The 144,179-nt window shown below is 36.9% G+C and overlaps 1 protein-coding gene across 4 annotated transcripts; it reads left to right on the top strand.

Annotated features, from left to right (window-relative positions):
* Positions 1-74,065: 74,065 nt before the first annotated feature.
* On the top strand, positions 74,066-140,328 carry NETO1 (neuropilin and tolloid like 1). Of its 4 annotated transcripts, none has more exons than XM_062633090.1 (11): positions 74,075-75,194; positions 78,723-78,776; positions 80,139-80,276; positions 87,105-87,353; positions 109,260-109,301; positions 109,412-109,539; positions 122,623-122,851; positions 134,699-134,812; positions 136,813-137,371; positions 138,528-138,602; positions 139,408-140,328. In XM_062633090.1, the coding sequence occupies exons 1-10, from the start codon at positions 75,167-75,169 to the stop codon at positions 138,586-138,588; spliced, it is 1,602 nt and encodes a 533-aa protein (XP_062489074.1). In that variant the 5' UTR covers positions 74,075-75,166; the 3' UTR covers positions 138,589-138,602; positions 139,408-140,328. The 4 variants fall into 4 exon arrangements, 3 of the variants coding, with proteins under 3 accessions (XP_062489075.1, XP_062489074.1, XP_062489073.1); XM_062633089.1 differs by having other exon boundaries at positions 74,077-75,194; positions 139,807-140,328; XR_009967478.1 differs by lacking the exons at positions 134,699-134,812; positions 136,813-137,371; positions 138,528-138,602; positions 139,408-140,328 and adding an exon at positions 121,003-121,144 and having other exon boundaries at positions 74,066-75,194; positions 122,623-122,757.
* Positions 140,329-144,179: the final 3,851 nt, after the last annotated feature.

The following is a 144,179-nucleotide window of genomic DNA, read 5'->3' as shown; positions in this document are numbered from 1 at the left end:
AGTCCCTATAAAGCTGCTGAGTCCATCTGGTCCATGATGTCAGGCTCCATCTCTTGTAACAGTCTTCCAGAGCAGGAGAGACTGTGTGCAGTGTTCACACTCGTGAATAACCTGGGCAATAGTGTCCATTGCTAAGTCCACCCCTCGATCATGAGTCCATCTCTGTGTTGCCTCTCTGCTCTGATGGCCTGAAGTGCCATGGGCCCACCAGGCTCAAAATAATTCACTGTCCCCTTCAGCAGTTTCTGCAGCTTGTTGCTGGGGACTCCATACAGCTGCCTTCCATCTCCAATGCTTCCAAAGCACTGGAGGGGCCCAGTGGACTAGATACTTGCCCATACTGTCCCACACACCCTGCCACTCCTGGCTGTCCAGCCTTGGGGAAAACCTCTTGGTCCCCCCATATGTTTGTCTAACCCCAGACAAGACCCAAACCTGACTCTGCTTAACTTTTGAGATCAGACAAAATGGTTGTGGGTAGAACACAGCCTGTGTGTGTGCCAACATGCTGATCCCCATCACAATCAGCAGGCAGGTCCCAAGGACACCCAAAGGCCATTCAAAACCTTCAGAACTCTCAAACGATGCTGCTGTACTTGTCACTGGGGCTGGTGTAGCTGCTGTGCTTGTCATTGGGGCTGGTGTAGCTGCTGTGCTTGTCACTGGGGCTGGTGTAGCTGCTGTGCTTGCCGGCTCTCCCACCGCCAGCTGCTCTTTTCCTGAGTCCAGCTCTTCCTCCTCTGCCTTGCTGGGAAATGCTGCGTGGTCTCCTGCATCCTCCTGGGGCTCGGCGGGCGGCTGCTGGGAAACGCTCTCGGCCGCCGCGGGGCTGGGCTCGGCCGCGGGGCTCGGCTCGGCCGCGGGGCTGGGCTCCTCCGCGGGGCTCGGCTCCTCCGCCGCCTTCTCCCGCTGCTCGGCAGCCGCCTCCTTCTGCTCCTCGACCGCCCCGACCTCCTCCACCGGCAGCCGTCCCCTCGCGGCCTCCGGCCCCGCTCCCGCCGCCGCTTGGTCCCCGGGGCCGCTCTCCCGGGCCGGTTCGGCTGCCGCCGGCTCCCGGGGCCGCTCCCCCTCGGCTCCCCACAGCCTCACGAAGATGGAGAGTAGGGTGAGGGCCAGGCCGGTGAAGAGCAGCCGGACGGCCAGATACAAGTCCACGGCCACGTCCGTCCCGCCCTGCTGCTGGAGCCCGTCCGTATTACAAGCCATTGCCATAAAGCACAGTGAGACAAGAACCTTAGCCCAAGCCCCATACTTGATAAACACTAACACAGCAAATACCGGCTCTACGTAAGTTACAACATTCTGAAGCTGTGAGATCAACAAGAACAACTCTGAGAGCCAATAAATCAGCATTGTGACGAGCTACTATTAATCCAGTCAGATCTGTCGTTATCTCAACCCCTCGATGCCCCACGTTGGGCGCCAAAAAGAACTGTCGTGGTTTAAACCCAGTCAGGTAATTCGTTCACTCACTTCCCCCCCTTTCTTGCCCTCCCCCTGCTCCCGGAGGGACGGAGAGGAGAATCGAAAAGAATGCAACTCCCACGGGTTGAGATAAGAACAGTTTAGTAACTAAGGTATAACACAAATCACTGCTGCTACCACCAATGATAATAATGATAAAGGAAATAACAAGGGAAGAGAATACATCATCTCACCACCAGCCGACCGATAACTCGCCCCCCAGGCCCAACCAAGCTCCGACCGATACCTCCTCCAACCCCGCAGTCTCCCAGCCCTTCCGGCTAACTCCCAGTTGCATCCTGGGCATGACGTGCTGTGGTATGGAATACTTCTTTGGTCAGTTTGGGTCAGGTGTCCTGTCTCTGCTTCCTCCCGGCTTCCCCTCCTCCCTGGCAGAGCATGAGGCTCACGAAGTCCTTGGCCAAACCAAAACATCGCTTGTTATCAGCTCCGTTCCCGAGCTGAAAGTCAAAACATTGCACTGCACCAGCTACCAAGAAGGGGAAAAATGACTGCTACTGCTGAACCCAGGACAGTCATTTAGCTTTTTATTCTGGGATACCCACTTAACTTGTTCAGTATTTCATATTTATTATGGTTCTGTAGCTAGGACTTGAATCAAAATTCAGAGCTGTGCATTTTTTTTCTACCAATGTAAAAAATTAACAATAAAATAAACAATATTGGGTATAAAAGCAACAAGTTAGGATTATTTAATAAACAGAAGTAGCTGAAAAATGCATGCAATGTTCTGTTTGACTATTCCAAATTGTACTGACTTTCATTTCTATTGTTTATTCAGATGAAAATGAATTGATTTTACAAAGAAATTGCAACTTCAGATATTTAATTGATAGGTTTCCAACTGTCTGGGACACACAGAATTTAAAGATTGCCCATAATGATTTTCAAAGATTTGGTTTGATTTATCTTCTGACTTGCTTTTAGTTTCCTCTGACTGTATTTTACAATAATAGATGTTTGCATGAAGAAGGGCTGCTTCTGCAATCTAACACATGCAGCAGCCACTGACTTGTAATAAAAGCACACGGGTGATGGTTTGCACTGGGCTGCTGTGGCCACAGGATATGACCCACTGGCATTCTGTGAGGTTGAAATGAGGGAAATATCTTGGCCTTCCTAATTTCAAAGCTCGATTCTTGATTTTGAAGCCTGAAAAGGACACGAGAATATAAGAACACTAACCCTTTCTCCATTCAGAGCTGTGATTTTTGCACACATAAATGAGTTCACGGAAGTGCTTTCACCCCAAGAAAGCCAAAGCATGAGCAATGATGCATGGCACTGTTTTAATAATAGTAAACATCACTAATGTTTGATAATTTCCACGCATTTCAGATTCAGATCCTGCTTTTGTTTTTTCAGCCTTAAAAATAAGATAGTGGAGAAGATACTCAAAAAGGAAACATGTTTTAGTGTAGGTGTGGAAGATTTACATATAAAAAAATTAGTGTCCTAGAAAAGATGACCATATGAAGGACATGATGAAAGTGGATAAAATCATTGGTGACATAGAGGACCTGGATGAGGAATGATTATTCAAAGGTTTACCTGCTTAGGAACTAAGTGGCATAAAAAAAAAAATCAATGGTGGGTTAAAAAAAAACACCAACTTTTTCACAGCCAATATTTGTGAAAATTCTTTTCAAATGTTTGCCTGGGTTCCAGAATTGATTGGCTTGTACAGGTTTGGATTAATTTTTCTTCCCTGATATTGTCAGAAAAATCTACCTCTAGATCAGGAAGTCCATCTAAAATCCAGGTACTAGGAGAGTACCATTATATGTTTGACCTGCTCATACACTTTTCCTTACTCTTGTTTTTATGTTCCTTCAGTGTTTTCTGCCTGAGAAAAAAGAAGTCCAGAAATGCTTGGAGGGATGTTTATGAATTTGTCTAAGATGTGTGTGGGAAAAGAAAACAGAGGGACTGAGTGAATTTTTCTGGGTTTCTTTTTTTTTTCTTTCTATTTTTTTTAATGAAGAGTATTGATTGGCTATTATATTTACATAAAGAATATGAAACCACACCTTGTAAATATGAGGCAAAGAAAGAAAACAGGACCTCTCTTCATAGATTTTTTTCCCAGTGTTTTGAAATTCAAGGTTGCAGCATGTTTATGAAGACAAACACTGTGACTTGGATTTTAAGTCCTAGATAAATTAATGAACTGCAGTGTAATTTGCACTTATGCAAAGTAAGGTAAAAATGCCATGGTTGCAATTGTGAAAAGAAGGTTTGTTCTACCCAGAAAAGATATTCTACCTCAAATGGTGTGCTTCTGTTTCTGTACCAGCATGTGGCTGAACATCGAGGGGACAGTAGATGGGAGATGGGTACTTAATTACTGATCTGGGACAGAGGTAGAAGTTTTGTCTTAAGGTTTGGTGTGATATGGAAAATGCTATGAGTAGTACCACTGGGGACAAAAAATATAACCATGGATAGAGTCACAGAGCCTGGAGGTTACTAGTGACTCGAACAGAAAATACTTCATTGTGGGAAGTACCTAAATCAGGCAGTTGCAATCCTGCCTTACCAAAGCTTTTGTGACTGGAAAAGTTATTGGAAAAATTCCAGTGTCCAAGTGGAATTTCAACCACATCAGAATAGCTATAGTGGTGTGTTCAACAGCTCTGAGGTTTGTGATTATGGCTTACGTATGAGACAGCACTGCAAGGCACTATGACTAAGGAGTCTTAAGTTATTGCCAAACATGTAACTTCTATGGCCAATGGCCATTAATTACTGTCATGCCCTTAGTATGAAGTATAAGTTGCAGCTAAACAATATATAATATGCTAGCTCAAGGATAGTGCCTGGATGGAGGATGGGACTTGGACTTCAGATCCCAGTGGAGGCTGCAAAAAGATGATACATAGATTTTACTTCAGGAAACCACACATGCTTCATGTAAGAAGAGATGAAACTGAATTTTAATCTTTTTCACAACATAACTTGAGAGAGATTGACTTCATAGAAGCCACAGAAGTGTGTGAAACTAGCTAGCTCAGGACACATAGCAACGTATTTGTACAGACCCAAAGAACACGATAAATTAACTCAAAGATGGAGGCTGATACTGCTATAACTTGCATTTATCCCGTATACTTTTCCGTTTGCTTAGAATAGATGTATTGGAACTGTAACAAACTATTATATGACAGATTGTCATAACAGGTAGTTTCTGTCTATTTCTTTTCTGTCTGAATGTACAGACATATTTCTGTCTGAATGTGAAGATGTGTTTTCATATACAGTCAGGGAAATATGCCTTGCACAAAAAATGGGTATTTATCTTTCAACTGTACAGGAAAGTTTCTGCTGAATTGCTTACTTATTTCATTTACTGCTACCCCTTCTGCAACCCAGAATTTGGCAGTCCAGCAGTCATCAGTTAAGAGGATGTAATTTTTTTAAATCTGTTCAAACAAAGTACTTAATTTTCATATAGGTTTGTATTTTCAAAGGTTGTTAATGGAAATTTCAAACACATTAAGAATACATATTAAGAAACAGATGGAAGCAGCCTTAAATTTTAGGCGGTTCAAGGCCTCATCTTCCCACTTCATTTCCCAGTAAAACTAGAATGTAACAGATGAAGTATGTCAATGAAACAGTATGGGAATTTCCTGAAAGTGCTTTAAAAAAACCCTAAGCTTAACTCCCATCCTTTTGCAAGTCATACAGACCTCTGGGATTCTCTCTTCAGATATTTCAATTTCCCTTAAAGAAATGCACATCTGTCTGCTTGTTCCTTTGAGTTTCAGGCCTGTTAATTATACCCTAGAATTTATCATGGGCATGTGGAGACCCCCGTTCGCTGACTTACTAGGTCAAGGCTCATCTTCACATGATGTAGAGGTTTAGTAGGTCCTCAAATTGTTTTCTGTAAATAAGACTCATTAACCCTGTCACCCCTAGAATGTTTTCAATTCTTGACTTCAATGTTGCTCAGAGAGAAAGGTACTGCATTTTAATTCTAGTGCTGAATATTCCCCTTCTTCTGACTGCTGGTCACTGAATCCATTCAACAGTGTTGCCTTTTGCATTAGGAAGAGGAGAGAAACTCAGTTTTTGAGACATGAAACAAGACCACGGTAGGAAAACCGAGAAAGCTATTCTCTGTTGGAGACAAATGTAATTCCATTGAACTAATGAATCTGAGGCTGATATAAATAAACAAAACATCATTTGTGTTGAAGAATTTTTATGTGAACAGAAGGATGGAAAAGCCCTCTCCAATTTATCAAAAATCTATTGTCTGTCTGTTTTGTTGTTAGTAATATCTGTCTCCATTGTTTTGAAAATATAGAAAAACACTTAAGCTAAAGCTACTGGCTTGTAAAATAGAACTGTACATTGATTACAAGTCCTCAGTTTTGTGTTTATGTCTATTGTTGTGAGTGTTTTAGTGGATATCACAAATAGCAGAAACAGCAGCATGTGCCTTGATAAGCAGCCCTGGAGCATGGGCACTGGGGGATGTTGAGGGTATACAGCCTCCTGCAAACTAAAGCTGTGCAACTACTTAGTGCTTAGCATAGTCTGTGACAGGCCAGAGTAATTTGATTCCTCTGATTCACCCTGGATATCTTGAAAATAGATCTGGCTCCTGTTCTTTTAAAACTAGATGAGCTGTAGAGAACATCAGTAGAAATAGAAACCAGCATGAGGCAAACTTGTATTAAATAGCTTTATAGAAGAATGCACTACATGCTACTAAAACCAACTGGTGCTGCTTCGAAATGATCAGTACCAGGATGGTATTTTTGTAGATTATAAAGAATGAAGATGTACCATATCTCTGATAGCTCAAGGATACACATTTTTAAGTATAAGAATTAATGATCCACATTAAATGTTGTAACCAAAAAGCGCACTTTAGAGTAATGCAGTGTTAGAATAAAAATACCACGATCAACACTGAATTATTACCATATTCTGGCTAGCAGTGTACATCTGCAATTTTCTGTAGAATGAGCACTAAATTCATAGAGTACTCAGTTTACTGATTACTCTCTCCTTACTGTATATTGATATTGAAAGACTTTTTTTTTTAATATTGATATTAGAAAAGCCTAAGAGCTTCAACTTTTCAAGTGTTCTTTGTCTTGATGGACTCAAACCTCCATTTATTTCCAGTGTAATTTAATTGCTAGGTATTGGATACTGTATTTGTCTGCTCATGTGTCAGCAGCAGCAAATTAGGCATTTAAGCATCTAACTAGGAATATTTTCCTCTGCAGTTCACTGCATGTGCTAGAATCACTTTTTCTTTTGTCAGAAAGGGATTAATTCAAGAGGTCTGACTGAGATCCAGCTGAAAGTTTTTCTCTTAAGTGCTAGTTTTTAAAGACAGCATAGGCAATTACATTAAAATCAGCAGAAAGAAAAAATACAAAAAATGGGATAAGGAGACTGAAAAAACCAAGCTGGATTTATTTCCTGTTTTACCTAGAAGTGAATGTGGAAATTTTTTTTTTTAACATTAATCTTTCCAGAACAGCTTTGGAGATAAAACATTCTTCATTGGCATAGTTCCACTGATAGATCTAGGCACAGGGCTCAGCTCCAGATTTTTGTCCACTCACTCAGAGGAGCCTGGTGGCATTTCTGATGTTGTGCTTCCAGCTCTTGGGCAGAAAAATAATGGATTCAGCGACCCCAGACCTCCCTTGTCCTTCACCTTCCCATGTGTCTCCTTGCAGGATATACTTCACAGAAGTAGTGCAATGTCTTGGCCCTTGGTGTTAATGTCGTTATACTACTGATCCCTTCAGAAGGCTGTCATGCCAGTGGGTGCCTGTGGTTTCAACGTGGTGCAGGGAGATATAACTTGGGTGTCTCTTTGTCTGTATGAGCAAAGATTTTCTTTTTGTTGGAAGTATCACTTGCAGAAGAATGTATTTGGCACAGAAGAGCTGATGAAGCTTTTACTTTCCCTGCAGGAAAGAAAGGGATTTTGAAGACATCACATACTGTTCAAGCAGAATGTGCTGGCCCAGACTTCACTAAATGACCTCTCTTGTTAGGTGTATCGGTCACAATGTGATTTACTAATTTAGCAAGCCTGAAAGAGAGAGAAGAGTGAGGTGGAAAAAATATGGAGCAGAGATTATCACATGAAAATCATTGCTAGCTCCTCAAAAAATTCACTCTGTCCTCACTTCACTGTAACCATCTTATCCTGTTTGCAACACCTGTCACTGTGCTGTCATTTACATTTAGTAAAAGAAAACTCTAAAATGTATGTAGTTTCAAATAAATAACTCTTTGTGTGCATATATATAAAAAAACTAAGCTTTCATGCATGCATACACATGCACATGCATACATATATAAATGTACATGTACGTGTATATATATAAAAGTCTATATAAAAATAGCCTATAGAGGGTTATTAATTTTACATATATATAACATGTGTCATAAAAATAACATATAGATTTGTATATATGTATAGAACTATTGATATATGCATTATGTATATGAATATTTCTACTACTATTATAATTCTAGTCATGTAGTTTGAAAAATGCCTCCCTTTCACACTGCTTTCATCTTGTTACCTGGTGAGCTGCTGCTTTTGATGTTGGCATACTTCGTATATTTCAACTTGGTGTGTGGAATTAAAGGTAATGTTGCTGCACATGCTGAAGCCATTCGCATTGCCCTTTTAAAACGATATTGTTTCTAAAATTTTTATTCATTGAACATTTTTTTTCCATTTGCCAGTAGAGAAAAATCTTTGTTGACCTTACACTGTGCAAGGCCATGGTGATCTCTTGTAAAGCCATGAACTCCTAATTTGAATTTGTAATGTTTTATGCAGACACACTTTAAAAGAGAAATTATCTTTTTCTGCATGTTGTACAGTAACTCTAATGAAGCTAAATTGCACAGGGAAACATATTGGGCTGTAGGAAATAAGCAGTGATGTTGGAGTTTGCATAACCAAAGTGGAACGAACCCCTGGAGAGGTGCAGCCTGCACTGGCAGCATGCTAAACAGTGCAATGATGGATGATGGATGATTACTCATGGGAGAAAGCAGAGAATGAAAGACATCTACATACACAGGTATAAAGCTGTACCATATGGCAGCACCTGAGAAGGCAGAGTGGAAGATGTGTCTTGTCTTGTTTCTTCCTCCTCCTCTCACTGCCGCTCCAATGTACCTTGCTAGTGTGAGAAAACTAAGCAGAGTTGGCATGAAATGGCCTCTGTATGTTCTGGCCATCTTTGGGAAAAGAAGTGATGGCTTAGCTAGGATTTATTTTACTTCTTAGAACTTACAAACTGATGTGGATTATTAACTTAAGGCTAAGCTTTCTGGATAGAAGTTCAGTCTAAAATTTTGGAGATAAAATACATGCAAGACAAGGGAAAAAAAAAACAGTGAACAAGGTATCTGTGTGCTTGCATATAGAATTCAACACTGGATGGTTGATATTTTTTTTAAAGTTTACTGTTTCTACCTTTGTCATGAGATTAATACTGGGAATTGGGAGAAGAAAGGGGAAGAATATGATGAGTGTGATTATATTCTCTGGTCATCTTGACTGAATGAGTATGACTAGACACATTAGAAATTTTCTGTAACATTAAGGCAAGCTATTTATGTATATCAAAAAATGGATAAATCCTTCCACAGAGCAGAATGAGAACCATAAAAGTAAATTTCTTCACTTTATTCATTATCCATCTCAGATTCTCAAAACATCCACTTTGAACATGTCAGTAGTTACTTGTGCGCATTCTAAAACTGAAGGCAGATATCCCCGTTGTGGTTTTGTGACGATTAAACGTCTCAAGAAGATATCTTTTATTTAAAAGCTGAATAAGACTTTTTATGTTGAATAATCATAGAATCGCAGAAGGGAAAGGACCTTAAGATCAGCTTAAGATCAGCCATAGTCAGAGACTTCTCACTCTAGACCATGTCTCCCAAGGCTCTGTTCAACCTAGCCTTGAACACTGCCAAGAATGGAGCATTTATGTGTTACTGCATTGGATGTTGAAGGAGAAAATTTTACTATTTATTTTAAGAGACTGACAAATATTGTTTGCTTGGTATTTTTATTCCCCTGCATTAAAAGAAATTGTAGTGTACAGTGAAGGTTTGTGTTTGATCAAATACTAATCTGCTAATTCATTATATATGTGAAGGCTAGGCAAAACTGCAGCCCTGGCAACTGGGAAAGCTCCCTTAATAATTTTTTTTTTGAGTGGGTTAAGCTGAAGAGTTGCACCTCAAGCGCTGATGCAGCACTACATCACAGGGCTCCATGTGTTGGTCTGCTGAGCTGTCTAGCTGAACCCAGAAAGAAGTATAATGAAGAAGTATAATGATTTATGCATTCCCTTATTCACAAGTCAGCACTGAAGAGACAATTCTCACCTGCTTAAGTCATCCCTAACTGCATAAGTCTCAGCCTATCTCCAGGAATATATGCAGAAGAGCATAAGATTTAAAAAAAATTCTGAGCCCTGTGATTCTCTTGTTTTTCAGTTGAAGAACAATGTTAAAATCTGTGGCATTCCCTGGACTATGGGTTTTAAAAATGGCTTGCTTGAATATGAAAGAACCAAGTACCACCTCTAACAGACATATCCTGATCACCAGTGTTAAAGAGAGAAATTAGTCTAGGGTGTATTTAATAATGAATAGTTGTGAGTAAATTGCTAGGCCAGCATAAAAGCTGACAATTGATATTTGCCCCTCAAGGATGACTTTAAAATACTCTTTTGCATAAGAATATGGTCCTACTTGTCTACAAAAGAGATATGCACTTTGTGGTGGTAAGCTTTGAAGTATTTTATGTCTACTTATTTCCCTCAAGGGAATGTAAGTCTTCCCTTTCTTTACCCTCAAATATGTATTAAAACCACACCAAAACACTGAGGAAAGGTATTGAAAATAAGAGAAGAAAGCTATCCTTCATAGATCCTGATAATGCTGTGTGGGTCTTTAAGGACTTGTGTCTTTTCTGCTTTGGGGACTAAGGAGAAAATGGTTCCTGAATGATGAGCTAGTTCCCACTAACTGTATGTATGTCCAAATATTAAGTGGACGCTTGCACCTTGAAAATACCCAAATATGTGTGTCTGGGTAGACAGGAAGAAAATGCAGTACAGTACAGAGAACTGACTGCAGCTTCATTTCAGGCCTCCAGGTAGTCACGTTAGCACCCCAAAAAATCTAAATTTTAAACATATATAAAAACAGAGTCAGGAACCACCATACACAGACACAGCTGTCCTGCTAAAGCCAGATCCGGCAACAAAAACTATAGCTTAGCCATTCAATCAACACAGCAGTAGGCAAATGTTAGCATGAAATATAGTCAAAGTAATTTCAATTAACAATAATTAAATTGCACTTGGTTTTAAAATACGATGCCAAGAGTGAGGAGCAAGATGCAAAGCAACTCTACAGGTGATAAATGCAGATCTGGCCTGTTGCTCACCTGGACTTTTCAGATTTCTTCTAGGCAATAATAGTATCAGTGGAATCATGGATATGAGCAGAACAGCAGTTTGTGGGAGGATATAATGTAAAGAGGGAAGGAAGAAGTAACTTGTTTGGCCTGACTGAAAGAGAACGAACCCAACCTTTTCTCAGCATCTGTTTTCCTCCTGTCTTGGGAGGAGGAGAAGAAAAGAGAAACAGTTGTCAGCCAGGATGAAGATATCACACAAGGGAACAGAAAACCTTCCCAATTACTGTTGTTCTGAACTTATGGCAGAAAGTATATTCGTCAGCACAGACATAATCAGAGCTTCAAACATAATTCAGACAGCTGTATGCTACTGAAATGCATAGCTTGTCAGAGGTCTAGTAATTCTGCAGTGTGTTCCGGCAAAATAATTGTACTTAACCCAAAGAACTAGCTGAGCAATTAATTCACTAGAGAACCATCAATTTTCAGTGACATTCTCAGTAATAATTCTCTGCATACCTGTCCAGGAGTTTTTATGGACATATATACAATATATGTCTTCATCAAAAGAAAAAAGAAAAACCAAAACCACACACTACTTTCAGTACTGTTTCTTAAATGCGGAAAAGTATGTGAGGATTTTTTTAAAAGTAAAGCAGAAGTAGTATTAATAAAAATACAGTGTACATACAGACTAATGCCAGATCTTTCTTACTGATCAATTACTTTAATAGTACATGTATGATCAACATACCTTTAAGTAAAGTTTTCTATTATATCTTCATAATTTCATTGCAAATTAGTTATTTTTACTTAGCTGGAATACTACAAAGTAGAATCAAACTTGTTTAGAACTTGGAAGTGTTGTTTTCAACCTTATTTCTGCCAAGCAGGGGTAAGTGACAAGATCAGAGCTTTATTTATTAGCAAAACATCCATTTATTTGTTATACTCACTGACTATCTCATTGCTATTAAATTGCATAAACTCAGTTTAACCAGATGAGTCAGGGTGAAGGTGAGCCAATAGGATGTGTAACACGCTTGTCTCATGTTGTTCTCTCATAGACAGATGCAGAGAATGGCATTTTGTGGGAAATGCGGTGCGCACCCAAGTTCTAAAACAATGTATACAGAAATAAAAAAAATGATGGATAGTGCTGAATCAAAGTACATGATAAGGGCATGGTAAAGCAAGCTGAAGTTCTGTTCTGAGTGAGTTAATTTAGGCTGATTTCATGATAGTCTTGTCCTTCCAAAGGTTGTTACAAATGTCACACTTAACCCCAGTTTACAATTTGTTTATGTGAGAAAAGGAAACTGTGAAGTGAAAAAAAAATATATATATACTTGATGGCTGATGATTTTTTAATGCAGTTCCAAATATGAGGTTGACAAACTGTAATAGCTGAGATACCAGTGATTGGTAGCACAAACCAAGGGTGAAGAAGCAGTAGTTTTTCAAGACTACTGTGAATCAGGTGTTTCAATAGTTCTGAAAATGGGATCAAAATTATGTATCGTTTGGAGGTTTTTTTCAGGCCAAAACTATGTTAGGCATTCTATAGGCAGATACTTTTTTGTGTGCCATTTGCGGTAGCTTGCTCACTCATACTACGCAGTGCTTTAATCTTCATTTTAAACATGCCCACAGAAGGATTTTCAAGGATTTTTGCTGTTGACCATTGTGAACAGCACAAAGAGCTTGCAAAAGAAGCAGCATAGTAACAGCATAAAGCCAATTTTTGAAGGTGACAGTGTGCTATTGCTGACACTGATTTGCAGATAGGGAATGATGAGGAAGCACTCTGAAAACCTGGCCACTTAATACCACTCTGAAACCAAGTGAAGCAGCACTAAGGAAACAAACTATCATTCTTATAAACTCACTTTCCACTGGAGCAGTATTTCCTTGCTGATCCTCATGAAAATCTTTTTTTCCTGTGGACTGCGTGGATCAAGCTGAATGTTAGATAAATAATAAATCAAATTACTCGGGGTTATATGTGTTGTTCACCCAGTTGACCAAATTTTTCCTTATCCATTTCAGCTGCTATTAATACCCACAGCATGACTTGAGAATTAGTTGCCTATTTAGTGCTGTTGTTCTGAGGAACAGTTGAAAACTTATGCAAATAAATTACTTGATTACTGTCATCTGACCCAATGTGAATAATTTGTCAGTGGCAAGTGCCTTTCCTCTTGAGAGGGAAAAGGTTAAGCAGAGACAAAATAGAAAAGCAAATAAGTGAACATCAGCATCATTATTCCTGGAACAGAACATGAATAACTTTCTCTTTTTCCTCTGTCACAGAGGTTCTTGTTTACTCTTTGTTAACCTTTCCAGATAACCAAACTTTTTTGTTGTCTTGCTTGCTAAATGAGTAAAAAAATGTAAAGAACTAAAAAGAGCTACTAAGAGTCTGAGGAAATAAGTGATAAAATACGTTCATATTTTAGGTTATAGTAATTGTTGTCATTAAATATACAGTATAGTCAAAATATTTTGTATTCCACCAAGATTATTTTTTTTTCCTCTGGGATGAAGACAAAAAAAAAGGTGGATTTTTTAAAACATAAAGTTTCAAAGTTAAATCTCTTTTTAGAAGGCTTTTGCCTTTTTTTTTTTTTTCTCTTTTTTTTCTTCATTCTACACAGAACCTTGCTACTTCCAATAGTTGGCCTAGTATAAAATCAGTATGAAATGGATTTTTCCATCTTCATAGAACCCATTTAAAAGGCAGAGTATCTGTCCTTTTGAAGCAATGAGATGTAACAGAATATGCTGTGAAAGGATGTGACAAACCCCTTAAAGACGAATGTACAATACTATGTATCTTACCAAGATATTTTTCTGCACCAACATATTTTATCTAGTTGACCTCAATATGTGAGTTTTAACCTTAGTACAGTGAATGGAGCTTCTGAAGGTGACCTAGTTGTTTTTAAGTATTAAAATTAAATAATATAGCTTTTTCCTTATATGTGTACTTTAAATAAATACTTTTCACTTGCCTTTTGCCATGCAGTTAATATGGTTTCATAATTTAAGGCTGAATATGTAGCACAATGGGGTTTACCTTCTGTAAATCTACCAAATCACAGTAACAGTTCTGTTTTGATTTGTTCCAACAAGAAGCATTTGTGTTAATATACAATATGCAAACCAAGCTGAAATGTTTCCTTTCAGAATAACTGATGTCTCCATTAGCTGCACTTTGTTTTTCTGTATTATTTAAGTATGCTAATCCTGCATGATGGTCCCACTGTTGTAGCTACTGTACAAATGCAGGACAAAAAAATAGTGACTGAAAGTTTGAACTTGAATTTTATCACAAGAGATAGACATGTAGGATGATTGGTGATCATAAAGAGAGAAGTAAACTACAAGGTGGTGGATATGAGAGGTAGTCATTGCTGCACATTTTCAGCTTTACTATTGTTCCTTAGGTAGGCTTCATGAAATGGGAGGTTTGTAGAAAGATATTGTGGTGCTGGTTTTCCAGATGCTAAGTGTCAGCATAAGGAAGAGAAGAGCGACCAAAAACGAACACACAAAAAAAGGGCAGGGACTACTCTCACTATAGAGTAGTCAGAAGTCAATCTGTTATTTCTCATTTACTGTAGGAACGGCTTAAAATGGAAGTGGAATTGAAGACAAGTTGTACAAGTTTGATATTACAGTAAAAGGGAAAAAGTAACAAAAAGATTCAGAGATATGAATCATCTGGTCAAAGAGACAAATCAGGGATCTCATCTGCCAGACAAAATTCTGAATGGTTAGCACTAGAAAAACCCCAATCTTATTCAGAGAAAGCTTTTTACATTAAATTGAACATAAAATTACATCTGAGAGAGAATTTTAGTTGTATGGATGGGAAGCAGGATATGTTTTTAACGTCCTTTGCTGAATGATTCTGAAAATATGATATCTTTCCATGTTGCTAAATTTCTTGTCTCTTTTTGCAGGTGTTTTAGATGGCCTTACTCATAGCTACATTTGAGAATAGGCAGTTGTCATAAATCATTGCAAAGCATTCTCAGACCTCTAACAAAAAGAATAGAACTAAACAGAAGTTTCACTTGGGTTTCAGGCTTACAAAAGCTGAATATTTGTTGCTTTATCAACCAAGATTCATTTTGCGAAATAAGTTTCTACCTTTTTTAACACTGCTGCTAAAAGCTATATTTACCAACAGACTGCACAGTGATTGGAAATGTTCTTACATGACGTTGGGTTTTTTTCAGAGTAAAAACATAACTCCATTTCTATCACATGCACGGTACAATAAGCGTAGTAGACTTTTGTATGCCTTAGAGGTAACAGTGTCTTTTAAATAATACTACTAATAATAAACCCCCCCACCAAACAGGTCTTGGTAAAAAAAATCAGGGGTCAGGAGAAGACCTGCATCAGTTTTTTCACCACCATTTTGGAAAAAAGTTGTAGAAATTAGGGAAGAAAATGACCTGAGAGACGATCAGTCTGAAGCTTGACTGAGCAGGAAACAGGCAAATTGTTTTGCTTAGAACAGTAAACAAGCAGGGTTGTGGGCCATGTAAGAAGGGAATTTGATGAAGGTAGAATGAGTAATGACATGTACAAATAGAAATGGGAAAATGACTGCTTAGCCTGACAAGAAAAGTCCAGTCATATTGAAGCAGGAAGTCTGCATATTTTCTATACTGAATTCTAGTTCAGAGATTCAAACAGTAAGAGTCAGGATGTGTGTACTAGGAAGAAGATCAAAGATGATAAAGATTGCATTTTCTTTCATTTAGACTTTGCTGTTCCAGACAAGTGAATTCTTGACATGTTTGGTGGACCAAAACAGCTAGCAACCCAAACACCTACTGAGAGACTTGGAGGCGTCTGGGTGGAACGGGTGGATATATTCTACATATTAGCCAAAAATCTGCTTACTATAAATAATAGAGGAGTTTAAATAATAGAGTAAGATGCTGTTAGTTAAATAGTGAGTAAGATATTGAGCTCTGCCTCCAATGGAAAGAAATTTTCTTTGCAAATTTTGTTAGAGATCAAGAACATTGGCAAGAAGAAATGTGTAAAAATCATAGAATCATAGAATAGTTAAGGCTGCAAAGGACCTCAAGATTATCTAGTTCCACCCCACCTGCCATGGACAGGGACTCTTCACACTGGACCATGTCATTTAGAATAGAAATAAGACATTTAGAAAAGGTTGAAGAGGAGCTACACTTAAAATTTAGTTAAAAAAATCAGAGAAATCAGGACACAGAATTCTTTTTTTCCCTATTTATCCTTGCTAGTCATCTACTGATGCCAGCTGGTGAAACATCAAGTAGTAAGCAATAGTATTTCACACTATCCTAGCATCGATGTGGTGGTCGTTTGCACCATCTGTCACACAAATGTGATTGGACAGAGAAGGCACTTCCTGAGAGCAATGTTGAAATGGCAGTGAGAATCAGATAAGCAGTTCCTGTGGCAAAAATCAAGGAAATCAAAGATACTGCTGCAGACAAAACAGAAGAAGGAAGCAGAGGAATTAAAGGTAATGCTTCTGCTGAGTCCTGAAAGACTCTGCTGCAACCCTATTCCTGCCATTTGTATTGAGTCAAACAGATGAAATCTAGACTAAGGCTACCACAGACTGGTGCATTTTTAGGACATAAGTTATTCAGAGCACATACATTATTATGTGATATCATGATGCAGAGGAAAAGTGTGCACTGTGTGTTTTTACATGCTTTGGACACCAGCACAGTGATGGATCAGCTTTAACTGCTAGCAAGCATGCCTTCTAGTGAGACCATTGACCATATTCATAGCTTTCAAGCCTTGGTGATTTCTTTTATACTATATCTCCCTGCACTGTGAAGTTACTCAACCTAACTTAAAAAACTGGCAGGCTAATCATGCTAATGCAGAGCTCAGCTTGAGGGAATTATCAAGGCTTCTCAGCAAGGTAAATTAATACACATTCGTGCAGCTGCAAGAGCTCTGTGCAGCTGCTGTTAGACTGCTTCTGGTACATGAACTAGATCATTTAAACTAAGGTACAGATATGCTACAATGCCATCTGAAGTATTCATACAGCTACTTCTAAAGCAGCAATGATATCTGAAGTTCAGTGCAACAACCATGAAATCTCTGAAGCTCTCTGACTGGAATAATTGTCCTCCCTTAGAAATTTCTTCTGCTATTCCAGAAGAAAGGCAGTATTCACTAAAATCAACATTACAGGTCCCCAAAGCCACTGCTTTATTTAAGAGGCAGAATAAAAGGTAGCTGCCTGTGATATCACCACATACTAAGCATTTGTATATCTGGTTGTTTTAAATGGCAATGTAAAAGAAGATATTTCTAGAGATCTTTCCCCTGCTGTTCTGGTCTGTTCTAATTAAGCATGTTTGATTTTTAGATTTGGGAGATTATCTCTGGTATAAGGCCAGTAACTGCAAGTGTTTGCAAATAGAGAGGCTAAGGGCTGGTGTTTTTTTGTCTTTTTTTAAGTGGTATATTAACTCTCATATTCCAGATATACAGATTTTTACCTAAATCCTATAAACACCTCTGATGTACCCAAATAGTTTCCAGAAGGCCAAATAGCTTTCTTTTTGGGTAACTTGAAAGCAGAAGAAAGTATAGCAGCATTTTTTGCCTGTGTAGGTTAGACTGTTCTTGCAATATGAAGAATCTCCAAAGAAATAAACATCATTAAATGTAATCACATGTTACTGTCAGAAGGAATTCAATTTGGGAAGGCTTCTTATTTGCCAGGGTAATTAGACAGAATTTCCAACAGTAGAAAGTTGCTTAGCCTTAAGGAGCGAGGGACACAATTTCTCTGGTTAGAAATTACCTCTGGAGAAGGTATTTTAGTACTCAATAGTGCAAGTAGAATATGGATTTCGATCCTATGCCTATTTAATACATATAATTTTGAGGAAAGCTTGCACTTTGAAGATCTTTTATGGTCCTTATGAGTGCTTTGTCGATATGTACTGACAAGTCAATATTTGGAATATAAGGAAATATATATATGTATTTGGAATTTAAGGAAGTACTTACCCCTTCTCTTGTTGGCAGGGAAACATGGATTACATTGTCAATGTTGGTGAAGATAGTGTCTATTATTAACTAATATAATTTTATATGAATTTAAAATCACTTCATTTGCGTGCAACTCACAAGCATGCATATGCGTGTATGTAAAGTGTTTGTATTCATTATTTCAGTTCTCCTGAAGTCAATATTGTTGTATTCTTCAAAGGATATATAATGAGAAAACCATTCAGGCTAAGTAATCTGACTGGCTAAAGCGATGTAGAACAGAAAGGCCCTCGAATTTTTTGTCAAATTAAGGTCCTCAATTTTGAGAAGTGTCTTTTCTGGTGGCACAAAATATTTCAGGACTTCTTCATATACTTGAATACTCAAATAATTTAAATACTTAGGATTGGGAGATATTTATATAATTTAGTACAAGAGGATTGACTTTATTTAAAAATTCAAAGTAGCCAAATTTCTACCAAAAGTATTAGTGAGTGAAAACACCTTTGCTAAGACAGCAATAATTTTGCTTGATAGGTTTTATGTAAAGGCCTGTGTAATATTGCAGCTTATAATGGCAGGACACTATTTCTATCTTCTTGTGTTTGGTAACTGTTGCTCTTGATAACAAAACTAGAAGTTGCACACAGTCAAGCACAAATATTAAACCTGTTGGATTTAAAGCACTCAGGTGGATTTTAATGTCATGATGCAACAGTAAGTCTAAGATCTGGTAATGTTTTCTTCTCTAAAGAGCTTTTTAATTTCTAATTAAATTCCATCGTGAATTTCTAATTTGGCATACCAGTATTTGGAACCAAAATGGAAATGCACATTACCATGTGGAATAGGTTTTGAGCAGGGAAAATTATTCCTTTTTCAACTCAGAACAGTACTGTTTGGGCCTGAATTTTTTTCAAGGGATAAATAATATTCAAAATACTTGAGGCACTCAGGCTTATAGTACGATAGGAAATGCTTTTCCTTAGAGGTCATGATTCAGAGCTAGATTAGAGCAATCTTTATTTGGGATAGGAAGAGAAGAGAAACATACCTTTTAATAATCTTTGATTTAGGCCGAAAAGAAAAAAAAACAAAACAACAAAACCCCCAAAACAAAACAAACAAACAAACATAAAACCATGAAAAAACAGAATTAAGAAAAATATTGTCTCTTACATGAGCTTTCTGGATAGCTACTTGTGTTTTATTCAAGGCAAAAGCTGTGAATGCTGCCTCAGTTCTTGAAATACCTGCTTCAGCTCTCTCCTGTGACCTGTCTGTTACATTGCATGAATAATGAACACTTCCCAATAGCTCTGCATCTCTAATCAAAGGGCAATGAGTGGATAAAGACTAAAGGGTCAGCAAATAGCCAAGGTTATTACTAGTGACAGTTAGAGAAACCCAAGGAAATTCCAGCGATTAGAGTAACATTTATGATTGCTAATTACTTTTTTCTTGCACATCCTTTGCTCTCTTAATTTCTTCAGTGTTGTCACTGGTACAATCTTTAAAGCATAATGTTGCACTAGAGATAAACATCTTTGAGAATATTTCTTAAAGCTAAGCAAAATTACGATTCCAGAAATTTGAGAACTTCTTAAAAATTCATTTGAAAACAGAAAACCTAGTAAAAAACATCAGCCATCTCAACATGAATGTTGCTGTAGGTATTCTTTGAGAGCGAGATGATGAATAAGCGATTTAAACAATTCATAATAAACACTAGACACTGCTGTGACAGAAATGAACATTAATTTAGAACTTTTCTGAGATGTTTTCTGTTCTCAAATATTTACACTATTTAGTGTGACTTGGTAAATAATATTTTTTAAATAAGTTTTTTTTGAGTTTAAGTTGGTCTAAGTTGAAAATGTTCATTACTGGTAGCTGAAAACTGACATTTTCAGTATATAGGAATTCACGAAACCACTATTACTTTAGCTGAAGATGACGTTATTTATACTGACTACATTGGAACTTTGTAGGTCTAAACCAAATATTTCAAAAGTAATTTAGCTGAACTGATAGTTCAAATTTATATCAGAACATAACATGTTTCAACAACGAGTTCTAAATTTTTTTTAGGATAGGAAGTAAGACTTACTCTTTAAACAATATTTTAATGTAGTCTAGTTACAGTCAGTATATATCACTTGCACAGATACCTATAAAACATATGTGCATATATATACACAAACTAATTCACCTCTTTTTTTTTTTCTTCCCTCCACCCCCTCTGTTGGATTTTATATTGCTATCCAGTGCTGCTTAGTTGTTTAATAAAATGGTCCAAACCAGTTTTAATTTTCATTACATTGTTTTCTAAAGACTGAATTGAGTATTGTAAAGTGAATTTATTATTTTGACTATGCAATATATACATTTCTCAGCTTAAACAAGAGACTTTTCTTAATATACTGACAGTAGTGAAGGATCTTTAAATAAACAAAGTGCCTGAATGGAGCGAAAGGCCCTGCTCACTTACGTAGATATCTTCAAAATTATATATCCATTCAGTGGAGACAGATTAAGATAATTGCTTCAAACAATGTGAGCTTTTATAACAGGTTTTTCTTCCCACTGCGCCGTGAAGCTTTGAAGAAGGTTTCCACAGAGATATAAAGCTTTTTCTTATGAAAAGAGATGCTCAGACTTCAAACATTAATGGAAAAAAAATAAATAATTGCAGAAATGATAAGGTTCTTCCAAAGGCAAAAATCAAGGCTGGAATATGTACTTATAAGCATAAGAAACAAAATGTTCACCTCATCAGAATGTATAAATGTCTCTGTTAAGTATATCTTCAGTAGAAATATATCTGTTAGCAGAACTTACTGTAGGCTTTACAGTATTGCAGATTTTCCTTCAGGTAACATATAAGACAATTTCCAAGCTCTATAGGGAAAAAAAAACACTCTAATATTCACAGAGTCTTGAGTAGGCTAGGTGCTGCCTACTAAATCTGGTTTTCCTTAGTAACTACAGTAAGTTCCTCCAATTGTGTGGAAAGTTATTCAATTTTCCAGATAAAACTATGCTGATGAGTTTAAACGTTTAAACTGTCTCCAGCCTACTTAGAAGTAATAAGGAGAAAAAGGCTAATGCTCTGCTTGAGTTTTGTCTTGTTTACTGCTGCAAGTGTAAGGCCTGGTTTCGACCACAGCTCACCTTCTCCTGTCTTGCTGCCCTCACGCCCAGCGAAGGCCTGTACTGAAGAACTAGGACCCATCATTGCTTAATGATAACTAAGAAATCTGCTTCCTGCCATTCAAAAATAATACTAATTTAAATGTCTGACCACTGTTCTCCGTTCATATCAGACAGCAAGTGCTCCCTCAGGGATGAGAAGCCAAGATCTGACTCTGACTCAGCATAGGCTGTGCCCTCATTCAACTGGAAATTTACTCACCAGTAAGATGGGCACATCTGAATTATACGTATGTAAAGGACATATTTGTGATCATAAAACAAGATAGAACAGACCTCACAACACAATAAAACTGATGTGACACCCCTTGATGTGTATCTTTGTTTCAAAGAAAACTAAAGTTCACAACCTCTCTTCTCTATCCAACTACAGGATTTAACACTGGTAGGTGAATTTTGTAGAATCAGATACTATGGATAAATAAAGTGAGCCATACTGAGCACTTTGGTAAAATGATATTTGGAGTAGATAATATGGGTGTTTAAGCAAAAATATGTCTTATAACAGGAGAGAAAATGGTGGAATGATGGTAAAATGAAATAAGAACAACAGTCATCAGAACCAGGATTTTCCTTTAGGCAGGAATTTCCAGTATTTCAAAATCTTTGTTCCAAGTTGACTAAGAATTTTTAATAGATTTTTGGTGGATTTTTTTTCTTGCTTAAATATGCGCTATGGGAAAAAAATTAAAAAGGCATTAAACTAAAAATGTTGATACCATTTTTAATCATTAAAGTGAAACAAATGCTTGATGAAGTAAAAAAGATAAATTTTGACTTTCCCTGTTGATCATTTGTTGCTAGATCTAAAAAGCATGTTTTGGTTTTGACAAAGCTGCTTTTATAGTTTATAAGTAACACTTGATTTGCTGGAAAAAAAAAAAAAATCAGTATGCCTTGCTGGAAGATTTTGATTTTCAAGGAAGAAAATTATAGAATAAAAAAAAAGCAAAACACTAAAAAAAGGAGCAAAGAGAAAAGTGGGAACTTGATACAGGATGAGTGAGAAAGAAAAACGGGCAGGAACTACATTTATTGGTATCGTTTGAAAGGGTTTGTTCAGTTTGAAACTCAAGAGACTAACATGTTCAGCTGGCCATTGTGTTGCTGAAAACTGAATTTGTACAGCTGGAATACTCCTTTCAGATACAAATGCAAGACTGTGATAACTCTGTGCATGAAATATGTATTTCTTTCCATATTTATTTATATATAGAAATATAGACTCATATATGCCTTTGTTGGATATAGATATATTAAACCTGATTCAATCAGTAGAAAAGCTGTGAAGAAAGTTTGTGGTGGATAATGCTGATAACTCAGACAACCCACAGAACTGTGACTACTCTGTATACATTTTTAAAAATTATCCGTGATGGAATAGGGAACTTGGGAAAGCTAAAGTAATTGTTTTGTCCTGGAGGAAAACTATGTAGATTTAAGTGTTATAACATACTAAAAATTGTAAAAAATAATGATATTCAGAGAACACTATAACTCTATTGTCTCGACCTTTCTTCACACAATGTAACAATATCTACATCTTATTAACGTGCAGCTTATCCCTCTTTCCTTCCTCAACCTTACTGAAAGACTGTCACCAGTTTGTGTGCCAAGGAAGACAAGTGGGCCAAGAAGGATAAAAGTCAAGTTTGAAATTCCCAATCCCCTGTTAGTAGTGTTAGTCAGAGGACCAAATTATGGGAAGCTGGTTGAGTAATTGAGGGATGAAAAGACTGCAGCTGAAGACCTGGGTTCTTTTTCAAGACATGAATTATTGAGCTGCTTCTTTTAAAAACATTTTAGGAAGGCTTTTTTTGTTATTATTATTTCTAATTTTTTAATTAAAATTATTCAATGATAAGGAGGTTTAGGAGTCTTAACAGAAATAGCTCTACTGCTGTAAGAAGTAGAGGTAGAGTCTAGGTCTGGAAATCAATACAGATTTCCAATTCATTTCAAGAGAAGGCAGGCTGGAGGGGGACTTGATACTATCAAATAGTCAAACTGTTCTACATGTGATGGTTGTGTTCGTGAACACTGTGTATTAGAAACAAACATCATCAAAGTATATAAGGAAAGCTAAGCACTACAGCTTCATAGTGAACAAAAATATTAAGTGGGGTTTTATTATCTTGTTACAATTTGTCACTAATTTGACTTTTTCCATGTACAGCAAAAGGAAATGCAAAAGAACAGGAATACGATTATTTCTTTAAAAACAGACAGTAGCATTATACTATATTCTACTAAATTTCCAGAATAGCATATGACACGGTCTTTGTGTGATTCAATTAACTTATGCTCTTGGCTTCAATAAATTATTTGCTCCACCTGCATTTCAATACCAAAAACAGTTGAGCTATTGATCTTTTTAATTCTTTCATCCCTCACAGTAAGTTGCCTTATGCATATTGAAAAGTGCTCACAGTTTCTAAAAAAAAATCACAAGTTGGCAAGCATACAGGATTTCACAGGTAGCTGGTTAAGTTGTTCCTATAATGGAATATTTACAGAGTTTTGCCAATAAATTAATGACAAATGGAGCTCAAAACCCCTACACGATATGCATCTTTGCTTCAACATAGCTATTAGAATATTTTCTTAGTATTTTACCTCTTTGATGCACTGACTGATTGTGACATTTTAACCAAATTGTTTTGTTTATATCCAAAACCTTTTAAAACACAAGTTGGAACACAAAATAAGAATGTCAAATGATTCCTCTTTTATGTCAGTATCACTGCATTCTGAAAATCAATTAAAAATAATTGTGGGGCATTAATGTTCTTTGGATTAAAGATGCATAGAATACTAGGATTTGTTTCTTTTGAACATCATTGCAGCTAGTTTTAGACACTGACATAGGAATTCTTAGCATGTCCTTTTAGTAGCTAAATATTCCTACTACCCCAAAGAAGTAGTCTGATATTTAGCACCGAGACAAACTACTTTTTAATGAAGCAGAGAGAAAAACTGCTTTTGAATGTGAAGTTATTCAAAATTACAATTAATAATAACATGCATATTCCTTAACAGACATAATTTTACAGCACATGTATTGACAAATTAATCTTCATATTCAAGTCTAACAGAAAACAAGCTAACAGAAAGGCTAAACTGTACTCACATGAGTAATTATTGGAAAATAGGAACATTTGATCTTGATTCCTGTGTCTTGTAACATCTCAACATTGAAATTAACAGCTAAAGCTTATATGCTGTCAAATTAGCAGAACTGACTTAACATCTATATTTCCTAATACAATGAAGATAATTGCACCTACTTTTTCAGAGTTATTGCCTGCAATTACTGTTTAATCCCAATTAAGTGTTTAATAATTGCTTAAATAGAGGGAATTGATAAAATACTTAGATTTTAAGGAAACATCTTGAATATACATGGAGGGACACAGTGGCAATCCCTTTCCTGTATGTATTCATTACATTAAGCATATACAGCCAATTTAAACTTCTGGGCATAAGGAAAGCCCAGAATATCAGTCAACATACTTTTCAGAAGAGCTGTGATAGTATTCCATGGCAATTGTCTTCAGGCTATGTTAAGATACATTTCTTACTGACTAAGTATGAAAAAACTATCAAAAGTATTGATATTGATGTAATGAGAGCTGGCTCTTATCCTTTGTCTCCAAATAAACCAGAGAAAGAGAATATGATCTTTGCCATAGAATATTTGGCAAGCTTTAACTTTCTCCAAAATTTCCTCAATTAAAGTGCATCCTACTTGACTGACCTATAGCATACCTGCTCTACTGATTGGTCTCCTTACTGGTTCATGAAAACTTCAAGTAATTGAACAGTGTTTGCAGCTGTGTTGATCAATATCTGATAAATTCTGGTGTTTAGTTAAAATCAACCTATAGATGACTGACCAGCAAAGAAGTCCATAAGGCTCACTCATCTTGCAGAGGGAGTCTTCCTTGGAATATAAGGGGATAACTGGGGAAGTAAGGGAAATCATATTATGGAGTTATGACCTGCAAATCATAGGGCTAGTTCCAAAGAATGAGATGCAGAACACACAGAGCAGATGCACCCAGCTCTGAAACTGTGATCCAAAAAATCCTTGCCACATTTGCTGATCCCTTCAAGCAGTTTCCAAGTTCCCTGAGGAGGGCTGGACCACCCTGCCACTGGTAACCTGCAGCAGAGGTACCATGGGGTGACTTTTAGGGCCCCTCAAAACGGCCAGGTCCCTGCACCTGTGTATTTGCACTTGCTTCTTTTTACAAAATGTGGCCAATTAAAGTAAGATATAGTCTCAAATGCAAGGGAGAAAAGAAGGCCTCTCCGGTTGAAGTTGTACAACTGTCCTCTGGTTTGAATCTAAACATACTACAAAAGAGAAAATACTTATGAAGTTCTAAAAGCAGAGAGCAGATGCCTCCTAGGTACGGTTTCACAGCTTCACACAAAAGCATAACATGTTGTCCTCTAGCCCTCTGGGGTATGAAGCAGGAATTTGTGAATTCAGGTGAATTTGTGAATCCAGGTGAACCAGGAACTAGCTCTGAGCTTCATTCCCCATACAGGTGCTATGGCCATGAGGTTTTTCCGCACAAGATAGGTGGTTGTACCGTAGTTAGCCTCCTTCTATAATCTTGCATTGAAAAGAAAGCTCGTGTGAGTTCTCCAAAAGCAATATTTTAATCATTTACTATGAAGAAGGGATTGCTTGCTTTCCATAAGAAATAGAGGTCCACCTGGATTTCTAACTTAGGTATCTAAGCTGAACGGAAAGAGGAATTCAGACTCAACTCTAACATTACGCAGACCAGTGCTCAATACTGGGTTTTATGGTTTAGCCTTCTGAAGCCCTTAGTCAAGGAATCATTTTAAACTTTTTATCACAGCCCAAGGATCTGCCAAACAAACACTGGCAGAGAAGCACGAACCCGTAGACCCCCATGTCTTTTATTGCATATTGTCTCAACTCTGCTGGAATCTTTTAGAGGCAATCTATTGACTATAATGTATTAACATTACACCTTCCTGGAAAGATTTTTATGTGCTAATTCACAATAAGGTTATGGGTTTTGGTTTTGTAATTTTAAAGACAGATTAAATTCCTTTCCCTTAGTTAATTACTTTGGATTCTGCAAAGGACTGACAATTTGCTTTTAACAGAGGTATTTTCTTGAAAAGAAAACATGTTTTTTGTATCCTTAGTGGTGTGGAACTTATCTGATAAAGAAAGGTCAGTACTTTATAAAACCATGACTGTTTAACAGTCCTTTAGGTAAACCACAAGAACAACAACATTTAAATCAAGCTATAGGTGACTGAGCACATGTTAAATGTCCATTCCTAATTCTTGAATTTTATAGTTTTGGTATTAGTAGTGGCAACTATCTGCATTACTGTTTTAGAATCTTCCTCACAAAAAAGGTTAATGTCCTGCAAAAAAAAAAAAAAAGTTCTAGTAGTAAAGCTCAGTTTCTCTCCCTTCCCCACCACTCTTTCTGCTGTACAGGGAATGCAATGGAACAATCGTCCTTCTGGGCAGAGCAGCTTGTTCAAAGTGGAAGTCTTGCACATTACTGAAAGCTCATAAATAAAACTTGAAATAGTGCAAAAGTTGAAGTACAGTAAAAAAGAAAAAAAAAAAAGACCTATTTTCAAGTGAATAACTTCCTCCTAATATAAATTATATACCTTTGAAATATTGTGCAACAACTGTCTTTGATAAACTTCCTCTTCTGTTACCCATACAGAACAAAAGTAACTGCTGAATTAAACATTTCTGACAGATAAAGCACAGGTTTTACATATAAAAGCACCCTACTGAAGTTCATGGGGAAAAGGTCAGAATCTGAGAGTTGGAAAGTTCTTCTGGCTTTCAGTTTGCATTTGACATTAGTTCAAGACTAAGAGCAAGAATCCTTGATAAAAATGTCATATAGTTTTGTGTCAGCACACTTGTCTGGGGTCATACACTTATTTGTATGATGTGTTTAATCAAGGCTAAGGTGCTTAAATGAGATATCTGGCTTCCATAATCTTGTGGACCTAATTTGCCTATATAAAAGTACATTTCATGCTGAGGCATCACACCCTTAGTAGAACATTGATACACAATACTTCAATATCATACTAATTTTAAGCTATTATCAATATAACTAATCAGTTGATCAATTTAACCTGTGGATTCCATCTAATACCGGCTACATGTTACAATCCTCATAATTTGAGCTTTTTTAACATAAAACGAGGCAAAACCCATGTCTTTTTTCTCCCCCTTAGTTGTGCTAAACTCAAAATCTTGTTTTGTGCAGACAGTTCCAGCTGGTTCCAAAAGTACCACTGCAGGGAAAAGCAGAGTCCCTCAGCCACTGCTCTTGGAAAACATATCTGAGAAAGACCAAAAATACAAGAGGGTAAAGAGAGAGGGCTGGGGAGCGGGGCAGGAACATGGCAAAACCCAAACAATAAATAACAACAAAAAACAAACCAAACAAACAGAAAAACCCACAGCACCACAACAGAAACAAACCAACAGTGTGAGAAACAGCCCTGCAGACACCAAAGCCAGAGAACAAGGAGGAGGAGGTTCTCCAGGTATTCTTCTGCAGTTCCTGGTAAAGACTGTGGTGAACCAGATTTTTACCTGCAGCCCATGGACGACCCCTTGTCAGGGGAGGCGAATGTACCCTGAAAGAAACTGCAGTCCATGGAAACTCTGTGCTCGAGCTGGTTTGTCCTGAAGGACTGCAGCTCCAGAAAACCTGTGAGGAATGCAAATTCTGAATTTGAAAAGCTGAATTTACATTATCTTATGATTACCCTTGTTCACACATCTTATTAATATACCAAGCATGGATCTTTAAAGAATGCCATTTATTTAATGTAGCTGTTGTAATGTGATTAAAATGTGATTTTATTCTTATAATTGGTAGCATAGACTATGGGGTGTTTTTGTCTTCGACAGCTATGAAACCATACTCTAGAAAAAAAAAAACAATGCAGCATTACATCTGGGAGACATCTGTCAGAAAAGGATCACAGTCCAAACGTGGGAGAACAGACTTTCCACTGAAAATGTTTTTTTTCCTGACTTCAGGAGCACAGGACATGTGGGGCTGATATAACTGCAGAACTTGCTCTGTTACTATAGTTTTTATGTTTTTCCACAAAAGAGGGTAATGCTGCTCATGTTTTTAACCTATCCTGCTTTTAAGTACTCAAGAAACCTAAAATTTCCTTGGCATACAGGATATGATTCTGAAGTCATGTGCGCAGCCTATCAAACTCATGTAAGGGTGGATTTCAGGCTTGAATACTTTTAATAATAAAGTCTTCTCTAAGAAGCACTTGGACGACTATTGTTGATTTTAATGCATGTATCAGCAGGTCACATCTGGCCCATGGTCAAGGTTAATTTTTAACTGTAACTTTTATTCTTGGATTGTCCTTTTTAAGGGCAGGGCACAGAAAGCTGACTTTATTACAAAGTAAATATATCCTTTTGGAATTAGCCTATTCTTACTAAGTTCACTCAATTATAAAACTTTGAAAATGTCTTCGGTAGAGTTTATTGATTTCTCCTCATTGAAAAGAAAAAGAAATCTCTTTTATTCAAATTACTGAAAGCAAATTCTGACTCATTAAGGTCAGAATTATTCATCTTTCAGCTTCTGTACAGCTAAGAAACAATAATTTTAGATTTTCAGATTTATATGATAATGTGTATCAGGTTTTGCAATTTTCCTATTTTGAGTATACTTAGAAAATAATGACATTAGTTTTCTTGAAGATCCACTGTGAATGAGAAATAATATTATAAACTGTTAATGCTTTTGAAACAACCAAAGTTGAGGCAAATAAATACATCAGATATAGTTACATTTAATAACTTACTATTTCTTTAATATTAGTCCTTTTAAGTTTGTTTTTTTTTTTTTTGTAAAGCATGTCATATTTTAAAAACTTCTATATCTCAGCAAGTGATTTTAACTGTTCCCTGCATGTTCATAAATTAATATGTGCTGGATTTTTATCACCCCCCGTTTCACTTCCAAAGGCTATGTGTAAAATTGCCTATGTGTATGTTACACATAAATTCATTTTCTATTGCCTTTACTTGGTACATAAAGAGTAGTATAACAAAATTTTCACACAGTTTTATGCACTGGTTGTATAATCTTTCTGCCCTTTTTGTTCAGCCTTTTTTTCTTACCTATGTAGTGACATTTTAAACCAGAAAGTCAATGATTTAATAATCATAAAATTGCTGAGAAGATTGATTTTTCTACTACTGATTTATCTCCCCTAAAGATTCTTTCAGAGAATTTTTTGGTATTATGTCCTGCATCATTCCTAAACTCTTCTTCTTCCACAGTTGAAGAGTAAGTCTATTTTCTTAAAGCAGTCTGGTCAGAGTCTACCCTATTACAAGTAACTGCAGAAATATTAAAATTCTCCTCAAATTTGCACAATGCAATTCAAACAAATGTATTAAAATAGTCAAAAATCAAACAACGCAAAAAAAAACCTAAAAAAAAAATACAAATGGTTCAAAAAGTCATTTGCACTGCTAAACTCTTAACACGTACACTTAGCATAAAAGACAGCAGTTGTACAATAACACAGAAAGTATTAGAAAGATTCGATTGATTTTTATAAGGCATACTACAATCCTAATTCAGTAAGGGGTAATCCAATATTTTAAACATCCCATCTTATGCTTATACTTTAGCTTCAATTTGCATTTGTAGAACATCCTCCCCCAAACCCAGAGGGGTAATTTTCCATTTGCTGTCATCACACTGTTGGATGTATGAGTTATTCATCCAATAAATTGTTTGCAAATAAAATATTGATATTTAAGGAAGTCTCATTTAAAAGATGTGTGGTTTGAATTTTGAAAATAAACAAATCCTGCTGCTTCTGTTAAAACAAAATCTGCACCTCTTAGAAAATTGAGGGTGGAGCAAATTAGAGAAAAAAAAATGATTTTCTTGTCTCAAGCTCTTGTGAGAAGAAATATCATTTGCTCCTGTATTCAGTTTCTACTAATTAAGTTCAGCCATCGGCCTGGTTGCTGTCCTAGGATTTGTAATAATTTAAAATCAATGTAATTATCATCCGCTGAAATCTGACATTTCTTCATGATACTGTATCTGTACCATATACTTTTTTAAGCTTTTTTGTCTAAAGAAAGCCCTATCATTCCTGGCCATAAAACAACCATTTAGGGGTTTGTCCATTCTCAGTATTTCCCAATCACACAGTGTAAAAAATATAAAAAAATAAATTTAACATGCTGAAAGAGAAGTAAATTAACGGATTTATGGCTAGTCATGCTTGGGAGTCTCTTTTGCTATTAATTTTCTTAAAAGAGACAAGATACATTAAAGAACAGATATTAAGGAAGCTAAAATTAAAGCTACATTAAATAAATTACAGTGAATTTTTTAAACTGTTTTAAGTTTTGAGATATTTTTATTATCATTCCCCAAGGAAGGTAGATGGGAAGGGGCATAAGAAGGTAGATAAAAGTGGCTTTATCTGTGGTATGGGTTAAAAGCAGTTAATTATAAATCTTCTCAGATGACTTTGCTAAGTTTATTGCTTGTTTAATTTATTCTTTTTCAACAAGGATTGCATGAGTTTTTATCCCATGTACACGTACTATATGCTATCAAGCATGATAGGGAACTGTTTCCTTACCACTTAGATGTTAATGATCAGAAGAAGCTTCTGTTTCATGTGGGTTTATTTCTAAATGTAAGTACAAAGGGGTGACTTCAGCCAGAGAAAGATTATTGTCTTGATGAGAGAAAAACAAAATGAACAATTTAAAGATAATTCAGTTTGTTGGAGAAAATACAAACTAGTTGCTGTCTTTGTAAAATGAGAGAGTGCTCTCTGAAATTGTTAATTAAAAAACGGAAAAAAGGCGGGGGATGGAGACAGGGAAGTAGGTCTTATTTTCATTCACCTATTAAGTAGATATCCCTAGCAAACAATGAGTACTATTTGGTCAAACTTGACAAGCCTGCCTGAGAGAAATCCTGTCAACAGTTCCTCTGCAAAAAGAACTACATTTACACTTCTACACCCTTCATTCAAGATTTTTTTCAAGCAGTTTTCAGTCAGTGTCAGTGAATTAAATTTTTCAGAAATGCTGTAAAATACTGAAAGTTTTGTATCCCTGTTTTATGACTTGAGTTATAAAAGTTTAAAGACTTAATCCATAAAAGGTCTTCAATGTCTGGTGTAACAGTTAAATGGGATTTTAGGGAGGCCAAATCCAAAATATAAATCTTAAACTCTTCCTTCATCTACAGTTTAACCCTGGTGTTGTTTAAACTGTACTACCCTCATAAGTAATTTCTTGGAGAGAAGGAAGATTTTTACAATTAAATTAATGAGCATTAAGATGGTTTAATAAATAAATGGAATAACAATGCTAAACAATTTGAACAGGGATTGGAAACGAGAATTTCTTCCTGTTAGGTGGGTGCTTAGCGAAACAAGAACCAGAAATGGAAAGGGAAAAGGAAAAGCAGATGGAAAGAGGACTGGGTATAGGTGCACCTACATCATATGCTAGTAAATTAAGAACTGTTTACATTTAAATGGCTATACTGCTTCCAATTCTTTAAAACAGACTGGTTATCACTGTAAAGTATGGCTTTGCACAGTATGGGGAAACCCACCACAGTACTTGTAAAAGCATTGTTAAAAATAAGAAGACAACAGTTTATGTCCAGGCCAATGTTTATTTACATGCATTTTTTGTATTTCTATAATGCTAGTAAAGAGAACTACTCAAGTCCAAATGAAAAATATCACAACTTTGTCTATGGGATGAAAGCAAAAACAAATCAAGAAATGTATTCTGAAAAGATATGACATGAATGCAACATTGTACTGCAGCTACGGTATATCTTTTCTTCTAGTCAGCATAAGTGTGTAAAAAATGACCCTTTTTTACCAAAAAAAAATAATTCTTAAACAAAATTCTGGAAAAAAAATTATTTCACAAATGAAAAGAAAATTCTAGGTTTCATTTAGCTGTTCTATGGCAATCTTCCAAGCATTTACGCTTCTTCCCATAAAACTGATGACTCAGTCTGGCTTCAGTGCTCCTGATTCTGTTAATAAAACCCAGGCTAGAATTTACAAAGGCATCACAAGTCATGAATTAAGAATAATGATGTGCATCTTAGCTCTTTCTGCTTCCACTGACAAATGAACACTCTTTCTCAGAATAGCTTTGAAAGAATGAAGTGTTCATGTGTTTTAACAGAATAAACGGATACATTAAGCACTTTTCCCTCCATACATAGTTAACATATCATACATAGTTGAATATACTTAACCAAACTGGTCCTTTTGCTTTTGCAAAGTCAGTGTCTCTTCTAAAGTTAGTGAGAAATTGAATATTTTTTTTGCAGAATTTGCATTTTTTCCTGTCATATTTTATTCCAGGTCATATTTCTTCATTATTACGGTTTTGTTTCTGATTTTCCACTACACTGTATATCTGATTCTTAAGGTGATTTTGTTTTGTTTTTTTTTTCCACTGAAAATAAGATTCCTATACTACACTCGTAGGAAATTGTTTACATTATAAAGGAGTAACTCCCATGGTAATTTATAGTTCTTGGCTGAATACTATCTTGTGCTCCTTGTTTTGCATGTTCAACATCATGTACATCAGGTTTTTAAGAAGAGGAGATGATGGTACTGTTAACATAAAAGTTATACTGGTCATTGCTGGTATAAAAAACATACTTCAAGTATTGTTAATTGTGAAAAGAATGAAGCAAATCCATTATTGACATGTTCATTTGGAGATTAATCTTCATATATGGACTTGCACTAGCTCTACATCTTCATTTCTTACTTAAAATTTGCATGTTCTTTTCTCCTTTGCTGTTATCATTTTGGCTTCCTTGCTCCTCTCACTCTTGCTTTGTCTCCCTCTCTCCACTTCCGTGTTTTTCACAAGTACTATCCTTTCCAGTTCCTTCTGGTGAACTGGAGGGTGGTGAGGCACTGGAACGGGTTGTCCAGAGAAACTGTGGATGCTCCATCCCTGGAAGTGTTCAAGGCCAGGCTGGAAGGGACTCTGAGCAATTTGATCTAGTAGAAAGTGTCCCTGCCAGTGGTCTCTTCCAACCCAAACCATTCTATGATTCTGCCTACTTTTTATTGACCCTGTTTGCCTATGGGGTAGCATAGGCAAACATGCAACTGGAGAGCATATAGCGTAAGCAAATCCTGTTTGCTGTTAGCACTGTTTACCACACCAGATTGTAATACTTAACAAATTTTTGGAGATTAACAGCCCTTTTTTTTCAGGGCATTAAAAATATACTAGAAATATTTCAATCTAACCACAGTGGAACTTCATCCAGTCTATATTTACATATACAGGTGGTTATTAAATAAATTACAGTTTTGATGTAAGCTGCAAGACAGCTTTTGCCTAGTATAAACCTGAACAATCCTGCAATAGTAAATAGCTATTCTTGCAACAGTTCCTAAAGCTTCATTTTACTCTTTCATGCCTTGCTTGAGATGCTGGCAGCAAAAAAATGTCAGTCTGCAATTCTTTATGTGCTCTGAGATGACCCTCCCTCTGAGAAGATTTGGATATAGGGAGTAAATTCTGCTCTCTAGAATGTTATTCTGTGCTGCTACCTTACATTCCAGAGAGCAAGTAGTCATAATAACTCATTTTGGGGTTGCATCTTCTCAATAATTAAAGAAACATGCCTAATTGACATTGTAACCAGCATTGCCATAAATATTAATCCCTAGGCAAGGGAGGAATGCAGGGACTTCAAACAAATTGCCTATGATCTCATAGCAATCGAGAAAATAGATTCTAGAGTAGAAATGGTATTTTGGCTTACAGGCTGCTGGCACTATTGGATCTCAGCCAAGAGGAGAATCCTTATTATGTTGATCCCATGTTGTCAAGTCAAGTCTGAAAATGAGTCCTGAGCATTGCAGTGGAAAATGGAAGTCAGGTTAACAACACATTTAACTTGAATTAAATGGCAACATGCTTAATTGCAGCAAAACCTAAATTCATGTTTGATAATCATAGTAATAAAAAAGCTGCAGAATACATTGAATGACCATACCTGTCAATGTAAATGCCTCAGTCAAAAAATATAAATGAATGCAAGTAAGTAGTGATACTCCCCACATGCATGTCAACCAACCAGTGAGCTGAAACCCAGTGACTCCAGGTGACAGAAGCAGGACATTGCATGGTGTACATAAAAGGCCATGGATCCTCTTCTGTGAAACCATCAATCCCTTTTAAATCCTTTACTGGAAAAGTTTTGTGGCAAGGAGTTCCACAAGTTCCCTATTCATGGTGCATGAAAATTTTTCTTTAGTTTCTTTTGTATCTGCTGGTTTATTTGATGCCCTCTTGCTCTTGGACTAGACTTTAACTAGCAGTCAAAAAAAAAATTTCTTTTCCCTTCTCTGCATCAGTCATGGGTTTATTATCTGAGAACCAGACAGTCAGAGCATGAAATTAAACAAGACATTAAACCCTAAACACTTCAAACTTCAGTAATACTTTCAAAAATAATAGAAGACAGACATGAACTGATTAGAATTAAAACAGTGTAAGCAATCCTTAACTACCTACCCTTTTAACCAATCTCTTTTTAATGATGATTTGGGAAAAATATACTTAATCAGATGGTGTGGTTAAGTCTTCATAAAACTACTAATGAAGCCTTACATTCTCCTACAAGATTAAAACAATATTACATTGCTGTTTGTCCACTTCCATGAAGGAAAATACATTTAAGAAGAATTTGCTGAACACTAGAAGCCACTTAATTGAGATTACCCAGAGAATGTCTTATCATTTTGATTATCAAGCTCTTCAGGTTTGCTGTCATGTTGCAAACAGCAGCAGCAGGTTTTTGTCTACAGCAATGGATATTTGAAAACCTTATAGCTACCATTTGGGTGCTTTTTACTCTATCGGTCCCTGCATTACTTTGCAGCTTTGCAAGAATTTACTCAGAGCACTTGTGACCACCATATTTTGGAAGCATTTAGGAAATACCACTGCAAGAGATGTAGTTTGAGGGAACTCTAAAGTAGATAACAAGAAAGCTCATTTGGTGTTTGGTGGGAAAGATGACATTTTGACCAGTTCACAAGGGACATTGCCACACAGGATTGATATTGCACCTTGACTTCCACTGGCAATTAAGCTATTTTTGCCGTAAAAGTCTCACGTAAGGCCAGATAGTGAGATGTTTACGTTTCACGGTAATGATAGGTAACAGTACGTAAGGTGAGAGGGCAAGACCTCTTTCTCTTATTGTAATGTCCCATGACTTGTTTTGATCCCAATCAGAAGGCAGAAAATGCATACCTGACCATGAATGCAGCTAATACTCTTCTTTATTTTTATCTCTACTTGTGAACTATACCATGGAGGTTAAGTAAATTTGCTTTTTATTTTCTTACGTCTCCTCCATAATTTTTTGACCTTTAATTCAATATTCATCTAGCCAACATATTTCAAATGTGCCACTCTGTAACATTCTGTGCCTTTTCTTTTTCCTATGGTTGTATTTCTTTCTATTAGCTAGTAAAATGGGATATTTTGATATAACACCACTGATTGTGGAAATTTTTTTCTGAGTTCAAATACTGTAATTTATTGACAATCTGGGCAATAAAAGTGATAAATAGAAAAGACACTTCAGTAGAAGATGCCTCAATGAAAGACTGAAATATATTTCGTACATTCACTGTTATTTAAATCTTCAGTTTCTCAAAGTATTTTACAAAATGCAGCAATTTTGTCTTGATAGAAATTTAATTTTCTAGAATGCTGAGCTTTCAAAGCATCCTTATGTACCTAGAAAAATTAAAAGTGTTTAAACTAAAATCTGAATTACTGGTCTGAATCAGTCACACTGGATGCAAACCATAATTCCATGTCACACTACATTGGGGCAGTCTTACTCAAGCTTCTGGGACATGAGCCTCAGAGTAATACTAAAACCAAAATCTAAATTACTTTAACTTTGATTAATTAATTTTAATGTAAAAAACAATATTTCTCTCTCTTTATTACCTCTCCTGTCTTTAGACTGTTTTCTGTTTTAAGATCTCCTAAAATCTAACGTGGTTTATTATTATTTTTTCCTTTCATAAATTATTAGTCTCTTATACTGATGTTAAGTTTGGGGGATTTTTTTATTTATCAGCCTGGAAAGCATCATTTTAATTGAATAATTGTCTAGCTTATTTTGGCAAGAGTTTACCTATTTTCCAGCAAATTTAATATCCACCATGTGAAACAATTCTGGCCAAAGAATTTGTATATATCATTGTATCCTCTTCAGTCTATGACTGTAGCTCATTTCATTTCTCTCTAGATGTAATCCATCTTCCCATTTGTAACCAACTTGACATGGATCTCTAATTTTATCTGTTCCACGTTATTTGTTTCTTCTGGTACCAGTGTATAATTGGGTTCATTTTCTCTTTGCTGACACTGGAAAAACGATTTGGTAATCTAATTCCATTATCTTCTATATTCAAGTTATTCTAAGAGTCAAAATCATCCTCTCAGTAATACTGTGGAAAGAAACGTGCCACCTTCTTTGCACTGCTGTGCTGTCTGCCCTATCTTGAGAGTATCGTCTTGGTTCCATTTCTGAAGTCTGTCTTTCGATTGCTGAGATTTTTGTGAGAAAGATATACTAAACCAGTAGATCAATACATGAGACAGTACAGTTTTATCCCAGGAATAACCTGAGCTGCTTGATTTATTTATTCCTTTGCTCCCAGCTAGTGTCCAGGATGGCAGAAGGCATCATTCGTCTTGCATCATTCCTCCTGCCTTCATCATCTGAATAATTATGTGGTTGAAACAAAAAATACCAAAGGAATTTGGATCTTACTACCACCCATTTCTTGTCTTCACTTGTCCTTGAAGGTGTATGTCTAACTGCTGAGGTGGAACCAAACCTCTTTAAAAGTTTCCAATGTGAATATTTTAAGTTTATCTCACTAAATCTCAATGTTCAGAACATGTTCTTCTTAGAGACATAGAAGATTCACTGACAGTCTTGTTCTTGGAGGGTTTTTTTCCAGCCTGTTCGTCTTGTGGATGCTGTTGACTTTGTATAATATTAAACTTTAAAATTTTGTTTTGAGATCCCGTCTCTACTGCACTTTGAGCTACAGCATTTAAACAGTCTAATAACAGATAAGTAGAATGCCCCTATGCTTGAAGTCTGAGAGTATTTCTCTGGCATTTTTGTGGCACTTAACAATGTTCCGGATTTTTTTTTTTTTTTAGGGCAAGGGTATTTAGGAAGGATATTTATACAAGGAAGGGTATTTATATTTGTCAGTGAAAAATGCTTTAACACACTTAGGTGATATGTCTTGTATGCAGCTGAGTTTCATAGGAAACTTTGTTACTGATGATATATATTCCATATTTTGATTGATATTGCAGTTTTGATTAACTTCAATTTCTATGATTCTGATTCCCAGACTCCCATGGGAAAGGAAAGAAGAATGAAATAGAAGCATTGAAATGACTCTTCATGGAGTTTTTCAGACAATCTGGAAAATTCTTCCACTGGCCATGTTTGCCGCTACAGAATTCCATTATATATTCTGTAGAATAGAATAAATTAGATTAGAAGAGAAAGTAATTGAATAGAATAAGAACAGAACAACTCGTTTGGAAAAGACCTTTAAAATCAAGTCAAACTGGTACCCCAGGACTGCCAAGACTACCACTAAACCATATCACTGAGGGCCTCATCTACACAGCTTTTAAACATTTACGGGCTGCTGATTCTTCCACTTCCACTTGTATACAACAAAATCTGTGCATGACAGGCTGAGAGAGTTGGGATTGTTCAGCCTGGAAAAGAGAAGGCTCCAGAGAAACCTTATAGAAGCCTACCAGTACATAAAGGAGGTCTAAAAAAAAAAAAGGGGGGGGGGGGCAAACATTTTAGCAGGACCTGCTGTGACAGGACAAAGGGTCATGATTTTAAAGTAAAAGAGAGTAGATTGAGACTAGTTATAGGGAACATATTTTTTACAATGACGGTGGTGAAACACTGGAACAGGTTGCCCAGAGAAGCTGTGGATGGCCCATCCTGGAAACATTCAAGGTCAGGATGGACTTTGTTTTGAACAACCTGATCTAGCTGAAGATGTCCTTGCTCATCGCAAGGGCGGTTGGACTAGAAAACCTCTAAAGGTCCCTTCTGACATAAGCTATTCTATGATTGCATGATTCTATGCTTCTAAGTAAAAGAATGTGTAGAGAGCACTCTTGTATTGGTAAATAAGAATTCATTCACTCATACCAGTCAAAGTACTGAAGAACTGATAAAAGGATAAAAAAAAAACTTCCAGTGAACTGATGACCTAAAATATAATAAATGGCAAAACTATAGAAAGTCAATGCCAATAAAGTGCTATGAGTAATAGTCTTCACTGTCTGAGAGAACCTGATTTGATTTCTGGATTTGTTCTTTTTCCTTATCAGGCCACCAAGTAACTGCAGGATTCTAGCCAACATCCCATTTCACTAAAATAAGCCTATGTCTTTGGATGTTGTCCAGCCTTTGCTGAAAGCACAGTGACTGCTTTATTTTTCCATATAGTTGATGCCCCTTCAGTATTTAACCTATACTTGGCAAAGTACATCTGAATACCAAAAATGTGAGAAGAGCTACTTAGGAACCAAACTACTCCCCTTCAAATACTTATGGGAAATTATGTTGGAAGAAGAGGTATAATTCCAGGGTGTGAACACTCAATAAAATTCACTCCAGGAAATCACATTCTGACTCCAATGAGAACAAGAATAGTCAAGTATTGCCTCCATGATGAACGTTAATGCACAAAGCTGTGAGGCTGTATCAGAAAACTGTGTTTGCACCCTAAAGTTGAGCTAGTTTTCCAAGCTTCACGAGTTTTTATTTATTGTGGGTAGAAAGGAACTAATACACAACTAGAAGTAAGATCATACTGTCCTTAGCACCTTACCTCATTTCAGCTCTGAGAGGCTGATGCTGCAATACCAGCTCAGACAAACATCCTTCGTAACTGTGGCTACTTCCATCCTTTGCAGTGGATGTCAAACAAATGAGGAAGAATTATTTCTGAGTTGTGGCACTTCACAACACTGACTCAAATTAATGCAGAGACTCAAATCCTCATTTGTTATTACCAAGCCCTTTTTATCCCCTTGTTTGGTACTTTCCCACCATGCACATACATACAACTTTCAATCTCATTGGCCCCTGTGAAACTCTCCAGGTAAATAGTCCAATCACAATGCTGCAGACCGTCTCACAATCCCCACATACTCTGGCCTCCAACTGAGATTCCCGCCACAGCTACATCCTGGCCCATCTTCCTGAGGCTTGATTGTTTACGTTTCCTGTCCTTCAATGTTCCAACTCCTCACCCCAAGCTTGTCAAAGCACCAAAGCCTCAGAGCTCATTCCCAAAATCTTTTTCATGCAAACCTTATCACCTTCACTCCCCACACTGAGTAGAGTGCACAAAAGGTTTAAATATTTCATGGAGAAGCAGTTGCTCAAACTGAACTGAAAAGGCATAGAAATATTTAAATGTGACCATTTAAATACATAAAATGCACTTACAGTGCTGCAGTTTAAGCCACGACATAGAAGTTAACTTAGACAAAATCTTTGCAAAGTCTTGCAGCCTTACTGAGTAGCTTAACCTCTTTAAGAACGAGCCATGCCCTTGAAGTGAATCAAGCCAGTGACTACAAATATGCAGTAGTCTGAAGTATTTCAGCTATATTATTCCAGTACTTGTTTTGCATGTTTTATGTGCTACTCAATAAGCAAGAATTACCAAACTTAACTATGATTTGATTAGAGTACCACTTGTTTTTATTATCTAGTTTCTATTTTAAAAGTGTGAAAAATTGTGCAAATATCTTGGAATCTAATCTTCAGATTAGACGATGGCTGACTGAAGTCTTACATTTGTCACTTGAATTTTTTGTTGTCACATGCCACTTGTAGTACTGGGAATAAACCATACTATTTAGTAGGAAATGGCATTTATGCTAATATGAAACAGTAGCATAGAGTTGCCTCTAGCACTGCATATAGATGTCTGAAGAACTACTGTTCTCTGATGTAGTAGTGAAGACATAAAAGTTGTATAAGGATAATTATTTCCTCTATTTTCTCAAATTTACAGATATTGAATCACATTTTATTTTTGTTATGACTTCAACACACTGTCCTTGAGAAATAATATTTAAAAGATAGTTGTACTTGCTAGTTAATTTTAGGAAAAAGCACTTTAAAAAGACTAGGAGAATCTCTCATCTGATTATCTTTTCATTTGAAGAGCAACAAACCAAAGTCACTCGTACAAACATTTGGCAGTGATATCTGCTAAGATCATTAGAAGCTTTAAAATCCCAATGAATTCTTGAGGGTTGGCAAGTTGCCAACATGACTTTCTGAACTCACTAGCCTAATGCAGGTTATGTAAGACAACATGCAGACAGAAGACTAGATAATTCCAACTGTCTGACACAATTTACTTATACAGTATTCAACTATACTGTACAAGACACAGGTACTGTTTGGGATGCATTAAGTATATGCTGCAGGTTCTTCAGTACTAAACCACAACCTTCAAATAATGACAGATATGATGCAATCTGGGATGCAGCAGCTACTAATGAGTATTAATACTGCATAGGGAAAACAACTGTTTTTCTTGGCCTGTCAGGCTGGCTTTGATTAGAGAAACGCAGCAGAAATATTCAATTAAACAGTTCTTTCAGAAAAATGGCCTGTGCACCTTTTTCTTTGAGTATTTCCAATGTGAAGCTGGACCAATATAATTTTCTGTCAGACTTGCCAACTCCTGTTGAATTTTAGCTTTTGTCTTGCTTTCTTTAAATATTTTTCTTTCACAGGCTTTTTAGCAAACAGAATTAATGTGTCATCACAATCATTGCTGAGTGAATAACGCAGCCACACAAGGACCACAGCAGAAGGTAAGGAGACTGCACTAGTAGCTATTGCAAGGGCCTATATATTTTCAGTCACATTGGTCTTGTTTACATAGTGTGTACTTGTCTTTCAGTTTTGTGAATTTTTATAAGCAGTGGATGAAATGCCTTGTTATATTTAAGAGGTAGCAGTGACAACATATAAATCTCAGCTTCTCTAATCAGACCTTAACACAACTGGACTGAATTTCCTATAAAGTGAGAAGGTGTTTTCTAAGGGTCTGAAACATGATTGACCTTAGGAGCCCAGCCTCTGAGCCCAGCCTCCTAGTCCAAACACAGCAGCTGCTATCAGGCACATTAAGCCATCCTTTGCCAGCCCTGGCTTGCCAGCTCATTTGGGAAAAGACTTGAAAGCATAAGTCCAGAGCAAAAATACTTCAGCAATTTCTGCTACCAGGGCTTGTGAGTCAAGGAAGAGCCTGTCATCTCCTCAGAGGTTTTTTGCACATTTAACTCACAGCCCAGTCTCTTGGATACAGGAAAGTTTTGGGTCAGAGACAAACCAAAACCCAGATCCTTCTTTTATTTCCACGTAGGCTATATTTACCACATTTCTCCTTAAAAGTCTGTCCTGGTAAACACAAGGAGCTGCCATCTAGACTGTATGATCCCTCACTGTAGTTTGGCCCTCCTTTGAAAATGCCTTTATTAGCGGAAACACAGCGAGCGGGCAAAGAGCACGCATATTCCTCGTCCACCTTGGAGTGAAGCCCCTATAGGCTAGAGCTCCATTCAGTGGCAGTTTGGCACTGAACTCTCTTACTTAACTTGTAAACCAAAGACATGAGTTTGTAGGACTGTGTGCTTTAAATAAGTTGTGCAAATAATTGACAGTTTTCCTTCCCACCCATCATTCCTGGAATAAATAACCATTGTGGGCTGCAGTTGGAGAAATAGCATAAGTGTGAGTTCATCACTGTGTATTCGTAATGGGTAGCACATGTATTCTTGAACTACTTTATTTCTTTTGTCAGTCTGATTTGCTGTGGGTTTTTTTCCTTAGTATTTACCTTGTCATAGCTGTCCTACTTTTAACTGTGATAATATTGCAATAATCTCTATAGAGAAGTATGATTTTTACAAGATAATAGACAGCAACTGTCAAAATGGAAACAGCTTTCATTTGTGGAATTCTAAAAAAAGTCCTCTGCCGGCTAGCATGGCTATTCATAACTGAGTCTGAGTTCTGTGTAATATATGTATATAACTTGTTTGTTTCTTAAATAATATCTTTATCAAAATCACACGAATTGTGGAAACATTTAGATACATTTTGCTCAGCTCTGCTGAGAGCATTGTGCATATGGGACAGGTAAAACTGAAGTTTCTCACCTTTTGCTTCCCTTGTAATTTAAGAGTGCCAAATAGAACTCAGTTTTTAGACACCAATTGTTAATACTTTTTTCTAGCAAATGTGGCATAAAAGTGAATAATGTCCTGTTTCATTTTTCAGTTACCAAATGGCTCGGTTACCTGTAGGAGGGATAAGTAGTAACTTGGAGAGAATCCTTCAGACAGGAGTGTATCCTAAAGGGTCATAAAAATCAGAGACTTGGTGTCTTGCTGTGAAAAGGTGCCAGACATTTTTCTCTGCAAATTTTGTTCAACACTGAATCCAAATTCTTGTATTATGATTTTTATTTTTTTTTTTTTAAAAAGACAGCAGCTGTCCTTCCTTAAACCTTTTAAACACAGCTGTTGGTCATGAGCTTCATTTGTTGCTAAAATCAGAATCACTTTGAACCTGAAGAGATATACAGGATGCTCTTTCTCTCAAATGGTCTCTGTAGAGTCCTTAACAGTAGACCAATATTTCTGAATTTTTATACAGGCTTTAAAGAGAGTATTGAAAGGAAATGCTCTGTTTCCTAGAGCTAGATGTGGCTTGTTACATTTCGAGAGATTTTACAGAGTAGTTTCCTTACTGGTTTGTCAACATTATCACCTGAAGGATCTGTTTGGCTTAAGTTTACATACCTCATTCTTTCCCATCTGTCCACATTACCAGATGAGGTTAATATCCCCAGACTATTTGTAAATATGAAAATAATTCCAGTGCTAGAAAGACTGGTAGAGACAGCAAGCAGAACAGATACAGGTCACTAGAAATTAAGGGAGTCCTGATAATAAATGAGGAGCGCTATGGAATAGGAAGGAGTGCTCTTTGTATAGTTTAAAACTATGTTTGAAGGGCTTTCTTGGGTGGAGGTCGAACCTCATTAGGTACAGAAGTGCAAATTTGGATTTAAAGTGTAATCCTCATGTTGCTTCTGTCCTGATAATTTCAGGCATGTAAACTGAACAAAGAGAACTGGGGAAAACATTTATTTTAGAATTTTTTAAGAATTCCAAAAGTCATTATGCCCCTAATTCTTAGGTCATTCATGATCTCATCAACCTGACTACTAAGTGATCCATCTTCTCCTCCATTCCCAACAAATAAACCTCATTCTTGTATTTTCTTTGATGTTATTTGAATGCTAACATTAAAAAATGTCGATCTAGTTGCTCCTTACATCTTTTCTTGTTGGTTTACACAACTTATTTCTGTACGATATTTATGTAGGAAATCTGTAGGGTGTATCCTGCCAGCTTCTGAAGCCACACATATGCCTTCAGGTTTAGTTAGCAACAGAATCACTGAGAAAATTAAGCAGTTAAAGAAAGCAAACAAACAAACAAAAACCCAAAACAAACAAACAAACAAAAAAAAAACCCACAACTATGCTTTAATGCAAATTTAAAATAGGATTCTGGTTCTTGTGTGAACACAAAATTCAAAGATTCATGCTTACTGACAGCACTGTGTAAATCTTACTGAAATCTTACTTATTGATTATTGTATTACATTTTGGAAATGAACCTGAATGAAATGATTGCTACAACATTCTGTCTATGATCTAAAGTAGTTGGGGTTTTGTCTGGATTTGTGGTGCTTTTTGTTTCTTTGATTTGGGGGTTTGGTGTTTTGGTTTGGATTTGTGTGTGTGTGTGTGGTTTTGTTTTGTTTGCTTTTTTGTGATTGTTTTGTGGCTTCTGTTTGGTTGTGGGGCTTTTTTTTGGGGGGGGGGAGGAATGTTTTTGTTGTTTGTTTGGGATCTTTATGGCCTAAAATCTATCTGAATCCAGATACAGGCAGCTTTATATTTATGGACTAAAAGTCTATATCCAGACCTTTCTGAATGTCAATCTTTTGCATATTTACAGCTCTGGGTGTGAATGTAACTCCTTGGACTGATTTCTATGGCACTGAACTAGTAGAAGTACTTTTTCTTTGGCATTTTCCTCCCACTTTCTTTCTTTTTCATTCACCTCTCCCAGTGGAAATAGAAAAAAAAGAATCTGTAGAAAAATAAGATAATACACTTGTAAGCGTAACTGGTTTGATGGGGTTTTGCACAATTCAAACTTTTAGATGAGGAGTGATCAGGATCCAAATGAGAAATCTATACGAAATAAAACTGCATTGAAATATTACACTGCAAGTTATAATATGGTAAAAATATATACACTTTTATGAACATGTAGTCTGCTTCATGATGTGATACTTGCTACCAATCTCCAGTGAGTTCTGTAGGAAAAAGAAGTATTTTATTTCCTCACAAGACTTAGTATTAACAGAGCAGTACCTTAGTAAAGGAATAATACTCAGTGCTTGTTGCTAAGGGAGCAAGAGAGAAGCTGATGTGTTCTACTGTACTGTCACAACTGAGATCTTTATAAAGAATTGAATTTGATCCTTAAGAGAAATTACCTTTGAGATTAGATCAGAGAAGGACAACCTATTTAACTAGTGCTTAATCACAAACAGAAATGTCAGTTAATGCTTGCTCATTAGGAAGGTTGATGTTGTTGGTTTTGTTCTGTATGACAAATACAACTGCAGACAAATGACCTTGATTTCCAGAGTTTAACTTGAGTGCTTTTCAGCAAACTAGCCTGCAATTACAGAAAAACAAAACAATGAAGCATGGAGCACAGCTCTTTGTTGACTTACAATGATTGAATAATCATTACCATGGTTTTATTTTTGCTGATTCAGTGAGGTTTCTGAAAGTGCAACACACACACATACACACAAGAAAGTGTCTTAGCTACATTTCAAAATGCTCCAGCCATTGTTTGTCAACAGACCTGATCAAATCTAATGCAGAAAGAAATCTCAGTATAGTTAAAATAGAAAAATAGATACACACACACAAGGATGACTGAGACACAATTTTATCTAAGATTTCCACAAACAAGGAAATAGAGGTTTACTGCGGTGTTCCTAGGCTCACATTCCCATTCTACCTGAGCTGCACATAGAACTTCAAATCAGATCTCCTGAATTCCAAGAAGTGATCTAATTTAAGCGTTTTGGGGCTATTCTGCTTAAATATCTGTACTTAGTCCTAACAAACTTTAACTGTCACATCTCCTGATCAAATGTATTCAGTGTAATGAATAAGCAGTACACCACTTTTGAGTCTTGCCTTGTCAGCTTCTCTAAATTTTGTTCTAGAAGTACATGAAAGAATTCTCCTGTTAGCTACCTTGTTGACCTTTGTTAAGTGGGTTTACAAGCTACTTAAACACAGTAATAATTTTTTCAGCCATAATTTACCCTCTAGGTAGATTACTGAAATACTCTCAAAGTTAAACACATTTTCACTGAACATCTTCTATTTACAATCAGTCTGGATGAACCTTGAACCAGGTTGTTGAAAAAGATAACAAAATATTGTTACTTCTTGAGCCATCCAGGCTCTTTACAATGGGTGTCCAAAGTCATTCCAAAGTTACTGTGTATTAGCCTTTCAAGTTAACTAATTAAATTACATTAAGCCTCTGTCTGGTGATGCTTAATCAGAAGACAGGATTTCAGTTCAGTTTAGTTTAATATAAATTGCATTGCACCAAAACAATTATTCCGTTTAAATTTTGAATGAACATATCTATATGAGTACCATTCTCTATATGAGGATCAGGTAATCTACTTTAAGCTAACAGCTTCAGTTAACTTAATTAAGCTTTTGACCATGACCATATAGCTCAAATCAATTTCAGCATTTATACAGGCACAAGGAAATTTAGCCCTCATTCTTTTACTTTTTTCAGGACAATATTTTAGAATAACTAGAGAGAATGTAAAATTACTTTTTTTTTCTGAGAATGCCTTCTCCCTCTGACTACTTGATTAAGTCAAAACAAAGAGTTATTGAACACATTTCAACAAGTTAATATTACAGTAATGATATCTCAGGTGCTTGATCTTTAATTAAAGAAATATAATGCTTAAGTAAGTGGTATTCACTGAATTTGATACTCAAGCTAAAAAAAAAAAAAAGACAAGCCTTCTTAATAGTTTTCTGTTCTCTTTGCATAAAAATTAAGTGTAGAATATACTCTCTTAGTAACTCTCTTTTAGTCAAAACCAGGTTTGAGTCAGGGAAATTAAATCAATTTAATTTACTGTTAATTATCAAACTTTTCACTACTGATTCTTGTACTGAAAAAATAAAAGCTAACAAATAAACACTTAGGTAAAATATCTCAGCTTCCATCTGGACACAGCTCCTCCCCACCTTCCTAGTCTCCAGTCCTCTCACTGTAGGTCACATTTGGTCCCTTCAGAAAAGTCATGGGTGTCACAGGATATGGGGATAAGCATGTTGTGGTTCCTACTGTTCTACTCCAGTGTGGGTTCCTCCACTGGCTGATGTTCCAGCTGTGGTCATGCCTCTTCCCGGGTTCCCTTTCTGTCCCTGCTCAGGTGTTACTTTTTTCTCCTGTCCTGCCTGGGAAAGTTAGCTTTGTTTTGATGTTTCTCCTGATCTACCATCCCTCCTGCATGTCTCTTTCCCCTGCCCTGGCATTGTCTCTTGTACTTCCTACATTGCCCAGCATGCCTCCTTTGGCATTGATTACTTGGTGTTTGTCTTCACAGAGGCACCATAAACACATTACGTTGCTTCAGTTTTGGCATGCAGTGCATTTAAGATCTTTGTTGTGACAATGGCTGAAAGCAGCTGTGTCTGGCACACGGCAGCAATTGCCCCCTCTACACAGGTTTCCCCTGTCCTCTTTCATTACCAAAACACTGACAGTTATACACAGCACAGTAATAGGCTCCTAAATTTCTTGTCTAGTTAGACGGACAATAAACTTGTCAATATTTTCCTGTGAAAGACCTTTAGAGAGCCAAAAGCTGTACACTGTAAATAACAGATTTCCTGTTTCTATTCAGCACCCTTGTATGCCTGAGGATATTCTGCTTCTGTTAGTGACCAGTTTAATAATCCACTGACCATTTCTTACAGTCTTCACCCAAAAAAAACTTTCTTGTCTGCTAGCATGCTGATGTTTCCAAAGTGACACAGAAATTTCTTCTTATAAACAAATAACAAAGGCCTCCCCATGTTTGAGGCATTTGCTTTCAAAACTGGTATGTGCTGGGAAAATTTAACCTGTTAAGAGCAGACATTTATCAATTTTACTGCAGAAATCAATCCAGAATTTATTTTATTTTTTACTTTTGACTTTCACTTAGACTTTGTCAGTCCCTCCCTAAACAAAACCAACCAACATTTCCTGAGAGAATGGGTATTGTCCACATTAGATTTTCACCATGAGCTGATAGTTGACTGGTAAACTAAATCAAGAAGAAAAATAAAAAATAAAGCCAGATCAGTTCTTACATACTTTCTTATGGGTTAAGAAGTCAAAAACAATAGATCTGCTAACAAAATCTGACCCTGAATTTAAAGCAAGTCATAGGTAAAGTAAAAAGAGGGAAAAGATACATTGGGAAGAATGAAATTCAGAGGGTTTCAGGATAGTTTAAAACCTCAGAAATGGAAATCAGATCCAGAATTAGCTTTTGCATCTGATCCTTAAGTTACCTGAAATTGCCATTTTCATATTAAAAGGTGAAAGACTAAAAAACTAAATTTTGACCCACCAGTCTCAGAATATCTGGCTTCAATCTTTGCATGTCACTACTTGGCAAATCTTCTAAGTTATGACAGGTCAGTAACTTACAGTGACTATTGTTTGATAAATACCATACAGGACATCCTAGGTCACTATTTTTTCCAAATGAAACAATTTCAGGACCTCCAAATAGCCTTTCTACACTTATATATATATATATATATATATATATATACACACACACACACACGTTTTGATGTTTTCTATAACAGTTCACATAGCTGTGTAATCATGAAACTTTTATTTCAAATTAAGGAACATGTGGTCTTAATTTAAGTATGTTTTTTACTTCACTGCATGCAAATACATTCAATTTAATAAGAGCTAGACTACCTGCACTATGTATTCGGGTTTTACATAGCTTTTAAAGACCTTTACAAAACCAGTTTTAAAAAGTTTTCCTGCCCTTCTCACCAGGTCACTCTGCTAGTTTGTAGGACAGCAGCCAAAGACACTTTTGTAACAAAAGCTTCCAACATGTGAATGAAACTTTAAATATCATTAGGTAGATCGTCACTTAGCAGCCACTATATCTGAACACATCAATTCAAATGATTATGTAAACATGTTTTCGAAGACAACAGCAACCAAAAGGAGAGTGCTACAATTTCTTTATTTTTGATATCTTAAAATAAGACAGGCATAAGATTATCAAAACAAACATTTTTCACTGATAATTATCATTTTAAAATGTTTAAACCTGAAGTTTAGATCTTTAAAAATACCTTCACAGCTGCAGAGGTTCCCGAATTTCCCAAGTGCCCAATTTTAATACCTAAAGGACTGTTATAAGCCAACATTTTCTAAACAGAGCATATTTCTATCTGACTAGATTTGAACGCTGCTGCTTAGTTTATACTGAGGGTCCAGTGACCTTCACAGTCTGATGATTTAGATGTGCTTCCTGGTTCAAAAGGCATGACCAGAACTACCTCTTTACTTCTTTAGCCAAAATTTGAGAGGATTCATGCTTTTCTTACAAACTAGAATCAACCTGTGATCCACCTGGAGAGCTCACCTGGAACATATGAGACTCAGGAGTTGTCCTCTCCTGTTTTTACCTTCTCTTACTTACCTTTCCATCTCAGTTGCCATCTTCTATGGCCTGCCTTTTTCTAGATTATGATTCTACAACCAGCTGTGGTCCATTTTTGACTGACTGAAATCATAAAACTGCATTTTTCTTATGATGCTAGACTTTAAGTGTTGTGCTCCATCATTTTGCAGTAAAAAAAGATCTTGGGCTTATTGAGAACACTTATGGTAGTTGTCTGCAACTACCATAGGATCAGCTTGTCACAGGATACACTAAAAACCACATTTATTATTGCCAAGTATAGCCAGGCTAAAGTTTTATTTATGGCAGTAGGTAATTTCTCTAAACACTGAAATACTTCTCTGCATGGTGTTGGCAGCCAACAAGAAACCTCAGTCCTGTTTCAAGCTTGCAATTTACCCTACTTCACTACTGTGAAATCACACCTATTGTAGCACATTAAGGGCTTTGAAAGTTCAAACAGATACTCATAGAGTCAGGTAAAATGTTTATAGCTTTGATGAACTCTAGTATACATGTAATAAGAGGTTGCATTTAAAGTATTAATTCTTACAGAATTAATAACAAAGTAAAAAATTTCTCAAAACCCTCTTCCTATTTTTTGCGGAGTCTGAATAGCCAATAACTATTTTAAGGAATGGGATGGTTGCTTATATTTGGCTAACTTCTTACATAACGAAAAAAATCTTACTACTTTCACTGAGATCTCTTGTTATTCTTGAGTAGTAAAGTAAGGACATTTATTGCAGATAGCTATTTTGTTACCTGCTCTTGATGAAACATAAATTCCTTTTTTAAAAAAAATGTTTGAATTAGAAATTATGCCATTTGCAGTATGGATACCAGCTCTTATATTCTTTAAAGCCTCAAGACCACTGTATATTTTGCCAAACAAATAAGAAGTCCATTCTTCTTCCTTCTTGGCACTGCCTAATCCCCAGATCCTACAAGAATGCCTCTGAGAAAAAAAGCAAGTACCAGCTTTTATATATATTTCACAAAATGCACATTAAATCATGCACAATTTTTATGTGTGTCACTAACAGTCAGAACAGACAATTTAGCTATCATGAAAAATCTTTTGAAGTGTAACTAACATCTCTTTTCATCTCCTTTGTAATTTCAGTCTCATTTGAAACATGTCTAGTTAACAGGAACAAAGAGTATCCTTAAACCCATCTTGTCATATTCTTTTCAACTCTCCCTCAACCAGGAGTTTCTGTGTCAACTCAAAGCATATTATTGTCTATTCCACATGCTTCTTTTTCCTTACTACCTCACAGATGCAAGTACAGCTACTCAGAAGTTGACTCTACAGTCTGCATATGGAAAGACAATACTAGACAAAAAAATCCCTTGCAGTTTATTAATTTTCCTCTTGGCAGTGGTCTGTGTCCACCTGTGTCTAAAAGCAGTTTCCCTGTTCAAAAGGAAGCCAGACTTTCTGATGTCAGTGGCAAAGTCTGTGTATTTATGAACACACACACATATTTGTATAAATGGACAGTAAACAGAAATCCTAGATTGAAGGAATAATTACGAATTTATCAGCTAAAAAAGAACATGATTTGTACGGCAAGTTAAGAAATGTACCTTTAACATATATTGCATGATAGTTGATTGGGAAGAAAGGTAAACACTGAAAACATGTTTTTCCTACTAGTCCAGTATAATCAACCTATGCAACTTGACTATTTCATTTGTCACAGTGTACGTGTACTGCAGTCCTCACTGTAGACAGAGGAGCTTCTAGGGATCCTGCTGCATAACCTAACAATAACTATCTGACATTAAGAAATCCCTTGATGTAATTATGAAGATGATGATAGGAAAGATTGCTAATGCTGAAGAATTTCAGGATTTTGGAAAAATAGCAAGTAGTAATAGCAACTTGAGGGACTAAATCAAGAAGAACCCATTACTGTCAATTTCTTACCTATCTTAAGGAAGAAAATGCTTATATTTTAAAGTACACTTTTCAGGTCACTTTTTATATTTATTTTGCTTTTTTCCAAAAATTCCAGGGGTCTTTTGTATCAGATTGAAAAAAGGCAAATCTCTCATATGCTGTATATCTATTGTAGCTGTAGCAAAGTGTATTGCAGCTCATCCTAAGAGCAGAAATGTATAAAAGAGGAAAAAGTATGTATTGAAAAAAAAGCACTCTACTGCCTGATATTGTGGAGAACTTATATTGTGTATCATGTGATTAAACTACAAGAAAATCTTTCTTTGGCATGTGCAACAATCTGACAAGGTAATTATCAAATTATTGTTGGGAAAAAAGAAATATAAGCATTTATATATATACGTGTATATACATATATAAAATACAAACCAGAGATATTTAAATTTTAGTTTGATTTGCCTGTAATAATCAAGGCACAGAAATGCCACTGTAATTTCACATTTGTTGCCAAAGGTCTGAAAAGAAATATGATCAACAACAGCTGAAACATTGTCTTCCACTGTGTCTCTTTGCTAGATTTGTATTTGAAGAGTTTGATAAATCCCTTTCCTGAAATGAGACTATGTAAGACATGATGAAATCTTTGCAGCAAAAGGCTACCACTTTGCACCAAAATAAGCCTAATAATATAAAACCCAAAAGAAATAAAATCCTTGAGACAGACTCCTTGCTTACTGTCAGTATGAACTGTGCCACTACATCACTAATGGAAAGAGGAGGATATTTAGATGGCAAAACTACTACAGTAGTTCATGAACAGCAGAATTTAAAGGAGTTCTGGTATGTTTCACCTCTCCTTGTACAATATAATGAAATTATTTTTGCAATTACTGCAATGCAGCTGGAAATAGGGTACTGAATTTTTACTGACTAAAATCTGCATTGAAAATGCCATGAAACTAAGCAATAAATTCAATGTATATTTGGTAATTTAATTTTGAATGTGCATGGCAGATGGTTTCTCTATATATTAGAAACCTGTGTCACAGAGCACCAAGACAAGTTTTCTCATTCCTCTTTCCAGTCAACCAGTTTCTGTCTGCCTACAGTTTAAGGAATTGATTTGTCTGATTTACCTATTGAATCATGCTCTTTGGAAAGCTTTACAGTATGACTGATTCTTTCTATAATGTTTGCTAGTTAGTGGCTCATTTACAGGGATTTCCTAATAGGAAAATACTACTGCTTTTCTAAAGCCATTCAAGGATAAGCTGGTCGTCCCTAACTGGGGCACAGTAAGTTCACAAAATATTTGTAATGTTGAAGAAAAAGTAGGGATGCTTACAATACATAAGCTGTGGAAGTTAGGATAATGAGGTGAAGAAAAGACATTTTTGGTAGTGCATTTTTGTACTGTTCATGTAAGCACTTCATTCATATCTTTTTACTTGTGTTGTTAAACCTGTTGGTAAGTTCAGAAATCTACTTTAATTGTTACTGAAAAATTACTAGGCATTGTCTTCATGAGAATACCCATTCATTCTTCCTGACTGTCATTGGACAGAGTAAATAAGATGGCTCAATAATTTATATTAGTGCCTTAAGACAAGAACCTGCATAACCTTGTACCCTTCTGAAACTACCAAAACATTCATAAAGTTTTAAACAATTTCTATGGATTTGTTTCTTTAACATGATAAACATCTTCTTCTGCCTTAATTTACTGTTGAATTTCCCTTAAGATTGTAATCATTCATCTGGCAAACACAGAATGGTCTCCTCAGCTTAAATTTATAGAGGTGCATTCAGACTGTGTCTAGAAACTGAAACACAAAGCTGCTTTGGAAGATTATGGAAAAGATTGGTCTTAATATTCAGGGGGAAAAAGCTCTTATTATTTCTACCTGTCATTTATCAATGTGTTTCAGGATAGAACTGCATGCATGGGTACTAATTCATGTGCGAGTGAAATGCAAGTTACGGTGCATGGAGTGATGTAAGCTAGGTGTGTTGATATTGCCTGGAGCTTAAGCTCCTGAAAACTTCTGAGACTAAATCTGCTGTGCCATCATCTGCACACGCAGGATACTTTCCTAATCATAAGCACTTATGATCATAAATGTTTCAGAAAGTATTTTGATAACATGAATATAAGCAGATTATATAGCTGTTTCTTGGATTCTAACAAATTTCATGTACTTTTATAATTCAGCATCTTGATTAACTACATGTTAAATGAGTAGATGTATAACCCCCTATTGACAGTAAGTATGATTGGACTTGTTTCTCTCTGGACTATTAAACCATATGATAGAGAACTTTTGCTTTATTGCATTTGAAAGAAAAACAGTTCCTGTCAGGAAATATATACTGGCTGTAAATTTTAGAGGTCTTCTGAAAGTGTTTTGATAAAAATAGATCAGAATGCAGGCTGAGACAAAAATGTGCTCAGAAAGAAGTAACTGTGACTTCATCTTATATTAGAACATTTTTTGTTGTATTGCACTGTCTCCCTATGTTGGTGAAAATATTATCTCAGGCTGATTGTTCAAGGTTCTGACCTGCAGATATAAGGTTTTTTGAGTGAGATTTTTCATTGTAGATCAAAAACTGTTTTAAATCTTATCATCCAAGTGAATACCCTAGCCTTTACACTTAAAAGGCACACACTTAAAGCATTCAAAAGCTTCTATTTTATTTTGAAGCAAAAAATGAAAATAAACCATAAGAATGCAATTATTATCATATGCTGTGCTCTATTGACAGATCTTGCAGCTTAAGGAAATGATCTTTATCAGCTTTATAGAGGATTACACTTGGTAGCTTATAAGACACTAGGGATTCAAGTGATCGTTTATTTTCAACTTGTAACAAAAAAAGACCCAAGGACATGTTATAAATACCACTTTATTATTCATGTCACCATTATTAGGCTGCCTCTAACAACATTCTAAGTGATATTTACCCACAAACTAGTACTTGAACAGCTTGTATAGTATGTGGCTCCCTCAAAAATAAATCATTATCAAAACTTTCATATCCCCAGACGTGACCATACCATTAACAACATCTGCCTGCATGACCTTTTTTCAATATATTCAGAACTGTCTTATTATTCTTGACACCACCAGCATTTGACACCATGTGAAAGATGTCAAAATGAGTGTCTGCAGGTGTAATTGCTAAATGAAATCTTGTCTGACTTTTCATTACCTCCTGGAAAAGCTACATCCTCTTTTTGCAATGGCTATCCTTTAGAAATAGTAGGATATACTGCTCAAGGGTATTTTACAAACAGAAAGGCATTTTCTGCACGGTGTTTTTACATTATGGAACACCCTGATGATTTTGAAACTGTAACATTATGTTAATGTATCTGACAAAGTAAGACAGTCTTGTGACCACATGAACATTAGTCACAAACCTAGGTACGTCTTATCACCTCATTTTTCAAGATACTAAAGAATGCAAAGATCAATTGTCGCATATTGCTTGCCCCAAGGACAGTGAACTGTAGGTGTGGAAGCAGAAAAGACTAATTAGTCACCTTTCACTACCTCAAGGTCAGAAGAGGTTTTTTGTAGCTTGCATAAAGTGATCATCTACTCTTTCTCATGTCCCTCTGCATTTCCTCCTGCCTTGAAGCATCAGTATGGGCAGCCATGAAGAAAAGACTGTGATTCTGAAGTCCCACTTCTGCAAAGTGCTTTGGTCATCATCAAATCTTTGTATAATAATTTATTTTCTTCACAGATTCAATTGATTAGACAGTCATCTTGGCTGTATTTTGGTAAGTGGATAGTCTGTTAATGAAGTCTGTTTATATTCACATGCATTGTCATATGTATGTTCTGGGTCTTTTTGATACATGTCAGGATTTTGCAACTCTGAATGCTAAAGCTATCTTGTACTTCTATGTGTTTAATATACATGTGTGGTAAATGACTGTCCATCTTCATTCAAGCTTTCCCCTCATGACATCTTTGAAATAGCCTAATGCTACATTAATGCTCAAAATAATGCATTATCATTCCTAATGCACTGTGTGATCTCTGTTCATTCATAGCTGGTTAAAATTTCACCCAGTGTAAGCTTTTTTCCAGGCAAAATTATTTTATTTGGTGCATCATGTAACAGTCACATTTTTACCATTGTCACAACTATTGTTAAAACAAAAATTTCACAGTTCAATAATTAACCCCCCTCTCACCCTGCGGCTTTAAATAATGACACACAACTGCAACACAAAGACACATATTCTTTTTTAAATGGGCTTATTTTGCCTATGTACAACTCTTCAAGATTGCCTATGTGATTTAAATCAGATGGTCCACAAACATTACACTTTAAGTAGGGTAAGCAGAATGGGCATCTCAGATTTTCAAAAGAAAAGGGTCTTCCTCTTGTGCTGCATGAAAATAAAAGCAAAGTTGTGACAGATGCTCCAGAAAGAGTTCTGCTTATTCTGGAATATTGCCAAACCTTATTAATGCAGTTCTCAAAAAAACATCAAATTCATCACGTAGCAAACACTCCCTTTCATCTGTGAGGCACATAACAAAATAAACCCACTAGCTGGCATCTTCATCATGGTTTTATTTATGTTTCTATTCTGTTCTCTCTTCAGTTAGTCAGTCATGCAAATAGAACATTTACTTCCATCCAAACTGCAGTGTCCAGTCTTAAGGAAGTTTAAAAGAAGACTTCAGAAAGTCTGTAATTAAGGACAGAGGAAAATATGAATAACATTTTTGGGTCTGTGTTAAATCAAAAATAGAAAGGGAATTCAGTCTGTGACTAAGGATGAGAGTTTGAAACCAAGAATTTAAATAGTTTTGTTTTTTTTATAATGTACACTTACTCTTAGCTATTGAATTGTATACTGTGGTCATAGCAGAATTTTGGGAATGTCATTCATTCAACGGGCTCAAAATATGTAAATGTAGAGTACATTGTTATTTTGCTGACAGATAAGGTATGCAGAAAAATGACTACACACTAGCTGTATAACATGCATAGTTTATTAAACAAGCACACTAAAGCAAATAAGCACACTAAAGCAAACAAGCACACTAATGCGAATCAGGTCTCTCTATATAGTAAATAAGTACAATAAAGCAAATCATATATATATATGTAAAGTACAGAGGAAAATTAACAATGCATGAAATCATTACTGCATAGAGAGAACAAAGATTGAGAAGAAACACATCATCAATTATCACCAAATCATTATCCATGCCCACACTTCAAGCTGGGAAGCCCCATTACACCTGACACCAGGAGTCTTAGGTAATTGGGAAAATTCCTACATGGTGCGCCCACCCATAGGTGAGGCTTTGGATTTGGCTACAGGGGGGTCCTGCTTTTATACCCTTAGGGAAAAAAAACAATTAGCTTTATACCAGTTCTGTTTACTCGTAGGGCTGTGTAGTTTCTCATGATCTCACTGTTGTCCATGCCAAGACCACTGGCCAGGCACCTTGACGTGGCAGGTGTTAAGGTCATAGAACAGCTGCACACCTATGTTTTCCGACCTCATTCCAACAGTCACAATGAACATAAACATATATAGTCTACCGAAAATACTGAACACATACAAAAACATATTTTGTTACATCTCTCAGTCACTAGGGGAAATCAGCTCTTGGCTAGTTTCCCATCCATTACAACTGTAGACCAAGTAACAGCAAAACTCCTGAATTAATTGCATTTCTTTCCTTTTGCACCTTCAGTCATAAAATGCAAGTGAATTTCATTCTTTCTCCTTTAAATATGGCATTTTAAGTGTAATATTTTGTAAAGACAAAAATTTAACAAGCCCTATTTTACTCAGGACTATGAAAAAGAGAAAAGATTTTACTTGAGACACAGCTTTTATTATAGCCAAACTTCTAACTGTTGTGTAAAATGAGTGTTGATCTGTTTGGATTTCGTTTGGTTGGATAAGGTTTTTCTGCACTCTTCACAGCAGTTTGTAGCAGACATGACTTGAAGAATTAACAGTTCAATGCCTATATTGATTAAATTTAAGCTGAGATTTTGCCTCTGGGAATGTAAATGAATCAGATCAAATAATTGAGCATACACTTCTAGCGTTAAAGCTGTGTAACCAGCTACAGGTTTTTATCTAAACTATCATAATAAGCACTGGCTGTGAGACATTACTGACAATGAGTCTGGAAGCCAGGATTTCTAAACTCTGTAGCTGCTCAGTGTTAAGTCTGGGACTCCAGAAATCCTGGGAATGTTGTCTGGCCAAGAGAAGACCTTCTTTTTCACCTCTGAGTGAGAAGAACCTGAAAACTTCAGTCTCAATCTCTTTTAAGGACACAAAGGAAGACTTTGAGCCCTTGGGACTTCCAGGGAGCCTTGAATATTGTAAGAGCTCTGTGGTCACCAAGCCAGAGGAAGATTGCTTGGCAGGACTTGCTTGGAGCTTGAGAATCTGAATATCTTCAAGCATCCTTGTGATCCGCTTGAGAATACACAGGGGAAAAAGCATTAATCTTTCAGGGGTTTAGTAGCAGTTGGTTTAACTAGGTGCCTGATGGGGAATCAGCTAGGTTTGAAACAAACAGCATCACCTAATGAAAGTCTGTACCAGGACATACTAATACTTGGCCAGAAATTCATGTGATATGACCAAGTCCAGGTAAAAATTTGCTTCTTTTTAGACTCATGGAAATTTCATGCAAATAATAATTTAACATGCATTTCTTTATTTTTTTTTAACAGATTCTAAAAAGCATGCTAATAAGAATATTAAAAAAAAATGCATTGCATGAAACCAAAATCATGTTCAATGTTCTGTCCTTCACAATCAACAAGAGCAAATTCTTAAAGGTAAAAAAGAAATATAGTATTTATCTTCCAGTTTTCCCAACTTCTCCACATCACTAATAATCCTATGGGCCCCCATCCTACCTTTTGTAAGTAGCTTCGCTCCAAACCTGTAAAAGCTACTTCATTTCTCTCAACAAAATTCCTATATTTTGATCCATATTTTTTATTTTAATGAGTTTTTTTTTGAGATGAGATGAACAGGGCCATAGGCAAAATTTAAGAATGTGCATTCTAACAACGTTTCCTATTTTGTTCTTTTTTTTCCATTCCTGATGATAGCTAACACTCATTTTGCCTCTTGAAAATTCTGTCTGATATTATCAAAGAACTACCTAAAAAAACTTCACGAGGTCTTTCATTCATTATAATAGTCTGTTATTGTATGTCACAGGGTAATTTTTTTTTAATTAATTACCTTGTATTATTTCATTTGAGTTAATCTGCCACTTTATCTTCCAGTTTCTTGAGGCTTCCTCCAAGCATTATAAGGTCCTTTTGCAATACTTCACATTCAGGTTTCACTCTTCTGCAGAGTTTTGTATTCTCACACCATTGCTCCTAAAATTTTCAGATTTATTTGTGAAGATATTACATTAAAAAGGACATTAAAACAGTCCACAGAGAAATCCCTGTAATTGTGAAGCTGACCTTTTAGCCATGTTTTTTAGTTTTTTACCATGGGAAAGTCTTAGCTGGCATCTCTGATGTATTTGTTTATTTAGGAACTTTAGTGTGGAATATACTGAAAAGCCAAGAATAGTCTATTAACCAAACTGCCTTTTATTTTCTCAAAAGTCTATTGCTGTCTTGGAGAACTCTGGTGGTATCAGTCAGGGCTTTCTTCTACAAAAGCTGTGTTGCTTCTTTGAAGCATGCAGTATTTACTCTCAGGTCACCTTTTCCTCTTTTTTTCTACCACTTTGCCTAGCTCAGGCTGATCTACAGTTATCCAGATCACAGTCCGGCCTTCTTTCACAAGCTGGCATTGCTACTGTCACCTTTTATTCCTCTAGCACCAATTTGTTTAAGCAGTACTTTAAACTCAAGCATAAAGAATAGTTCCAGAGAGGGAACGTCCTCATCTTGTCTGTGATGAGAAACAATACATAGAATTTATCTTTTTCTGATAAAACTTTAGTTTTTTTTTCCATATTCTCTATGTATTGTTTGTATCTGCCTTGTATATATATATGCCTTTTATATCTGCCCTGTCAGATTTTCATAAAACTATGAAGCAATTGAAACTAAATTAACACATTCCCTTTTCCACTACATTATGTCTGACAGTAATATGAAATCCAATGCAAATCCTATTAAAATTTTCATTTTATAACTCAGAATGTGAATGTAGCTTGTGGTGATATTTTTCTTCAAATACAGCATTTCATTAAATGAAACAAGTGATATGTTGATTTGGTTCATATCTACTGTGGAAATTAAGCCTTATCAATAGGATTTTTTAAATTGAAATAATTTATTTTGTAAGGGTAAAGACAACTTAGTGATAAATTTGGGTCCATTTTTTTAAGTTCATTTCAAAGAAAAGGACAGTATACATTTTGTTAACAGTTATACAAAATGGATGAGCAGACTGTAACTCTCAGAGCACTCTTGAAATGGCCTTTGTATGACCAGATATGTTATCACCTGTAATTTTTCCCTTTTGATATGGCAGGTGTGTGAATGAATATTTTGATAGTGAACTGGTATGGTTTATGAGGATTACTGTTTTATTATTTTTACAAATGCCATCATCTGACTGTTTCTGAGATTAATCAGAAAGTTTAGGGATTGTCTGGGAATTATTTAGATTCCAGAAAGCACGTTCCGATCAAGGGGCTTGTGCTAGTCTGTACTTTAATATTATATGCTGTGGATAAAGAGAGCCCAGAGGGAAATGAAGAAAATACTTGTCACCCCAAATATCTCAGATATGTGGTGTCATATTATATCCCATACCACAGACAGCACAAATGGTATAGCTGAACTAAAACTACAGTGGTTTCCATAAACCACTGAGAAACTACTTAAAGTTTCCCATATATAAGATTTCAGGGGCAGTAGTTTGGCAAAGCATTCTACTGCAGCTAGTTTAAAGGGAGGAAACATGAGTGTTAAGCCCACTGTTTGTTTTGGAATATCTTTTTTTTTTTTTTTTTACTCTTCTTTTGTTTTCTCTGTTTGAGCCAAAGTCTAGACTAATCATAATGTTCAAGTGCAAAATCTAGTTCCCTTAATGGGGGAGTAAGCTTCAACTGAACAGCACTGCTGCACTCACAGCAGTGTAAGCTCAGTCTCTTGAGGCTTAAACACACTCAGCTGGCCCATGGCATTTTGTCAGTATATGGTGGATTTGCATCCAGAAAGATTCAGGTTGTATATTAGCATAACTGTTTGTAATAGCAGAGTTATTGAAGCATGAAAAGAAATCGCCCAATGAGACTTTGTTACCTCCTTCACTAGAGAATTTCAGGACTGGCTACACAAATGTCTCAGGAATGACAAAGATAGAGTTCATCTTGCCTTGTGCCAAAGAACTCAGTGACCTCTTAAAGTCCCTCTCTGCTTTATTTTCCTGTGATTCTATGAAGATTTGAAAATAAATACAATAAAAGCTCTGAGATGCTCACAGACTGCAGTAAAGGCGCTATATAATGTTTTGAATAGATGACACCAATGCTGTCTTGCTGGGACTTTTGCCAGGTAAGTGATTTTGAACTACAGTTTTTCTGAACACTTATATGACTGCATCCCTCAATTTATTTCCAGTGAAGGTTTTATTCTTAAATCCATGTAAACGAATTACACATCTGAACAGAAGGGATCATATTATGATTGTATAAATGTAAATACCTCTATAATGAATATTTTGCAGATTTTAGTCCATTTTCTTTTTCACCTTTGGAGACCTCTTTCAATTCTGATGGCTGTGCAGGTCATCTAATTAGTAACATGTACATGCAGGTCTTAGGGGGTCATATGAGTCTTTTCTGACTTTCAAGCCTTTTAATACTGTCAGTGGAAAAAGGCAAGTTTAAGGCTCACTTTGGTATAAATTTTAAAGATTTAATCCAATCAATACCGTTGAGTACTGCAATGTAATTTATTTATGACAATGTGCATAAAACTGAAAGTTACCTTAAAAAGTACCTGAAAACATAAATATACACTCTGAAGTTAGGTATGCTATATGTGAAATTATTTGATATCCAAATAATATTCTTGTTTGTATAACAATGATATATTCACTAATTAATTTATGACAAAGCTTTTTTTTTATTCTAAAAAGGGTTGGTTTTTTTTTTCACAAGAGTGAAGCAATAGCACCATCTAGAATAAGTATATTTTCAGTTATGTGTTAGTCTTTTCATATCTATTCTTTTCCTCTTTCTTTCCTAATGAGTAGAAGATAGCCTTAATGCACTTCTCAGCCTCCTAATTTGGTCAAATTTGGGTAGAATTTTATTACTTTTATTATTTGTATAATATGAAAGTTTAACTTAAATTCCCATCTTCTATTTAAAATGAGGTCTGCATAAAGTATGTCAGTGAAATTGTCATAAAGATAAAAAATGAATTAAGAGAATTGTTTTTCCTCTACATCAGACTGAGAAATGACTGAACCATTCATACCAAAGTATGAAGACAGAATCAGATACTTGGCAGAAAAAGCCTACACAAATGGATAAAGCTTAGAAAAGTGTAAGAAACTGAGAATGGACCTTAAACTTGAAAATGCTGAAGAACTTGAAATAAGCCTTGATGCACCATCCAGGATTTGCGCTCATATCACTGGGCCAATATTAACATGTCACATGACAATAGTGTAGCTTGCAAAAAAAATCTGTCTCATATAATACCATGATAATCCTGACAAAATTTGCTCTAATAAGAAAGATGATGGCATAAAATTTAACCTGTAAGCAAAGAACAGTTACTCCTGTGCAGCACATCAAAAGCAATTTTCATTGATCCTGTATCAGTGAACGGCCAGCTCATTGAATGGTTAAACTCATTCTCTGAGCAGAGGATGAATGATTGAACATCCCTCTCTGAGTATCTCTGCTGGTAATGTAAATTCAGGAGCCAAATCCGGTAACATTCTTAGTGTGGATGTTTATGTTTTATATTTGGAGTTTCAGTCTCTGATTCTGCAGTTGGTCTTACCTGACACCTGAGGTAAAGGAGACTCATGGACTGTCCAACACAGTTTTTAGATTCTGTGTTGCACCAATTAGTGTGACTAACATATTTAAGTCTTTGATATCTCATTGTCTTGAGTATGCAGTGAAATGCTTTTCTCTATTTTTTTCTGTTTTGCAAACATATTATTTTATATTTTGGGAAGGCTAGGATTTTTTCAGTGCTGCTGTTTGACAGAAGAGAGTTGTTTGGTTTTTAGTTAAAACATAACAATTTGTTGACATGAAACATACTGTGGTAATGAGATAGTTTAAAGAAAACACCTTTTGGGAAAAGGTTTTCATATCTAGCACTGATTTTCCAGGAAAAGTAAATAAGTAAAAAAAAAACAAAAAAAAGCCATGGTCAACTTCTTATCAATGACTTAGCATGCAGCACCCCTAAATTAAATCTGTATGAACCAGGAAAAATATATATTTGAACCAAGATTTCACAGATTCCAGATGCAGGTTTCCTGTTCAGCTCTTTAAAAGTGTGTTAGAGAAGACAAAATCAAAGAGATGAGCCTTGTAGCTGGGAAGAAAGGGGAATACTTTTCTGTCCTTTGCTCCACAGTGGTGATAAAGGCTTACCTCAGTTTTTTAAACTTTATTCGATGATCTCACAGGCCAGACCTATAATCTACAATGAACTTTTGATACTTTCTTTTTACTAGAAAAGTAATCCTGTTGTCCATGTCCTCCTTCCCAAAATTTTAATTGATCTTTAAGCTTTCTGGTCCCTGGCCATAAAGTAGCAATTGAATTAGAAATAATAAGGCAAGTATCATGGAGAGGGAAGGACAAGCCTCTTCTTCTCTTCCTGTCAAAAAATACTGCCTCTTTCTTCTTTCACAAGCTGAAATTTTCTCCACATGGGAATTTCTGTGGTGATGCTTATTGTATTACTGCAGTTCAACTGCTCAGTGAGATAAGCATGACAGGCGTAAGTAATAAGGCAGATCTATGCAGTACAAAGGACCTTCATACACAGACACCTGAGCTAGCCCCAGGCAGTGCTGGTATGATCATGTGGCACACACACTGTGCTGTTTTAGAAAATACTGAGTTTCCCATGGGTGCCTTGCAGCTCAAGCTTCCTCAGGCCATGGTGATTATCATAGACTCATAGAATATCCTGTTGGAGATTCCTGTTTGGCAGCGAGTGGGATCAGTGCTAGTTTGGGAGCAGCCGTGCTATGCTTCATGGTACACTCCTGACATACCTGCTGAGACTTTCATGGCTCCATGAGGAGACCAAATTGACAAACAGGAGACTGCAAAATTCTGGTAGAAACCAAACTGCCTAAACCTCATGTGCCTTCACATGTAGAATTCCTCCCTTGTGTATAACCTAAATTTTGGACAATCTGGAGAAGTGGTAAATTTGCAAAGCATGGAAAACACTTCACACCTTCAAATAAGTTATTTTCGACCTTACATGTTCTGTGGACCTATAGGTGGCATCGTCAGAACTGCACAACTGAGCTCTAGCATCATATGCAGTATGAATATGGTGAAATGACTTACTATGTGCCAGTTGATTTTTCTACTCAGCTCATGCTGGAAAGGAATCAATAAGAAAAATGGCACAGCAAACCAAGAAATATGATATATGACCTCTAACTTTTGGGGGGAAGGGGTGTTGATTTTTTTTTTTTTGGAGTCAGTTTATAAATAGCAAGAACAGTACATACGTCTTCAATATATTTCAACTTACACTTAAAGTGTATTAAATGCAGCTGATTTAGACTTTTTTATTTGATGTTCTGTGTACAAAGAAGCAGGACATTAGTATTTAGTGTTCTTTTAATTAAAATAACAGTTTACTCTAAGCCCTGGAATTAATTACTTTTTGAACTGCTTCTCTGCTTTACTAATAATGTTTGGCAGTTTTCAAATAGAATAGCTAAATTCTTCATTTTTAGAAAGCTGATGCAGGATACACTGAGTAGGCTGAACTGTAATTTAAAAAAACTGTCATGTGTAAGTGCATACTATTCATTTAACCGTGAAGACCTCTGTAAAAATTGGCTTATGTGCACTGTGAATGAAAGGCCATTCAAAGGATGAAAACCAAAGCTAATTTTAACATTACTGACCTAATGACACTAAATTTTGTCCTTTAAAAGCAGCTGATTATTTTCCTATGAGCCCAGCCCCTAGAAAGGAATAGTCTGCATTTTACAGGAAATGTGTACTAAAAATGCTGGGGCTCAACATATTTTTCTTAACTATGATGTGTTATAGGACTTAAATGACAGGACAAGCATGTTAAGCTAGAAACAGAAAAGTTTTCAACTGATAACAACTTACTGATGGAAATAATAGTCAAGGAAGGCCTCTGCATATATAGTTATCTTCTTGGAGAAATTACAACCTTAATACCTACTAACACTTTGTCCCAAAGTGTAATATAAGCATTTTGCCTCATTTAGCATTTTTTTTTAGATAAATCTCCATAAAGTAAAAGCCTCATGTATGCAGAACAAGAAAACCCCAGATAACCAGGCATTAATAAAATAGGCTCTGACATAAGGCAACTGATTTCTGGGAGCAGTAAAAAGACCCAAATAAAGCTCAGACATGGCATCAGGGTGTTCTGTGCCATTATAGGCAGGGACTGACTGTGCGAATCACATGCAACACTGTGGTGGTTTGATCCCAACTGTTAGCTCAGCCCCACACTGCTGCTCACTCACTCCCCTCAGTGGGTGGGACAAAGAATCAGAAAGGTAAAAGTGAGAAACCCTGTGGGTTGAGATAAAGACAGGGTAATAGGTAAAAAAAATTAAAAAATAAAAAAATGCTGCTATGTACAAGCAAAACAAAGCAAGTAATTCATTTACCACTCCCCATGGGCAGGCAGGGGCTCAGCCATCTCCAGGAAAGCAGGGCTCCATCACATGTAATGGTTACTTGGGATAACAAAAGCCATTCATCCCTTCCTCCTTCTTCCCCACAGTTTTTCTTGCTGAGCATGACATCATGTGGTATGGGATATCCATGGGGTCAGCTGTCCTGGTTGTGTCCCCTCACAACCTCCTGTGCACCCCCAGCCTACTCGCTGATGAGGTGGTGTGAGGAACAGAAAAGGCTTTGATTCTGTGTAAGCACTGCTCAGCAATAACAAAAATATCCCTGTGTTATCAACAGTTTCAGTCACAAATCCAAAACACACCACCATACAAGCTATTATGAATAAAATTAAGTCTATCCCAGCCAAAACCAGCACAGTTACACAGGCAACAGTCTCTCCCAGACATTTGGGGTGCTAACAAACACTCCCTTGCAGCAGCAGTTGCCAGCTCCACTTGTGTAGGTACAGTGACTCTGGAGTGCCTTTCATGTTCTGCCCAGGTCAACTGTCCCCACTTTGCGGATGCTATCACTTAAATTTGCTTGTATTGCTGAGAACCCCAGTGTAATTCTCTTTTCACTCATAGTCACAGTGTTGAAAACTCAAAACACTCCCTGGAGGTTGTAAACTGGGTGGTATTATTCTGAATGAATCCTACTCTGGTGGAGGTTGTCTCCGAGTACTTGCGTCACATGAATTCAGGTCCTCAGAAGTATTTAGACTCCTACCACTAGGTGTTGTTCTGGTATTTAATACTAGAGCTTCCTAGATTTGTAATTATTTGTAATGAAGCAGTTTTACCAAACTGAAGAGTTAAGTTTGCAACGTTCTCCACTAATATTCAACTATCTCCATGAGGAGTATGACACACTTGCCTTCATATATTCACTCTTTCCTTCCCCTGGTAACCTTCTCTTTTCTCCTCATCTCAAGATTAAGAGCAGAACAATACAATAACAGTCTAAACTACATGTTAATCTAGAATCTAGTAATTGAAATGGGGCTTTAATTTGGACTGATAAACATACATCCATCATCTTCACTGAAATTTTCTTTAGACCTGCTGACCAAGACAGGCTTCTGCTGCTTCTAATTCAATGTTCCCATATAACTCTTCATCTTTTATTGTCATTTCAATCTCATTTTCAGGGCACCATTTATTTACTCGTAGTTTTGCTGTATGTGTCACATAAACAACTTGTGTGCTAGACATAGCAAAGATGCTGACTTGGCAGTTAGCAAATTACATGCCACATTCAAATTCCTTTTCTCTACAATATTATAAATAAGTTCCTGTTTTGAACCAGGTCTACAGTAATGAGTAATTTCAAGGTATCTAACAATAACTAACTTGTGTCCAAACTATGTGTCCTGCCACTGGCTCTCTAACTCTCTCACTCAGATAAAAAGTTTTGCAAGATGGCATGATCATGCTGCTATTTCTGCACATCGTATTACAAACATTACGTTTAAATAAAAAAGAGCCTGCCTCCCTAGTGTAAAAAAAATAAGAGCATTTGCCTTAAAATGCATACATAACTAAATTAAACTTTTCCCTTAAGATGCAATGAAGAACACATACATACAGTTCCTACATATATCACATTCTTTTTAGATACAGCTTTCAGGTGGGACCCAAATTTGATATTTGGATATATGTACACTAAATACAGCTATAGGAAGAAGAGTGTAGGGAAAGCTGCAATGGGGTGGCTCAGAAGCAGCCAGAACATGGCTATAGAGCCTACTTAATCTGCATATTCTGCTGAGATCCCAATGGCATCAATCGTTAGTCTATAATTTATTACCACAATAGTTACCAGCTTTATTTCCAGCCATTTTCTATTCACACATGGCAGACAAATAGACAAATAAGTGCTCTGTTATCCAATTTGCATATAATTAGTTACAGATGATACAGGAAGAATAGAAAATTCCCTCAAAAGGGAAAGTTCTTACAAAAAGCAACATGAGCAGGCCTGGAACTGTCTTATTTGGGTGAGCAGAAAGTTCCTGCAGTTCATCAGAAGCTTCTGTTGGCTATCTATGGGAACTGGAGTCCTCCTCCTATGCAGTATGCAGTCACTCAATCTTGTCGAGAAATCCATCCTGATTTAAATTTTACTCCTCCTCTTTGGAACATTGCAGTTTTATCAGATTATTTGATTTTGGATTAACATTTTCTTCAGTTGGTATCATGGGGAGGATTCTTTTTCTCCCCCTTTTTTAGGATTGAACAAAATCTCTGCAAGGACTTAATTCCAGTAAATATGGAAATAAATGCTCTGAGTGGTATGAGTATTCATACTTGAATTGGCATAGATCGAAAAAGATGAAGTTAGAAACCTCAAAGTTGGTTTATTTCTAGCCTTCATTACACAAGATGAAGCAGTGTGATTATGAATAACTAATTATGTGTATGCAAATTTATGCATATATGTAACATTTGATTTTAGGAAGACTTAAAAATGTAAATATAATTTAAGATATAAAAGTGAAAGATAGCCTAGATATTTTACACTTTTGTAAAAAAAAAAAAAATCACAATCTTTTGTTTATATTAATATGAATCACAGTGGAGCATACTTTCCCACCTCTGGGATTACTTTTGGGATTTAAAAATAGGCAGGTATATTATAATTTTGAATCTTTCTCAATAATCCTTTGAATCCTATCATACCATATTGTTCTTTTGGGCCAATCAAAATTATGTAGTACACAAATTTAGTAGCACTTTCGTACTCTAATATTAGTGATTTGGATTAGACTGATCTATGTAAAAAAGATTTTGACTTTCACACAACATGCCTGCTGTGTGGAAGCTAGCTGGAAGTTATTCTTTAGAAAAAAATACAAGAAGCAGTTTTAAAGTAAGTTTTCATTGTGTGGTAATTTATAGAAGCTTTGTAAGGAATAAGATATCTATTTTAAAATTAATTTTAACTTCTGCCATCTCAGCTTTCAATTTTCAATTAGGTATATTCCCATAGTTTCTCTTTCACAGTTGTCTTCAGATTCTTAGCCTGTGATTGATGATTCAGAATATAATCTTGGGAAAGGCTTACCATGAGATTCATGTACTCTCACAGTTGTTTCTTTAAAAACTGATTATTTATCATTTTCTCTCATCTTTAATTTTTTTTTTTTCTTTAAGATTTAGTTATCCTGCCCAGAGAGCAGTAATCACAAAATTCCTACTGGATGAGCTGGAAAGGAGAAAACGATTTCAAATACTCTTGTTTGACAGCTTTCTGTCAGATTTTGCCAATAATAAGAACGGAATTTCTTGAGCTCTCTCAGATAGCAATATGTCCATGTTTAATTCATAAACCAGCTCACCAACATGCGAATTACAAAAAAAACTCCCATATTCTGTACTCAGAAATTCTGTTAGGAATGACCCTTATTCTTGAAATGGTAAAATCAAAGGTTCTTGAAACCCTCAATTTAATTGATATAAAGATGAAATAAACACGATTTGAAAAAATATTTATTTATTAATGGTGCAAAAATTATTTTCTTCCTTCACCCTAATGGATTGTATTGTGTACCCCATGAGTGCACAATCTCTCCCCATTTGGAAACCACTGTTCTAGATAAAGCAAAGAAAACTTTGGCAAGGCAACCTCACCAATTCTTGTATCAAGCTACAAATACTTTTTATTTCATTTCATTGCAGAGGGAGACTAATCAAATGAGATGGACAAAAAGCCCAACACAAAACAAAGCAAACAAAATAAAAAACAACCAACCAACCAATAAAAACCACCACAACCGCAAAGAAGTAAGCACCCTGTAGAAAAGAAGCCTCTTGTTTCATTGAAATCTTGGGGTATTGTGTAAATCCAAACTGCAATTTTTTAGTAAATCCCATGATTATGAGTAACTGCAGATAAAAAATGTTAGCTTTTTCTTCTTTTCTTGTTTAAAGTGCTTTGATCTCATATTTAAGTATTATCACCCAGCCTGGCTTGTAGAAGTGAAACACATTTCTGTTTCCAAAAAAAAGTATATGAGAAGAGGTGCTCTAACCCTGTTGTGTTCAGGAAAGCCTTTGTCAGAAGGGTGCAGACCCAGGGTCCTCCTGCACTTATAGGAGAGAGGTCTGCGAATGATGAGAAAATGGATAATGATAGAACAGATTTTATTTTAAGGCTGCAGAAGTTGCCATTATCCTGATATCAAACAGGGATACATGCATTATGCCTCTCAGTAGGTTTTTCATCAAGAAAGGAATAGAAAATATTTCAGTTTTTCTTGTTTCAGCTTCTATTCCAATTGAAAGAAATATTGGATAAGTCCACATTAATAAGTAACTCTGTAAAAGGAGCTTATCTGAAAGGTGAAAGAGTTGGTACTGAAATCTCCATGCCTTCTCTGTATCTGGTTTAAGGGCTATTTATTTAGGTTTTACTCTGTTCATGTGGATTGCATGCCCTTTAGAAGCTGAAAAAAAAGGCTGCTCCTGGAACACATTTCTCAACTTAGTTTCATCCCTAAGTAAAACAGCTCACACTCAAAGACTGCTCCAATTTTCAATTCAAAATGTGGTAAGTGGGGGCCATTGGGAGATTCACTTCAAAGCCACACTCCTACCTGAACTAAAGCATGAACATAGATGCTCTGATTGGCTTGGTGATTCATTTTAGTGCCTCCAAATGTCATACTGTGTATAGCTGTATTTTTCTGAGCCTGTAATTTGGATTTGCTACATTTTAGCAACAAAAACCATTCACAGATTGTGACAAAAAGTGCATCTGCAATTACATACATCAGCACAGAATCCACACTGTTTTTCAAGAAAGTGAAGTGAAATGTCACTTTATCATTTCTTCTTTCCCACCCTCCGACATTGTAGATTGCTCTCCATAAATCAGGAAGCCAATGTCTCCTCCGTTTCATAACACTGCAATTTCTTCCAGTTCAAAGAGTTCTTCAGTAGGGATGTAGGAGTAATTTGTGGTTACTTTGAATGTGTTGAGTCTTTAGCAAAGATGACTTAATTCACATAGCTATTAAGGGCATACTCAGAATGGTAGTCAATGGAAGAGCAGGGACAGAACAAGACTATTCAGAATGGCCAAGAAAAGGTAAATGCTTGACAGACTCTGCTTTCACAACAAAGATTAATGAAGAAAGGTACAGGGGTAATTTATCTAGGATGCCTCCATGTTGGGGAATTTGTAACTGAGACTAAATATTTTACCATTTTAACTGAGACCAAGTAACTTCCTCTGGCTCAAGGAGAAAATAATCCTGGTACATTGTCTAATTCTATTGTATGTAACAAATAAACACGAGCTGAATGTTAAGGAGCTTATTTTTCTCACTAAACATAAAACCAAAACTGTTCCCCTCTTTTGTGCTCTGTTGTCCCCCATTACTTACAGAATCACAATCATGGAATGGTTGAGGTTGGAAGGGACCTCCAGAGGTGATCTGGCCCAATGTCCCTTCTCAGGCAGGGCCACCAGACAGTGGCCCAGGACTTACTTCTGCTATTTGTTATATAAACACATAAATTAACCACAGAAAGGGGGAAACCAAGGCAGAATTCATTTTCTTGTGGTTAAAACAGCAGCATAAGACAGTTCAGAGGCAAAGCTTTTCTTCTGTTTGCTAATGCGTCTGGTCCTTCACTTAGCTCTCAATAGGAGACTGCACATTACTATCTCTTACAAAACTTTTAGAAATATTTTCATATTTCTAACATCTTTGTCATTTTTTTTTCATTTTGAAACCTTCTTTAGAAAACATTCCATAGTGCTTAAACTGGTCTCCAAATGGTTGACCTCCTTTCTCCCACACTAATCATCCTCAGGCTGAGCAGTGTCTTAGGTTAACCTAAAGATGCTAGAACACAGGAAGTACTTCACATCTTGCTGAATAAAATATTCTGGGTTCAAATAAACTCCCATAAAAATCAATAGAAAAATTCATCTGTGAAAGTGAAAGAGAGAGAGGCTGACAAAAGTGGACTATATGAAGAGATTAACGCGTAATAGATGGTTTAAAACGACAAAGAATAACTACAAATAATAACATTGTATGTACTGAATTTAGGAACATAATTGTGTTTGGTTGTCTTGCTTATTTTTAAGAGATTTCATGACATCCAGCAAAGAACTAATAAAAGTACATTTCTAATCTAAAAGCATAACTGCCATTCCATATCATAAAGCAATATTCTTACTCTAAGGAAAATGCAAAACATAAAACAAAGAAACTTATACCCATTTAAAAATCGACAGGACTCTTACAAAGTAAAATCTAAAGGAGCAAACAACACTAAGATGTCATTTGAGACAATTGTTTCTGGTCACTATTCTTTTCTGGGTTTGTTTTTTGTTTGTTTTTCGTTTTTGCTTTTTGCATTTTTTTTTTTTTTACATTTCATGTTTTGTTAGATGTTACTGTATTTTACTGCCTAGTAGAAATCTAGGGGTATGGCTATTGGCTAATTAAGGATGAAAAAGAGAAAAAGTAAACTAAGTATATAAATATTTACCCATACAAAACAAGGGTAGTGAAAGGCACCTGCTGGCTGGCAAGCTACTACCTTTTCAGAAACAGTTTTTACCATAACTCACACAAACAGATTTTGCAACAAAATGAGACATCATGGGGGAAAAAAAAAGAGTGATGGTGAAGACTTCAGTAGTTGCAGGAAGTTCAAAATTTCAAACTCTCTACAGGAGAGAGATCTATTGAGGCAAAATGTGATTTTGAACAGTATCTTAACTTACAAACTTGTGCACTTGCTTATAAACACATTTAAATGAGCTTTTAGCATCCAGCTATGTAGATCCCAAGATATCCCCTTAAGGTCTTATTAGCAGAACATGCAATGGCCACTGTGGCCATTCCTCCGCTATTTTGTGGATGTCTCATTCTATAATGATGGTGGCTGATTACACTTTGGCATATTTTAAGGGTACTTGGTAGGTACCACGTTGTCAATGCTATTACAATGGTGTCCTCAAAATTATAAGAGTTCTAAGATCTTTACAGATGAAAACACCCTATTTCATAAATGGAAAAATCTTGAAGCTCACTGTCATACGATGTGACACAGCACATTCAGAACAGCAAAATCAGCTGTTTTGTGTCTACTTGTTCTATAACCTTTTTTTTTTTAAGTAACTATAACTTGAAGCTTATCCATATGGATGTCTGCATCATCCTGCAGAAGAAGCATCTGACTGTCTCTAAACACTCCTATAACTGTTTTCCACACTATCCTCTTTCAGTTAGTCTGCTGTTGACTAAGGCAAAATGCACATCTGTATTACAGAAGTTTATCCTATCGATAAATCAGGCAACCTTCAATTACTGCACAAATAAAGTTCTTTAACTTGAGGCGGGAGAGAGTAGGGAAGGTCAGAGAAAAGTGCTGAGAGGGCCAGAAAGCAGTGCAGGACAGTTTATTGAGATTAACAGCTGCAGACTTGATGTTGCTAATGGCAAGATAGATTACACAAAACATAGGTGAATCCTTTTACGGAGTCTTATATCTTCTATATTCTTTATTATAAAGGAGCTTACTGCAGAGCCCTGCAGCTGAATTCTGTGCCCTTCTCACCCCTCAGGATTTTTAAATGCTCTAAGACAGACTGGCTGGGGTGATGGCTGCCTGGCCATTTGAATGGATGAATTCTGCTAGCCAAGATCACCTCAGACTCATCCTAATGGGCATGCTGTTATTGCTGACTGGCTGCATTTGTAGTCATCGATGGCAGTTACATTCTTGATATAGTACAGAGCAAACAACCCATGGCATGAAAATACCTTCTGAGGTCCTTTATTAAAACACGGTAATTTACGGGGTAAAAAAAAAAAATAAAAAAAGGAAAAAAGAAACTCGAGGCTTCCTCCTGGAATAGCAGTTGTGTTGTTTAGTGGTGTCCCAAAGGGAGTGAAGGTACCCGCGTCATGAAAAAGCTTCCCTAAAAACAACAGGTCGCCTGACAGCGTTATTACGGCCCACGACAACCGTCAGATCCCGGCTGGGGATGCTGACCCGACTCCGCGGGCGCGCACCACCCCTCCGCGCCCGGCCGTGGAGCGAGCAGCCATGGGCGCCGTCTGACCTTCGCTCGCCTCCCCTTTGCCTCTCCCGCGCAGAATTGAATCGATGTATTTTATTTTGAATTGATTTACAGCCTACACACACACACACACCCACCCCCCAATCCCGCACCCCCGCCCCGGCTGCGCGCTTCAAGGCGCACTTTGTTCGTAGCGACCGACGTGCGCATCAGGTGCGGGTGAGGAAGAGCGAGGCTCTCCCTCCCCTAGGTGCCGGCGGTTGCGTGGGGAGCCAGTGAAGGGTGTGGGTGATTAACGGGGCCCCCGGCTGTCAACATAGTCCCTGCGGGGGGCGGCTCACCCGCCCCGGCTCCTCCCTTGCCTCGCGCCGGAGCAGCGGTGCAGGGGGCCCGGGGAATTCCACCCTGCTCCTCTCGCACTTTAGTTCCATGAAGCTTCCCCTCCCCCTGGCACTCCCCGCCGGCCCAGGGGCACGTCTCCCCCCCTGCTCGTCCTTGCCGCTCTCCCCCTTCCCGGGCCCGGGCCGTGGGGCCACGGGGGTGCGGGAGGCAGCTGCCGGCTACCGCGGCGCTGCAGGGCAGCTTCCGGGGCCAAGAGGGGACACTGCCCTTTCCGTCCGTCCGCTCCCCCTCCTCTCATGTTTTTCTTTTTTTTTTTTTTTTTGCAGAGATCATTTCAGTTTCTACCAGTACTCTGATTTATATATTTTCCATACTCCAGTCTTCCCGCCCTGGCCCATATCCCTCCGCAGTCTCGCCAAAGCGGTGGGTGTTTGAGGTGGGGTGTAGCCGGGAAGGAAGATAAGCTTGAGAATAGGAGGGGGGGGAGAGAAAGGAGAGATTTTGCTGCCGTGTCTGGGCTGATTGGAAGAGGCAATCATTGTATCTGCTGCCGGAGGATTAGCAGCTAAACTTTTATTGCTTCCTTTTGTGCGTCCGTGTGCGAGTGTGCGTGTCTGTGCGTGCGTGTGTAAACGGAGAAGTCGCCTCTCAAGGGGGAAAATCTTTCCCATTTCCCTTTGGCAGGTGCAGTTCAAGGAGGAACTCATGAGCATTTTGTCTGATCCACGAACTGATTAGGGGAGGGGAAACGATCCCTCTCGTTACTCATTCTTTCGCAGTTTTGAAATCATTCTTTCCCCACCACCGCCCGCTCCTGCCCTTTCCCTCCCCTTTCCCTGCCCCTGCACTGAATGAAAGCAAGAGTCTCCAGGGTCTTCTTCTGCTTCTCACCCTGGACTGGAGAAGTGAGGGGACATCTCTCTATCCCCATCCACCTCTATTTCGCTCCATCCATACCCGAGAGGATTTTAAACGGTGCAATGTGTTTTCAGTCTCTTGCCGCTGCTACCACTTGATACTATGCTACGCGCAGGGACAATGTTTTGCAAAAATGGATTTGTTCGATTTTAAAGGATTTCTTCTCTAATACGGATCACATTGCACACAAATATGACTAAATCCCCTATTTGGTAAATCTTTCTTCCCCCCACCCCTCCTCTTTGGGTTCCCGCCCGCCCGCCCCCACCCCTTCAGAGGAGCAAGCACTGGAGCTGATGACGGACCCATTAATCCCTTCTTCAATGCATCAAAAGAAGCCGAAAGGCTGGAAGTCGCTGGGCTCGGAGTCCTGCAGGAAATGCTTCGATCTGCTTTTGGTTTTGTATGAAACTGGTGACTAGGGGCTCGACTCGCCCCTCTGCCGCTGCTGCTGCCGCCGCCGCCGCCCGCCGGCACCTGGATGCGCCGGCCGCCGCCGTGCCCGCCGCCGCTGCGATGCAACGCTCATGGTGGTGCTGATGAGAGCTCGGGTGCGATGGGATTGAGCCGGCGGTGATCATTTGAAGGCGGTGAGGGAGAGCGAAGGAGAGGAAGGGCTGCTCTGCTCTGCTGTGTGTGGGCTTAGGGATTTTTTTTTTATTATTATTTTTTCTTTTCCTACTTCCATCCTCTTCCCGCCACTGGAAGTCCTCCCGTAGCTAAATGGAATTAGTGGAGACCGAAGCCCCTTGTGTAAGGAACAGACATGACCCATGGGCGCAGCTTCTTTCACAGTGAGTATGCCCCTCTTCCCGCCCTCCCCCGGCTGAGTTTAGCCGCCGCGCTCGGGCTCCTGCCCTGCGCTGCTTACACAACTAGCGTAACGGGACGCTCAGACCTCCGCGGCGTGAGGGTAGACTCCCCCCCGCACAGGCAGTACCCCTTCCCCACCGCCCTCCGGTGCAGCGGGAAGGAGCCGGTGTCTGTCAGCGCAGTGGGGGGGCACCCTCCCGCAGGACGGGGGGTCCATCGGGGCGCGACGCGCCTGATGGCTTTCAGCGTGACGGCGGGAGAGGGAGAACGGCCCCCGCTGTCCGCTGCGGCGCGGTGCAGCCGTAGCCGGGTCTCGAACCAGCTGGCATGGGCCGAGTGGGAGCTGGGCAGCGCCGAGTGCCGCGGCGGGGGCGGCTTACAGCGGGCACGGATCCTGTATCACAGATCCTGGCGGGGTGGATGCTGCCGCCCGGGGCGAAATCCTCCAGGAGAAGCGGGGAGGCACAAAAATGTAACAGTCATTTGTCGAAGACCGCCGGGGGCCCCACGCTGCGTGGATGGGACCCCCTCTCCCGTCTTAGTTTTGGAGAGTCCACTCTGCTGGAGGGGGTTGGCTGGCCACGGTTCCTTCCAGCACCTGTGTGTGCCCACACCTGTACAAGAACAGCTCTATGGCCAGGTGGTGCTTGTCCAACAACTCTATCCTATGCTAAGTCCTGTCTATGCCAAGTCGCAGCCTCCAAAAAGCTGCCTGGCCAAGAGGTAAATCTCTTAATGTGTAATGGAAAAACGCACAGATCCAAAAAAGATGCAAAGATGTGTAATTAGAGTGGAACTAGGCAGCATGATTATAATTACACCCTTGATTAGGAAAAAAAAAGGGGGAGGAGGAAGACAAGTGAGAATGCAATGAGAAATTTAATGGAAACTTCTTTAAAATAATTGCCTAACCCAAACAATCACGATATTGTGCTGTACTGTCAAAGCTTCCCAAGTGACAGTTTTCAGTGAGTGAAGATTGCATGGTTGGTCTCTTTGGGGTCTTTTTTGTCTTTTTTTCCTCCTTTTCTGTGAGAAGCACTGTTCTTTTCCTGTGGCTTGAGGAATAAAAAGACAAGGGGTCACAGAATAAAATGGCCTGCCTTGCTTAAGTAAAAAATACTGTTATCTGTTTCCTAGGCCTGGAATTTTAATTGCTTTCTGGCAATATACAGATTTTGGTGATGCTGGTGTTAATGCCACTGAATCAGAAAGCTTTCTCTCTTACTGAAATATGGGAGAAGTATTTAATTTCATCTATCCAAATGTTAGATACGTCCAGAAAAAAAAACTAATGTCTTAGTCTCATCTAATAGATTTTGTTATCAAGATTATTTTGACTCCTTCGGAATAATGAATACTGACATCATGATATGCAAGCATAGCTCCCTGTTTTGGAATAACATCGCTCTGTGGCTTGGAATCATCCTTTGTAGCAGTTACACCTGGAATTGGAAAGACCTGTGTTTTTTCTGTCATCTCGGTAACAATATATCTGTGACTTGGACCAACTCTCTCCTCTGATTTATTTTTTTTTTTTTCCATGTAGAAAAGGAGGGGAGAGCTAATAGGTAAAGATGTGTGAAATGAACCTGTAAGAATCAGATGTGAATTGTTATTCATTGCCTAAGAAGAAGTATTTCTCACATGGGTTTTGTTTGGCTGCTGTGCATCCTATTCTAGCTCCCATAAATTTGCGGGCAGCAAGATCATTAGCTGGTTCCATATTTTAACACCATTCCACCTTATACTATTGAAAAATCAGGTTCTGGCGGGTGAGGATTACAGGCATAGATGCAGTATGTTCACTGCATGAAACACAGCTAAAGTAAATGAGCAACTTCTAAAATGAGTGAATCCTGCATTGCCTTAAGATTTTGACACAGCTGGTGGGGAGAGTCCCAGCTGGCGCATATTGCCAGAATCCATCCCTGAGGAGAGTAAGGGCATGAATGACTGGGCAGCATTCAGATCCAAGTAGAAGATGTAGTGTTCTCACTGAATGTCTCCAACACAGAAGTTTTTAACTACCAGCTCTGCCAACATCCGTCTCTGTTAGCTGAGGGATTCAAAAAGACACAGGGGCTGTGAGCCTGACCAAGAAATAGTGAATATGCTGCCAAGTCTTCATTTTCCCAGCCTTTCCCTGCTTAATAAGATAGCCATCATCCGTGCCTCAAACCCTCTGTCACATGGAACAGGGTCAAAGGCATAGAAACAGAGATCCCAGTGCTATCAGAATGCTGGAAATATGGACACTGGCTTCCTTCGGGGTAAAAATTGCATACAATTTGCAGTGTAAAAGCTGAAAATCATGAAAGCACCATCTTTGAAAGGGTCATGCAGGTAGGTAGTTGCTAGCCCATGGTGGCTTTTGGTGTGTCTCGGGGGTAAGAAGAGAAAAGCTTCCATTTGATTATGTTTGTTAAGGACCACAGGTCCATCAATTTCTCATCATGGGCAACAATACAAATGGCAGCTGATCAATCCAAAATGCTTGGAATAAACACACAACTTCATTTCCACTTTAACTTCAGTATGTCTGGGCTTAATGCCAAACTAGCTAGGGTCAAAACCCCAAGCACTCCAAGAACTTATGGATCTGTTTTGTTATGCTTTTGCTATCCTACTTTCTCTACAAAAGCCAAAGAATGTATGGGGGATGACAAGAAAACACTATAATCAGTGCATGATTCATCAGATAGCTAGCTAAGTCACTTCGATTTTCCAGAGCAGTTTTGTTATGACTGGCCTAAGTGTTTGTCTCTTGGCCTTTTCTAGTTAAAAAGTTTTATTCAGAAAATCAGAAATTATGTCCAGGTTGAAGCCTATCTCAGGTCACATTTGTTCCCAAGAGGCATAGCTATCCTGTCATGGTTAGAGATAGGAGATTTCTCTTTGCAAAATGGGCTGTGGATTCCCTGCAGCACAAAGCAACACCCTCTCAACAAGTCAAACAAACTAGATTAATGAGACTGTTAAGCACACACAATGATTTACTTCACTGGGGATTTGCAAATGCTTTGATAGATGTGAAGAACCCAACCCCTCACTTCTTCCTTACTCCCAGCACTCATTTTCAAATTTTATTATGCCATAGTGAGAGACGTCAGTGAGTCCGCTGGCACTGAAACTTAGCAGGGCTTTGTTAAAAGCAGCCACTTTTCTATTATTCCCAGGCTATGATTATATAAATAAACATTGGTAAGGCGTTTTTCTCTAATACTAAAAAAATAAAAAATGAAAACAAAAAGGAGAGAAACATCAGTGCCGGGGGATTTTGTGTTAAACCCAAAAGATCTCCTCTTTATATGGATACTTTTACAAAGTTAAATACTTACAAGGACAGATCACAAAGAAACTTGCTTATATAAAATATGCAATTTTAAGATGCAAATAAAAATGAAACTCTTTCTACAGCAGTTGTGTTCTTCTAAGTCAGATGTTTACAATTGATTTGATTGCAAGCACTATCACACTGTGATATTTAACACATGTTTCTCTTTCAGTTGTAGCAAGTCTAATCATCTTACATTTGTCTGGGGCAACCAAAAAAGGAACAGGTATGTAAATTTCACACATTTTTTTCAGACATGATATTAGAGTTTGAATTGTTAATTCAGTTCTTGAAATTTTTAGTAGCTCACCTATTGTCAGTGTCTGTCCTTTGCTCATTTGTGTTAAGTATTAGTGTGCCTGTACATGTGCAAAAATCCAGTGCTACTTTCTTTTTAACGAGTTAGTGAGTTGTTCCACAGTTAGACCTAACTAACTGTGCCTGATTCTGTCTGTCTGAAGACTGTAATGTACTGCTGCTTTCATATTGGGAAGTCCAGTTTGGGCACTGAGCTATTTACCCTTAAGATAGCTTGTTGAAGTAGAATTCAAAATCTGAAATTAGGTATCATGGGTGCATTTATGCCAGGTGGGGCTAGAAAAATGTTCTTAAAGCCCAGGATGCTACGTGTGTTGAGAGCCAAGTGGGGAAAGCTGCTAAGCACAGTGTGTGTATGAACTTGTGTCTGAATGAGCAGTCCTTGTAGGCCTGAATTCATTTCAGGAAGTTAGGAAGTGTGTCATACTCAACTTGAACACAGACCAGGAAGAAAGAGAAATGCTTGCAGAGCATAAGGTAGATCTCAGGTGGTTAAAATCATCATTGGAAGGTACCTGTCTCCCTTCATTGATCATAAGTGGGAGTCTCAAACATCACATCTCTGCACATCAAAGGCTTAAGTTAAATGAAGCACTCCTTGGACATAGGTACTTCATTCACAGCAGAACACAGGAGTCCTCTTCAGGCACCTGTACGAGGTCTAGAACCTACTATACTTTTTTTTAATACCAGCATAGGTATTTTCCCCTCTGAAGAAACCATCTTATTTTAGCCTGCTTGTTAAAAAATGATGCCCGGAAAGTGATGCTTCATCTTCTTCAGCCTGAACAGACTCAAAACTTTATCTCCAGGCTCTCTGCCAATGTGCTGAAAGGAGTGCAAGAGTTTCAGGGCTAGGAAGAAAGCAAACAAAAAGGTCTGACTCTTCTTTCTGATTCATCTAGGAGGAGGAAATTTGGGGCTGTGATTCCTGGCCTTAGAGCTATTCATTTTACAGAAAATAGCAAGAAAAAAAAATAGTCTGTGAACTATAATCCAGGAATTCCCCCATCTATCTCTGTCTGTTGAATATAGAGTCAAGATGCTACAAATTTAAAAGAATTTATATATTCTATCATAATTCTCTAAATTTTCTTGATTTTGTGACTTTGATATATTCCCACATTAAGGCAAGTAGCTTGCTGGTAGAGTGGCTTGCTGAAGCCACTGACAGGAGGAGCTGTTTTATTGTCTAAGAGAGTTCAAAGTGTCATAGGGACATAATAATTTGCGAGCTAATTATATAATGCTTAATGTGATTATTTCACAGAAAAGCAAACTACTTCCGAAGGACAGAAACCAGTGCAGTGCGGAACTTGGACAAAATATGCAGAAGGAGGCATCTTCACTTCTCCCAATTACCCCAACAAGTATCCTCCTGACAGGGAGTGCGTCTACATTATAGAAGGTGACCAGCTGAAGAATGTTTATATTCAATCATCACTGTATAAAAACCCCATGCTTTATTTTATTATATGTGAAGAGAAGGTAAAGCCTATGTGACTGTGATAAATCTTTTCAAGAGATGAGATTTAGAGAAGCTCCCTTCTTGCACTTCTTAATTTTTTTGTTTTAATTTGGTTTGTCATTTTAAAATTTTGTAGTGCATAGCAAGAAATACTGAAAAATACTTGATTTTTTTTTTTTTTTTTTTCTGAAATCATTCATGTATTAGTTCAGGTGGTAAGTATGCATGATTCACTTAGTAATAAACACTATATAATTTATTCCAGGATATTCAGAGAACGAAGAGAACCTAAAATGCTGTAAAATGACAGAAGAAAGAATATTTTAAAATTAGTAAAATGTGAACACAGGAAACAAAAAAGTTTTTGCATTTCATATGAATTCTTTACATTCATCATAACTGAATCAGGGATGAGATTATAGTATAGTAAGAGAAAAGTATATGTGTATATATGTACGTAAGGCAAAGTATAGTAAGGGAAGTCATTCAGAAAATACCCATATAGCGAGTATAAAAATTTTCCATCCGATTGTTCATGAGAAATAAAAATAAACAGATTTAAAAAAGCCCCAAGAAACAAAATAAAACCAGAAAAGAATAAACATTAACACCAAACAGCTGTAAAACACAGCTTTCAAAGAGTAGTTGCAGGCATGGAGGTGTTATAACGAAAGGCTAGATAGAGGTGGATTACAAGCAAGTTAATGCAGTTTCTTTTCGTCAGTCTTAGCGCAATGGATGTTGAAAGGATTATTGTAAAAACGAATCAGTGGAAAGTAATGGAGATTAGATACTGTAAGAGCTTAGTAGCAGAAAAGATGGATCAGGTACAGAATGTTAAGTCACCAGAACCAAGAAGGTTCATTCATGAGTTTTGAATACGTGCAGAATACAACACTGCTGCCTGTTCTATCCATGCTTGGTTGGATAGAATTATCAACTACAAATGATGGACCCAGCAATTGCAGAAATAGTTATTTTACTAAAGATGCAGGTAGTACCAAAAGAGATTTCCAGAGGTGTATAGTTGATTCAAATTGAATTAGCTGGTTTAGAACCCCACAGCTAGACCCTTTTAAGAAACCAGTTTGCCTTTCCAAATCTAGTGCTGAGTTACTAAAATATATTTCATAAAAAACTTCAAGGGGAATGATGGATAATAAATGTTTTGGTTAGGAAAATAAATCACAGCCAAATGACCAAGATCTCTGAATCCCACTCTAATGTTAGGTATCCTGACTGAAGTCAGAAGTAAAGAGGTGATTATAAATCATGGAGTCAGACAAACCCTTTAAAGAAAATTTATGTCTGTCTACTCTTCCCATTTGAGTCTGAAATTTAAGCAGATGTATTGTAAATGTTTAAATTCTTTCATAGTTTAGGAATTGACCTACAACAAAATTAAAATAAAGATAAACCCCATAAATATATAGGTTCAATATGTACTACTTAGCGCTATATATTTTGTTATGTTGATCCAGGTCTCTTTTCTGACACTCCTGTGAGGATGGGAAGAAGCAAGCCTCTTGTATCTTCAAGGACCTGAAACACAGAGATGTGTTTTATCATTAAAGAGAAAAGGTGTGGGAAAAAAAAAAAAAAGCAACAAACTGTTTTTTTAAACACTAATCCAGTATCTCAGGCCAAAAGGTGTTCCTCTTTTTAGTAAGAAAGTGCCTGAAAGCCCTTTATTGTAAAGACCTTTGTCTTTAGTACAGTAATTAAGTACTTATGAAAATATAAATTAATAAGATGAAAGGTGACAATATATAGTTAATATATTTTGAAAATATAGTTAACAAGATGAAAGGTGGCAAAATACCCTGTTGAAATAACCTGGTTTAGAAGAGCTTAGATTGGAAATACCCAAGAACAATTTAGGAAGGAAAGATTTACTCAATCACCTTTTATGATGAAGATGAAATTCCATGTTGATGAGTTTGGAGCGATGTGTAGTAAAAGGAGTAATCCAAACTTAACAGACATCTTGATATAATTTATGGGAGAAATCAATCTGGCAAAATCCAGTTGCACATAATTTCTCATGACACTAATATTTTCTGCTTCCTGCCCAGTCATAAGAGTTTGGATTGCAACTGGGTATTTTAAAGCCCATGATGATAGCAGCTCTGTTATATATTCTGATGAAAACCATGCATAATGCACAACATATTCAGTTCTCATCTTTCCATGTCTGTTTCTGCCCTCTAAAAAGGTCAGGAATAGACATATCTGAGAAACATCACAAAAATAAACAGAGATGTAGTAAGATGTCTAAGAACTGATATTTTAAAATGTAGCAGTTTTTAAAAAAGGCAAAAGAAGAAACACTGAAGGACAAGAAACACTATTTGTTAATTTTGGTCAGTTAGTTGTCCATATTTATTCCTTTTTGCAACATATACAAATGGCAGAATAGTATAAAGAAGGCTAGCAAATGAAAACTTTTTCCTGTACCTTTTATTTTCTCTGGAACTCATTGTCATGAGATGTTGAAGTCAAAGGAATGTAAAAAAAAAAAATCCAAAAGATTGTTTTACTAATAGCAATATCTTTGAGGTCAGATAACAATCTATGTTGTGGATAATCCTTGCTAAGCCAGGACATAAATACCAATTTTAGTGTAAAACAGAAACATCTCCATATGCATCTTATTTCCTATATTTGTTATTGAGATTCAGTATACTTCAAACAGCTTCTATCTGCTGTTGAATACCAAAAACCAAACTAGGCGGACTGTCAATATGAACCATAATAGCATTCCCACACTTCTCTCTCTCCTTTGTATGTCTCAGAGAATTCAGAAGTCCAGGACTGTGTATACCATAGCGACAGCTGTATGACGTGAGTTTAAATACATATATGAATCACCAGGTTTCTTCCTGCCTGCTTGCTTTTGTTCCTGCATTTTTTGCTGTCAGACACAGTCTGGGGCAAATACTTATGGCTTCCCTCAAAACCAGTTCCTACTGACTTCAGTGACCTGAGTGAAGACTCTTAACACGTAGTGTATTGTAATAGTACAGAATTTCACCTCATAATACAATTTTTCCACCCATATTGTAGCTTATTTTATATGCATGCAAGCCTTTTATAATTTCAAAATTGCTTTGGTGAAGTAAAGGAGCTGGCAAAAATTGCCATGATCATAGACTGTGAGTTTCTAAAAGAGAAGAGGATTTCTGACTCTAGAGACTTCTATCCTAGCAGTCAAAGGCATAAGCAGGTCAAGCTCAAACAGCTAGAAGTTTCCCTTTTCCCTTTTCCCTTTTCCCTTTTCCCTTTTCCCTTTTCCCTTTTCCCTTTTCCCTTTTCCCTTTTCCCTTTTCCCTTTTCCCTTTTCCCTTTTCCCTTTTCCTTTTTTTCCTTTTCCTTTTTTTCCTTTTCCTTTTTTTTTTTTTTAAACTTTTTTTCTTTTACTCTATTTTAGTAGTAAGATAATTAACTGCTGGAACAACTAGGAATTTTAAAATCCAGATTGGATGCCTTTCTAAACAAATCCTTTAGGTCATCCAGAAGTCACAGATTCAGTACAAAAATTATTATGCTGTAAAGGAGCTTCTGGTGAGTTCTACCTGCCTTTCAAAATTCATTGAGAATTTGTTCTTTTACTGTCTCATTTGGCATATAGAAAATAGGAAATAGCTGAGCGTATGCATTAAATTCCCTGTTGGGCCCAATTTCACTCTTATTTCATACATTCATGACTCCAACCTGGCAAAATTCACAACTGCCTGAAATGACCGCAGCAGTGGCATCATTAGCCTTTGCCAGACTGCAGAAAATTTGGCATGTGTGCTCCAAAGGGAAAGGAGCAAAGGCTTTTGTTTGTGTTAAAAATATCTGGGGAGTGGGATATTCATATTTTACACAATGTATCTTAAGAATTGGTTTGGAAATCCTTCAGGTGAAATACTTGTGAGATTTTATCCATTCTCCAGTCTTTAATATTTAAATGTTGATTTAAAAATATAGGTATGGACTAAAATTGCTTTATGGAGATATGAAATACCCACTTTATATTTTTGTGGACATTTAGAGATATCGTTCTGGAAGGCTTTCCGTGTTTTCACTGAAGATCATTAGGCTCTTTAATCGTAGATCTTTCACAGGTGTTAGAAAGTGGTTGTGTATCACTGTACGAAGAATCTCTGCTTGAAGTAATTTTGAATTTCACAGTGATTTTTTTTTTTTTTGTGTTCAAAACAGTTTTCATCAAAACAAGAAAATAATCCTCTTTTAAAAGGAGGTTGTAGGTGGCTTTCTTATCAGTAACAGCTGGACATCCAGAAAGACTAGATTATTGAAAACTGTCAGTAATGTAGCAGTTCAAATAGATGGGATAGGTATAGAGTTCAATTTCTCATTTCCATGCAGTAGACTGAGACAGATTCAGCTATCAGATACACAGATTGAGAGGCTGATCAGAATTAAAATCCTAATTGTGTGGTTTTGCTGCAGCTGTTCTTCTACCACAAGTTGGAACCCAGTGCCTTTTTTGAATTGAGTGTAAAATCTCAAGACAACACTTGTGTAAGAGAATTAGATGAAAAATATGAGGAGACAAACAAGCATTAAGTAGTCTTTCCATGGTATTAAACATTTTTGAAGAAAGACAAAGGGAAGTTAAATGTGGAAGATTTTTAAGATTTGAAGTAAAGTCATTTTGTGAGATAGCTCCAATATATTTCATTTGGACTTGAAAACAACTTTTCCTAAACATTACAGCCACAGAAAAAGTTCTGAAGATGTGAGTGGGCTTTACCTGAGAATAAGGACACTGGAAATGACTATTCCATCCCTCCTTTTCTGGTTAGATGACCATATTCCAGTCCAGTCTGGAATAGTTGCATGTTCTGGGCTTTTAGTTTGGCAGATATGGTTTGTTTTTCCGTAGCTATACATTCAGTATTATTAGTCATTATTCTGGACTTATTCTCACTGTATTTCTGTTTTACCATGAGCGCTTTTGCACACACTTTGATGCAAAAGCTGTGGCAGATGTGTGTTTATACAGTACCTGATCACTTTAGCTTGTGTTTGGCAAAGAAACCCTTCCTAAAGCTGGAATATAAGTGATGATACCCTTTGTTTAAGAAATTTTACTTTTTGCTGAAAGCAAATTCAAGTTGGGAGTTTGAATTGTGTGTTTTCATTCCTTATGGTAATTTCTGGGAAGATTTGAATAATTTTGTTTCTTAGGTAGATTATTGCAAAATAACCCCACCAATCCCTCTAACCTTTAACTCTATATATTGTACAAGTTGAAGCACAGAGGTGCATTTAAAAGCACATGATGATAAGGTGCATGGATGCGTGTACAGCACCACTTCTTCCCTTTGCCCAGTCTTTTCCGATCGCCACAGTCTGCAGTTACAGAAACACAAAACTGTTAGGAGAAAGGACCTCATCCTGTTTGGACTGCTTTGTAGAGCATGCTGGGACACAGGAAGTACTAATACCCAAAACAGGTCAGGAAATGTTCGTTGGCCTTAAGGCTGATTGATAGATGCAACCACACATGTACAGATTAACTCCTATCACCTTCCCAGTCAAGAATACAGATACAAGCTACTTGCAGTAAATGGTCCTTGACTGATGCAAACCACCACATCACACCTAAGAAAGGGTTTAGGCTGTTCTGACTGGTATGGCCGAAATGATGCCAGGAGATGACTTTAACATTTAAGGAGTGTAAACGGTCAGTAGTCTAGCCCCAAAATTCATTCCCCAGCCTTATTTTGAGGTGGAGAAACAGTGCTAGTGAATAGTCAGGTTCTCCTAATATGTGTAAAGAGTAGGACATGAATGATCCCATGAGAGGCACAGCAGGTGGAGGTACAACAAACCCTTGTCTTAGCAGGCTTTGTCAGCAAAAGCCTATATTGCACTGTGATCTAGACACTGGAGGCGTACTCTTTTGCTATAGACAGGATTAAGCTATAGGAAGAGCACACCTGAGGGATGTTGCATCTGTTAAAATTTGTAGACAAAACCTTGAATATTTTTTTTCTCCTTTACTATAGTTCAACCCGTAACTTCATTGCTTTATACAGAAGATGCCAGGGAATATTTGTTTTAGAGATCATTCCGACTGCCACTAGCCTTAGTATCTATGAATAGACATGGGGGGTTTATGTCTAATTAAGTGACCATTCTAAAGTTCCTTCAGCATTTGCAGTAGAATGTTGTTTGCTCTTTAGCTAAACGTTAATTTTGCTTAATCCTCATCTGGTTTCTTAAGTGAGAATTCATTACATTTGTCCTTATGTTTCAAGAAATGATAAGCAATTCTGTGTAAACACAATTACACTGGAGCTTGTCATTGACTGCAATACATACAGAACAGAATTTGTCCTTCTTATTATAGAACAGTTCTGATAATATTTTTCTTCATCTTTGCAAACATTAGGTAAAAAAGTATTCCGATTAACATTCCATACACCCCTAAATGTAAAAAAACCACTGTTTTTCCACATGCATAAGTTTCTTAGAAGCCAATAGTTTCTAAACTGTATCTTGTTATACATCGTAGATATCTCTCTTAGTTTTTCCAAGAATTTCTGTCATGAGCACTTTTTAAAAGGAAAACAATAGACAAATAAGCTGATGGTGTAAAAAAGTTATAAAAATGTAGAGGTACAAATAATGAGTTATTAAGCAAAATATTATAATGCATACAAAATTGATATATCTGTTTTTTCTTCTGTTTTAGGTTTTAAAATCTTGGTTTAGAAAATAAAAAGATAATTTTCTTTTCACTTCTAGCTGCCCCTAGACAATGCATTGAACTACACTTTGATGAAAAATATTCCATAGAGCCTTCTTGGGAGTGCAAATTTGACCATATTGAAGTACGAGATGGACCTTTTGGCTTTTCCCCAATCATTGGACGTTTCTGTGGACAGCAGAATCCACCTATGATAAAATCCAGTGGCAGATTCCTATGGATTAAATTTTTTGCTGATGGTGAGCTGGAATCTATCGGGTTTTCTGCTCGGTATAACTTTACGCCTGGTGAGTACAAACCATCATAGTTTCTGAAAGAAAAAGCTTAGCATAGTAACTTTGCTAATGTTGTAGTGTTGTGCTGTTGAATAATATCTTTAACTGGGACTATGTTTATTCTCAAGGAAGGTATTAGCAGGTAGGAAAATGATAGAAGGTACATATATCTTTTGCTTATTCAAGTAAAGCTTATCCAAAGAAGACATTTTCAAAACATTTATATCCAAGATGCATATATTCAGCTTCTGCAGTGTTTAAAAGAATTGTTTTCCATTGAATTCTATTATAGAAAATAATTTAAAATGTTTCATGGGAAAGATGTATGTTTTATGCTTGATTGTTACAATGTGCAGCTATTCTCTTAAAATAATTACTGATAAAGTATTCTAATAGAAAAAAAGTAATTATCTTAGAAAATTCCGTTGCTGCTTTTCCACTTCACCAATCATTTACCCTCATGAGGAGTGGAATAGTTCTCCCTTCTCAATAAAGCAAACTATTACAAGTATTGCCAGAGGAAGTGTGAGGTTCAAATAGTAAAATGCATTAAGTATTTTTCTAAAAAGATGTAAATCTTAATTGTAATTGTACAATTATTATTTGTTACTTTAAAAATTTAATTCATTAAAGTAAAACAAAATTCATAGTCATACTTCCCATTAATTTCTTTCCTCCCCCACTTATTAACAAAAGATTGCTGATTTTAAATTTCTTTTTTGGCTGGAGCCACACTATAGTGCACTGCTGTATTTGATGTATTTCTGTACCTTCTTACGTATTGAGTGATGAGTCATACCTTAATATAGCTTGCTCTAAAGCACTGTAATTATTATGTAATTTTGTCTATTATGTCACTATTGTTTCAGCTAAATTATTGTATTAGGTGGAACAATATTCTTTAGCATATCTGCTAAAATTAACAGGCTCCGAATTCTGTTTGCTTAATTATTCCAGTAGCATCATAGAAGATTGCAGGACTACTTGAATTTTCCTCTCTGCAGTTGTCTTTCCCTAATGCAAGGAAAATAGTTCTAAAATAGTTCTACCCAACATAGTTCAAATTTCTTTGAAGTGAGGGATACTGTCTTCCATAAACATATTTAGAAAGTTGAAATAGCAACAGAACAAAGAGTTTCTGTAGCAAATAACCTGATAGCCAGGTATATATCTGTTGTAAATGAAAAGACAATGAATGCAGTTTTCTATATCTACACATACTCTCTGAAAAGTGACTTAAATATGTATCTTTCATTTACCATGGCTCTGTAGATATTTGCAGTTTTCCTCCCCACATCCACCAAAAGTTATTTGCTTTGAATTTCATGTGATTCTTGTTTCAAAGAGTTATATATTAGGGTTGAAAAGATGTTCATAGCACAATCTGCAGCTTATTCTGTCAAAAACTCTCAAGTGAAAAACAATTTCATGGGCCATGTTTTATCCTCATTCCTTTTCTACTATATAAGTTGAATTTCTACACGGAGATCAATGCTGGTAAATTGTGATAGCAGCATGAATTATTCCAGACTTCAGATGAATATCAATGTCTTCTTTTTTTTTTTTTCTTTTTTTACTTTTTTATCTCCATAGATTTCAGTATGAAGCTTTGTAAATGATAGAGGGTTTCTAGGAATATTGGCCAAGTGAGAATGTGATTAATTTGACAAGTGCAAAACAGCACTGCTGCCTCCTTGATCATCAGTAATGGGAAGCAGTTCTCATTCTTCATTACTTGACCAGTCCTTTACTATGTAGGCGTGAAAAAGGCTTGACATTTTGAGATCTGTTGTTCAAATGTGTGCACTGGGATGGGGCACTATCAACTCATAAAAAAGACCTATGGCTTTCAAGAGTGTATAAATGAGTAGCATAGAGAGGAATTGCCTCCAGAAATTATCACCTTAACAGTTCAGACCTTAGGTAGTGACAATTTAGGAAATTTAATTACGAACAAAGGAGAGATCAGAAGAAAATTTTTAGCTATCTTCTCTTCAAGGAGCATCAAAAAAAATTATCTAGAGCAAAGACACACTTGGAAATTACTGATGCCTAAAGCAGCTGAACACTATGAGGAGATAGTTTGTTGTACCATCTCACCGAGAGCAAGCAACACCCTCTGCCTATCTGCCGCCTGCAGAGGAGGCTTTCTTCATCCCAGTGACAAGTGCAGCAGAACTATTTCTTTAGTATCAGCAGTCTTTCATGTTTCCCACCTGTGTGGTTCCCCACCCACCACTGACACATTCTTCAGCTACTACTTTTGCATTTGATATCTTGATGGAGGTTCTGGTTTATTGCAATGTTGAATGTGTGGTTGTGTAGCAAGATTTAAAATAATTACTTAAGCAAAACTGATTCAATTGAAGCTTCAACCATTTATTATTATTTGAATAGTACCTGGAGAAGCAAGGAAAGAAATTATTTACTAGGTCTCCAGGGTGTACAAAACCAGCTAACTGGATGAAGTTAAAAAAAAAGAGATCAATTAAGGTATCAGGAAAAAACTTCCATTTGAAGATCTATTAGTCTGGGCAAATGGAATGAGCCTTGTCACCTGAAGCATTTTAAACCTAGCTTGGACTAAGCCTGGGAAAAAAAATAAAAATCATATAAAGCAATCCTAAGGAATAGGCTAATATTTTGCAATTACTAAGACTTTTCTGTTTAATAATTTCTTTTACTCCTTGACTCCTAGAATCATAGAATCATAGAATAGTTAGGGTTGGAAAGTTCCAACCCCCCTGCCATGGGCAGGGACACCTCACACTAAACCATCTCACGCGAGGCTTCGTCCAACCTGGCCTTGAACACTGCCAGGGATGGAGCATTCACAGCCTCGCTGGGCAACCCATTCCACTGCCTCACCACCCTAACAGGAAAGAATTTCCTCCTTATATCCAATCTAAACTTCCCCTGTTGAAGTTTTAACCCGTTACCCCTTGTCCTATCACTACAGTCCCTAATGATGAGTCCCACCCCAGCATCCCTATAGGCCCCCTTCAGATACTGGAAGGGTGCTATGAAGTCTCCATGCAGCCTTCTCTTCTCCAGGCTGAACAGCCCCAACTTTCGCAGCCTATCTTTATACAGGAGGTGCTCCAGTCCCCTGATCATCCTTGTGGCCCTTCTCTGGACTTGTTCCAACAGTTCCATGTCCTTTTTATGTTGAGGACACCAGAACTGCACACAGTACTCCAGGTGAGGTCTCACGAGAGCAGAGTAGAGGGGCAGGATCACCTCCTTCGACCTGCTGGTCATGCTCGTTTTGATGCATCCCAGGATACAAGCACACACTGAAGCCGGCTCATGTTCATTTTCTCATTGACCAGCACTCCCAAGTCCTTCCCCACAGGGCTGTTCTGAATCTTTTCTCTGCCCAACCTGTAGCTGTGCCTGGGATTGCTCCGACCCAGCTGTAGGGCCTTGCACTTGTCATGGTTAAACTTCATGAGGTTGGTATTAAAATGGTTGGAACTCCATCCACCAATGCAAAAGTCCACTTGGCAAGTCACTTAGTTCTTTCTTGCTTTTACTTTGTCTTTCTTTGGGCCATTGAAATGTCTACACATGAAATTTCATCACACATCTCTGGGTCTTTAGATCTGTTACCCTAATTTTTCCTAAAAGGTCATGTTTCAAGAACGTTTTCCAAAATGGTATTAAATCACTGTTCTGTTTAGAAAAATTCAGGTATTACTTCAAGAGGACTTACCCTTGACAACCATTCTTTAAAATGAGGAATTTTTTTTTTAGTGTAGACAAAAGTTCGCACAGAGAGATGTTTATTTGACCTTTCTTACTCAGCTAGAATAATCAGATTTCTGTTTATCCTGGTTGCTGATTTTGCAGGACAGTAGCTTAAGATAGCCCATCATTACCTTCAGTTCCTTCATTTAGTAGAAGCCATCTGGGTTTTTATTTAGCCTCATTAATATAATGGTCAATCAGTAATGTTTTCTTTTTGACTGCCTGGTAATAGAAAAAGAAAAAATGCTTTATACTCTTCTGTCCCGAAAAGTGGAGTGTAAAACACTGCCTAATCAAAATAATGGGACTTTTACATCCCCATATAAGTGGTACAAGTAGCTGTAGAATGTCAGAGTAATAGAATAATAACATCATTTGTCTTGAAGAAAAAAAAAACAACCCACCACAACAAAAAAAAAACCCAAAAGTCAAATAACCCAAATTCTTAATTGGGAAATTTCTATATTTTAGGTCTCATGAAATATTTAACATGAATTTCTAAAACAATAGACAAGATACTGTGGAAATATGTTTCCATCTAATGTATATGTCCTGTCTTCTGTGTAAGGAAAGGGTATTTCCCAGGCATCTGGGACAGCTGAATGCTTGTGGGACATTGCTTACTTGTTTTTATTTATATATTTATTTATCATTTATTTATTTTCATTTTCTCTTCTGAACTGATCTGATTGCTTCTAAGTTAACATCAGCAGTGGCAACAACTTTTAACCAACTTGTAATTCAGCTGTTTTGGAGAAGCAGTAAACAATCTCAGGGCCATGAGACTTTGAATGAGTCAAGCTTTTTCCTTTGGAATAGGAGTTGGTTTTTATGAGAAATTACTCATACTTCTTTGTTCAAACTTTTGAGCCAGAAACTACTGATGTCAAAAAAAAAAAATAAAAAGGTGTGAATATTTTTTTATTTATTATACTGAGATTTATAGCTCCCAGCACTTCCGATTGTTATAAACAGCTTCTTTGAGTTAGGAACTTCTAGTTCATACACACACTCAACAGTCAGGCACTTCATTGCTATTTACAATGTATTAGGGCATCTGGTCTTGTGAATGAGAAGGAATTTCCACGTAACATCTGGCATGATGCCGTTGCATGTTACATTAAAAATCATGATCAGCTACAGAAATACTATTTTTTCAAGGGTATCTGATTTGTGTTGTGCTGTTCTGTAGATTCCATTAGCTTACAGGAATTGTAGAATTAGGCCTGAAGTATTTCAGTACCATAAATGTGAGAATGTAGTAGAATAGTACGCTATTTTGAATTTCAAGTGAAAAATAATTCTTCATGTGGAGCAAATGAGTATCTAAAAGATGTCATGGAATTCTCAGGTCCCATATTACCTCTTGTCATCACATACTTCTATTTTTCTTTCAAAAATACTCAAGAAGCAACTATAGAACTTCCTGGTTTAGAAACCCCTGCATGCTGGGGCTATCATATTACTAACAGAAAGAAGCTGAACAATTATGTTCCTACCCTGTTGAGCTTTGATTAAAAATAAGAGCAATAGAAATATAAAATATAGTTTTAAGTATTCTAATAAGAAGGAAAAAAAAAAGACAAATCTGCATTAACTAGGCACGTGAGAAATGTATTTGTATTTACTGTGTATGAATATCAGAGTGAAGGGGCTTTCCAAGGCATGTGGTGTTGCCTTTGACACTGATACTGCAAGGAGCAAGATTCCAACTCATGCCAAATGTTTAAATTCATATCCTTCTGTTGATAGATCTTAAAAGACTTTCAGAGTTAATTTTATTTGGGTATTTTCTGTTTCAGCTACTGTTATTTAAGACCTGTTCCAGGATCCAAATTATTATGAATGTTCTGATTTTTTACCTAAAATTATTCATAGCCAGCTTTTGTCTTTGGTTATACCCATGTTAGTTGTTAGCTTTGAAACCTTTTTTCTCACTAGAACTATATGCTGCTGTGTGGTCAGGTTAGGGATGGCAGTCAGCTTTTTTAAGATGTCAGTTTCCTTGTCTACATAAGCCAAATATTTGTATAGTTTTTTTCTAACATAGGCTTTTTTATCAGTACCACCCCTTGTCCCTCCAAGAATCTCTTTTCTGTAGCTGTTCCACAAAGCTGAACACAGACTTCTAGAGGAGGATACTCTAGGATACTGTACTGCAGTGCAGTTTCAAATAATTCTTTTCTACCTCCAGAGGAAATATGCTTCTTGTTATATCGGTGATCTCACTAATAAAGGTGATTATGGTGTTGCATTGCTAAATATTGCTTACAGAGGAACCACATTTCTCTGACAAAGTCTGTCCAAAAAGTCTGTCCTGTTCCTGGAAGGAATCTTTAATAAGCTCACAACTTTTTTCGATTAAGCTTCATTTTTACAACAGCATTGCCATAATTCTCAATACAATTTATATTATTACTTGTTATAGAACAATTAAAACTAAATCTTAGGAGAGGGTTTTCTTTAAAGGCATCCTTTTCCTGTGCTCTTTCCCCTAAGAATACAGTTGGCTTTATGCAAATACTATACTTAGCTTAACCTTATGCCTAATACAGTTTATCCTTTGTTTTAAACTCTTGCAAAATGTGGAAATAACCAGTGCCTCTGTGAATTTGTTTTCCCTATTAATTCTTGATTTTTCTCTAATATTTGTGAAGCACCTTGAAATGGCAGAGCAGGGAAGATGGAAATGGTGAAACCTGAGTGGCCACCTTCCACAAGTGCTTGGAAACAACCTGTTTACAGTGAGAATTTTCACTAGTAACATGCATATTCAGGGTAGCACTTCCAAACCCTGTTTTTAAGCATCTTAATTGGTAGTGCTCATTTAAACATTTTAACACCTATTTCTTCAGGGGAAAAAATGAGAAACTTCATGCCTCATGTAAAGTAAGGAGATTTTGAACACTCTTCAAAGTTATTCCAGATCATCTGACTTCCTTATTTGGGATATTTTCTAATAGCTGTTACTGGGATGCACTTCTGGCTGATTGAGCTGGGGCCTCATCCTGGCAACACTGTTGTCTGTAAGTTTCTCAGCGACTTTGGAGAGATTCTGTAGAGATTTTGCTGATGCTCATTTCTGTTCAATGCCTAGATATTTTCAAGTTATGCTTTTTTTGTTTGGTTGTTTGTTTTTTTTTATTTGTTTGGGTTTTGTTTGTTTGTTTGGGGGTTTTGTTGTTTTTTTTTTTGTAGCAAGTCCAAATGTTAGGTTTTTTTTGTTTTTTTTTTTTTTCTCTGCAAAACCTGTTCATTTCCCCAAGGCCTTCAGGCCAAATAGGAATAACAGCTACTATAATTTAACACTGTAATCCATCAAAAATCTCTGAAATTACTTTCTGATGTGCCCAAGGATAATTCCAAAGAGCAGTTGCTTAAGCTTGCTATACTCAAATGCTGCACTGACAAGCCACTAAATCTAGTCCCAATTTAGCAAAGAACTTCAGGAAACCTACATTTAAGCATGTTTCTAAATCAAGGCAATCTCTCAGCATGGGTACTTACTTAAAGTACATTTAAATACTGTCTTCTACATTTTTATCTATTGAACTAAGTCAAAATGAAATATTTGTTTATTTTGGATGGCTGAACTACTATTTCTTAAACTCTTCTAATGAGTTAAAAACTAGTGTTCTACCTTTACACAAGTTATGTAGTAGATACATTTATATCAATTCAGTGTTTGTGGTTTTGATCAGTATCACACTAATACAGGCTTAAGTAGGCTCACTAACCCCCAATTTTCATTTCTTTTCATATTCTGTCACATAGTACATAGTAAGCTGTGTTTTTGCTGGTTAGAACATCATGATTAGTAATTTGTCTTCCTGCTATTCTTCCTCTAGATAGTCTTGTCCCTAAAAAATCTTGTCAGAATTTTCTGAAAAAAAAAAGTTATTTTCTCTATGTAAAAATGTGTTTTTCTTAAACCATGCTTAGAACAGAATTCATTATTTTTTTTTTCCATCCAACTCAGTATTTCAATCAGGTACACAAATTGTCAAATGAAATGATACTAGTTCTGCAAACTTCTTTATTGAGTACTGGTTCCACTCAGATTTTAAATTTAAGCATAAAGTTTTCATTTGATTTTTTACTACATTCCCACTACTTAAACTTGAGATAGTGCATAATTGCCAAATCATCTTTTTAAAATAAAAATGGCTCTGTACTTAAGGACAACTTTTTTTGAGAGGGACAATTACAGAGGCCTGTGGTTGGTTGGTTTTGTTGGGTTTTTTGTTTGTTTTTTTTTTTGTTATGTTTCTCTGAAACTGGAGGCAAAACTCCCACGTAAAAATCTCCACAAACAGGAGATACCTATGGAAAGCCAAGATGATCTTTAGTATTTTGCTTTTTCTGAAAAAATCTCATCTCTTCACTTGCTGATTTAGGAACTTAGATGTCAGGACTGAGGAGTAGTTGCCTTTATTGCACGCCTTTCCAATAATGAGGAAACTCAGATCTCCTGAGCCTGAGCTAGTTCAGCTGCAGGTCTTTCAAAGAATGGGGTCTGTCTTCCATGCTGCATGTTGTTGACAGCTATGACTATTTATCAGTAGTTTATTTACTGTTTACTCATTTATTCAGCAATCTGCAGACATTTAAAGCACCTATATTCTCTGTTCATTTACTTTCTTAATTCGTTTAGAACCAAGCATGAAGACATTTAGATGGTGAAACATCTGTTGAAATAAGCAATCATTTAAGCAAAAGGACTGCATTCAGGAAGATTCAAATTTTAGTTTATTTTCATTGTGAACCTGTCACTTTGTTATCTTTCAGTTATTTTTTTCACAGTTGTATTGTCTGCTGTTTCTTTTCCCTTTAACTAAAAAGGCAAAAAAAAAAAAAAAAACAAAATAGAAAACTTGATTGTTGCTAGATATTACATGCTAATGAGATTTTTTTAAATTTTATTTTTATATGTAAATATTTAAAGCTACTTTCAATACTTTCATTCATAATTATTGAATGAAAACTACAGGATTCCTTAACCCTTCTTCTCTTCCTAGTTTTCATTGCAGTGCAGTGTTCATTTAGCTAGTATAATATGATGCATAAAAGCATTATCTACAATGTCATGCAATAAAAAAAAAAACAAAAAACAAACCTCATCTGAAAAGAACAAATTCTTCTCTGGTTTAAGACTGAGATTTCTATTAATACCATTGTACTTGGATTCATAGGCAGGCAGGTTGGCTCTAGGCTTGTATTCTCGTCTGCCATGATATATTCCATCTGATTTAATAGTGGTTTGAAATTGTGTGGACATACAGTCTAATTGAAAACCCTTCATTAAAAGTATGTTAGTTATTCATAATCAGATCAGGTTGCATTCCTGTGAGCAAAATTATTTCTGCCCTTAGCAATTTTCAAGACAGATATTTTGTTTCTTATTAAAAATTAATGATATAATAAATACCACAAATATGTAAGTATAAAAATATTTTCTTTGATATCGAGAGATCCAGTGCCCTCAAATTATCTTGTTCTAAAGACTTTACTATGCCAAATGCACATTGTTTACTTGATCATAGCATAGTCTGCAACTGCGTAGGTGAATGACTGTCTGACATAAGTATTTCCTCAAATAGATTTCTAGAGGAGAATTTAACTTCAGTGAGACAAAATGTTTTGGTCTGTGGTGCACAATCTAAAATGGACTATAGATTAATTTATTTTTTTTGTGAAGTTTAGGGTGATGTAATTTACCAAGCAATTAAATGCCATTAAAGAGAATGAATTCATTGCAAAATAATTAAGCAAGTGCTTTTGATCAACATTGAAAAAATATTGCTTCAGAGATCATTCCACACTAGAGAAGCAGAAAGTTTATTTGGATACTTTGATGTCAAAAGACTATATCTAATACCCAGCAGTTTGTGTTAAGAAAGTGTCATTAGTGTCATTAGTAAGATGATGGGAACAGAATTGCCAAATATTTTCTGAGAATTCAGTTTTAAATAAACTGATGTCTGTAGCACATCCGTTATTAAAAATGTGTAATAGCATGACAGAAGCAGGCAGTGTGAAATGTGTTATTCTAGTCACATATCAGTCCCCTAGATGACACTGAGAAGGCAAAAGATGTTGTGTAACAGGACTTACAAACATCATTTGCCAGATGTTATCTGATAGTTGAAGCTCAAGAGACAATGTTATCAAATCTGCTGGTTGCAGTATGTGGGTTAATAAAAGATTGTATGATACCACTTCTTGTTTTCTCCTGATTTTTATTCTCCTTATTTTTATTCCTGTATCTTATTTCTCAACTCTGTGTGAAAATTAATATTAAAAGAGAATGCAGAAAAACATGTTTAAAAATATTGTTTTCTTTAATGCTGATTTCATTATGTGGATTAGGCAGGTGGTTACTAACTGCTGCCAACTATGAAGTCCATACTGAAGTTATGTAAAATAAGTTTATAGGTTGTGGATTTTTTAATAAAATACATGCTGTCTTAGTAGTTTAAAAATCAGATTTGGGTAATTTGAATCTCTGTATTTGCATGTCCTCTCCCCCCAAGGAATCGTTTGTAGTATTAATATGGTTTGTATTCCAGAGCATTTTGTATACACATATAGATAATGATTTTATAGCACTTTTAAATTAAAGGGTCTATTTATGTATTTTATAATTCTTTTTTTTTTTTTTTTTTATTGCTAGAGCTTTAAATGACTCTTTCAAATAAAGCTAAGAAAAATCCTGCTGTTTGGCAGTCAAAAACTTGATCTGGTCAAATGAAATTTAATTATTGTGTTCTTGTTGAATAAGCAGCTGACCCGTACTTAACAATCCTGAGTGCTGTGACTGACCGGCATGTTTGTCCTGCTGCTGCTGAAAGTGAAAAATGCCTGATAACTCATTTCTTCTGAATATTGCCACATCAGAAGAAGAACTGGCCAATCTCTAATCAGTACCCACTCTGCTGTTCTTTTCCCAGTCTCTTCAGCCAGTTAATGGCAATATTGGATATTGTATGAAGTAGACATAAGGACTTACGAACACTGCTCTTTCAGAGTGTGATTCAGTGAATCACAATGCCTTTTTCATGGTGATTGTAATGCAGAAGGACAATTTTTGTTCTCTATATGAGGCTGAGCCAGTCAATCAGTGTAGCATTCAATAAACCAATTGCTAAATTCAGCTTAGACTGTGGGCCTGAATCTGCTTCTGTTAGAATCAATATTAAGATTGTAAGTAAATCCAGTAGAAATCAGATTGTTGATTCAGACTGGTAGCTTTTGAATAGAGAGGGAAAACTGAAAATGTGTTTAATTCCATGGAAACTACAATTTTTTAACATAAATTTACAAATTAGGATAATGGAATTAAAAAATCACTAATCTATACTGGATACAATCACTGTTTAGAGATAGCTGGCTCACTAGGTTCTGGGTTGAGGAAAAGTCAGCACTAACAGTTTTTATAGACACAAATATAACTATTCAAACTCAACAGATCTCCTGGGTTCAGCAGTAGCAGTCATGTTTTTTTTTCCTTTGTGGTAGCTGGTGCAGTGCTGTGTTTTGACTTCCAGCCTGAGAACAGTGTTGGTGAAGTCGATGTTTTCAGTTGTTGCTAAGTGGTGTTTACCCTGACCAAGGACTTTGTGAGGCTCATGCTCTGCCAGGGAGGAGGGGAAGCCGGGAGGAAGCAGAGACGGGGCGCCTGACCTGGGCTAGCCAGGGAGGTATTCCATACCACAGCACGTCATGGCGGGGTTGGGGGGTGAGTGGGAGTTACCCGGAAGGACACGGGCTTCCGGGTGGAACTCGTTTTCTTGGCTGGTGGTATTGTATTCTCTTCCCTTGTTATTTTTCCTTATCATTGTTGTAGTTGATAGTAGCGGTGGTGATTTGTGTTGTACATTGGTTGCTGGACTGTTCTTGTCTCAACCCGTGGGAGTTGCACTTTTTCGATCCTCCTCCCCGTTCCTCCGGGAGTGGGGGAGAACCCCGGGGCGGGGGGGGGACACGGACCTCGATTGTTGTCAGCTCGGCACCACTCACTGGGAGTGAATGAACAAGTTACCTGACTGGGTTTAAACCACGACAATCCCAGACCCATTTGTTTGCTTATGTTCATGACAAACCAGTTTGAGAATTTTTTAGTGAACACAGAGCATGTGGCATAAATGATACTCAAGGAGCACTGAAAATCTGTTAGAAGGATCTTGTTTGAAGAAAAAGTCTAAAAGGTTGAAAACAATACCCTTTGATTTAGAATTTATCATCTTGTTGATTGCTTTTTCACATGGGCATATGCCAAAACATCTTCCTGTTACTGATGAATCTTTAGTCACTAAGTGGAAACCATTTTGGGCTAGGGTTGGTAGGAATTGTGTTTGTTTTAGTTAAATGCATAGTAAAGCATACAGTAGGGCTTTCATCAAAATAGTTAAAGTCCCAGTTGACCTGGGTGTCTTTTTTCTAACAGATTATGCCTATGTTAGGTCACTATTAGCAAGTAATCATAGTCTGGAGTGTTCTCTGGCACTTTAAATTGCATGAAATTGAAGAAGAATGATCTATTTGAACAAAAGGGAATGTCACTCTCATGAAGCTGTAACCAACAGGAAACAGATGAACTGCAAGGCCAAAAACCTAGCTGTAAAGCCTTTCTTAACCAAGAATTTATCAAAATATTTTCCTCACATAACCTCAGGAGAGGTTCAATTTCATAATACTGGAAAGAGTGGAGGGATTATTGGTCCCTTTCCGTATAGTTTTTAAATCCTTTTAATATTTGAATGTTATCTTGTATAAAAAAAAAATAAGATTTGTAAGTTTGTTGGTAAATCAAATAGGAATTCACCGCTTAAGACACAGAGTTATCTTCCTCCTGAAACAGTTCCTCAGAAAAAGCTGGTACCCTATGCTGTTACAAAGTTGAAGAAAAGAAAGTGCAAGATTATCTCCAAGAAAACTTCACAGTATTCTGTATAGTTCCCTGAAAGCACAATTTCTAGGCATAAAATCTAAAAGTAGCAGAACAAAAAGGAAAGCTCTGATGTCACTGACAGCTATACTACTATGGATGCTAAAAAGGACAGAACAGAAGACTTATTTTTCCCGCAGTTGTTTCTAGGACATGGTGTTGATATGCCTTCCCCAGCAATTCATTGACTATGTGGCTTTTAGAGTTCCTCTTTTTGATCACTGAAAATATCTGTGGTGGGCACATAAAATTACAATTAGTGTTGACAGTTTTGCTTAATGAATGGATTTCACTTTTCCTTTGATATGTTCTAGTTTTGGTTGTTTTTTATTTTTTTTTATTCTTGCTTTAGAAAGAGAGCATTCAGACTCCAGTGGGGATGAAAACCTAGAATTCTCTTGATCCTGAACACCGTCAGATTTATACTCTGGATATTGAATATATTTTAAAAACATCCTGTGACACTGGCTTTTAGAATCATACAAAGACTTTTATAGGAGAGCACTGCAACATAATTTAGCTAATAACTTTAAAAAATCTAACAGTTGTACAGTAAACTAATGAATAGCTTTTTTGTCTATGGCTCTTGTTTCCATTTTAAGATCATATTTTCTGGAGTATTGTGACTGGTTCATCTCTTTTTGGCATTTTACATGATCAGATGATTAAGCAATCTGTTGTTTTTACAAGCACAACTCATCTTCCTTCTAGTACTCTCTGACACAGTTTTTCGTTTTAGTGAAAGCCCACCTCATACTTTGCTAGGCTGTAATAGAAAAATACTGGAGACAGTGCAAAGAATCTCTTGGTGGAAAGTAAACTATTCACACATGGAAACTAGAGGAGGTATTTGTATTTCTCATGTGAGATGCAATTTTCTTCAAAAAGATTCCTATAGCATGCATGGCTTGGCTGGTGTGGCCAGCTACAGCAGCAGAATGTTAGTAGGTGTAAACACTATGCTGATAATTCTGTTTTTAGTGGAAATGTATCTTAATGTGTGGTCAACTACAGGTTACGCAGTATTATTTGAAGTAACACAAGTAATATATTCTGTTGGCTATAATAGCTGAAAAAGACACTTCTTCAAAAGTGTCGGGAACATTGCAATGAATGCATTCATTCTATTGAATGTTTTGGGGTAAAAGCAGGAGAAAATATTTTTGCTACAATAAAATAACAAAGGTTACTTTATATCACCAAGTGTCCAGGGTTTGGCTGTAACAGTTATTTTCCTTCCTAGTAGCACTGCTGTGTTTCAGCTTTAGTCTGAGAACAATGCTGATAACACATCAATGTTTTTAGTTGTAGCTAAGTAATGTTTACCCTGATCAAGGACTTTGTGGCTTCTCATGCTCTGCAGTGAGGAGGGGCACAAGAAGCCAAGGGGGGAACAGAGACAGGACAGCTGACCCAAACTAGCCACAGGGGTATTCCATACCACAGCACATCATGCCCAGTATATAAACTTAGGGGAGTTACCTGGAAGGCCCAGATTGCTGCTCAGGTGATGAGCAATTGCATTTTACATCACTTGTGTTTATTGGGTTTTTTCTTTTCCCTTTTTAGCTTTATATCCTCTCGTTATTTTCCTTATCATTCTTAGTAGTAGTAATAGTTTTGTATTATACCTTAGTTACTGGACTGTTCTAATTGCAAGCTGTGAGATTTACATTCTTTCAGTTCTACTCCCTATACTGCCTGGAGGGGGGGGGGTGTGGGGGGGGTGTGAGGAAATGAGCTAACAGCTGCTTGGTTCTGAGTTACTGGCTGGGCTTAAACCACAACAGAAAGTTATTCCCACAAGCTCCCTCTGTCCTGAGAAATCCACTCCATGGACTGATGGCCTCTCTGAAAAGAGTATGCAGATTTAGCACTCAGTGACAGCTAGCAATTACTGTGTATAAATTGATTAAATCTTAAGAAGTAATTCCTAGCAACCAGTTGTGGCTAAGCCCTCTGGATCATTTTTCCCTATTCTTCTGCCATGAACTTAAAATGTTATTTCTTGGGCTGGTCTAGTAGTCATTTATAACAAACCAATGAGACAAATCCGAAGCCTTACTAGTATTGTGCTAAATTGCATGACTAAGCTATGCTTTTTGTTTAACATCATTCAGGAAAAGCTCCATAGCACTTTTATGTTGTACATCAGTCTTCCTAGTCAAGTTCAGAGACCATTAGTCAATCACAGAAAGCCACTGGGATATTATCTTGGGGAGATGCATTGACTGATAGTCAGTCCTGGCATTGTCAGCTGCACTGTTGCAACAAGTCTGCATTGCTCATTCAGTCTTGTTTCACACAGTCCCAGGCATCTAGTAGATAAAGGCATATGCAGTCCCTGAAATATTGTCGTAAGATCATTTTTCCCTGTGTTTCCCCACACAGGGTACTGCATAAGGATAATATGATGTCTAATTGGAGCACTCAGCCACTAGAAATACATAACAGAGTAGAAATGATCCACCAAATAATCCCACACATATCATCAAGCCTGAGAATGACACTGTTGCCCGCCCATTCTTACTCTCCTTTCCCACAAGAACTGCAACAATTTCACATGAAAGAACTCAAAGGTGGTAAGTGCAAAAGCAGATGTGAATATGACTTTTGCTATTTCACCTTGAAGTTCTACCTGCTATTAGATGAGCAAGAAGTCATAAGAAGACAAATAAGCCAAAAAGTTTTGTACTCTGGAGAATTTTGAGAAATATTGTTTTTGAGGAAGTAGCTCCATAAGGAGATTTTTGTTTTGCCTTTGCTGATCTGACTCACAATAAAGTACACTAAAGCTACTATTTGTCTTAGGAATAATGTCTCTAAATGGATTCTGCAGCATTGCAATCATATGCAGTGCTGCATATGATTATATGAACTATAATCATATTTAGAAAAATACAACCAACCTGCTCTAGTTATTTTAACCAGATTCCTTATATTGAAATAACACAAACTGCCGTGCAGAAGTTTGATTTCCAAATTAGTTTGTTTTGTTTTAGTTTTTTCTTTTGTCACATTTACTAATCTCAGTTAAACTCACAAAGTATCTTTATAGTGTAATTAATATATTAGATTGGTTTACAAACTGCACAGCTATAGTGACCTCATTAATATGAGATACACTGCAACTAGACAGTAGCTAGACAGTAGCAGAGCAGTAGCTAGGCATTTGTATACCAGAAGTTAATTCTTGTTTCTTCAACATATATTTGGAAATGAAAAGGCGGTATCACCAGAAAATGGAAATCTATGTCTTTGCATAACTTCTTGCTAAGACAAGTTGAACCGAGCAGACAAAAAGTGCCTGAGTGAACTCTATTGTAACAGACACGTGATTGAAGAGGTCTCACCTAGCTTTCTCTTTTCATGAACACAAAGGCAGGCTTTGACATTTTAGCCTGCTTGCCTCTCTTGTCTACTCTGTAAACTGTCTAGAACAGGGTCTTTCTCCAGTTTAAACTTTGTATGGGTGGGAACCATGTTATAAAGAAAGAACTCACAAGAGCATAGGTCTCAAACAGTGTTTGGATTATCTGATATATGTACCAAAATCCCAGAAGTGGAAGTTTCAGAAGGACTACAGAGGTGAAAACATTCATCAGGACAAATTTCATTTTCAGCTAACAAGACAATAATTTGTACATTTTTGCACATCTATTTCACTTAGTATTGTTTATGCTAAGTACATCTCCATTACTCTGTCCAGCAGAAAAGCTAAGCCCCCTTTGTCCAGCTCACAGGAGATGTTTACTTATAGAAATGTTTTTCTATTTTAAAATTGTTCTAGTGATTCTTTGAGCAGATTTGTAAGCTTTTAAATTTTTTTGGTCATCATCTTCCAATATTTTTGCTGTATCATCAAATACTAGGAAGCAACCACATAAAATACTGTAGAATAATCTTGCTGTTCTGTATTGAGTTTGGCAAGCTCCGCTTTTGCAGAGAATTATATTTCACTCCTCAAGATGGCAAAGCTGGTTTAAGCTCCCAGAAATCATTGTAAAAGAACTTGACTTCAAAAACTCGAAAATAAGTAACTGGCGGCTTGCTGAACAGTGCAATTCTCTTTTCCATGAGCATTTGCATGTAAAGTCAGGTCTGTAAAAGAGCCATATGCATTTGTTAAAATCTCTTAAATATTGATAGGTAGAAGTTGAATACCTATTTCTAGTCTGTTAGAGACAAGAAAATGAAAAGACATAACTACATCTATCTCTTCAATGAGTAAAAATAGTCAGTTTCCATAGTTATCATTAGGAAATGTTTTCTACGTATTGTGTCTATTTTGTGTATATAACTATTGAAAAAAGGGAGGTTTTTTTTATTCACAAACAGCAAAAAGTCCTTTTATGTTTCAGACATCAACCCTTTGTGGTGTATAGTTTGATCAAATAATTCCTTCATTTCTCATTTATAGAAGAAAAGAAAGAAAAATACCACAAAAGTTAATCACAGTCAGATTTCGTACCTTCACCAGGATTCTGTGGCACACATTTCCTGCATCTTAACTTCTGACCATACAGTAATTGCTTGTATTCTTTGCTGTATCTACTGTACTTCAGTAATTGTGTGTATAATTGTGTGCAATGAAGTATATTCTAGCCAAGCTATGCTATGGAACATGCCAGCTCAATATTCCTTTTTTAAAAAAGAAATATTGAAAATTCTGTAGACCTCAATAATTTGACTTCCAAGAGTGAGATATCTGTTATTTCTATCAGGACAAGCAACAGGTTTGATGTTGACACTATGAGAAAGCGTCCAAATGAACTTTGGATGAAAAGATAAAGAAACTGATGAATAAAATGTGAGAGGTTTACTCACAAATTTGTGCTTCTGTAAGAAAGAAAATACTGTAATTTTTTTTCGTGTTACTTAAAATTGCTTTTAAAAGCCTCACAAATCTGTTTTTGAAGACAAGTTGAACAGTTTTGATAATGGATTTTTTATTCAAATTTAATGTTTTTAAATAAAGACACTGGAAGAGATTGGCTAGAGTTTTGGATTCGCCATCCCTGGAAGTGTTCAAGGCCAAGGTGGACAGGGCCTTGAGCAACCTGGTCTAGTACAAAGTGTCCCTACTCATGGTAGAGGGGCTGGAAGTAGATGATCTTAGGATCCTTTCCAACTCTAGCCATTCTATGATTTGTCTAACCTCTGCTAATATCTTAGATTTGTCTTTTGGCTAGTTTTTTTTTTCAATATTAGTCCATTCCAGTGTTTATTTATTATAGAATCACAGGATCACAAAATGGCTGGAGTTAGAAGGCACCCCTGGAGTTCTTCTGTAAACCCCTCTTTTCAAGCAGGGTCTTAACAGAGCTCCTTGCCCAGGACCATGTCTAGACAGCTTTTGAATATCTCCAAGGATGGAGACTCCACAACCTCTCTGGCCAACCTGTGTCAGTGATCAGAAGACCTCACAGTGGAAAAGTGTTTCCTGATGTTCAGACAAAACCTTCTGTGTGCCCATTGCATGTTTTTCTGTCACTGGATACCACTGAAAAGAGCCTGGCTCCATGGTCTTTGCACCCTCCATTCTGGAATTTACACACTTTAGTAGGATTACCTCTGACCCTTCTCCAGGCTGAACAGTCCCAGCTCTCTCAGCCTTTCGTCAAATGAGAGTTGCTTCAGTCCCTTAATCAGCTTTATGATCCTTTGCTGGACTGTCTCCAGCAGCTTTTGTACTGGGAGCTCAGAACTGGACACAGCACTACCAGTGCTGAGTAGAGGGGAAGGATCACCTCCCTTAGCCTTTTGGCAGCACTCCTAATGCAGCCCAGGATATTGGTGGCCTTATTTGCCCCAAGGCCACCACTATGGGTTCATGTTCCACTTGGTGTCTGTCAGGATTCCCAAGAGCTTTTTTTGCAAAGCCACTTTCTATCTGAATGGACCCAGCATATATTGGTATATGAGGTTGCTCTTCCCCAGGTGAAGGTATCTGTGCTTCTGCCTGTTGAACTTCATAAGGTCCGTCAGCCCATTACTCCAACCTGTGGATGGCAGCATGACCCTGCACTCCTCCCAGTTTTGTTATCAGCAAACTTGCTGAGGGTACACTCTGCCTTATCGCCTAGATCATTAATGAAGACGTCAAACAGGATTGGACCAAGTACTGACCCCTTGGGTGCACTACTGATTGCTGGCCTCCAACTAGACTTTATGATGCTGATTCCCACCATCATGTGCCTGGTTGTTCAGCTAGTTTCCAGTTCAGCCCACTGTCTGCTCATCCACAGTATTTTTTTTTACTGATAAAGGAAATTACAGATTAGCACCATTTTCTTCTTTATTTACTTTAAAGTTTCTCATTCTGCTTGTTTGCCAGCAAATCTAAATAACCTGGCACGGATTTTACACCTTATAAAAGTTTCAAGTGTAGTTCAGTGCTTCACAGAGGTTTTACAGAAAAGATTACAGTAACTAAACATTGCAGGAATCCATTATTTGTGGAATCAGTTGCAGTATATCACCAAAGGAGATTTCTGGATAACCTTTATTTTGTTGGCTTTGTTTGGTTTTTAAAAAAGACATCCAATGCTTCAGAAAGAGCCACAGATATTCTTTTGGATGCAAGATCTTCAATTTATATAACATTTACACATTTTCACATTTCTTATGAAAATTCATGTGTTTCTTTTTACATGTTTCCTCCATTAAGATCCCATAAAAAAATTCCGTATATTGCATTCCCCTCAAAGCTTATTGCCTCCCATTTTTCTTTTTTATTACAGGTGATTAATCTTATTTTTAAGGGAAAAAAAAATCTCTCTTGGGAGGTTTTCCTAATGGGAGCATGATTTTCATTAAGACTATCTGTCTGTTGGAAGATATAGCCAGTCACTGTTATCATTAAAAGGGTTCTGACTCAGCCAGACTAATAATAACAACTTGATTGAATTGCATACAGAAGAGCTGCTAAAGTATAACCTGTTTAATGGTAGACTATTAAAAAAAAAACCAACAACAAGCATTTGCTGGTTAAATATGCTTAAACATAATTAAACATGGTTTAATTTTCATCAACTCTGATACTGCTTTATTTACAGGTTCCTGTTTCATTATAAGAATTTTGGTATACTATCAATGCTTAATGAAGTGTATCACCTCAGGTGTCATAGATTCTATTTCACTAACACTCTTGAGATGTTGAAAGGTTGCAAAAAGACTTTTTTTTAAAATCTGAGCAAGATCTACCATATTTCTAGAATTCTAACAGATTGCAGACTTTAGTGTTCATTGTTACCAATGTTACTGTGTTGTTAACAAATAAGAACTTACATTCAGAATTGTTTTATGGGTCAAATTTCCTGGTCTAGATTACATTTCAGCCTGGATTCTTGCTGCTTGCACTCCTTTATATGAAAACTTCTTCATATGGGAGAAATCCTGTCAATACCTTTTTCTTCTTTCTTCCTCTGTACTTTGCTAATGTTGGAGTGTTTTCAGTAAATCAGAGTGATCCTTGCAAATTTAGCAAAATGAAGAAATGTAATGGTTTGGATGGTAATTTGAACCAATAGTCAAAGTAGGTTTCCTTTTAGTATATTGCTTTCAGCACTATATGTCAACATCTGAGGACATTAACTCAAATATTTCAGTACATGTAGTGTTGTTGGTTAGCATATCTACTGATCCATAGAACTGCTTAACAATTAATGCTAATTACCTACTTAGTCATATTTTCAGTCCCTTAAGTTCATGAGTATTTACTCATGATTTATATTGTGCAACTGAAAAAGATAACTGGGAAAAACAAAAGCAGCCTGGTTATAGAACAACAGTTTAAAAAAGTGATCTTACAACTCCAGTTTTTGAAGTCAAGACATTCTGATTGTTCAGGTTAAAATGACTGAACTTGCTTATAGAGCACTAGACTTTTTTCAGGATATTGTTTGGTTATGATTCTTGCTGTCCTGACTTGACTAAGGCTAGAGGAACAGCAGTTTTGGTGGTGGGTTGGTTGGGTTTTTTTTCACTTCATGTATTTCCTACTTCCAAACTTTCTCTTCATTGTTTTATTTATAGCTTTTTCTGCACTGACACAATTCTGAAACAGTAAGATCAGTTCCATGGATAGACTCATGGCCCAAACTGAACCCTAGCTTTCCTCTTGTGCAATTCTTTTGAGGCCTGGGCACTATGTATGTGGCTCAGGAGCAGCTTAGTGCAGAGTGTTTGTATGAAAGTGTTTATCACTGATTTCAGATGGCCAGATCCTATCAACTCTCCAGAAAAAAAAAAAAAAAGAATAAAGGCCAGTGGATTTTTTTTTTTTTTTTGAGTCTGTGTTTGGTTTATTGTTGTGGGTTGTTTTTTTTTTTTTTTTTTTTAATTTTTGGTTTGCTTGTTTATTTTCCGCTGTACAGAATATTAATTTTAGGTACAAAAGAAGTGTAAATGGTTAAAATCTCCCAGACAAGACTACTGTACTCTGAACCTCAGCCTCTTTTACATTTCTGGGTTTGGATAGTATCTTCAAACTGGGACAAATTTTGTGAAATGATTTTTCAATGGATAATTGTCTATTGATGCATAGGTCTAAGATAAAACTCATTTTATCTATGTGTTATAACTGGCTATAAAAGCATGATACAAAGAGTCTTAGACAGTAAATATGATCATATTTATCAGATTAAAAATACCGCATGTATTAGACTTCCTACCTTGCTAGCATATGAATTCCATGGCAAACCCTTGTGGTATCTATTCCAGGAAGACCAAATGGATGCTTCTGACGAAGAGTTTCCTTTTTGACAGTAGGGATGGCAAAGCATTCATGAACACAGAATGGAGTTCAGATTTCTGTAGCTAAGCTGAGTGTCATACTGCAAAATGTAAAATAGGCAAAAGGATTCTGAGTGGATCGGTAAATATATCCTCTTTCATTAGGCTGATGTATTAAAATATTGTGTGGTTAGCTGTGTGACGTTCTTGCTTTCTACTGTGAGCAGAAATATTTTTGAACTCTTCAGAGACAGAGAGGCAAAACCAGCATTTCATAACAGAAAAAAAAACCACAACAATCTTGGTCTAATAGTATCATTAATTTCTGCATTACTAATTAATGTGTTGCTATAGTTTTGAAACATTTCTTATTTCTGAGAAATACAAGCATAATTATATTATGAAGTGCATTGTCAAATTTTACCACATAGACATTATAGCCAAGATACTGAACAAAATTAATTTTCTCTTTCTCGATTTTTAAGATCCAGATTTTAAGGACCTTGGTGTTTTGAAACCGTTGCCAGGTTGGTATGTTGTTTTGTGTTTTTTTAACTTGGAAGCCTTTGCACTCTTCTGTAGAAAATATTTTTGTTTGCTGTTCAGGCATCATTTTTTCTGGTATTTTGTTATTTAGTTTGTGAGTTTGAGATGGGAGGACCTGAAGGAATTGTGGAATCTGTGCAAATTGTCAAAGAAGGAAAAGCTTCTGAAACTGAAGCAGTAGACTGTAAATGGTTCATCCGAGCACCACCCCGATCCAAGGTCAGTCCTTTGTCCACTTGCTGTTTTGTGGTTTAATTTAAGAAATTGACTTTTCTAATATGTTGTGTGTTTCTTAGTACACTTAGATCTTGTTTAATAACTTTACTGCTTGAACTTATAAACTATTTTTTTCCTTTTGCTGTTCAAGGGTAGTTTGTCACTTTAGCAGAAATAACTTACTTTCTCTATAAATAATGATGCAGGCAGTGTTAGCAGACTTTTTGCTCCATAAGTAATTTTCTTCAATTAATCTTTATTTTTTCTCATATTTTAAAAGAATCAATGTGTTTTTTTTTAAGTGGGAGGTAATCTTGTCACTTAACTTTCAATATATTTCAAGTAACTAATATTGAAACTACTAAGTGAACACTGCTGGCTACCTAAAATCATCATTGTTTCTCATCTGGGAACCTTGAAAACGGAGCCAAAGTAAATTCACCTTCCTCTGTATGAGAACTTTAGTTGTTCTGGTTCAGAGCCACAGACAAAAGAAGATAATATCCTCATTTCTCTTCCACCACAGTCAGCAAGCTGTGCCTTTGTGACAAGCAAGAAAGGGCTGCAATGAATTTCACAATTATTTTCTTGGATTCTGAATTCCTCTCTTACCCATGGTTTATCAGTTGTTATATGGATTAATTGTTGCTGGCTATGCTACCATTTCTCCTTTCTTTGCAATTGGAACAGCTTTGTGCCTCTCATCTATTTTCATTCACAATGTTAAGGACAACTTCACATTGTATTTTTTCAAGCCTTGTTTTATGGACAGAAAAGGTTTTACAAGGTAGAATTTACATATCTACTAATCTCTGCTATCTTTAAACAGATAAGGGTTATTTTAGTATAATCTCAGAATGGATTGTACTGAATATATCTGTTTCAGCATTTGGTATCGAAAGAGCAGAGAAAGGATTTGCAGAAGAGACAAAGTTATGAACGTCAGCATTTTTCTATTGTGAAAGTTGAGGAATTGAGTAGTTGGCTCATAAAGACTACAGATAAATCATTTCCAGAATATACTTAAATTTTTATTTTTTCTATCTTTTGGATAAATTCAGTGTTCATAGAGGTTTTTAATTAAGTAGATGAGGTTCTCACTTTGCTACAGTAAGTAGCTACAGTCTAATGACAGGCCTGACCAATTATTATTGCATATGTTACATATTTAGGTATTAGTAGAAAGAAAACAGGTAAACACCAAATTAGAGTTGTGTGTATTTATTAGAACCAGCACAATTAAATAAGCTAATAAAATTTTCCTGTAGTCTTAATTCCAGTTTATGTTTGTTTGGTCAGATAATGTCATTGTGATATTCTTATTTGATCTAACATTAACATTCCATATGATTCAGAGCCTTCTAGAGATCCCATATTTGCGTATCTGCAAGTGGAACACTTCAGTCCTGATGTAAAAATACAAATTGTGTAGGTACATAACCATAAACTGTGTGACAGAAGAATGCCACCTTACCACTGTTAATAGAGGATTAAAGATTATTTAGTTTTTCATTAACTTCTGTACCTGTATTTAGTTGCGTTACACTTCAAAAAGTGTGTACCAGTAGAAGATCAACTGGAAGGGAGAGTGATGAGTGCATTCTAGAAAACCTGAGGAAACACTGAGAGTTATTTAAGGTCATCTAGAAGGTTTTGTGAATAAAAAGCTTTAACGACAAGGAAGGAATACTCTGATGTCCATGTCTGTGTGATAAGTCATGGCCCTGCACTCTAAAAGATTCAGGTTAGATACTAGGGAAGAAAATTTCTAACATCAGGGAGAGGATTATAAATGACTGGTTAAGGAAGTTTGTTTAGCCAGCATTGCAAGTGCAGATTAGGTGACAGTCTATGAAAAATGAGAGAAACATTACTAATCCTGCCTTTAGGAAGGAGCTCGTGCTGGGTCATCTCTTGATGAATCTTGCTGCTCCCTTCTTACAGAATTCTCTGGGTAGAGAGATAGGGCAGTATAAAAGCACATAAATCAGTGTTTCCAAGCATTTGGAGTTGAAAGCTTTTTCAGCAAGCTAGGAAAAAAAACCCAATGGTTTTCAAGCCTAGATTCCTATCAAAGGGGTAAGTCCAATTTAGGACTTGAACTTTCTTGGTGTGATTTTCACATACACACACAGATCTCTACACACATGCACACATGCATATGGTTATGGTATCATCATACTGGGACAGGTTGAGCAATTTTTAGACATCATGGAATGAAATAGTGGATAAAATAAAAAAAAAAACGAGCTTGTATGCAGTAAGATTTATTAGTAGATTGGTCAATTGAACTGGATTGTATTGTCCATATTTTACAGTCAACTTCCTTTGTGCTTATCTGACCTTGAACTAATGACATATTCAGTGCAGTAATTTTGTGACATCATTCTAACTTATGGTAGTTTGCATCTATGAAAACAGTCTTTTCTGCTAATAACAATAAGAACTCAGGAAAGGTCTTCAAATCCACATGTTCCTGTACTCTGGGCTGCACAGTCTGTTACTGGGAATTATGCCTAAAAGGCCAGAGTTTCTCAGATATAGTTTGTGTTGGATCTTTGCATCTTGAGTTTCTTAATTAAACTGTGCCAGAATGTGGGCTGCTTGCAATTTCATTTGGCTTAAGCTCATCCAATCTAAACTGCAGAAGTAAGTTCTTTCCTTGCTTTCCAGTTCTAGATTCAAGCCAAGTCTGAGCAAAATATATGAGCAATGAGATCAGTCAGGGAGTATGAACTTGAGTTCTCTGAGCCTGAGCTTCAAACTGACAGTCTGAGTGTAACATTGTTGCTATCCTCAGCAAGCTGGAATGGGACAGAGAATAGCAAATTTCTTGCACACGCTTAAAACAGAGCCACCACTGATTACCTTATAGCACAAAGAATAAAATACCAAATATGCGTGCAGAACTGAAACTTTCTTAAAGTGCATAAGACAGCAGAAGGCGGTATAAACATTACTTCAGTCTATACAAAGACCTGGAGCCTTATATTTGACAGTGACTTGTTGCAAAGTGCATGTTTCTTGTAATCACTTGAAGTCAGTTCCTGCTGAGTAAGGTAGCTGTGAATCTGGAGTTTAGAAATCCTGGAGGTTCTGCACTTTGTCTAGAAGCTGACTTCTATCACTAGTCAGAGCAAAAATGGAAAATGAAAGAGGGAGGTGCTGACTGACTATGCCAACCCACCCAGAATGGTAAAGAGCTGGAGAAACCTCCTCATCCCAAAATTCTTCTGTCTAGAACAAAGCCCAAAGGAGGAAGTGGATAAGCTTATTGTACTAGTTTTTGAAAAACTTCAGACATATCATTGGCTACAGCAGTGGATAAGCAAAGAACCTCTATTTATGAATAGAAAATAAGAAAATGAAAAGAATGATAGTATATTTCTCACTTTCTGTTAAGGGTGCAATGTTGGAGGAGAATATCAATGACAACTGTTTTTCTATATTGGATGTGTCAGCAGTTTTACAAGCACCCCCCAGAAGACAGAACTCAAGTTTCTGCTCAGGTAGCACTCCCTTTGGTGGGCAGCTTTCCCAGCAAGGTACCATGGTGTCTTGCTTGTTCCTTAAGAGATTCTGTAGGGGGAAAAAAAACATTCAGCACAATTGGACAGTAATAGTAATAAAACATTCACAAAGATGAAGTCCTGATGCTGGGAAAAAAAACAGTAAGCAGTGCTTATAATCAGAACCTCTGGGCAGCTTGGGCAAGGGCATCCTAACTACGGACAGACAAATATGAATTTGAATCCGGTCCAGTTGAAGTCATCTATTCAAAAGGAATGAACAAATAGTGACCTCTGTATGTACACCACGAGAAATAAAATTAAGTTGGAAGCGAGTTAGGAAAAGTGATGCCTAATTCTCCTGCCCCACCTAAGCATGCTGCTAGGCAAACAAAATATCTTTACGAATTGTAGGATGCAAGACTTAACAAAAAGCTCAAGCAACTGAAAGGATTAACTAATGAGTATCTTGTTTTGACAAATCACTGCAGTACCCTGCAGTGGGAGGGGGATGCACAGCACAGGGGAGGGGGCAAGGGTGAGGGTGGCCACAGGGTCAGGACATGACCAACAGGGAGAACCAGGTGGGCCTGGCCTTGGCAGCTAAGTTGTGGTGGTGGCTGGGTTTGCGCATGGCCCCAGCTCAAGCCAGGCAGCAGCTTAACAATGCCCAAGGCTGGGATAGTGAGAAGTGAGGCCAAGTGTGGGACAAAAGTCCCAAGTGGTACTAAGACACTTGCATATTTACAAAAAGTAGGTATTACTACCTGGTAGAGGCTCTAAATGACCTGTTACTGTTTTCACAAGTGGACCTTGTATCCAGGTGCTTGATGAAATAGACATTACTTTTGTTCCAGGTGCCTGATTTAAGATTGAATATATAGTCTGGAGAGGCTGGGTTGTTGCACGTGCATTTCTTAGGCAATTAAGAGGCAACATGAAGTAAAGCAAATTGCAAATCTACAGGTCTGTATGAACCAATCTGACTAAACCAAAACGTTTTCTGTTCTCAAATGTGAAGTAGAAACTTGTGCTATTGGGTGAGACCTGAAAGAAAGACAGTTTAAGCTTCCAGCACTGGCAGGCTAACTTATCCCTGATTTTTGGAGGTTTCTTTATCAGGTGTAGAAGAAGAGCTTTAAGTAATACACTAAAATTTAATGGAAGTCGTTTGAGTGATGATTCGTGAAATATTGCAGAAACACGGAATATAGGGGATGAAAACCCTAATATCCATTGACACTTTTACAGGCCTCAGATGAGCTCTATCTCTGAAGAAAGTCTGAAGCTTGCTAACATATGATAAGCAAATGATATTATGAATGAAGAAAACTCAATACGTTTATACTGCAACTGTGGAACAAGGTGAACAAATGATGTTTAAAGAAGTAGAAAATACTGTTTACCTGTGTTAAATTATTAAAAATACTTCTTTGAAACAGTTTTTGTTAGACGAAGATGCAAGACAAGTGCATGTGTAGAATCATGTTTGTAGAATGTCTTCTAGCAGGCATGGTATACACAAGCCAGAGTAGCGCTGACAAAACCCATTTTGAGTTAGCATGATGAATATTTCATTCAAGTATAGAAAAATAACCAACCTAAGCAACCTCAAACCAAATAATTGTTAGGAAATGTGATAAAAAAGCTACTGATTAATAAAACATCTGCCAAAGAGGACAGCAGAATCAGGATGTGCTCTACAGTTTTCAGTGTTAAAAAGCAGAACAGCACCAAGGAGCTGTAAAGGTTGTCACTTGCTAGCATTCTGCCACTGTATGAGAGAAAAATGACAGAATAAATGTCAGTTACTGGGGGCTCATAAAAGTCTGAAGAAGCAAATAGGACAAAACAAAGAAATCCAAAGAGCTTCATTTGTCCAGGAAAACAGTATTTTGATGTCTGATCCTAGCTGTGAATCACAGGGTGTTAGAAGTACTGTATAAGGTTGTCACCTTTGATGGACAGTATTCTCCAAGCGCCAGCTGAGAGGAAAATATGAGGTATGGAGTTATCTGTTTGCACAGTACGGTTCCAGACTAGTAACAGCAGGCCCCAAAAGGTCAAAAAAAACAACCCTCACACCCAAACAGAAAACCAAACAAAACATGTCCTGTTAATACTTTCAGGCTGAAGTAAAGTGGATTAAAAAAAAAAAACCAACACCAAAAAAAACCCCACAACAACAACAACAAACAAAAAAAAAAAACCAAACCAACAAAACAAACAAAAAACAACAAAAAAACAAAACTCCAATTCAGGATCCAAACAATAGGTCAGGCTATTTTAGAAGACAAATCCAAACATTGTTAGTAATATGTATTTTAGCTTGATATGTTTCTAGCCTTCTTGCCTTATGTTGTGGTTTAACCCCAGCTGGTAACTAAGCACCACACAGCTGCTTGCTCATTCTTCCCCAGTGGGATGGCAGATAGAAAACAGCTCAGGTTGGGTCACTCCTGCACTTACAGTTTCTTGTAAGGATTATCCTTCACTGTTTCATATAGTAATTCCTGTCACATGCAACTCAAATCATGGGTCATAACAATTTTAGAAGTATTTCCATTACAATCTCTATCCCAGTCCCATTGGGCCAGGTTGTAAGGAATGCAATGAGCTCCTCCTCTTGCCCTTCCACTGGCTTGCACTTAACCCACAGACTGTAGTTCTTCTAGGTGTACCTGTTCCAAGTATCCACAGTCTCTTCAGGGTGTAGCTGCTGTGCCACAGACTTATCCACAGCCACAGTCACTTCGAGGTACATCTGTTCCACTGTGGCCTTCTTCATGCGCCACAGTGACTTCAGAGAGATACCTGCTCCAGCATGTCCTTAGGCACAGCCACACATCCTTCAGAAGTAAACCTGCTCCAACATGGCCTTACCCGTGGCTGCAGTCCCTTCTGGGGTGTACCTGCTTTCCTGTGGGCTTTTCTGTTGCCACATGCTTTGAGGTACTCCAGCATTACCTCTTGCACAGCCACCAGTGCTTCAAGGTGTACCTGTGCCTGCATGGACCTCACAGCCACAAATGCTTTGAGGTATAACTTCTCCGCTGTGGATTTATTCTTGGGCCACAATCTCTTCAGAGGTATACCTCCTTTGGCATGGACATAACCAGATCCATAGACACTTTGAGATGTACCTGCCTTGGCATGGTGTTATCCACAGCCACAGACACCTCAAGGTGTCCTGCTCCTGCATGGACTTATCCACAGGACACAGTCCCTTTGACTCGAGTTCCAGCCTGTCCAGCCAGCAGCACAGAAACAGCAGCCATGCCCTGGCCTCCTGCCATCCCAGGCGCAGGGCCATTGCTGTTACCAGGACGCTCCCAGGCACAGCAGTAAGGTGATCAGCAGTGCAGTGCTGCAGCGAGCAGCAAAAGTGAACAGCACCCAGCAGCGAGCACTAGACTTCAATATAACAGCAGGCAAGCAAGCCTGTGGTGAGGAGCCTGCCAATTAATAGGTGAATGGCAATAACAGTTCACAAATTTGGTCTAAGACATTCCAATCAAACCTGTTGTTATCTCAAACCCTTTGAGCCCCGTGTTGGGCATGAAAACAGACTGTTGTGGTTTAACCCCAGCTCGCAACTAAGCACCACACAGCAGATCTCCCACTCCTGCCTCCAGTGGGATGGGGCAGTGGACTGGAAGAGTGAAAAAGAGAAAACTTGTGGGTTGAGATAAAGACAGTTTAATAGGCAAAGCAAAAGCCATGCACACAAGCAAAGCAAGAAATTAATTCACTGCTTCCCATGGGCAGGCAGGTGTTCAGGCATCTCCAGGAAAGCCAGGAAAACAGGAATCCCTCATGTGTACTTGGAAAGACAAAAAAATATCACTCCAGATGTCCACCCTTTCCTCCTCCTTCCCCCAGCTTTATATGTTGAGCATGATGTCATATGGTATGGGATATCCCTTCGGTTAGTTAGGGTCGCCTCCCAGCCTCTTGTGCGCACCAAACCTACTTGCTTCTGAGGTCATGTGAGGAGCAGAAAAGGCCTTGGCTCTGTGTAATCAGTGTTCAGCAACAATGAAAACGTCCCTGAATATCAACACTGTTTCCAGTACGAATCCAAAACGTAGCCCCATACTAGCTACTATGAAGAAATCTAACTCTACCACAGCCATGTGTCTAATCACATAGAGCTGAACACGGTGCAGAATAAAGCAGGCGCTGCAACTGGTCACTGCAATATGGAAAGATGGGCTATTTAACCCGGTCCTGTGCTTACAAAAGCATTGACTGTAACTAGAAGCTGAATATGTAAAATCTGGATGTTAGTCCCTGATGAAGAGGAGGTTTTTGACTTACACCTAAATTACTTTTGGCAGGTGAATGATGTCTTTTTGTTTGTTTGGTTTGGTTTTAAGGGACTGAATGTCTGTGCATATATATTAAGTTTGATAAGCTGGGATATGGTTTGAAGCTTTTTCCTGAGTGGCCTGATCAATCATGTTGTCAGCCCTAAACTTAAGTGATTGATTAAAAAGCAGAACTCATCAAAAGTCACTATGAAGAGATTATAATCTGACCATTTTACTGAGGTGATATATTATCTATAGTTTAAAATAATTATTTTTTTTTTATGTATGCAGTCGGAGATCTGTTTTCAAATTTAATTAAAAAAATAGTAAAACTTATCCATCACTTCCAATCACTTTTAGTATTATGTTGGCAATACAACCTTAAAGGTGACAAGACAGTTATTTGAAATGTTTGACAGTGTATAAATAGATTTTCCACAGTTGCAGTGTGGCTTTCTGAGTTTTGTTGCTAATGGCATTGGTATTTGCAGCCACATCTCAAAACTCAGTAAAAGCTAATACTTGTGTGCTAGCAGCCTGTTCTTCTAAGTAATGTGGAACTGATGATTTCAGGGAAGTATCTTATTAAAACTTGACACAGAAATGTGAAAGAAGAAGATTTGACAGTTATGCTGCTTCTTTCAAATAAGACGTCTTCAACAGGAATGCCCCAATTGTGTTAATGTAGTGTGTCAGTATCGACAGAAATGTTCATTCCAAAAGTTCTTATTGGCATCACTGAAGAAAAGAAATGCTTAATGAAGGCAGATGGTGGCATTTGAGGTTTTGATCTTTTTGTTTTTTTAATTTTTTTTGGGGGGGGATAAAATTTTCTTATCCATTGTCCTGCTGGTAGAAATAATAACTAAGATCTCAGTAAATTAGATAACCCGAAATATTAATGATAATTTTCTCTCACTTTCTGCTTAATTTCTTTTAGTGAGATCCACATACCAGTGAAAGTAATGAGAATATTGCCACTGATTTCAAAAAACTATGTGCATGAACATTTTGCTTTATATAACAGTATATCATATCATTAGGTTTATTCTTTCCCTGGGGAACTCTATTATTCATTTTCTTCTGCCAGTGTGGGTCTTACAGCCGGTGACAGGAGCAATGGCAAAAATACAGTAATAAATCCATAAAAATTGGCAGAGGTGTGCAGATGCAATTAAATTATTCCAGCTCTTTAAAATAGAATCTGATCCAATATCAGGTTGTCAGTTTGTGTAATCAGTTTCCAGGTTTTTTTTTAAAATGCCTGCAGTCTTAATCCATAGGTCCCATCCAAATAAGTAGATAGAAAGATACCCACAGATTTTAGTGTGCCTTGTATCAAGTCCTCATTACTTCATATAAAGTTCTGGGAATAGTCATCTCCAAAGGAGATGGTGAGAATGAAATTCCAACTCACTTCAGAATATCAGGAATTTATTTTCTCTATTTTATGAAACTTTATACCATTGGAGAAGGTTCCATCTTTCTTCTAAAGGATAGACATAAATTTATAAGTCAAATTTTTCTTTCCAGTGGTTCCAGTATCTACCAGGTCTATATGTGTTACGATCTTAGCCGAATTTATCACATACAGGACAAGCTTGCATGACTGACAGCAGAACTAAGGCTTGGGAAGAACTGAAAATTATGGCTTCTTCACTAAAAGACTCAAAGAGAAATGCTAAGTTATTGTTCTCCTGATTCCTTCTCAGCACTTATAACTGCTACTCTGAGAAATATTTTACTATTTTATAAGGCTAGTCTGCCACCAGAAAGTAGAGAATGTCAAATGATAAGTCCATAGATATAAGACTTTGGCTGTACTGTTCTATGAACAATCTGTTTGAAGAGATCAGAAATAATTGATGAATGCTGGAAATTGCTGTGAGAGCTGGTATTTTATAACCACTGTAAGGATTAGCACACATTTCCTGTAAGAATAAAACCAGACATAAATTACATCGCAATATTGAAATGGGATAACCTATGCAAGGTATATGTTTGCTCATACATACACACATACATACGTACATATAAATGTATATACATATATACAAAGCAGCAGGGTAGAAATAGATAACAAGTGAGCAAGTGTAAGAGGTTTTTGCACCATTAGGTAAAGTATAATTTTACTGTTGTTCTGCAGTTGGACTAACTGCAGTTGGAGTAGGTAAAGGCTTTCCTTAAAAGTGAAATGTGATATATGTACATTACATTATATCTCTACAGTATATCTTATCTTTATATGGCATATTGTAAGGTATAGATAGCGTACACATAATAGGCATATATAGCATAAAAATAATGGTGCCTGAATGTAATATGCTGGAAGCCATCTGTGCTTCTCTGTGAGACATTTATATGACATGCCTTGCCTCCTGGAAAGCAGTCATTTTGCATATTTGTATTGCACTACCTGTGACAAAGCTGGCTAGCACTCAAGTACCCATCAGAGGCAGGCTGCTTCTGTTAGCAGAGGAAAGGAAGCAAGGTGCACATTTAACTCCTCATTCTAAGTGAAACTTTATGCAGAGATGGACTGTGGACTACCTCAGCAGCTTCACAAGAGAGTTTGTGTACCAGTTTCACAACACCTGTTATGGTCTTGTTCGAGCAGGAGCAAATGGTCTCTAGGACACAGAAGCAGCTCTCTGGTGTGTTCTAGCTATGGCCAGTTTTTTGGTGTGGATGTCACAGCTCTGTCTTTTCCCATACCTCCCACCATCACATATAATCTTGCTCTGGCGGGACAACAGAGACCCTGCACCAGGTGGACTCCAGGAGCCACTAATGAAAGAGGATCTTATCAAGCTATGAGAGTGAAGAGTAAGAGCCCAGTTCTTCATGGCTGTGTTTGAGTCAATGACTGGTCCAGAAATCTTCTCTGCAATTCTCTCACTGGACTTTTGCTGGTTATTTTTGCTTGGTTCCAGTTAATTTCTGAACATTTTCATATACTTCCTATCAGAGGTGTAATGATTTTTAGGAAGCAGCTGGCAGCGAAGGTCAACCATATGCCTGGTGGCCATGGAAGTGGCTGATGATATGTAAGCAGAAAAGAGGAGGAAACACACTGGAGATTTACTTGAGGGGCTAAAGTAGTCAGATATCAGTAAGACAGAAATGCTCTAAATAGCTGGAGAACACCAAGAGCAAGGATTTGGAGCATGAGGAGTCATGGAGGGTCAGGTGCCTAAGCAGCTGGGGAAAGGAGGAAGAGACTAAAGAATGAAAGACTTTTAAAAGGATGTAACCAATGCAGAGGAACTTCAGAAATTCATTTTCTGCACTGAACAAATCTTCAGAATTCAAAACAAATTTTTAAGTATGACTCGTCCGAGGAAGTCTGTGGCCTGTTTTAACAGGAATGTAAACTTCACGTTCCCCAGTAGGAGAGGAAATGGCAGGACATTTCAATACAACACACATGAAAAGTAGTGGCTAGTGTGAGAAAATTTCAGCAATTCTGGGTGACCAAACTAGTATTTTTTCATTCCACTTACAGGGGTGCAGCAACCAGTAAATGAAATTAAAAACACTATGAAAAGTATTCATTGATATAAGGTACTGCCATCTGAATTGTGTTTTGCTGTTAACTGTTCCATTTTGTAGAGATTAATACAGGCATCTTCCTTAATTTATAGTATTTAAGAACCAGGATACATGGTGAAAGTAGAATTTACTTAACTGCAATTTAATTGAAATAGATTCTTCTGAGTTCTTCTGGAGGATGGGAATGCTGGAACATAGTAAGGATTACTGTAAGGAATAACATACTAGAAAAAGGTGAAACAAGCAAAATGAAACGTAGTATACAAAATTTCATATGCTAGCAAAAATTTTTTTACAAATATTCTTTTGAGAGAGACCAATTGCAAAGCATAACAAGGAATGAAAATGTAACATAATACACTACCTGAAAAGGATCATTTAAATATCTGGGCTATTACTAAACAGTGGCAGACTGCTTAATAATACACAGTTCTCAAACCATAACAGACTTAATATATTATTGAGGTGAAGTGGTGAGCTCTGCTGCTACAAGGATATACTATGTTTATGTACTTTATGCAAATCCAGAGAAGCTTTTTAAGCAATTGTTCTGTGCATGCAAAACAACTGCCTGAAGTTGGTAAGATTGTTTGTAAAGAAGTGTATCTGATGTCTAATACAGTGGAGTTTCTTTTTGGTTGTTTTTGCAAGTGAAGCTGGATGCTGTATATGCTTACTGGCTTTTTATGCTATTTGTGCCCTACTTTGCCTTTCACCTTTCTGTATCATTCTTCTGAAATTTCCTGGGTAGGCTTGGCAGTTTGATTATGTATCATGTGCCTTCTGAAAATATTACCTGTCCTCTCTGTTACTGGAATGTTCTATATTGCTTGTATTATTGCTTTTAAAATGAGTGGTTTTCCCTATTGAAGTCTGTATTGAGTTGAATATCGAATAATAGCATTTTCTCCTCAACTCTGCTTCTTTTAGGTTAGATTTAAAGAGTTCTTTGCAAAGGCCAATACATCTATTACTTTTATGAGAGAGCTTAGCTTGCATGCAAGAGACATTTCCAAAAAAAAACCCAAAACCCAAAAAGCTTTCTAGGTTTCTATCAGTTTCCACAAAATACGCCTGATTTCAACCCTGTTAAATTATGAAAATATGTACCATAAGGCTTTGTTTAGAAAAGCTGAGATGGTGGCCAGATTGCTGGAAGAAACATGAAAATATTAATGATCGAGTTCTGCCTGGCTCCCACATTCTCACTTCCTGAATCAGTGTAGCTGAGACATATCATAAGGATGACACATATTGACTGTGGGGAGGGAGCAGCAATTATTTGCCTTATTATATTCCATGTCAGGCATGTAATAGAGCAATACTGTGCCAGCCAGCGAAAGAAGAAAGTTCTAGCTTATCTGTCCTTCAGCTTGAAGGACCATTGTGCATACTTCTCAGAGTCAGGTATGCAAATATGAAGTATGGTCCTAGTTTCCATACTTCACTGCAAAGAAGAACAAAAATATTGAGGTGTCTCTCTAGATTCTAGTTTGAAGCAAGACCAAATACCAAGAACTATAAACACCACTCAGTTTCCATACTAATGCCCTTGCAAGGAGGTGACTATGATTCACCATCTCCAGAAAAGTTACTGTGATGGTAGCTTTGTGTGGTCTTTCTCCCACAAGGTCAAACAAAGGTATTTTAATTTTTTTAGTCGTTGTCAAGTGTCTGTACATGTTGCTTTTTTTGTTTTTTTTATTTCATAGATCTATTTGCGATTCTTGGACTACGAAATGCAGAATTCCAACGAATGCAAAAGGAATTTTGTAGCTGTCTATGATGGAAGCAGCTCTGTGGAGGATTTGAAAGCAAAGTTTTGCAGCACTGTTGCTAATGATGTAATGCTGCGGACAGGTCTCGGTGTAATCCGCATGTGGGCAGATGAAGGCAGTCGAAGCAGCCGATTCCAGATGCTCTTCACATCCTTCCAAGAACGTAAGATCCTAATTAATGCATCCACTTATCAGTTTGATAAATGATACAAGTCCCCAAAACTGTTGAAGTTTTCTTCATGCAGACTAGTCACTGAGGAATGTTTCCAAACAATCTATGCAAATATTCAGAACAGGTTTTATTCCAAGAATTTGTAGTATGTAATAGTTTGTAACACAGCAGATAGAGCACTGGTTTCAGAGACAGAAAGAAAGGTGCAAGTAGTATGACCTGTCCAGTTGTATGACCACAAGTTTTATCTGATCCACAAGCTACTGGCTGCTATGTCTCAGTTTTCCCTTACACAACATGGAAAATAATACAGTTCTGAAAGTTTTTATCAAGCCTGAACTTTTTCTGTGAATTTGATTTTTAGATCTCATTATGACAGGCATTTGAAAAATACTTTATGATTACTTTATCACAAATGGTGGGTGTATATGTGCATGTTCCAAAATGCATATATAACAATAAATGTATGTGTATGATATCATTAAGCAGAGAATTTAATTATTTTTTTTGTAGTAATACCACTTTTCTAAAGTCTTACGTGATGTTTTGGTTAACATTCTCTATGTGCCTTGCTTGCATTCATATGTTTATGATTTCTGGACTCAGCAAAACAGCCTTTGAAAGAAACAAAAGGTAGTTCTAGCTAGTTTAAAACAAACAAACAAACAAATCACAAAAACCCCTCAAGAAAACCCAATAATCCTATTCACTGAAAAAGATTGGCACAGGTTACCACCTGTGAAAAATTTCAATTTGTTTTCTTTGATGAACATAATGCATATCTGGTCCCTTGAGGAAGAAGTATACTCATTGATTTTCACATGCTGATTCATGTTCATTTCTAATGCATTTTTTGGCTTGTGCATCACGTGTCTGACACAAAGGTTTCTGTGTGGCTGTCAGTGATTGGAATGAAGCACAACCCTACCAAGCACATTCTTCATCTGTATTCTGTGTGTGTATACCCTGCAATAAGGCAATGAGACTGGTGAGAACAGCCTCTGTAATTCCTTAATTATGGCTCTGATTAGAAATTTCTGACAGTCTACATGCCTGAAACTGCATACGCCACTGTACTTTCACAGTGCAGCTTTAGGGTGGATTACATTTTTCTTGTCTGTAAATCAGTCCAGGGTCTAAAAGACACTGAGAGCCCTCAGCTGAGATGGTACTGCCCTTTTCTCATTTCTGCAACTGGAGATGTCTTGAATATTCAAGATCTGATTCATTTTTTCACAAGGCATCCCGATCTGTTACCTTAGAAACAACTGCATAGACACTGGAGGTTCACAGCATTTAAAGAACTGGGGAGTGAAACTCTGTGATGACTAACTTGAAATGAAGGTTTGAATAAGTGTGTGTTTTCATATTCTAAATGAAAGTAAGGATTTTTTTTTTTTTTTTTTGGTCTTATAATATTCCCAATATGTTTACGTGAGCCACTTCATTCTTGTAAACAGACTGCAGTTAGAATAAACTAACTTCATGGTATTCTTACTGGGAAGTTGAAAATATTAACATGATTTTTTTTCTGTAAATTTATTCTGATCAGTCATTGCACACTAAAAGCTGAAAAATTTATTAAGAGTTAAAATGTGCTCTGATATACATATACGTAGCCTACTCATAAATAGTAGAAGAAACTGCATCTGTGGTTTTAATGCTGGAAGCTGACTTTAATGATTTAAAGGTGATGCAGATGGTACTTTCTGTGCCATGTCAGTTGTCTGTAAGTGCTGCCCTATGCTGCAGACTGGTGCTGGCTGTCAGGAGTCAGCTAGAGCAGATGCTGGTATATGCGCTGCAAAGCACATCTTGTAGCATGTAAACTGCGATGCCTTTCAGCAGTGTGTGGGAATAATTAGATCATCTGCATGGAAGAGAAGGAATGTCAGACCTCATTCAGGGAGATGCACATCAGGGAACAGACACCTGTGTTTCTACTCAGGGCCAAAGAAGGAAGAAAAAAAGCTATTTTGTTCACCTAGAGATGAGAAAGAAAAAAGAAAAAAAAGGAAGATGACATTTATGTTGTGGTTGTGTGCATGGGAAAGAGTGACAAAGTAAATTCCTGTATTTCCTGTTGCTGTGGGACTGAGGTGTTAGGATCTGTAGCTCCCCAAGTCCCTCTCCTTAGTGTGGAGACTGAGCTCCCTTACACAAGGCACTGTGCACTGGCAGTGGGTTTTTTTGTGGAGACAGGCTACTTAGCCTGAGGAATGTTTTCTTTCTGTGTGAGTCTGTTGAGTATGAATTCTTGCTAAAGAGCCATTTTCTTGGGGACTTGACAGCTATGTAGAAAAGAGTTCTCTTATATGATTATTTTCATAGAGTTTGATTTGTGTATTCCAGTTACATTTGAAATAAATATGTGAGGTTGGGGAGAGAGGCATCTAAAATGTAGTCTTACAAGTTTCCAAATCTCTAGCAGAGCAGCAATGTAATAAATTTCCTTTTTCTGAAGGAAAAGCATATAATGCAGGAAGTTAAATTTTCTATGCCAGAAAATCAGTAATGATTCTTACATGATCAAAATAGTAGTAGATCTCTAAGTAATGCTTAATAACCTTAATAAAAACTTAATAATTCTTAATAGCTGATAATTTAAAGTGATGATCTGATAATTTGCAATCAGTATTATGAGATATTCCAACTATCATTTTGGGGTTTGTCTGCTGGTGCCTTTACCTTTATAGTCTTTAACATATCTTCTAAAGCATACATATCTAATTTTTTTTTGTGTGTGTATGGTAGTTACGTCTACAATAGATTTTAAATTTCCAAGAAATTAGTTTAAGAATCAGAAAAAGGAAAACAAGAAATCTGGTATCATCAAAATGTGTCTCTTCATCTGGTAAGAAGACTTGAAAAATGTGGCTTTGTTTTTTCATCCACCAACTAACTGTTCGTTTCATTTTCCATGACTATGAGACTAATCACCAGCCTGGTTAATGACAGACATTCTACACCTACAGCTTCTTCAAGGAGCTGCGGCTGAGCAGACACACCTACACTTTAACCTAAAAGCAGATTTGTAGAACCAGGGCATATGGGATAGGAGAAAATCCCTCTGTATGCACAGCCGGCAAGATGTTCATTCTCTTGCTTCTCACTGCTATTTGGTTGCACTGCTTCCTCCTCTGTCCATAGCCCTGTATCACAAATCCCAGATGAGAAAAATGTCATTCCTTCTTCTATTTTGTTTCCCCTTTGAGCTCTAAGCCTGCTTGTAAAGCCCTGTCACATGTGGCTTTCCTAACTGAGCGCAAGTTCTATCGTTTCAGTTTTCTTTTTATTAACAAAACCGATATTTGGATAGAAACCTAGGGCCATGTTTAGAAGAGCAGTGAACAGTCTTACTGAGAAACAGTGCTTAAGTCCTTGTTTACAGCCATAATCCTTGAAGATGATCATCCCAGCATGGTCAGTTCTCTAATGGGGAAAAGGCACTGCAGGTATGCAGTATTAATGACTGTGTTTATTGTGGTAATGCAAAAGAAACTACTGAAATAGGTAACAGCAAAGTGATAAGTGCAACGCAAGTGAAGAGATGGTTTCCCTTTGCACTCCCTTTAGGAATGTAAATAGATTGCAGTTTTGGTGGTTTTGCTCCCCACACTAATATATAAAAAAGAAACGATCAGGATTGCCACCTTAGTGGTGCAGACTCACCTGTGATTTTCTCCTCTGTGCTGTTTGCAGCTCATTCTAGTGAATATCTATCTCTTCACTTGCTAAGCATCTCAATAGCTCTCTGACCCTGAACAAAATAACTGTTTGTGTAAACTGAACACAGACTGGAGCTCTGAGCATATGCTCCTGAGCTGCCATTCTTTGTTTGCTTTGTATCTCAAAAAAAAAAAAGCAATCATGAAATCACATAGAAGTGTTTTTTAAAGACTAGATTATCAATGTGTATCTGGCATTAACTATCCATAAAAGTTACATTTATCTTGAACAGAGCTGCCTGATGGTGACTGTGAAGAAAAGTTCAATATTAAGCACATTTCAAGTGTCTAATGGCTGTATTTTAATATGTTGTTTTTTGGTTTGTTTTTTTTTTTTCATTAGTGGCAAATGAAAATAGAAGTAATTTTACTTTAGGTAATATACTTGTGGTGTATAGTACTAAAAACATTTTGATAATTTAATAATTTTCACAAAGTAAGTGAAACAGTCTCTCAGCCTGAGTGATGGACTGCTCTTTGGAGAGGCAAAAGAAAACTTCTGTTCAAGGATGATTCAAGAAACATCTGAAGAATTTGTCTTTCTCTCATTAAAGAAAGAAAGCTCTATATTTCAGCAATGAAGAGTGCAAAAATCCAAATTACCTCTACCTAAAGAATTCATGTGCAGAGCATAATGCAATGAGCAATCCTGACTACGTGAAGAGTAGGTGTGAAGTGTCTGAGTTCAGTGTAAAATATTTCTCTAACCATTCTTCAGATTTCAGAAACTTCCCATTCACCCTCAGGAGAAAGCAAGACCTCTCAAAAAAGTTATGACAAGAAGGGAAAGGGCAGGGAAAGACAGAAGCCTAAAAATAGCAAGTAAGGTAGTGCATTCATTTAAGATTAGGAGTCCTAACTGAAATCCCTGTCTTGAAACAGACTCAAAGGGTAAATCCACACTGTTCAATGAACTATGACATAGACACCGAAGCCAGCTTGCTCAGGAAAGGAAAGGAGTTGCACTTAACTCTGCATGGTGCTGAGAAACAGTGTAAATACACTGAGAAAAGTACTGCACTCAAGTGGAACTGCCAGACTTCACATCAGGTCCATAACAAGTTAGCTTTTAGCTTCATCTTGTAAAAAATATTTTGACCTGGCTGTGTTCGCATTTACAAAGGTATAAAACTTGCCCCCAGAAATGATGCTCAACACACAGAGATAATGTGTTTTGTTATTAATGTCATAACATCAGAATAGTATAACACTCAGAATATATAATTGCTATAGTTCTTTATATAAATTGGCATTTTATTGTGTAACTGTGCATGCATTACTTGTGAATATTTATTTTGTTGTTTCAGTGAAAGCAGTCTTTTTTTTTAAATATATAAAATATGACGGCTTTTATTCCATGTTACTTTGTAAAAATGACATATGGAAGAACTATTAATGCTCTTTATGCCTTAGGGCTACTCAGGATTCAAAGAACTTATCATCGTTTTACATTAATAAACTAAAAAGTGTAGATTATTGGCTCCATATGCATTCCCAAAACCTTCCAAAAGCAAGAAAATACAGACAACTCCATTGCCTCAATTTTTATGAATTTTGAAAGCAGTTACCTTCAAATACTGAGTTCAGGCTTTTTTTGAATACTGTGGTGGTAACCTTCTTGAAAGATAATTATTATAACAATCTCCTAACTTGTACTGGAAAAAAAATCTATTTACATGCCAGGTAACAGAAATAGGGTTGCTATTATTGTAGGATTTTTAAAGTATAGGTTTCCTAAACCTGAAGAAGATTCTGGGATGTCTATTCCTGTTAACTCACAAAATACTTTGCTTGTATATCTTCTAGGTTAAGTGCACCATCTTGTGTTCAGTATAAATAATTGTTGCAAAGCAGAGGATGTTACATTATAATTATTTCAATAACTATAAAATCTTTTTATATGTTACAATAAAAGATATCCCTATATGTCACACAAATTCTTAAAACCAAAATATTCACGTTAAAAATAATGTAGAATGAAAGTGCTTGAAGGATTTTTCTTTTATTTATATTATTTATATAAAATGTAATTTTACATAAAAATAATTATTGGTTCAAATCCAAACTGGATTTAATAACTAGTTTAAACTATAGTGATTTCATGCAGAAAAATAATTAAAAAAAAAAGATTAAAAGACTCAAAGTTATTAAAATACATCAGGTTGAATTATATGTATAGTTCTAATTTGCTCACTGGTGGTATTATGAATTGTTCATTGTGTTGAATATGCTATCTCACTTATTTCTAGGCCAGTATCTTGGCAGAGCTTGACCCAAGGCAGCTTTAGGACACAGGAGAAGTAACATAACTGTGTGTTCCCAGCTGTTACTTTTAATCTAATTATGAAGCCATCTTTTCAGAAAGTCATAGAAGGGTTGAGGTTGGAATGGGCTACAGGATATGGCCTAGTCCAGTCCTCCTGCTTAAAGCAGTCAGCTACAGCAAGTTGCTTAGGGCTGGCTGTATCCAGTTGGGGTTTGAATATCTTCAGTGATGGAGTCTCCACAACCTCTCTGGGAAACCAGCTCCAGCACAGTGTTTGACCAGCCTCCAAAAGTTTGTTGCATTTAAGGGGAATTTCCTGTATTTCATTCAGTGATGATTGCTTCTTGTCATGTCACTGGGCACTGCTGAGAAGAGCCTGGCTCTGTCTCCTTTGTTTCTTCCCATCAGGTGTTTGTACATGTTGATCAGATCTGCCTGAGCCTTCCCCAGGCTGAAAAGGCACAGCTCTCTTAGCCTCAGCTCATACACCAGATAAACCAAGCCTTTGATGGTCTTTGTGGCCTTAGTTGGATGTACTCCAGTATATCCATACCTGTCTTGTGGCCAAGAGACTATAACTATGTACACACTCACTGCAGATGTAGCCTTGCCAGTACAGAGAAGAGGTGAAGGCTCACGTTTCTCAGCCTGCTGCCCATGCTCTTTCTAATGCAGCCCAGGATACTGGTAGCCTTCTTTGCCCATCTATACAGCCACCCAACCACTTTGTCTATCAACCAGTCCTCCCAGTTTTGCACTGCCTGAAACTTGTGGGTTGAAAGCTTTTAAGTAGAGAAACACAACATTCACTGCTCTCCCCTCATTCACCAATCATAGCAGTCATGTCAAACATGATTTCCTTTTCATAGATCATCCAGACAAAATTCTTGTCCTTCATGTGTTTGGAAATGGTTTTCAGGATTATTTGCTTTGTCACCTTCCCAGGGATCAAGTTGAGGCTGACTGATTGAATGCTCTCAGCATTCTCCTCCTTGATTTTCTCAGAGGTGGGGGACATTTCCTTTCTTCTGGTCCTCAGAAATTGCCTCCAATCACCATGATCTTTTAGAGACAATCAAGAGTGATTTCACAACTACATTAGGCAACTACTAGGGGTATTGCATGAGAGCCCATGGGCTCATGTGTGTCCAGTTTGTTTAAATATTCACTAACCTGGTCCTCTTCCTTGCTCCAGGCTTTCTCCTTCATCTCAAGAAGGCATACAGTACCCCTTTTCCATGTCATTTGTCACCAGGTCCCCTGCCCTATTTATCATCACACACACATTTACCCCATCTTGCTTTAGCAGATGACATGCCCACAGAAGTCCTGTTTGCTGCCCTCTGCAGTCCTGCTGCTATCACTTCTATGTGTCCTTTTTATGTTTGAGTTTAGTCAGGAGCTCACTGTTCATTTGCAGGCTGCCACCTTCTCTTGATTTTCTGCTTCTCCAGGTAGACAACTATTGAGCTTGGAGGAGGTGATCTTACAGAGTCAACAAACTCTCCAGGAACCCCTGTCTTTCCAGAACCACCTCCCATGGCATTCTTCCAAGCAGACCCCTCAACAGTGATTTTTTTCCTTCCCAAGGATCAGAGTCATGATCCTGCTTTTTGCCTTATTCCCTCTTTGCAACAACTTCACCATCTCATGATCACTGCAGCAGGGCTGTACCTGACATTCACATCCCTGGCTAGTTCTTCCTTGTTTGTAAAAGTATGATGCCTAGCAGAGCTCCCCTTATCAGCCTGACTCTTCATTAGGGAGTGTAGTGATAGGACGAGGGGTAATGGGTTAACACTTAAACAGGGGAAGTTTAGATTAGATATAAGGAAGAAGTTCTTTACTGCAAGGGTGGTGAGGCACTGAAATGGGTTGCCCAGGGAAGTTGTGAATGCTCCATCCATGGCAGTGTTCAAGGCAAAGTTGGACAGAGCGTTGGGTGACATGGTTTAGTGTGAGGTGTCCCTGCCTATGGCAGGGAGGTTGGAACTAGATGATCTTAAGGTCCGTTCCAACCCTAAATAGTCTATGATTCTATTAACTGTGTCAGGAAGTTATCATCAATGAACTCTGGAAACCTCCTGGATTTATTGTGCCCTGCTGTATTGTCTTCCACATATATTAAGGGGTTAAAATTCCCTATAAAGACCAGGACCTGCAAATATAAGGCTTCTTCTAGATCTCTGAAGAAGGTTTCATCTACTTCTCGTCCCTGATTGGGTAGCTCTTAGCAGGCAGACACCAACTACAGTATCGGTGGCTGTGGGCCGACACTGGGCTGCCTACTAACCCTGAACCAAAAACTTTCACTTGGATCCTTGCTCGACTCAAGGCATAGCTCTGTGAATTCCTGCTGCTGTCTCATATAAAGGGCATTATAAAGTTGTGGGGAAGACCACTGATTGATAGAGTAGGGGTTTTGCTGGGTGAAGAGGTTTGTGTTGCTTTGTTTAGTTGAAGCTAAGGATAGTAGTAACTTCTTTTTGTGAAAGCATAAACAACCTTTCGTCAGATTTAAGTGTTTACACACATAAATGATGTTCAAGACTTAGGTTAAGCCATCAAGTGTTGCTACCACATGCTTTGTCTGCTTGATTCCATTCTCATCCAGTGTTCTGTAACAGCTGCAGGGAAGCATCAGGACCAGATTGATCTTGATGTAAAAGAATCCTGTTCACTACCACTTCATGTATCGTTTTGCTATTACTAGAATGTCCTTGGTGCAGCATCCCAAGACCCCTCTGTTCTGCCTCTTCAAGGGCAAGCTCCTTAATTCCTCCAGAGTACAATGGGACAGACAAGTTTTCAGCTTCCCTTGATGCTTTCATTCATTCCAACAGAAAACCTTCATTAGAGTGTGGAGAATATATTGATTTTTTTTGTCCAGCTTAATCACTCCAAGTTCAAGACACCATAGAGAGGGCCTGACTATACTAATTTTGTAATTATGAACAAAAAAAAGGGAGTTGTTTGTCATTAGGTTCAGGAATCTTAGATTTGGTTCATTCTCATGCTAAGTATGTTGCATTTAATCTGAAATTGCTTTGCTTCACTATTAATCTAGCTTTGACATTTATTCACATACCATGTCTTTCCTCCAGAGTTCAACAACACAATTTAGAGGAACTGAATTTTTCTTTCTTTTTTCTTCTTTTCTCTTGTCTTTCATTTCCCGATCTCCCTGCCATCAGTTTGCATAATTATCCCTTCTTAAATCTGCTCTTATTTTTCTCTCTAATTTCTGAAACATTTCCTAATATTTTTCATTCTATATAAAATCTCATCATTCCTTTCTGTACAGAATGTCTTAAGTGTCCTCTATGTCTGCTATGCAGTTTTTTTTCTCTTTCTTTTTCTTCCTTTCAATTCCTTTACTACTTTCTTCTAGTTCTTTCCTACTTACCACCACCATGCTTCTAAATTCCTGTATTTCACCCTTGCACAACTGTCCTTCTTTCCCTTAAATTGCTGTCTATTCTCCTGGGAGTTGTTTTTCCACTATTAATTCTTTTGTTGTTGTTGTTATTACATTCAGGATTAAATCAGATTTTAAAGCAGCAAGAGCATGGGTTCTACCTGCTCAGATACAATACTCCGTCTTCAGTAGTTCACTTCTAAGGCCTTCCTTGCCACTCTGCATGTTTTTTGGTGTTTTGTTTTTTTGGGTTTTTTTTTCCTTCTTCTTTGTGGCTTTATTAACATATACTTTCCTAATCCTGTTTCTTTTTTTTTCATTCCCTTGTCACTCCTTGTGCTTTCTCCATTTGCCATGTAGGTCTTCCTTTCTTGCATACTTCCTACTTACTAACATGCAACTTGAATGAGTGGCTACATAGGTCTTCTTTGGTTTCCCCTTCCTAAATTCTCTCTCTCTCTCCATTTCACTTTTTTGCTTAAAGCAGGCAGTGTGATCCTGTCTGTGTGTTGGAAAGAACTAGTTCCCAAAGATCCTTGTCTTACCTGGAAGCAGGGACTGCAGCTACAGTGCAAAAGGATAATAGTGCCTCTGCTGGGTTCCTTATATGATGTATCACATCATGATGTGATAAAATATCTTCCACACTCAGCCTTCACTCTCCCCAAATGAGAAGAACAGAATTATAAGCACTTCCCCAAAGCACACTCCTTGCTAATACACCTGTATCATAGAATCATAGAATACAAGGTTGGAAGGGACCTCAAGGATCATCTGGTGCAACCTTTCTAGGCAAAGCATGACCAAGACTAGATGTCCCATCACACTGTCCAGCTGAATCGTAAAAGTATCCAGTGCTGGGGAATCCACAAATATGTGCTCTTCTGTTCTTTCTGTCCAGTTTAAAGTAAAATCCTTCCTTAACACCCGAGCAGGGTCACTTCAACTTAGGGGATGGTATACTAGATTTTTTTTTAAAATTGAACCAGGGGCAGAACCAGTCTGGCTCATCATTTTTCTGCATTGGCTAAAAGATACAGCATATATATATGGTTGTATCTGAGCAGATAGTTGAGTGTTTTGGAGTGTGTACAAGTTTTCATGTCATTTACTATTTGTTTAACAGACCATAACTGCTCTAAAGAAGACATTATAGTCAGTTATGGATATCTGAACTTAAGCACTTCTTGAAAAGTGGATTTCTTGACATGATATATAGAGTCATTAAGTTCTACAATATAAATCCTCTGTACAGCCCTTAGTTGGCAAACCACTGAAGCAGTCATCTGCTCTGAGCCAGCCTCTGCAGTATGCATATATGTTGTCATAGGAACTGCTTTTAAAGTTGCAGAGGAGAAAAACTGCCATGAAGCATCAAATTCTAAGTATTAACAATATGAGTATCTCCTTTCTGATTACTTATGGGTCTTATGCTATTTTTTAACTTTGCTTTAAAAATAATTATAATAACGCTTGTGGTTTGTTTGACTTTTAAAAAAAATTCATAAACAGTTCATTTTTCCAGATTTAACACTTATAAAATTTGTAGCTCTTTTTCTAAATGGAGGAATACCTTCTGGTTTGGTTTTTAAAAAATAAATATAAGGAGTAATTTAACTTTACTCAGTTTCATAATTTTGGAGTACATCTTTACAATACTAACACATAATGATCTCCCAAAACTTGAGTAAGTAGCACAGTTCCTTCTGATGTTTACGATTCCTCCTCATAGCTTCCAAGCTGCTTCTTCACAGTAATAGTAAATGGACATCAGTAAAGCCATCATCCTGCAGTTTTAATCTGCATAATTCTCCTAGACCTAGATTCTCCTAGGCTTCAGGGATCCAGAGGACTGTTGCTTTTTTCCAGTCTTCATATTTGTGCTCAGAAGGGTACTTTTTAAACTGTAGCCTTTCTATGACCAAAATGTTTTAAAAATAAATTTATTTTCTCTGTGTATAAATTTCCAGGCACAGTTGGTATGAGGACTAAGTACGTGTCTTCTTTGAGTCATAAGTTTTCATATAAAACTGGAGTTTTAGCAACAAACTTCAATACAGATTGTTTTTCATACACTAAGTATGGCTGGGATAGAGTTAATTTTGTTTTGGATCTGTGGCTAAAACTGTTGGTAACACATCAATGACTCCATAGCAATGTACAGGGGGCCAACCTACTACAGCCATGAGAGTCAGATTGTAGGAAAGTCCATCTGTTTCAGAACTGAAAATCTTTTGCCACAGAGCAATAACTAGTTTATGATATGTGTGCTCTCAGTGCTGCATGTCAACTATTGAATAAGCTCAAGACACCTGTGTTGCATAGCTTTTTTCTATCACAGATTTCATGATCACTCCTAGATGTGTTTGTCACAGAGAGCTGAATGATTTACTGCTTAATATCAGCTTTTTCTTTCTTGTTTTTAGCCCCTTGTGAAGCCAACGCATTCTTTTGCCACAGTAATATGTGTATTAATAATACATTGGTCTGCAATGGACTCCAGAATTGTGTATATCCTTGGGATGAAAATCACTGCAAAGGTAATGTGCAGAACTGGAAATGTCAAGTCATTTTGCCTGCATGGGATACAGCATATTATCCTTAGCTTCTTGTTAAGTATGTGCCAGATGGGTCAAAGCTCAGGAAGAACAATTTAGGGAGAGCATACGTCAAGCAACTGAGAAAATGAAGAGAGGTAAAATTACGGATGGGTTTTCTTTTTAGTGTCTGCATTTGTTTTGCTTGGTGTTTTGTGTTGGTTATGTCCTCCTGGTTGGTTACGTCCTTCTGGCAAGCTTTCTGATCACTGGGTCTCTGTTTCTCATACACTCTAAAATGTAATTAGAAGTCATATTTTGGTTTGTTTTTCATAGTTCCCATTGTAGTGGAGTAACATACGGGTAGCAGGTGTCTTCTAGTTACATTTCATGCCCATAACAGCCCAGGTGGGCTAAAAATCCAAGGTGAAGTGTAATTGATACTGTAAGAAAGCAACCAAATCTACCTATAATTGAAGAGCAAGGTATAAACACAGGAAATTAATATCTCTCATAGGTGGGAGCTGATGTTCTTAACCAGGTGCTGAGAACAGTTTCTGAATATTGCTCTGTCTTTCTGGGAAAAAAAATAACAAACAAAAAAAAAAATTCAGCATCTGTGTTGTCTTCAGGGAAAAGAGCTTAATGATCTAACATTGAAAGCTAGGGAGACAGTTCACTTCCCTCCCACCCTGCCCTCCGTCTGCTGCAGATTTGTTCCTGGAAACATGGGATATGCCAAATTTAGGAACCAATCAAGAAAAAAAATTCAGAATGAGGTGGATTAGCAGTCAGGCCATAAGTCTGCTGAAGCCTGTAAAATCCTGACAAGCAGTGCGACAGGGTAAAACACAAATGAAAAAGTACTTCAAAAGAACACAGTAAAATTGTGGTATGGCATAATGTTCTTTAAAGAAACTAAACATGCGAATGAGAAATAATTATCTGTTCTTTATTTATTCACCACAGAGGAAAACAGAAAAACTAGCTCACTCTTTAATTTACAAAATTATTTTCACCTTTAATTTGTCAAGTACCTTTCTATTGGGCCTTGTGAGCTTATCCTCTCTTATTTTCTGACTGATTCCAACAAAAAAGTTGCTTGTTGCTGTGTTGCTTTTTCTAATTCTGCTACTTCCCCAGAGCCTGCGTCAGTCAGAGAAACCCCAGGTGACTCTACAAAAGCAGGCAATGGGGAGTACTGAAAAGTTAATTTTTGTTATCTAGGAAATTATGAAGAGATGGATGTTATTGCTTTGGTACCAATAACTTTAATTTCAAAGGCTTTTTATTAAGCCCTTTGATACACTTAAATTGTCAAGAAAAATTACACTAAACTGGGTGTTGCAACCTAATCATTGTTGTTCAGTCTTGCTATTCCTATGGGAGGCTTATGTGAATGCTTTTTGACATGTAGCAGTTCCACAAGCCTCAGTCACCATCTCATGTATCTGCAGCCATATGAAAGCAAATCACAGAGAAATACTGTGGTGCCACTTTGGGCACCACAAAGAACTGTCATGTTTTAAGCCCAGCCAGTAACTCAGAAGCACACAGCCATTTGCTCACTCTCCCCTCTTCTATCTCCCCCTGCTATCAGAGAGATGAGGAAGAGAATCGAAAGATGTAACTCCCATGGGCTGAGATAAGAGCAGTCCAGTAACTGAGGTATAACACAAACCACTGCTGCTACCACCAATAATAATAGTGATAAGGGAAATAGCAATGGAGGAGAATACAACCACTCACTGCCTGCCGACCAATACCCAGCCTGACCCAAGCAGTGATCTACCCCTTCTGGGTAACTGCCCCCAGTTTATATACTGGGCATGGTGTGCTGTCGTATGGAATACCCCTTTGGCTAGTTTGGATCAGGTGTCCTGACTCGCTCCCTCACGGTTTCTTATACCCCTCCTCACTGGCAGACCATGGGACTCAGAAAGTCCTCGAGTGTCTCAGACTGCAATTAATACTGTGCCTTTTTTTTTTCTTCTGTCACACAGAAAAAAGAAAAGCTAACCTGTTGGACCAATTTACAAATACCAGTGGGACTATAATTGGAGTGACTTCTTGCATTGTGATCATCCTCATTGTTATCTCTGTTATAGTACAGATCAAGCAGCCTCGTAAAAAATTTGTCCAAAGGAAAACAGACTTTGATCAAACAGTGTTTCAAGAGGTATTTGAGCCTCCTCATTATGAGTTATGCACCCTCAGAGGGACAGGGCCTACAGCTGACCTTGCTGATGTTGCAGATGACTTTGAAAATTATCACAAACTGCGGAGATCCTCTTCAAAATGCATTCATGACCATCACTGTGGATCACAAGTGTCTAGCATTAAGGGCAGCCGTAGTAACCTCAGCACAAGAGATGCTTCTGTCTTGACAGAAATACAACCCCAGCCTGTAAAACCACTCATTCAGCCCATGAACAGGAGAAATATCCTTGTCATGAAGCATAGCTACTCACAAGATGCTGCAGATGCGTGCGAGATAGACGAAATTGAAGAGGTACCAACCACAAGTCACAGGCTGTCCAGACATGATAAAGCTGTTCAGCGGTCAGTATCAATAGATTTTTGATGAAGACTATTGTGTACGGACTTGATTGCCCAAACATATTCACTCTTTATTCAGTAAAGACATATTTCTTCTTTATTTATTGTTTAAATTTGTTTCCTGATAGCACATACCATTATATTATCTCTTTCTGTCTCTCTTTCTCTCATCTCTGTTCCTGTTTCCTGAAGGACCCTGTATCTCAGTTTTACATTTCTACTTTAATAGCTTTCTTTTTCTTTCACCATTTTACACATACTCACATGCATACATACAGAAGTCAACAGAGAACAGGTATAATTTTTAAAAACCAAAGATTCTGTGTGAATCTCATTTTTATAAGAGCCACAGACATGTGGCTTCCTTTTAACTGAGGTGGCCTTGAGTATCATCCACTATCGGTCTAATATCTCTAAATCAATACATGAATAAATAAAAACATACATATATTCATTTTGATGCATGGCCAGTAATGAGAAACATAATTCTGGGGTAAAGAAACTCCTTTTCCCATGAAAAATTATTTTTCATGTAACGAATTTCAGTATTTCCAAACTTTACTGTAGCTACTGTTCCATTATTAATCACAGTGTCTTGGTTTGTCATAGTAGCATATATATAGATAGATAGACTAGAACATGAGACAACATAATGAATAAAGAAAACTCATATATTTATGCATAAGAATCTTTCTAATCAATAAAAAAATTGTCAAATATTTGACAAATTTAAAAAAGTCAAGCATATTTTTAACAAAAGAACTATTTCTACTGCATATTGCGCTTTTAAAGACTGTAAATATGAACGATTAAAAGTTTACAAGTCAAGAAAAAGAAAAGCAGATGCAAAAGCATTTATGAGCAATTTATTTGAAAAAAAAACCACCCCCAGAAACTTTTTATATATATTTGTATTTTTCATAAAAGCATTATTTATGTAGTTCTTGTTACTGTTTACATGCCCTCCATATTTTCTTTGCATATTAATGCATTTCTGTCTCTTAAAAAAAGTGATTATTTTAATCTAATTGCATGCCAATGTAAATTTTTCCATTAATATTGATCAGATTATCAAGTTGTACTGTTAAATATCTATAAGTATATATTTTTTTGCTATGCAAACATTATTATTTTGAATGAAATAGCCATAACATTCCAGGTTCTGCCTCATTGGGTCTCTAAGCAAACATGAGTCTGAGTACAACACAACTAGGGTCTAAGAGACAATACTGAGGTAAGTAAACATACCTTTTCAACAACTGAACAATTATGTTGCTTTCCATTGTATTTGCTATATTACTAAAATGCATGTTAGTTCTCCAATTACGTGTCGCCTTGTTTGGGGAGAGCCATGTTTGAATAGTGAGAAAATTGAAAGACAGATGACCACTAACATTGTAAACAAAGCAAAATCTGTTAATTCCTTATTCTTGAAAGCATTATAGTCATCCCCTAGCTAAACATAATCTTAATTCCGAACACTTTATAAATGCAGATGCTTTGCATGGTTCTGGTGGTTTGTTTATTTTTTTATTTATGAAAATAAAATTTAGAGTCCCAGCAGACAAAATAGCATGTAAAACCTGGTAATCTAACCCAAAACAGGAAGATATGGAACTATCTAGTTTCAGTTCTTGTTATTAATCCAGCCTGTTGAGGTGTTGGGGGAAGGGTATGTGGTAGTACTGAGAAGTTTAGGTACTCTGTAGCAGTAATGTTAATGTTTGCAAATTAAACTTCCTTTTTTGAGTCTTTTCCTATTTTCTTTTGTAAGTTGTTATCAACACTTAATAAGTATAATCTCAGATATTTATAATGGAGTTGTAGATAGCTCCTAGTTTGTCAATTTATAAATGTATATGTGTATATATGTATATAAACTTAGATATGTGTGTATACATGTTTATATGTATATATTTATACAGCAATTTTACTGGGAAAGAATCTGTTAATGCTTTTACTGCTTCTAGATTAGGTAAATATTTTTTCTGTATTTTTCCTCACAGGTAGAACATATTTTAACTTTGTTTTGCTTTCAGACAACTACTCATGCAGTCTTTCAAATTCTGAATGGAAAAATCTACAGTGAATTGTTTCAATTTCTGAGAGTGGACATGTTTCTAATTTCATTTCATTGCCTTTGTCCAAACCCAAGAAGTACAGACATATTCCACTTCCTTAGCAAGATATTCCCATTGCACAATAATATATTATTTTCTAATTGGGCTGCTGGCCACCAAGTGCTCCTTAGTTTTTAAATACATTTGGAGATTTGCTGCAAGCCTGAAGAAGAAATTAGCTCCTGAGATCTGCCCTTTTTTTTTTTTTTAATTTTATTTGATATGTTTTATGTCTGTGGTTTACTTGTATGTTGCGTGGTATGTAGGAGAAGATTTTCATTGAACTTTTGTTATATGTACATTGTTTTCATTATATAGACTGCTTGAGAATAGTGCGCTCCTGGGTGATTTTGAACATGCTACAATGAAATGTGAAACTCGTCCTTGGAAACACCAGCTCGAGGTTTTATGGACTCTCTGACCAGCTATTCTCATATCATGACGAAATTCAACAGTGTTGAGTAAAATTACTAGAAGGCAATAAGACTTTGGTTATTATGCTTATCAGTCATTTCTCTTTTTCTCTCTTCTTTTTGTTGCAAGTTAAATTCCCAATTTCAGGAACAATTTATTGAAATCAGGTATTTAGCCATTCATAATCTCCTCAATAGAAATGTTTGTTGGATAAGCATCTAGCAATATGACTGAATTTGGCATTGAGAAAATAATCTGCATGTATGTTTACTGAATATTTGAGTTGGCAAAAAACCCTTTATTAGATACATTGTAAAAAGCATGCATTCACAATTATTGCTGTTACTGTTCCATTTCTGTGTCATATGCTTGCTACTTGTAACTTTTTATATAAAAATACATAAAACAATGTATAATAATTTCTTACCTTGAGTTTAATGGCAATGTTTTCTTTTACCAAATATACAAATCTTGTGTAATTCAGAGGATTAAGTTCAAAATGTAGCTTCTAGGAACTTGAAACACGGGTACATCGAAGAATCAACTGTCTCTCATAAAGCAAAATGCATTTTTTTTTTAAATTATTTAAATGAATTCATCATACATAAAGTTGATGATTGCCTAATTTCAGTTAAAAGGTTCCTGGTAACCTTTGTATTCAATTCTGTACTCTTAACTAATTTATTTCCATGGCAATTAGTAGGAGGTTTCCTTCAGTGTAGCAGAGATTTTTATCAGTCATACAAATGTTATGGCTGGGCTCCAGTTTAAGTGTTGCAAATATAAAAAATTTCCTTATGCAAGATAAACTCAAATTCATAATTCATGCTATAAACATTAGTAACAAACAACAAAAGCAAACTTAAGAGGTTACGTTATTAAGGAATTTTTGGAGATTGAAAAGCCACAATTATGTAAAGTTGAAAACCCTCTCATTTAAGGAGTCAATATGCATAAAATTATAGTTTTATTACTGTTTAAACTGTTGTCTTCCAAATTCTGTTTCAAAACAAATCCCAGTCCCTTCTTAAACATACTGTGTCATTCATGGTTGTTAGGTTTTCTACATAAAGAAATTTCTAGTTTTATTGGAAAAGTAGGAAGAATTCCATGGATCTTCCTAAAGCTTAAGTAGCTGAGAAGAGATTGAAAGATTGACACAAAAAATAAGGTGATCTATATCACCTATTTAAATATATGATACATAATTTGCGTAATTAAAAATACAAGTAATCCGATTTATACAAAACAGTTTCTAGAAATATGATTTATAAATGACATGAGAAGAACAAGGGTTTCAGGTATTTGCTTTTTTTTTTTGTTTCCCATATTTGTAATGTATTTTACATAATTTGATTTTAGCTTGATTAATTTGTTATCACGTTAGCTGCAAAAAGCAGTCCTCCCTTCGCTGCAGTCATTGAGAGTCATTGAGTCATCTTTCAATTATATGGATTTTTTAGCATGTTTAAGTAGCTCATTTACGAATCAATATCTCTTACCAAGTTCATATACTTTATAACTGTTTTCTTTCTTTAATCTTTCCAAGACCTCTCTCATGATCCTTTCTTAAGTATATTTTTTGCCACATCCATGCATCCATTATAAAATCAAGGAAGAATGAAAGACTTCCTGAAGGAAATACATAAACATGCACACACATTTATGTATATTTATAAGTATTTGCTAATGGAGAGAGCATATAAATAAATATATAAGGAGAAATCTAAATATGTGAATTCAGATTTGAATTAATTATATTTGTCACCTAGGGAAGTGCTGAAGCCTTGGATTTTAAAGTTGCTATATGTAAGTGCCTAAATCCCACTGAAACAGGGTCTGGTCCCTCCTAGAGAAGCACACAATGAAATGCAATGATTTTTCCAGTGAAGTGTTAACCTGTATAAACAGAGCAGGCCAAACAAAGTGAAGATGGTAATGCTTACTTGATCTTGGAAACTCCTTTAGAAACAAGTTGTTTAATAGCTAGGTATAACCTTAAACAAAACCAGTATTGTAAGTGACAAAAGATGCATATATTAGGGGAACAGGGTCAAATTATAAATTTTTCTATTAAAAATAAACAAAAATGAATTCAAATACAATTAAAATGTTATAACTGAAATATTTAATTTCAATTAATTTTATTCTGTATATAGTCAGTGTAAATATTAGCCAAGTCTACTATACTGCAAACAGTAAAGATAGATAACTTTTATTGGGTATCACACAATAGCAGAATATCTCAATGTGATCTATAAAACTCAAAATATTAAAAGGGGTTGTTTCTTAAAGTAAATATTTTGCCTTTCCTATGAGTATTTTTTATTATTATACAGCCACTCTTAACAGGAAGCAGTTCAAGCAAGCTGGTTCAAACAGACAAGGTGGTTTAAGCAACTTCAAGTTTATGCAAGTTCAATTAGCTATAAAGAGAATGCTAAAACCTGGTATTTGACTACATACTGTAAGCAAGGTTTAATCTATTCTGTTACACCTTTTTCATTTTATGGGAAGAAAGTTTGGCTGATTAACACAGCTACATGTGTTCTGTGTAACAATGTAGTAAATTAGAGTGGATTAGTTGAGCTGGTATTAGCTTCATGCATTTTACCTGATGTTTGCCTTAAGCTAAACCTAAGAATGATATTTACTAGATCATTTTGGTTTGACTGGTACAATGTGTGTGTGTGATGTCTAGCTATGTTGACAGTATGCTTATTTCTCATATATTTTTTAAAGGTTTTTTTGTTATCACAGCTCATTACCATATTATTCATAGTTTTGGGGTGGTGGAGTTTGGTTTTTTGTTTGGTTTGTTTGTTTGTTTGCTTTGTTTGAGTTTGTTTTTTTCCTTTTCTCATGGGTATAGTGTTATGTATGCATTTTTCTTTTAGGATGATAGTGTGCACAGCCACTCCCAAACATTTTCCTCTGCTCTATGAAATAAGGACTTTTCAGTTTGTGAAGTCTTTTCTGCATCATCATTTAAAAATCTCAGGAAATCCATTTTGTAAAACATTCCAGTGTAAATTTATTATCCTTTATTATCCTTTTAATTCTAAAAAACCTCTTGGGAAAAAAAAAAAAAAAAGGTCTGAGTAATGTTAGTACCTTATCCTTTATTTTTCTCCATTTTTATGATGGAGTTACTCTCCTGAGCCTAGCAATGATGTAACCAATGGGAAAGAACAGAAAAAGTAGAAATGTTTCCTGCTCAAAAAAAAAGAAAAAAAATAAAAAATAAGGCCAGACAAAGAAAAGAAACAGAGAAACAGATAAAGGTATGGTAATTACAAGAAGGAAGGTTTGTTGTTCCCACTAACAAATTCACAGACACATTTAGGACAGATTCCTTAGGCACAAAATAGAAATGTCCAACTACCTATGTACAACTCCAAAAGATAGTTGTAATACCTGTGCTTTAGAGAACAATGTCCTTCAAACAAGAAGTTGTCCCTTTTGTGTTTTCTTGTCTTCCACTTCATGTGCAATCTCCCTGTTAACACAAAGATATTCCAGCTGAGCCAGCTGAGGGAGAACAGCTGAAAAACTTAAGTGATATAAAGGATGAAATCTGAACCATTCAAAACTCTTTAATACAAAAAGCCATATCTGATCTAGAAGTGTCCTATCTCCTCTTTCCTGACTCAACATTTGATGTGAAGTCACGGACTCATGGTCTCATTGCTCTTCTTCATCATTACCTTAGCATCATCTCTCTTTTCTTTTTGAGGATCACTTTACGTATTTATCACTGCTGTTTTTCATTTCTGTCACAGTGAATTTAGTTCTGTTCCCTCCAAATTCATGGAAAATGCTGAAATTTTACTAGCTCACTGACCGTGTGTTATCTTTGCATCCACCTGGCTCATTCCCATCTATCACTTCAGAGCCATCTTAACCTTACCTTACTTATAAACAGCAAATGAAAATATGTGATTGCAGCGTATCTAATTACCTTTAATTTATGCAGGACAACAAAAGCTATGAAGATACATGGGAACGGACTGGAGCATGGGCCTATTAGGGACACCAGATTTGTGTTTTAATGCCTGTGCTTCATTGTTGTCTGGGCCATCTACCTCTGGGATGGCATGCCTGCTCCTGCTATAATTGTACCTCAGTGTGCCACAAAGAGAACTCACCTCCACTCCTTTTCTTCTACCAGTGACAGCTGCATCATTGTCAAGCCAAATTTTGTTTCAAGCACTTTCATTTTTCCTCCTAGGCTATATTTATATTAGTACATCCCTTCACACAACATAAATCACTCT

This window comes from Pezoporus occidentalis, unplaced genomic scaffold, assembly GCF_034315485.1.
Source record: "Pezoporus occidentalis ecotype Australia unplaced genomic scaffold, CSIRO_AGI_Poc_V1 ctg4, whole genome shotgun sequence".
Classification (NCBI taxonomy): Eukaryota; Metazoa; Chordata; class Aves; order Psittaciformes; family Psittacidae; genus Pezoporus; species Pezoporus occidentalis.
The sequence above is the reverse complement of the archived record's forward strand: the minus strand, read 5'-3'. Positions and strand labels throughout refer to the sequence as shown.

Bases quoted from the DNA above. Each gene is read 5' to 3' on its own strand.
- NETO1 (XM_062633090.1), top strand. From the start codon at position 75,167: ATGACCCATGGGCGCAGCTTCTTTCACA. The intron at 134,813-136,812 runs GTAATGTGCAGA...TCTGTCACACAG, and splicing joins GGATGAAAATCACTGCAAAG to AAAAAAGAAAAGCTAACCTG. The intron at 137,372-138,527 runs GTCAGTATCAAT...ATAACATTCCAG, and splicing joins CATGATAAAGCTGTTCAGCG to GTTCTGCCTCATTGGGTCTC.